At 37.8% G+C, this 144,179-nt stretch overlaps 3 protein-coding genes and 1 pseudogene across 3 annotated transcripts; 2 read left to right on the top strand and 2 right to left on the bottom strand.

Moving 5' to 3' along the window:
• Positions 1 to 39,653: 39,653 nt before the first annotated feature.
• LOC116131368 lies at positions 39,654 to 100,872 on the top strand (annotated as a pseudogene).
• A 3,993-nt stretch (positions 100,873 to 104,865) lies between these two features.
• LOC116131367 (callose synthase 3-like) lies at positions 104,866 to 112,773 on the bottom strand. Its single transcript, XM_031417025.1, is given in 20 exon segments — positions 104,866 to 105,043; positions 105,140 to 105,367; positions 105,465 to 105,578; positions 107,015 to 107,098; positions 107,181 to 107,299; positions 107,381 to 107,436; positions 107,439 to 107,499; positions 108,220 to 108,373; positions 108,550 to 108,736; positions 109,640 to 109,708; positions 109,837 to 109,970; positions 110,103 to 110,237; positions 110,737 to 110,796; positions 110,861 to 110,961; positions 111,049 to 111,172; positions 111,275 to 111,438; positions 111,515 to 111,599; positions 111,719 to 111,904; positions 112,014 to 112,102; positions 112,420 to 112,773. Coding segments are annotated over 20 exon segments (2,682 nt in total).
• A 1,853-nt stretch (positions 112,774 to 114,626) lies between these two features.
• On the top strand, positions 114,627 to 117,260 carry LOC116131366 (dirigent protein 22-like). Its single transcript, XM_031417024.1, has 2 exons — positions 114,627 to 114,796; positions 116,750 to 117,260. Exons 1-2 carry the CDS (start codon positions 114,627 to 114,629, stop codon positions 117,258 to 117,260), a joined length of 681 nt encoding a protein of 226 aa, XP_031272884.1.
• Positions 117,261 to 132,911: 15,651 nt separating this feature from the next.
• On the bottom strand, positions 132,912 to 140,184 carry LOC116131411 (T-complex protein 1 subunit eta). Its single transcript, XM_031417055.1, has 13 exons — positions 140,031 to 140,184; positions 139,549 to 139,935; positions 139,244 to 139,447; positions 138,140 to 138,309; positions 137,898 to 138,033; positions 137,357 to 137,473; positions 137,109 to 137,228; positions 136,924 to 137,022; positions 136,745 to 136,834; positions 135,232 to 135,319; positions 134,899 to 134,987; positions 134,711 to 134,785; positions 132,912 to 133,456 (listed from the first exon to the last, which is right to left on the bottom strand). Exons 1-13 carry the CDS (start codon positions 140,043 to 140,045, stop codon positions 133,355 to 133,357), a joined length of 1,692 nt encoding a protein of 563 aa, XP_031272915.1. The 5' UTR covers positions 140,046 to 140,184; the 3' UTR covers positions 132,912 to 133,354.
• Positions 140,185 to 144,179: the final 3,995 nt, after the last annotated feature.

Genomic DNA, 144,179 nt, shown 5'->3' with positions numbered 1-144,179 from the left:
GTTAAGCAGATACATGACTGACAACTTCATTTTGATTAACTCAACTGCAATGCTGCTCAATCACAACTCTGAGAACTTCACAATAATTCCACTATAGAAACTACAACTTCACAATAATTCCACTGCAAAAACTACAACTTCACAGTTTTGACTCCACACTTCAACTTCAACTTCACAGTTTCTCTACACAATAACTCCACTACAGAATCTACAACTTTACACTCAATAACTATCAACACAGTAACTACACAACTTTCACAAAAAAAAAAAAAAAAAAAAAAAAAAAAAAAAAAAAAAAAAACTACAACTTCAACTTCACACTTTCTCTACTCAATAACTATCAACACAATAACTCCACTGCAGAAACTACAACTTCACAATAAATTCTACTGCAAAATTCACAACCAGTTTCTCTGTAACCTACAACTACACAGCTTTCACAATAAAACTACATTCTACAAAAACTACAACTTCACAGTTTTGACTCCACACTTCAACTTCAACTTCAAGTTCACGGTTTCTCTACTCAATAACTACCAACACAATAACTCCACTGTAGAAACTAGAACTTCACAATAAATTCTACTGCAAAAGCAAAATTCAAAACCAGATTCTCTGTAACCGACAACTACACAGCTTTCACTACAGAATTACAATTTAGTACCAGATGTTGAGCCAATTGAGCTACAAGAAGGTGGAGCTTGTATTGTCAGTTTTTGTCTTAGATTTTCAAACCTGGAGGCAAGCAGAGCCTTTGTAAAGATATCTGCTTTTTGATATTTAGTAGGCACATATTGGACTTTGAGATTGTGAGAAGTAACCTGTTCTCTAACATAGTGTGCATCAAGTTCAATGTGTTTAGTTCTACCATGAAATACTGGGTTAGAAGCAAGAGACCCAACACTTTGGTTATCACACCAAAGTGTTGGGTCTCTTGCTTCTAACCCAGTATTTCATGGTAGAACAATAATTGGAATTTCTGACAAAGAAAGACCAAGTTTAAAAAATAAGCTACAAAACCAGGCCAATTCAGTAGACCCTTGAGCAAGTGTTCTATACTCAGCTTCAGTGGAAGATAAGGCCACAACTTTCTGCTTCCTAGAAGTCCATTGCAGTAGGTTAGTGCCAAGAAAGACATAGCAACCATTTGTGGACCTCCTATCCTCAATGCTACTGGCCCAATCAGCATCGGTATAGCATTCTAGGTTGATTCTAGGGCTTGTAGTAAAGAGAATTCCATAGTTGGAAGTGCCTTTAAAATACCTAAGTAATCTCTTACAAGCTTGCCAATGATTCTGTGCAGGAGCCTTAAGGAATTGGCTTAATTTGTTAACACAGTAAGCAATATCAGGCCTGGATAATGTCAAGTACTGAATGGCTCCTATTGTACTTTTATATAGAGCTGCATTTTCATAAGGATCATTATCTTCTAAAGTTAACTTGGTACCAATAGCCATTGGAGTGGTACATGGTTTGCAATCCTGCATATTAGTCTTTGTTAAGAGATCCTTGACATATTTTTCTTGATTCATGTGAAGATAGGAAGTTGTTCTAGTAACCTCAAAACCAAGAAAATACTTGAGAGAGCCTAGAACCTTTAAAGCAAACTGAGTATTCAGTTTATGTATGGTTTCATGCAGCAAATTGGTGTCATTTCCAGTCAGTAGAATGTCATCTACATACACTAGCACATACATAGTCTTTTCCAATTTTTTATACACAAAAAGACTTGGATTAGCAACTGAATGAACAAAATCCCAACTTAAAAAGGCCTTTTTTAGCTTCTCAAACCAGGCTCTAGGAGCCTGTTTTAGACCATAAGGAGCCTTAACTAATCTACACTCATGATGAGGATGTTGAGAACTAACAAAGCCTTCAGGTTGGGTCATATATACCTTTTTAGTAAGTTCACCATTTAGGAAGGCATTGTTGATGTCTACCTGCTAAATTTCCCAGCCATTATTCACTGCTAAGCTCAAAATAACTCTGATTGTGGGTGACTTAACTACGGGACTGAATGTTTCTAGATAATCAATTCCTGGATTTTGTTGAAAACCTTTTGCCACAAGCCTGGCCTTGAACCTTTGAATGGAACCATCAGGATCATACTTTATCCGAAAAACCCATTTACAGCCTATAGGATGCATTTCAGAGATAGTAGGAACTAATTCCCAAGTTTGGTTAGTTAGCAAGGCATCAAATTTAGATTGCACGGCAGCTTTCCAAGGATGTGATAGAGCTTCTATAACAGTAGTTGGTTCTTTATTGTCAAGAAAAGGTGGGGAAACAAGGATGGTATTATGTGCTCTGGTTTTGGACCTAGTAACCATGGGATGAGTGTTCAAGACAAAAGGTGGAGGCTTGGTTAAAGACAGTTCAACAGTAAGAGGGATAGTTGCATAAGACTCATCTGATCCTACAGTTATGGGGGATAAAATAGGTGATATGGATGAAGTAGAGTTAAGAGAAGTAGAGAGCAAACTAAGGTCAGTGGTTGGACTGAACTGTGAATATGTTGATGGCTAAGGTAGATGAGATTGAGAAGAATAGGGAGATGATAAAGGAAGTGAACTAGAAGAGGCAACAACCTGTGAGATTGACTGTTTTGGTGTGGAAGGACAAGCAGACAAAGGTGAAGCTAAAACAGGATTAGTAGATAAACTGGAGACAAAATCAGGTATAGACCAAACTGAAGGAACAAATAAACTGAAAACATACTCAATGTTTATGGAATGGGGTGCAGAATTTGAACCAGAAAAATTAGATGTTTTAAAAGGAAAATCAGATTCATCAAACTGAACACTTTGACAAATATAAATCCGACCAGAAATATCCAAACACTTGTATCCCTTATGATGCAAACTATAGCCAATAAAAGTACATTTGGTGGTGTGAAAGTTAAACTTGTGACTGCTATATGGACAAAGGAAAGGATAGACAGCACATCCAAAGACTTTAATGAGGGAATAATTTGGAGAAGTTTTGAATAGAACTTGGAAAGGAGATATATTGGATAGCACGTGTGTGGGTAGTCTATTGGTAAGGTAAGCTGCAGTTTGAAAAGCAAACCACCAAAACTTAAGTGGCATACTAGCTTGAGCTAACAAAGTCAGGCCTTGTTCCATAATTTGTCTATGTTTCCTCTCAACTCTACCATTTTGTTGGTGAGTGTGAGGGCATGTATGTCTAAAAATGATACCATGTTCTTGTAGGTAAAGGACTAGCTTCCTATGCTCACCACCCTAATCGGTTTGAACACATTTTAAAGATGTGTTAAATTGCTTTTCAACTAGGACATGAAACTGTTTAAAAACACTAAAAGTTTCAGATTTGGCTTTTAAAGGAAAAAGCCAGGTGAATCTACTTTGGTCATCAAGAAATTGAATGTAATACCTATAGCTTTCGGGAGATGTAACAAGGGAAGGCCCCCAAAGGTCTGAGTAAACTAACTCAAGTGGTTTAGACGCATGATATATGGATCTAGGATATGTAGATTGGTGTAGTTTACCAAATTGGCAGGTTGACCAGAATGTTATATTATTCTTAGTAGGATAAGGTAGTTTCAAAACATCAAGCACTTTTGCAAGAATGGTATGTCCTAATCAGTTGTGCCACAACATGACATTAGTAGATTGAACAGGGAATGATTGAAGAGAATTTATTTTATTGATTATAGATGCATCATCAATACAGATAACAGTGTTGGATACAAGTGGTCTACTGTATTGCATACAATTTTGATTAACAAAATCAACACAGGCAGATTTGCAACTACTAAAAACATGTTCTGGCATCAATTGTGTAGACAACATTTGTGTAGGAAAAGAAGTGCTACAAGGCTTATTACATGACTTATTTATTGAAAAAATTGGACTGCTTTTGTGCTGAAACTGAACAGACTGATCCAAAACTTCTACAGAGATAGGTAATGAATAAACTGGATCTTGAAGTTGGTATAATCCATCTTTAAGCATTCCTTTGAGAAGGGTCACTTTGGAGTGCTTGTCCTTAACCACACAAGAATCAATAAAAAACTCAACAATGACAGGATTATCTTTAGTCAATTTAGAGACACTAAGAAGATTTTTTGTAATGTGAGGGACACACAAGACATTCCTAAGGTACAGAGTCTTTTACAAAATACAAGAAAGGAGAACATGAGTATGCATAATTATTTCCTTAGGATGAAAGGTTTTGTAAAGAATTTATCATCTAGTGGAGTAGTGATAATAGATGAAGAGTTACTTAATTACATTCTGGATGGACTAGAGTCTGAATATGATGCAGCTGTTGTGAATATCACAACTAGGTTAGAATCCAAACTTGATCCCATATATGTCCAAGAAGCACATATAATTTTACAAAAACTTGAGCTTAGGCTTGAAAAGGCAAATGCAACAATGAACTCTGTAGTTCATAATGAGTTTCATGGAGGATTAGCTAATGTTGCTGCTCTGTCAGTTGACAATGAGAACAAGAAAACACAACCTGTGTCAATACCTATACAACAAATCTCCACTCATAGCCTTAGCCCTAGTACCTTTAATGTTCCTAATTTTAGTCCTTCCTTCTTTGGATCTAACCAAACTCAGTCCAATTATCCCATACCTCAAAACCAATTTTACAATTAGCAATTTCATGGAGGTGGTTTTAGTAATAGAGGAAGAGGCAGAGGGGGTGGCAGCGGCAAATTTGTCTGCCAAGTCTATGGGAAAACAGGGCATTTAGCCTTGAATTGTTACCACCGGTTTGATGTAAACTTTACAGGAAATAACACCTCAGTTAGAAGCAACTTTCACTCTCCTAGCTTCAATAGACAACCCTCATTTAACTCTGGAATTGAGAATTCTAGAATTGGTAATTCTGGAACTGGAAACTCTTACTATCCAACTAATAGTCATAGTTCTCATCACTATGTGAATAATCCCCACTCCGGATCCTCAGTGACGTCTCAAACACCTTCCTCATTCCCCCAAACACCGGGATCCACAGTTGTACATGTTGATAACCAGCAAAACTCAGCTGCTGTTCATGTTGCTGCTCAACTGCACAATCAGGCTTTGATGGCTCAAACTCAACTACACAACTCTCATCCTGTAGCCATAAATTACATTGCCACACCCTCTACAGTACATGATGCGCATGGTACATGGATTCTGGAGCTACAGACCATGTTACCTTTAACTTCTCTCAACTCACAGGAAGCACCAGCTATGCAGGCAGTGAACAACTCCAAGTTGGCAATGGTAAGCTTCTGTCTATCTCTCATATTGGTTCTGTTGATTTAAACTGTCCATTTAGAACTTTGATACCAAATGAATTGAGACAGTAGCTAAGAAAATGAAGCAACAAAGTGAGAGAAAGAGTAAAGAAAATTTGGGAGAAAAACGTAACCGTATCTTTTTTGCGTTTTACTTCATTACTTTACAAGTGTACTGTTCCCACTTTTATATACAAATTTGTTACAACTAAAAGCCCAATTGAATGTACAACTAAAAGCCCAACTGAATGTAACTATACCCAACTAATTGTAACAGAATACAGTAAACAATATTGGTCAACTTTAGTCAACATTGCTTTGTTTCTTATATTCACAACAACAAAACAGACCCCGACCCAAAATGCTTTGTATGCGATTTTTTACGATTTTCCAGAGTTTTAATCTTCAAAAAATAATAAAAAAAAAAATGCGCTCGCGCGAATCGCTTCCTTTCTCTTGCGTTGGGTTCCTTGAATTTTTCTCCACTGCCATGCACAAAACCAAGACTTTCTGATTTCCTTCGAAAAGTTCTTACCTCGACAAAAACCGCCCTCGGTGTGCACCAAAACAAGGTTTGTTGGTGCACGCCAAGGGCCTGCACACCAACTGTATACTCCACAATTCAAATGGGGATTTTAGGAGCACAACAAAATAGACCCTGACCCAAAATGCTTTGTAGGCGATTTTTTACGATTTTCGAGAATTTTAATTTTCAAAAAATCATTAAAAAAAATCCGCTTGTGCGAATCGCTTCCTTTCTCTTGAGTTGGGTTGCATGAATTTTTCTCCACCGCCATACACAAAACCAGGACTTTCTGATTTCCTTCGAAAAGTTCGTACCTCGAAAAAAACCCCCTCGGTGTATCGAAACAAGGTTTTTTGGTGCACGCCAAGGACCTGCACACCAACTGTATACTCCAAATTTCAATGGGGATTTTAGGAGCACAACAAAAAAGAACCTCGACCCAAAATGCTTTTGTATGTGATTTTTTACGATTTTCCAGAGTTTTAATCTTCAAAAAATAATAAAAAAAAAATTTGCTAGTGCGAATCACTTCCTTTCTCTTGCGCTAGGTCCCTTGAATTTCTCTACACCGCCATCCAAAAAACCACGGCTTTCTGATTTCCTTCGCAAAGTTTGTACATCGACAAAAACCCCTTTGGTGTGCACCGAAACAAGGTTTTTGCGTGCACACCAAGGGCCTGCACACCAACTGTATACTCCACAATTCAAATGGAGATTTTAGGAGCACAACAAAACAGACCCCGACCCTAAATGCTTTGTATGCGATTTTTTACGATTTTCCAGAGTTTTAATCTTCAAAAAATCGTAAAAAAAAAATCCGCTCATGCGAATCGCTTCCTTTCTCTTCCGTTGGGTCCCTTGAATTTTTCTCCACCGCCATGCACAAAACCAGGACTTTCTGATTTCCTTCGAAAGTTCGTACCTCGACAAAAACCCCCCTTGGTGTGCACCGAAACAAGGTTTTTGGGTGCACGCCAAGGGCCTGCACACCAACTGTATACTCCACAATTCAAATGGAGATTTTAGGAGTGCAACAAAACAGACCCCGACCCTAAATGCTTTGTATGCGATTTTTTACGATTTTCCAGAGTTTTAATCTTCAAAAAATCATAAAAAAAAAACCGCTCATGCGAATTGCTTCCTTTCTCTTCCGTTGGGTCCCTTGAATTTTTCTCCACCGCCATGCACAAAATCAGGACTTTCTGATTTCCTTCGAAAAGTTCGTATCTCGACAAAAACCCCCCTCGGTGTGCACCGAAACAAGGTTTTTTTGGTGCACGCCAAGGGCCTGCACACCAACTGTATACTCCACAATTCAAATGGAGATTTTAGGAGCACAACAAAATAGACCCCGACCCTAAATGCTTTGTATGCGATTTTTTACGATTTTCGATTCTGCAGGGTGGTGGGGAAAAATGCAAGGAGTAGAATGCAATAAGAACGAAGCGATTCGGAGGAGCATGTTTTTTTTAATGATTTTTTGAATATTAAAACTTTGGAAAATGGTAAAAAAATAAAATACTATGCATTTTGGGTTGGGGTCTGTTGCGTTGGGCTTCTAAAATCCCCATTTAAATTGTGGTGTACAGAGTTGGGGTGCACGCTTTTGGCGTGCAGTGGCAACCTTGCTTTCGCGCACGGTAGGGTTGTTTGGGACGTCGTGGGATGATCTTTTCGTGGGTCATTGTTTTGATCTGATTTTTTGCATGGTGCTAGGGACAAATGCAAGGAGCGAAACACAATAAGAATGGAGTGATTCGGGCGAGCGGATTTTTTTTAATGATTTTTCGAAGGTTAAAACTTTGAAAAATCGTAAAAAAATGAAATACTATGCATTTTGGGTCGAGGTCTATTGTGTTATGCTTCTAAAATCTCCATTTGAATTGTGGAGTGCTGAGTTGGGTGCGTGCTTTTTGCGTGCAGCGACAACCTTGCTTTGACGCATGGCAGGGGGTATTCGAGACGATCTTTTCGTGGGTTGTCGTTTTGATCTGATTTTTTGTAAGGTGGTGGGGAAAAGTGCAAGGAGTAGAACACAAGAAGAACGGAGTGATTCAGAAGTGTGGATTTTTTTTAATGATTTTTCAAAAATTAAAACTTTGGAAAATCGTAAAAAATGAAATACTATGCATTTTGGGTCGGGGCCTGTTGCGTTGTGCTTCTAAAATCCTCATTTGAATTGTTGTGTGCAGAGTTGGGGTGCACGATTTTGGCGTGCAGCGGCAACCTTGCTTTCGCGCACACTAGGGGTGTTCAGGACATCGAGGAACGATCTTTTCGTGGGTCATCGTTTTGATTTGATTTTTTGCATGGTGGTGGGGAAAAATGCAAGGAGCGGAATGCAATAAGAATGAAGCGATTCGGGCGAGTGGATTTTTTTAGTGATTTTTCGAAGATTAAAACTTTGGAAATGGTAAAAAGTAAAATACTATGCATTTTGGGTCGGGGTGTTGCGCAGTACTTCTAAAATCCCCATTTGAATTGTGGTGTGCAGAGTTGGGGTTGACGCTTTTGGTGTGCAGCGTCAACCTTGCTTTCGCGCACGGTCGGGGCGTTCGGGACGTCGAGGGACGATCTTTTCGTGGGTCATCGTTTTGAACTGATTTTTTGTATGGTGGTGGGGAAAAATGCAAGGAGCAGAACGCAACAAGAACGGAGAGATTCGGGAGAGCGGATTTTTTTAATGATTTTTCGAATATTAAAATTTTGGAAAATCGTAAAAAATAAAATACTATGCATTTTGGGTCGGAGTCTGTTGCGTTATGCTTCTAAAGTCCCCATTTGAATTTTGGTGTGCAGAGTTGGGGTGCACGCTTTTGGCATCCAGCAGCAACCTTGCTTTCGCGCACGGCAGGGCGTTCAGGACGTCAAGGGACGATCTTTTCATGGGTCGTCGTTTTGATCTCATTTTTTGCATAGTGGTGGGGAAAAATACAAGGAGCGAACGCAACAAAAACGGAGTGATTCGGGCTAGCGGATTTTTTTTAATGATTTTTTGAAGATTAAAACTTTGGAATATCGTAAAAATAAAATACTATGCATTTTGGGACGTCCCGAACGCCCCTGCCGTGCTCGAAAATAAGGTTGTCGCTACACACCAAAAGTGTGCACCCCAACTTTGCACACCACAATTCAAATGAGAATTTTAGAAGCACAACGCAACTGACCCCGACCCAAAATGCATAATATTTTATTTTTTTACCATTTTCCTAAGTTTTAATCATTAATAAAAATCTGCTCGCCTGAATCACTCCGTTCTTATTGTGTTTCGCTCCTTGCATTTTTCCCCACCACCATGCAAAAAATCAGATCAAAATGACGACCCACAAAAAGATCGTCCCTCGACGTCCCGGATGCCCCTGTCGTGCGCAAAAGCAAGGTTCCCAATGCACGCCAAAAGCGTGCACCCCAAATATTTACACCACAATTAAAATGGGAATTTTAGAAGCATAACGCAACAGACCCCGACCCAAAATGCATAGTATTTTATTTTTTACCATTTTCCGAAGTTTTAATCTTCGAAAAAAAAATTAAAAAAAATCCGCTAGCCAGAATCGCTCCATTCTTGTTGCTTTCTACTCCTTACATTTTTCCCCACCACCATACAAAAAATCAGTTCAAAACGACTACCCACGAAAAGATCGTCCCTCAACGTCCCGAACACCCCTACCGTGCGCCAAAGCAAGGTTGCCGCTGCACGCCAAAAGTGTGCACCCCAACCCTGCACACCACAATTCAAACCGGGATTTTAGAAGCACAACGCAACAGACCCCGACCCAAAATGCATAGTATTTTATTTTTTTTACCATTTTCCAAATTTTAATCTTCGAAAAATCATTAAAAAAAATCTTCTCGCCCGAATCGCTCCGTTCTTGTTGCGTTCCGCTCTTTTCATTTTTTCCCACCACCATACAAAAAATCAGATCAAAACGATGACCCATGAAAAGATCGTCCCTCAACGTCCCGAATGCCCCTACCATGCGCGAATGCAAGGTTGTCGATGCATGCGAAAAGCGTGCACCCCAACTCTATACACCACAATTCAAATAGAGATTTCAGAAGCACAACGCAATAGACCCTGACCCAAAATGCATAGTATTTTATTTTTTACCATTTTCCGAAGTTTTAACCTTCAAAAAATCATTAAAAAAAATCTGCTCCCCTGAATCGCTTTGTTCTTGTTGTGTTCCACTCCTTGCATTTTTACCCACCAACATGCAAAAAATCAGATCAAAACGAAGACCCACGAAAAGATCATCCCTCGATGTCCTGAACGCCCCTGCCGTACGTGAAAGCAACGTTGCCACTGGACGCAAAAAGCCTGCACCACAAATCTGCACACCAAAATTCAAATGGGGATTTTAGAAGCACAACGCAACAGACCCCGACCCAAAATGCATAGTATTTTATTTTTTACCATTTTCCAAAATTTTAATCTTCAAAAAATCATTAAAAAAAATCCGCTCGCTCAAATCACCCGTTCTTGTTGCATTCCATTCCTTGCATTTTTTCCCACCACCACGAAAAAAATCAGATCAAAACAACGACCCACCAAAAGTTCGTCACTCGATATCCCGAACGCCCCTGCCATGCGCGAAAGTAAGGTTGCCGCTGCACGCCAAACGTGTGCACCTCAGCTCTACACACCAAAATTCAAATGGAGATTTTAGAAGCACAACACAACTGACCCCGACCCAAAATGCATAGTATTTTATTTTTTTACCATTTTCCAAAGTTTTAATCTTCGAAAAATCATTAAAAAAAATACGCTCGCCCGAATAGCTCCATTCTTATTGCGTTCTCCTCCTTGAATTTTTCCCCACTACCATACAAAAAATCAGAGCAAAAAGAAGACCCACGAAAAGATCGTCCCTCGATGTCCCGAACGCCCCTACCGTGCGCGAAAGCAAGGTTGCCGCTGCACACCAAAAGCGTGCACCCCAACTCTGCACACCACAATTCAAATGGGGATTTTAGAAGCACAACGTAACAGACCGCGACCCAAAATGCATAGTATTTTATTTTTTACCATTTTCCAAAATTTTAATCTTCGAAAAATCATTAAAAAAAATCCGCTTGCCCGAATCATTCCGTTGTTATTGCGTTCCACTCCTTGCATTTTTCCCCACCACCATGAAAAAAATTAGATCAAAATGACGACCCACAAAAAGATTGTCCCGAACGCCCCTGCCGTGCTCGAAAGCAAGGTTGCCGCTGCACGCCAAAAGCGTGCACCCTAACTCTGCACACCACAATTCAAATGGGGATTTTAGAAGCACAATGCAATGGACCCCGACCCAAAATGCATAGTATTTTATTTTTTTACCATTTTCCAAAATTTTAATTTTCGAAAAATCATTAAAAAAAATCTGCTTGCCCGAATCTCTCCGTTCCTTATGCGTTCTGCTCCTTGCATTTTTTTCCAACACCATGCAAAAAATCAGATCAAAACGATGACCCACGAAAAGATCGTCCCTTGATGTCCCGAACGCCCTTGCCGTGCGCGAAAGCAATGTTGCCGCTGCACACCAAAAGCGTGCACCCCAACTCTGCACACCACAATTCAAATGAGGATTTCAGAAGCACAACGCAACAAGCCTCGACCCAAAATGCATAGTATTTTATTTTTTTTATCATTTTTCAAAGTTTTAATCTTCGAAAAATCATCAAAAAAAATCTACTCGCCCGAATGTGGTAGGAGCGCCCTAGGTTGGTGGGTGGTTGTGCGTGGTGATGGGCAGTGTAGGCAGTGTTGGTGGTGGTAATGGGAGTGTGGGCAGTGTTTGGTGGTGGGCAGTTGTTAGGCGCCATTGTTTGCAAATATCAACCAATGAAAAAGTTACATGCATGATAAAAATTTGCGCAGCCGCAACTTGATCCTTTGACCTCAGAGTCAAAATCTAAGTAAACCTCTTAACCACTTGGACAACTCTATAGTTTTGAGATTACTCCTACCTTATTACACGTATCAGTTATTTGTATTTCAAATAACTCCTATTATCCTAAAATTACATCCAATACCATATTTGGATACGAGAGATATGGTTTTGCTTGTGGAATCGAAATTTTAATCTATTTCCTTAATGAAAAAATAAGCTTCGAAAATTTGGTTTTAAGAAAAAGCTTATTTTTTACCTGAAAAACCCATTTTTTGAGCTCGTCACAAGCCCTTTGCCCATCGTATTTTACGTCCAAATCCGTGTGGTTTAAAAAAAAAATTACCCCGATCGGATGCCGGATCGTAAAGTTATCGCCTTCCGAACATTCTCCGACAATCCAAACGCCCTAGGGGTTTAATAGAAAAAAGACATTACCTAGGGGGGTCATTAGAGTTTTTTTACTATATAAGTCAACTATCTCTCCAGCCCTAATCCCTTCTTCACTCTCCCTCCCGCCTCGCACGTATTTCCTTTCTAATTATTTATAACTTTTTCTATTTAGATTGCTTCTTCATTTGGCTTCTCCAATTAAGGGGGTGTTTGTCTAAGCTTAAAAGCTAGTCAAACTAGCTTATAAGCTCTAAAATTAAGCTGACCTGTTTGTTTATAACTTTTTTGAGCTTATAAGTTGAGCTTATAAGCAAAAAAAAATAAGTTGGGGGGGAGGTACTTTTTTTTTTTTCCTTATAAGCACTCTGTTTATAAGTTAGTTTGACCAAGTATATTACCACATTATCCTTGTTTAATTTTAAAATTTCATAGTATACCCTTATTTAATGTAGTACATTTTTTAGTCATTTTATAATAAAATGTACTTATAAGCCACATTTTACCAAACACGTCAACTACTTATCAATCACTTATGAGTACTTTAACCAAACACGTAATTGCTTAAAATTTCAAATGCTTATAAGCTAATTTTAGCTTATAAGCAATTGTTGCTTATAAGCTAATTTTCATAAGCTCAGACAAACACCCCCTAAGAGTTGTTTAGCGAGAGGAGAAATGGATGCTGTGCTTTGTTTATCACTTTCCATCAGGTGAAATCCTTTTCCTTTTATCTATTAGGTTGCATACCTTTGAAACAATATTTTGTAATTATTTGGTGGTGCGACCATTTGGTGCTTTTCTTCTGTTGACAGTGAATGAAATATACGGTTTTCTTGTGTTGACAGTGAATGGAATCCTATTTTACATGAATGTAACAAAATAAGGAGAGAGTGGATTGACAGTTCTTTCATAACTATTAAGATTTCTGATGAATGCATAGGCATTTCTTGATACTTGTGGTGGATTGCTATGATCCAATAGTTAATGAAACCATTAGATCTTTTCTTAGTGGACATGAAGTTCTAAAGTGTTACATATTGCTGTTTGGTGAAATAAATTTTCAGAGGACACAATTTGGATGGTGGAATGATTGAGCTACCTTTGGGTCCCCATGTAAATAAAACCGGAGACATCTGGCACATGCACATATTGCTGATGGGTTTCTTATATCTCTATCTATGTTTATGGGTTATGTTAATCTTGCTTTTTAATGTTCAATGATTAGGTTTCAGTTATATAAATTTGTAACATTTATCATGAATTGAGTTTCCAATATTCTAACATTTGTAATAAAGTTCGAAAAAGGTAACTCAATCAAGAAAATTCTAAGGGCCAACTTTAGTTTAATTGGCAGGAACCATTTTTGTTTAAATTACAAACACCTATTTTACTGGATTATTGTTAATGCTATTGACATACTTCTGTTAATGTACCACAGGTACTCTGAACAATTACATAGGTATTCAGTCGTGTGAAGATTCTTTTTCTTTTTGACAAATGTTTCTATGAGATTAAAATTTGAAAATGCAAACCTGTCTCCCTCTCTCTGTGTTTCTCATATATGTGTTTTGATGGTGAGCTGATAATGGTACACATTTCAAATTATTTGCAGAAAGATCTTGATGTATATGAAATGAATGTTCGCGCGTTTACAGCTGATGAATCTAGTGGGTTGGATCCAGACATACGTGGCAGCTACCTAGGTTTCATAGAAAAGGTAATACTTTTGTGTATAGAACCAATAAGTTAAGGCACTTCACCCATTATGTAACTAAAGAATGTTGTTTTAGAATATTATGGCAACTCTGTATCTCCTATTTTGATTCTTCCAACAAATCCCAATAAGTTAAGCAACATCCAATAGATATATAATCAGCAGGTCTAACTTTGAAATTCTAATGGGTATATAAGGATGTCACAAGCATAGGTGCGGGTGTTAATTGTGGACACAGTATTTAGTTCAGTCACTAAATACAAACAATTAACTGAAATGGGTTATGAGAATGGAAGTAGATCCGAACTTGATCCTGCAATGATGTGAGTTCTGGACTGGAAGGTTACGAGTACCCAAGACTTTCAAACTTCTATCAGGATGACATCTGGTTTTAAACTCTCACTGAATAAAAGGAATCAAATTTTGCAAAGCAGAAAGATCTTTGCTCAACTAATTTTTTCTTTGACAATTTGGTTCATCGGAGTTGTGGAGTCTTATATGATAAATTTCTTTATTAATTACTCTAAAACACGAATTTTCCTATCAAAAAGCTGAACTCTTATGTGATTCATTTTCAAACTTCTATTTTTTAATTGAAATATTAATATCCTCCTTTAAGTTACTGAATTGCCTCATGCAATGTTTTTTTTTTTTTTTTTAAAGTTAATACGATATTTTGTTCATCTGTGAACATAGTTGATAATCCCGTGGATAGTAGGCTCACTTTGGATTTCTATATAATGTGAGAAATTTGACCATTGAATCTAAAAATAAACAACATAAGTTCTAAAATTTTCTAACTTTGTTATTCTTTTTTTCTGTGTGCCAACTTAACCCTAGTCAATCCGCAAGGGAAAATCTCTAGTGGAAATTTTTGCAATCCTGTGGCCTAATAGATTGATCGGTAGGAAGATGAAGAATTAGCTAAATAGATATGTCAAGATTTGTTGTGGGGACCGTAGCACTATTTCATGAACAAAACTTTGCATTTATGTTGTTTTCTTTTTAATTATGAATAAGAAAGCCTAAGTTGGGCTGCTTCGAATTCACACTTCTGTCTTCACGGTTTCGGGAAGAATTCATAGTAATAAGAGTATAAACTTGAATAGGTCAAGTTGTTACATAATTCACTCGTTCATTCATTATTTTCTTTTCCATTATTGTTTTCCATGATCCAAAACTATATAAAATATAATGTTAATAACAAAAAGCATCCTCTCATATGCATAAAATATGGTAGGATTCTATTTATCTGTTTCCTGGATTCTGTGTAAACATATGACTCAGTCCAAAGTTCTCTGTACCAAGACTTTTACTGAAGATTCTGTATGGTAACTTGATAATATTGCTATTATAAGATTCTGTACTAAGTTATGCTGTACAAATTTGTCAACCCATTTAATTATGTTAATTTATGTATGCTGTGTTATTTCAACCCACCTATTTGCATTTTTCTTTTTATTATAAGATTCTTGTACAGTAATGCTTTTTAAGATTCTTTCCATGTGTATAGATAGCTGTACCAAATGAATGAATACAATTTTGAATCCACTTCACCATAATTCCGCAATTTTAATCCCGGTACTATGTATTGCTGGAGTACAAGAATTTCTTTTTAAAGCTTATATCAACATCTAATTGCTTCGTTGACATTTATCCTATGCTTTGTCTAGATTTTCGTCATTTTGCTTGAGAATTAAAAATTCGATAACATAATTGTATCTTCATGTCTTCACACGATAACTACATCCACTGCTCACTCTTAGTACTTGAAATAAGATATCATCAGTAGTTTACAGCATACTCAAATTTGTCCAGCTTTAAACAAATATATTGAATGTTTCAGCTGAATTTGTTTTCCAATTTTTGTTTGTTTTAGGAATGGGTGTTGGGATTGAAACATGTTCTACAATATCGTATGTTTACTGGTATATTATCATTAATATTGTGTGTTTACAGGTCATTAGTATCATTAAGTGCTACCCAAACATGTCGAATGCATGTATTGAAGATGCAAAAGAAATCCGAAAGTGATGTCGAATGCATCGGTCCTGTTCCCGGTATCGACCCAGGTTTTCGTCAACCATTTCTATAGAACATACTGCAATCTAAAGCAAGGACAATGAGATATGCGAAAAGACCGGAGTAACATACTGCAACTTATGATGGGATCATTGATATCTCTCAGAGAATTAGAAACATCACCTCAACTGCTGCTCTAAACTTATAAAATGTCCACTTTTTTTTGTCATCAAAACTTATGTTCTCTATAATTGTAAAATGTTCACTATTTTTTATATTCTATATTTATAAATTAAGCCGCTTTTTGGTAATCTTCTCTTATTTCATTTCTCATTTCTCAAGGACAATATTTAATTGGTCCTCAATTTTTTGTATATATTGTTGAGGAGTTTTCATCTTCAGGCAAGTAATATTGCATTGGCTGTATACCACCCGATCCCACTTTCCTGTACATAATATTGCATACCAGGCATATCAATAGGAGTCTCACATGTTATTACAATGAAATTAATTCAGATATTATTGCATACCAAGCATATCAATAGGAGTCTCACATGATATTACAATGAAATTAATTCAGATATCTTGAATACGATCATGGGCATAAATATTTTTTACATATGAAGAAGTGTCGTCTCATCATTGCCCTCTTCTTTTGAAGACCTACAGTTTTTGGCACTCTTTGCATCACGGCATAGACTGAAAAATTCTAATACTACTATTGTAGCCTATAATTTTACACCTATAGCATAATTATACAACCCTAGTCCCCACAATCTCTAAATAATTCTATAAAAGGCCCCAAAATCAAACAAACTACAACTTCTATGGCAATTCGGTTCTTGGTTCACATAAAATACTTTTATTCTAGGTAAAAGAATAAGTGACAATATTATGCTTGCACAAGATATCTTCCGCAATTATCATAAAGATAAAGGGGTTGCCCGATGCACATTTAAGGTTGACATACAGAAAGCTTATGATAGTGTAACTGGAGTTTCCCGATCCATATTCTTGGTAAGTTTGGTTTCCCTCCTCGAATGATTCAGTGGATCTGTGAATGTGTGACTATTGCGTCCATCTCTATCTCTGTTAATGGTGAGCTCCATGGATTCTTCCCTAGGAAGAGAGGATACTCTCTCTCCTTATTTGTTTACGATAGTTATGCAAGTTCTCACTGCATTGGTTTGTAGTAAAATTGAGGGGAATGATGGCTTCAAGTACCATTTAGGTACGAGAAGCTAAATCTTAGTCACCTTTGTTTTATAGATGATCTGTTTCTTTTCTGCCACAGAGATACTTATTCGGTTTCGATCATTAACGATGCTCTTTCAGACTTTTCTCAGGTCTCCGGGTTAAAGCCCAATCCCTTGAAAAGTGCTATGTTTATTTGCAATGTCAAGGAGGAGATTCGTACTCAGATTAGAGACATTATGGGTTTTTCTGAAAATCATCTCCCTGTTAGATATCTTGGGGTTTCGTTGATTACCGCAAAGCTTAAGCACAATGATTGCATTCCTCTCATTGAGAAGATGAAAAAAAGGTTGAAGTTGTGGAAGAGTAAGTTCCTTTCCTATGCTGGGAGGCTTCAGCGTGTTATCACTGTCCTCTCCTCTATATAAGTTTATTGGGCATCCCTTTTCATTCTCCCGAGTTTTGTGACAAAGCTTTGGAAAAACTGATGAGAAGCTTCCTTTGGTTAGGGAATGAGCTTGTTAATGGTAAGGCTAAAGTTGCTTGGAAGGATTTATGTGTGCCAAAGGCAAATAGGGATTTAGGTATTCGTCCTCTGAAAGGATGGAATTATTCTCTTATGATCTCCCATCTTTGGAGTGTTGTGGTTAATAAAGATTCGTTATGGGTGAAATGGATTAACACATTTCGGTTAAAAGGTAGGAGTTTTTGGATGTGAAGGTGCCGTGGGATGCTAGTTGGAGTTGGCAGAAGATTCTCAATTTAAGGGATGAGGTTCGAACCACATTGGGTCCAAGTTGGGTAGTGGGGCTTCTATTTTTTTGTGGCATGATAATTGGCATCTTCTTGGTCCTTTGGATGGGATTATCCCTAAGAGATTGATCTATGAGGCTAGAATGAGCCTTACGTTAGTGAGATTATTCTTAACAGGCAATGGAATTGGCTAGAGGTAATTTGTGATAGATTCTCCCAGGTTGTTAATCAGTCTCCTTCAATCCCTACTACTATTAATAGAGATGAGATCTTTGGAGGACAAAGGTAAACTGGTGTGCTTTTCTGTGAGACAAGCTTGGTGGGACTTGTCCCCAGGTGGCTTCAAAGTCTCTTGGCATCATCTTCTGTGGTTTGGTCAGAACATTCCTCTCCACTCTTTCATTCTGTGGTTAGCTATTAAAGGTAAATTACTTACACAAGACCAGATGAGGAGGTGGGTGACTACGACTTGCATGGAGTGCGCTCTTTGTAACGGTTTTATGGACTCCCATGAACACCTTTTCTTTGCATGTCCTTTTGACGTAAGGTCCAAGATAAGATAAGGGTAAGTTTAGAGTTCCTGTGGGAGATTGGCAAAGTTCCATTGACTGGTGTGTATGTAATCTTAAGGGCAACAAAAGCTACATTGATTATTTGTCGCCTCCTTATAGCTGCTATGATTTACCGGATCTGGAAAGAGAGAAAATTGCGGCTTTTTAATAGTGACAAACACAACCCCTAATGGGTTGAGCTTCAAATCATGTCAGCGGTTAGGCTCAGGATGGTTTTAAGCTCAAGAACATTGTGCATGTCTGCAATTTATTGGAGGAATGGGATATGTCTAAATGCTGCTTTGGTGAGAAATGCAGGGATCATTCTTGTATCCTGTAGTTGTGGATTTTTTGTTGGTTATTGGTGTGTTATGATGTCCGCCTTTTAGGAGACTTGGGGTTATGACGAGGATGGTATAATTGTTTGGAGGTGTGGAGCTATTTTGCTTCTCAAAAGCCTTATGGAGATTTGTTTGGGTTTCTAGGTAGGTTGTTTGTCTCTTGAAGGCTCCTCCTTTTTTTGCTTGCTGCCAGCCTTTTGCTTGCTGGTTAGTGTCAGCTAGGTGGGTCTTTGGGTGGTGATGATTGATTTGTCTGGGCAGTTTGAGTTTCTATTTTGCTTGTATGTGAAGCTGTTGACTTCTTCGCCTAATGTTGACTCATTTCTCTGCTCTCTTGTTGTTTTTGTTGGTTGTCTTATGGTTCTGAGGGCCTCGGTGTGGACTGTGGATTGTTTTGTATAGGCGTTCCTCTCTCCTGCCTTTTCTTTGGATTCAGGAATTTGTTTTGGTTTGTAAATCCCGTCTTATTTTGCTATTTTCTTTTGAGCCTCCTCGCCTCTTGCTAATTGCTAAGGATGAAGTGTTGGGGTTTTGCTCTCTTACTTGTAATTCATTATTATTTTTATGAACCTCTTACCAAAAAAAAAAAATTACTCACCACCATGCAAAATTTTTATTAGCTAATCAAACAGCAACGAATCACGAAATTTTATATTTTTCCACCATACAACCTAAATATACACATCTCATTAAAATTGCAAAATTTCACCTTAATAATAAACTAAACTGGAGTAAGAAAACAACATAATAAATTTTTTGACACCATACTTGCAATCCTCATCCACATTGATAATCATGAAACACTATTCATTTTATGTACACATCTCAATTAGTTTCGAGTGGTTCCCAACTACGAATCATCTAGAAATTTACAAGTAAAGACTAATCTGGTTCCAAACATCACTTGAAGCTCCACCAATTCCATTATATGATTGCTTGGAATGAAGGCAGAATGTCAAATACATACAGAGGCTTCTAGTCTTTAACAAGAATAGACACATCTTCAAAATATCTTCCAAAGTTTGTAGTATTTTGGTACTTCCCCACACAAACCACAAAAATATACAACTAATGATCATATATCGAAACTGACGCAACGAGTTAGCGTGATAAACAAGGCTAGCAGATGACTACACCTTTAGAACTAATAACTCAAGTCTCAATCTAGAAACTTAAACTGCAAAATCTGAAGTAAAAATTGAATAATTTATTGAATGACATCCAAAATGAAAAATAAGTTTATATAGGGTGACAGCCAACCCTAATAAGACTCATAATAACAGAGGAAACAAAAACTAAATTAATTAAAACATGAAAACTTGAAAAAAAATAGGAAAAAACGTGCGAACAACTAAAACAGCCACGAAACATGCCAAAATAGTGGATTTTGACGTAAAAACCGACCTCCAACCAAGTAACATTGATGGGCTCGAAATAAGCTTTCTCACGGTATCTTGCGGGCCCTGTAACGCTTCTCGGATCAAAAGTATAGCCGTTTGAATGGGGCATGCTCATTTAGCATCTTTGGGCTTTACGCATGGCCTTTTGACGTTAAGACTGCTCTATGAATTCATCAGCCAGATATTCTACGTCAGTCCCCTTCACTTAAGAAAAACTCAACCTCAAGTTGAGTTGGGCATCGGGATACATGGGTTCATTAGAAGAGTGAAATGGGTAAATATTCGCCATGTTAAACGTTTTAAAGAAATTCCCATTGCGTCTGGTAATTCCCATGGGTAAATATCTGGCCTGTAATCTTTTCCATCATGCAAAAGCTCCTCCCTTCAATCTACATGCGACCAGTTTCACCCTTCTCCCCTCTGGGATCTCCATATATTAAAAAAAAACCTATCTACTTCTGCCATCCAATCCAAAAATTCCTCAATATCTAAATTTCCTCTAAAGCAAAGGATATCTACCTTTAATCTAAATTCGTTGGAGAGTCTATGTCACCGTGCTAATTTCCACCATACCCCATGTTCCTTTCAGGTTCTTCATAATAACCATCTTCTTCGTATGACTCTTCCATGTAAACTGGTTGTCTAGGTCTATTTGCAAAAACAGGTCTGCCAATAGGCCATCCATGAGAGGCATCATCCTCGGTACATTGCCTTTTGTCAAAACGTCGTTCCAAACGCTGGAATCTGAGATCGATTCGTTGCTCCAAAGCCCTCAACACCACCCCTTGCAAGGTCTCAGCTCCCTAATCTTCGTCATGAAAACCATCGCCTCCTACAATTTCATCACATACCATTAGATCAAACGAATTTTGCCTGCTTTGATACCAACTAATGCAATGAGTTAGCATGATAAATAAGATAGCACATGACTACACCTTTAGAACTGATAACACAAGTCTCAATCTAGAAACTTAAACCACAAAATTTGAAGAAAAAATTGAATAATTTATTGAATGACATCCAAAATGAAAAATAAGTTTATACAGGGTGACAACCAACCCTAATAAGACTACTAATAACAAAGGAAACAAAAACTAAATTAATTAAAACAAGAAAACCCGAAATAAAATAGGAAAAAAGGTCCAAACAACTAAAACAGCACTGAAACATGTCAAAATGGTGAATTTTGACCTCAAAAATGACCTCTAACCAAGTAACATCGACGAGCTCGAAATAAGCTTTCTAATGATATCTTACGAGCCCCATAACTCTTCCCGGATCAAAATTTATGGCTATTTGAATGGGACATGCTCATTTAGCATATTTGGGCTTTATGCATGGACTTCTGACGTTTAGTCCGCTCCATGAATTCATCCGCCAGATGTTCTATGTCAGAAATTGATGATTGGTATCAACAAATTGTGATTAACTGATAAGAGTCGGTACAAGGTTCATCACTTTATCCCTTTTTTTAGTATTTAAATTGCACAGATTGAAGGAAATCTCAAGCAAATTATTGATAAGTATTGTATACCAATTCATCAAAAAATTAAAAGAAAAACTATAACATTCTCACTAACATTGCAAAATTTAAATAGTTAACACCGAAATTAAAACAAATTCAGCAATGTTAAATCACCATAATAAGTCTTAAAACGACAATGAAATCTCATCAAAAACACCCCAATCAATGCCTGGACGGTGTGCCTAATATACACATCGATCTCATTGAGATTGCAACATTTCACCAAATAATAAACTCAACTAAACAAACATACCTGCTTTGTTCTCCCCTACTAAATCAACTGTGAAAAAAAATATTATTTTAATTAATCCTCTTTGCAAACGGGACAAAACCCATCTCGAATCAGAACAATCATGTGTTTCCCATCAATTCCACATCCTCTTTTCTAGTTATACACAAGCCGCCCAATTTTACGGTTTTGGGCAAATCTTGCTCTGAATCTTCCATTCCCAGTGATTCAACTTTTATGAAACGTTTGATTTATTTATTATTAAATTAATAATTTAATAACGCCCTTTTGTTCCAACTATTGCCAATACCTCCAACAGGTTTCAAAAATATGACCGTATAAAAATGTTGAAACATGTCAACAATTTTCATATTCCAACGATAATACATATTATGACTATTATGCCATACTTACAAAAGGAGATTATAAGTAGCTATTGTATGAAATATGATCTTCGGCTATTTAAGTGGTAGTCATTCATGCAAGGCAACTTACAAAACATTATCAGCCAGCAGTAAGTATTTGAATCAAACCATTATTCCGCACTGAAGTTCCAATTTAATGGCTGAATTAAGCAATACAACTACAACTATACAAGTATAGGTGTATACCAACAACATGCAAGTAGAAATATAAACGACGTACTTACATGGAAGATGAAATTAAGAAATGCAGCAATAAAATGCATGTACTATACATGTGAATTAACACTTGAGAGTTTTTCTTCCGTCTATTTTACATGTTGAAACGATAAAATATTATGCAGTATATCAAGAGCAACCGGAACATAATAATTACCATGCAAAAAAAAAATAGTCAATTTGAACAAATTATATAATAACTTAATCAACGCATTCCGTACAGAAAGGCAAACATTGGCTTGCTTCACCACTAAAGAATAAAATCTAGCCTTACTATGTGTTGGATGGTAATACATGCAAAATGAGGACCAGACACGTGTCCACCAGGTGGACCCACTTTCAGAGGACAAAGCTTGCAAAAGAGGGAATAAAGCCGCCTTTGCTAGGAGCATGTGCTTTCCCTGCATGAGGATAGCTTCACCAATAAGAATGCGGCTTGGACATCTTTCCACATGTCTGCTTGCATGAGGGTTGCTTCATCCACCTAGATAAAAATGAGGTGCCATGTGTCTGGATGCATGTGAATTGCTTCACATCCAAGATTATCTCTAGAACAAGGTTTTCATTGGAATGTGATATTTATGAGAAATCTCCTAAAAAAATAGAGGACTACTCTTATTTTGTAATCTCAGCAATAAAATAACAGTAGATGTAAGAATTGCTTTACATTCAAGATTATCTCCAGAACCACTTTAATTTTTTTTTCTCTTGTTTATCTTTCATTTGTTCTTTCATAGTATTCATTTAGCTTATTAATCTCTTTCTACACACAAATCGATCAATTACTCAATCTCAAAAAATCCGAGTATCGATTATATTGTTTACGTATATTATAAAATCTGTATAATATCAAATTAACAGCAAAACCATACAAGGATTTAGATTCACTTACGTACGTTTGGAGGCTCCTTCAAAAGTCTCTGACCTGATTTCGCTTCCGATTCAATGTAGAACCGCATGAATGTTGATCCACACGAAGACAATCCGAAGAACCAAAAAGAGATTTGCTAGATCCACTTGATGGCTTCAAGAATCCAGAAGAAGATTCTTTCTTCTCCGCTCAATGAAGAAGAACATGAGAGGGAGAGTGGGGTAGGTGGCTAGGGTTTTTCTTTATTGAATAGTGTTATATTTGTTTTAATTTTAAGTTGCACTTATATAGTGCAACAATTAAAACCCTATTCCAGTTAGAAATAGTCATGGGCTCTAACTCTAATCCACCCTTGCAACCAAACACTCCATTAATGGTATTTTAAATTAAATTAATTATTATTATAATTAAAATCAATTAATATATGAAAATATATTAACATTTAATTAATAATAATAATCCATTTAAATATATGCGCACATATATTTAAATATAATCTCACTAATTTTAATTTTAATATTAAAATTAAATACAGGCAACAACCTCAGCAAATTTGATTGCACTGTGAGATTACCAAAATACCCTTTTGTCCTAAGAGACAGAAATACCCCTTTCACAAATTGATTCTTAAATTATCTTCTAAGTGTGTGACTGGTAGGCTTCTTATCATATCAACAGTGAGTAGTATCACGATTAACACCAATTAATCGTCTCACTACACATAAACCAAGATTGGCCCCTAGCAAGGCATCATAGCCACCTGATAGATTCAGATTCAACGAAATAGCTACCTATCAAAGATATGGTTACCGTGCAATCAAATCCTTTCATCAAACATTATCTCATCGAGGCTAAGGTATATAAATAGTGTCAACCTCAATTATTCTCGATATCTTTGTATTCAGTTACTAGACCAATGGCCGGATTAATAAATTGGATTGAACAACAACTCAATCCCACTATGGCCATAGATTTGATGTCATTTTCATTTACTGAATTGTGCAATAAGATAACTTCTCCCGTACCCGGGAGTGATGAATCTTTTGTGGTAGTCTTGATACACTCTTCGATGTAGCCAATCACTATTGTATTGATAGCTCTGAATAGAACTACGTTGGGCTAGTGTCAAACTACACCAATCGGTGTACAAGGCCCTCTGGTGATCCCAAGTCTAAGGATCACATGCACCACCATTCGTTAGAGGATTTATTCCATAAACACTTGGGTTACCATCCATATGAAATCCTTTGGTGAGTCTGTCCAGTGAACTTGCCTATAGCAAGCACCCATGTGTTGCACCAGGTTGTCGGCAAACAACCTTGACAAGTGAGATCAGTCACTAACTTTTGACAAGGTTATTCAACACTATGATGCCTTTACTATATTATTTGTGTCCTTGGTCAGAATAATACTAGGGCTACAAACATTTCTAGAGTGGCCACCAAATGTGATCATAGGGTTCTCACTATCAAGATTTGAAACTCTCATCACGGTTCCACCATCCTAAGGACATATATCAATACACACAATTATGATTTACATGATATAGAAGTATATGCCTTTTATTGATATATAAACATGATTACAAAGAGTCAATTCTACAATAATTGATTGGCTCTAGGGCATTTACTCTAACAAATATCATATCAATTGGATGTGTATGACTCGATATATGTCTTCTTGAATATATCGAGTTATATGACTACCTCAAAAGTTCTTCCAATTTCTTAATTTATTTTTTAGCCTAATAATTTATGATTGATTCCAAGTACAGAAATAATGCTTAAAGGGTTTTGAAGGATGTTTGAATGAGTGATCTTTGTGATTATTTAATGATTGTATGAATATATATATTTGATGTAATGAATGACCATGGAGGTTATGTGTAATATGTTATGTATTACCTAATTATGGGCTTGTTTATGTATAAACAAGCCTCCATATGTTATGTTTCTATGAATTTTTTATGCATCCATGAAATGGTCATGATCAAATGATATGTTCATATATGGAAAGTGTATGTTTCTAAAGATTAGAGCATGTCAATTATATTAATGATGAAAAAAGGGGGACTTGATCCCAAGTTTGAGCAAAGTGCTTTCAAGGTACATAGACATGCATTTTTGTGAACAAAATGATTCTTAAGTTTTATGGAAGCTGTTGTCATGTATAGGAAACTTGAGCTCACTCAAGCACATGTCTAGACCAAAAGAAATGAATAGTTCATAGCGTGCATGACCATGAGGACTATGTTACAAGTTAAGGTTAGCTCATTGGCCAAAGGTTCTGTAATCCATGCCTCAGCTTAGTCCGATCGGCAGAAAGGAAAAAGTTTTCAAAGAAAAATGTATTTATACATGCATGACATTGAAATGCATCAATCATGAACATTAAAGGAAAGCATTACATGAATTATATTATGCGTTATGATATAAACTGAATATGCTATGTTATATTATAAGTTATTTTATGTTATTAATGTTTAGTTCATGAACAAGTAAATAAGATGTTTCCAAGTTTAAGAATGTTGCATAGTGTTAAATGATCAATACACTTAATGAGTGATTAGCACTCATTTCCCTAGTTTCCATGTTTTGTAGGTAATGGTTAAAGCGGTAATGGCGAGCGACAGTCAAGGAAGCAATGCCGCTCACCATTACCGCTTTAACTACACAAGGCTCATCTTAAATATACATAAGGCTCATCTTAGTTTTGCATAAAACCAAATTCCTTTACAAATTCGTCAAAAACGAATATTCCAGCTCCTTGATGCTTGGTTGAGTCCATAATGTAAGTAGATCGATGAACGATGACAGTAGAAAAACAAAATTTTTTGCTCATCGATTACTCTGAATTTGCCAAGATCAGGGTCTAATATATATTACATGCTTAAATTGAAACAATAAAAATCCATACAAGGATTCGTTTATACCTACGTTTGGAAGCTCTTTCAATGTATTTGAATACGATCTTGCTATCAATTCAAAAATAGAATTGAACTCAAGTGGTCCACACGAAGACAGTACAAAAATGACCAAGAATTAATTTTGCTAGAATTAATTCTTGGCTTTAAGGAATGCAATCATTTGGAAGAAGGAGAATTGAGAAAAAGAGAAAAAATTTCTCTTCAATTACACTGCACAGCCAGAAATGAATTAGGATGTGTTAAACCTAATTTTACTTTATTTAAATAATAAAGCAAATATCCATTCCACCCATCAAGTTTAGCATCAACCCAAACTTTAGGTAGAATTGCATATTAACCCAATTTAATTATTTAGTTTAAATATTAATACTAACTATAATAATTAAATTTATTATTTTGCTAAATTACTCCAATAATGAAATTGGACATAGGCTCCAACCTTAGTAAATTTAATTACACAACAAAATTACCAATATGCCCATTCATCTAAAAGACGAATATACCCTTCCAAAATGTCATCATCCTTAAATTGTCTTCTAAGTGTGTGACCTGTGTTAGAGTAGGTGCACTAGAGCCAACGGTTTAGCTCTTGTAAACTCATTTCAAATTAATGAATAAAAGGCATCACTTATTTATGAGCATATACTGTAGCATCTATTTACTGTGCGTAAAGTAAATAGTCTATGTCCTTAGAAAGTTTGGAACCATTGATGAGGAAATTAAGTGTTATAAATCTTAATTGTCAAAACCCAACGAGCACAAATGGTGGCCCTTCTTAAATCGTCCATAGTCATAGAATAAATCTAACCAAGGACACAGATTATATGGAGAGACTATCATCACATTGAACGACCCTATCGAAAGGTAGTGACAAATCTCACATGTCAAGGTTGTGGGCATCAACCTGGTGCAACGCATGGGTGCTTGCTTGTGCAAGTACACTGGACTGACCCATCAGATGATTCCACACAAGATGGTAAACCCAATGTCTGTGGAATATTCTCTCTTACGGATGGTGGTGTCTGTGGTCTTTCAACTTGAGATCACCAGAGCGTCGTGTGTAAATATCTATGTGATTTGACACTAGCCTAACATCGTCTCTTTTAGGGATTACCAGAATGGTGGTGATTGGTTACATCAAGAAGTACACTATGGCTATGGTGGATCAACAAAGGATTCATCACTTCTGGTTATAGGAGATTTTATCTTGGCGAGATATTTGGTTAAAGAACTACGACCTTGAATCCATGGCCACGGTGGAATCGAGTTGGTGCTCGAATCCAATTTTACAGTAGTCAAATTCAAGAAACAAATATAAAACATGTCAAGGTAGCTTTTGAGGTAGACACTATTTATGTACCTCAAACCTTGATGAGATAAAATATGATGAAATGGATCGAATTGCACAATAACCATACTGAAGACAAGGTAAGCCTAAATCGTTGATTCTTTACTTACCAGGGAATCATGATGTCTTGCTAGAAGCCAATCTTGATTGGTGTACGAAAACACTAATTGCTTGGTGCTTAATCAGTTGTCGGGACACTATTGGCAAAGTGAAGAGCCCTCAGATCACACACATAGAAAGTAGTTAAGTGAGAAACGAAAATGGAAAGACAATCTTGTCCTTAGGCCAAAAAGGGTATTTTGGTAATTTGAGAGTCCAGGGGCATTTTCGTCATTATGGGTGAGAAGGGCACTTTGGTAATTTTGCTAAGGGGTTGAATTTTTTAGCAAAATTTAGAATCATATTAGTTTTAATTAATATGGAGAATATATATTTAATTTAATTAAATATATATTAAACTCATATATTAAATATGATAAATATATATGGATTAAATAAATAGTAATATTTATTTAATTAGAATATGTATTTATATAGGAATTAAATAAATAAGAATATTTATTTAATTAGGATTCATATTTAAGGAGAATATCTTTAAGAGATATTCTAATCCCTTATATCATGGATTGCAATCCAATTCAAATATGAATTAAAAGGATTGTAATCCAATCCAAATAGGAATTAAGAATTTACAATCCTTATTGGATTCTTATTTGGGATTGCCATAAAGTTAATTTTTCAAATTGAATAGCAAAATTAACTCTCCCGTTCACGCCAAACCCTAGTTACCTTATGAGTTGTCTCACACTAATTTATGCCACTTTCACTTAAGCCCTCCGATTGATCTAGCAGTCAATCATAGGGTGATCTCGAGCCTACCTTCGATGGACACTGATGGACTTGATCCTATATTGGATCGATAGCGAAGCACTTGTGAATAGTACCAAGAACAATACCTATGAATAGTATCTGTGAACAATACCGGTGAACAGTACTGAAAGTTCTAATCCAGAGAAGGAGCAACTAGGGGTGTTATCGAGTCGAGCCGAGCCGAGTTTTCGGCTTAACAAGCTCGGCTCGTGAGAGAGGAATAATAAACGAGCCGAGCCAGAAATTATATGACTCGGCTCGGCTCGGTAATAGATTTGGTATATTTCGAGCTGGGTCGCGAGCCATCTCCAAATAACTCTGTTTTTTTTTTTTTTTCAATTTTTTTTTACAAAAATTCGTTGGGCACCAGTCTGATTGTCTAGGCAGCAGCCATCTCCAAATAATTTTGAAGCTGAATCATGTTCAATATTGAAAACGATAAAATTAGTTTAAAATATTTAAATATGGCAGGTGAATTCAGAAGGGCTTAAAATTGAAAAATCATAATTTAACTTTTCATTAATTTGCTGGGCAGAGCAAGTTGGACCCCAGTCCAATTCAAATAAATTTGATTAATATTTGCAAACAACATTAACAGTTTATTTTAACTCGCCAATTTAGATAAATAAACATAAATATCCTCCGTTTTTCACCTCAGATATCCTCAGGAAGTGACCCCTGTTGTTGCTCCCTAAATCAAAGAAGAATCTCTTCTGATCGGCTGTGATTACTTTTGAAACCCCCATGTTACCTATTTCATCTTGTGCCGGCAAGTCAACCGACCTGTCAACATTCAGTTCAGAAGCAGAGGCAGGTTGGCTACTATGGCCAGAAATGAAGCCAGCCCCAACATCATCTGAAAGCCTAACAAGACGTTTTGAAGGTTCAGAACTTTGCTATTTTCACACACACATACAATAGAACCAAAAAAGACATCTGATAAATGCAACAATTGTATGTGTAAAAACAGAAAAGGGGTTTATGCATGCTCTGCAAGTACGCCTGATTGGGCAATATGAAAAGCCGTGATGCTCCATTAATTTCTGCCAGAATGTTTCTGAATGCTGTCCACCCTTCGTCCCGAGAACTTCCAGCAGGAACAATAATAGTACTGCAATTTCTACTAACAGATGCTTCCGATACCTGTAGAAATAAATTTAATAAGGCAATAAGTTTTAGGAATAACAATACTAACCATTAGATTAGCCTTATCATCTTCACACTTATAAAGACGCATAAGAAGACAAAACTGGAATACCAAAGTACTAAAAGCCTTATCATCTACAGTGTGTAAAGGTGAAAATCTGTTCCCATTCCTTCAATTTTTCAAACTAAATTTCAGGCACATTTGTACACCAAAGATTGATCTCGAAGAAAAGAATTGGAAATCTCTAAATTTTGCATAAGACTTCCAAAAGGCAACTAAAAATGATTCAAAATCCAACAAGAAAAACAATTAATATAGAAAAATATATAACAGATAAAATATTGTGCTTAATGGCTTAGAAAGGAACATGACACAAGGCTCTTTCACAAAAATATCAATGGAGGTTAGTTGAACTACGCAAATATTCCAGAGATATTATCATCCCATTGGTACAGGAATAATCCCAAAACAAGGAGCACAAGATCCGATGAAGAAACCCCCTACTCACCGTTTAAAGTCTGACGAAAATCCGACGAAGATGATGACGAACCGACGAAGAAACTTCAGATCTGACGAAGACGATTCAAATCCGACGAAGACGATTCAAATCCGACGAAGACGATTCAAATCCGACGAAGAACATTCAGATCTGACGAAGACGATTCAGATCCGACGAAGAACATTCAGATTTGACGAAGCTCGTACGAAGAAGACGAAGTTCCGACGAAGATCCAATGATGATGACGAAGATCCAACAGCTGTCGAAGGTCCGACGACGATGAACAATATCCCACGAAGCTGACAAAGATGAACAAGATCTGGCCGAAAATCGTTACTTTGGGAAGAGTTTGATTCAAATTTTACAGCAAGGTTCCACTGTGACGGATTTTTTGCGATTTGGGGATTTTAATAACAAGGGCCATTTTGTTATTTTTTAAAACTTGTTTGCATTATTTTCAATTAAATCCCAATAGTTCAAAAATTCTCAAAAAACCCCCCGCTTTTTGGAGCCAGGCGCGGCTCGCGAGCCTGACGAGCCCAGCCTTCTATGGCTCGAACTCGGGTCGTTTTGTCTCACGAGCCGAGTTGAGCTGGCTCGTTATCAGACGAACCGAGCCGTTAACGAGCCGGACTCGAGCCGAGCCGAGCCAGCTCGCGAGCGGCTCAGTTCGTTAACCAGCCCTAGGAGCAACCAACGGGAGTTATATCACATAATTTTATGTGGTTGTTTTAATTTATGTTGATTAATTTAGTTGAAATCATGATCTTGGGTAATGGAATCATGCCATGGTAGGAATTTTTTTTTTTTTTTGGTTATTTTGCACTTGCCATGACTTGGTTCTTACAAGTGATATCAGAGCTTCGATTCGGCTATTAATTGCATGTATGTGATTGGGTGCTAGACTGGCATGTGTAGGTTTTAATTTTAAACTTGTTGTTTTTGATTTGATTTTGTTGATGAAGTTTCTTTGAAGATTGGTTGGATTAGGGTTAAGAAAACCCTAAGGGTCTGCTTGGGAGTTTCAGGGTAGCGGTTATGAGAGTAAACCATCGTAGCAGTTTTGAGGGTAAACCAACGTAGTGGTTTTGAAGGGTTTTTAGTAGCGGTTTTTAAAACACCCAACTTGTGCTTGGGAGTTTATTTTCCAACGGTTCTGACAGTTTTTTAAAATGATAAATTTACATATATACCCATAAAGTTAAAACACTCTCTTTTGCTGAATTAACTTTGATAAATACAAATAATGCCTACATTATTTGTTTTTATTTTCTTTCTCTCCCATCAAACAAGAGGCTCTCTCTCATTACGTGTTTGTTGAAGTTTAAAATGTATTTTGATGAAATATATAAGAATCTGTATCTGCAGAATTGATGGTTTGCCCCAGAACAGTATGAACTTGATAACGTTTTGGCTCAACTTTAAAACATTTGCTTAATTCAATTTTCACACAACAGCTTTTATTAACTTTATAATTAATTAAATTCCTACATCAAAAGTAAAACATGTGAGCCATAAGTAATTACACTTCATCCCAATATGGCCCCGGGTTTGCGATCAGCCAGAGGTGCAGCTTCAAACCCAAAATCACTGTAAAACATATATTTTATTTCCTACACTTCACAGTCCCACAGACTCTTCCACTTTAACTATTTAACTATTCAACAGGTTTTGGGATTTCTGGAGGATGAGTGCTGCGAATCAATGCCCAATTAACACTTTCAAAGAAAGGATGTTGTTTAATCTATGTGGCACCTCTTTTGAATCCTAATCTCTTTTGTGGGTCCTTAACAAGTAGACCTCGGATGAAATCCTTAGTAGCAAAACTAACAGAAGATCCATCCGAAAATTTTAGGGGCTAACCTACAACATTGAATAATGTTTCCCGGTTGTCACTACCTTTAATTGGAGTCCTAACAAATAGTAATTCATACAAGAAAATACCAAACGTCCACCAATCAATAACACTACCCATGACCATCTCCTCTTATTATCAAAGAAAAGCTAGTGAAATAAAGAATCAACTCATAAACAAGCATCAAAATCCAATCATGACAATCACATTCAACAGAAGCAAAAGTGACGAATGATCAATCATGCAAATACATTGACAAATCCATAAAAGAAGCAAGAACCCAGATGAGAAATCACCTTATCTCATGTAATTATTCTCTTGGTTGATGCCTAATTTGCTGAAAGTGAGGAGAATCTAATACAAATGCAAACGAGTTGTGTACGGCAAAGGGATTTGTGTGTAGCAAATTAAAACCATTCGTGTGCAGCAGCAAGAGAATTGTGTGTTAGAGAGAAGTGAACAACAGCGACAGATTTGTAAGGGAGTGGAAAGGGGTTTTTTGGGGATAAAAATTTTAAACCAGTGAAAACACCCCGATTTGGGGTGTTTTATAAACCCCTCAAAAATACACTACACTGGTTTTGGGGGGTTTTTAAACTAGTCAAAACCAGCCTATTAAAAATCTGGTAAGTGGGGGTTTTTAAACACCTCAAAACCAGTCTAATTAAAAATCCCCCAAAACCAGTGAAAAAAAATACTCCCAAGCAGACCCTAAAGACGGTGGCTGATTTTCGAGGCTGCGCGCGGTAGTCCATGGTTGCGCATTAGTGTACGTAGCCCCCTTCTTCATGGCTATGCGCTCATGCTTATTATTCCTTCTAAATTCACATGTTTAAATGCAATAATGCAATATGGAATGTGAACATGTCATTCTCTACCATCTGCAAGCTCATCTCAAGATAACCAATAATCATACTCATGCATGCACTACTCTTTGACATTTCATCAAACAATTTATATGCACACACAAACTCTAAATTGGCTACACTTCTACTTCTCTTCTAAGCCACCAAAATTTGGAACAAAACTCACCACAATCAACGTCAAACCTGTCCAGGATTTACACTTCATAAATTCTACTCCAGTTCTTCCATAATTCATCCAAACTCTCATCAAACATCAAGTACACAAACACTACTTCTCATGGATAAATTCTAACCATCATTCAACATCCATTCCATCAATAATTCTTCATATATAATTACATACATGCATAAAAGAAATTCTCTACACAATATTGCTCCAATCATGACTAGGGTTGGATTTACTTACCTTAGATGTGAGCAATCCAACACTTTAGTAGTCTTCCTTGATCCAACTCTTTCTCTTAAATCCTATGAACACAAGTTATAAGAATTCAACACTTTAAAAATTGGATTTCACATCTTAGTGTAAGGATCTTACCTAAGGATGCTTGGGATTGAAATTCCACTAAAAATGAACCAAGATCTATGAATTTCCTTGAAAAATGATTGAAGAAATTTGAGAGAACTTAGGTGAAAAGTGGCATGAATGAAAGGGGAAGAATGGTTAGGGTTTCATTCTTGAACTCTTAATATAATAAAATATTACTTACAGTTTCCCATTTTACCCTTACACTTTCTATGAAATTTCATCTATGTCCCTTAGTCAATTACCATAATGCCCTCATTTTTATTGCATTCTCCATGAAATTCTATCTCTTTTCACTCCCCACACTTTCAACTAATTATGAGTGAAAAGACCATTTTACCCCTAATGAAATTTTAAGGAATTTTCTTCACACTTGTTCAAGATAACTTTAACAAAATTCAACTAAGGGTATTAGGGCATAAATAAAGCTACGTACCTCGATGTGGGCATTACATGAGAATGTTGACTCGGATGCAAATGTCGAAATTAGCACAGATAAAATGTCATGTGCCATTTGGGCTGCAATGGGGAATCGACTTGCATTTTAGTTCCACCATTGAAGTAGATCCATCTCACGTTTCTTCTTCTTGGTCATGTAGGACATGTCCATTTGTAGGTACCACTGCAGCTCATTTGGTTCACGTATGTACGAGTTGGAGCCGCTACCTCCACCACCATCGCTACTAAGTTCCATATACGTCCACATGCTCGATCCTTGTTGATAAATGTCTTCATCAAGGTCTCATTGGTCACTTCTGTTGGGCGTTTCACTATAACTAGTCTAATATAAAGAAAAAAGCTTTCTAATTTTCTGTTAAAGTCTATCAAATAAGAAGTATAGTCATGACCTAAATGATGGCCTATCTTAGTAACCATACCATTAAATACGTTTAATTTAAATCTAGGATCTACAATAAGACCTAATACATATAAGAATGGAATATCTAACCAATATTTTTGGTATTTTGTTTCCATGTCTGAAACGATATGCATTAAGTCTGGATAATATCTATGCTTAGCAAAAGTTTTAGAAATTTGAAGTAAAATATCTAACACTAAATTAGTGGTAGGATAATAAATACCACTTAATGTATTAGTGGAACCGCAAAAAAATTTAAGAAATGAATGAAAAATTTTGCGAACCATCCAAACATCATCATTAACGACTTCGTCTGGATAGTTCTCCCGGTTGACGAACTTTGTAATTTGTATTGCGGTTAGAATAGTTTTTTGCAACATCAAATACGTGGAGTGCCAATGGATAGGCATGTTTGTTGGTGCATGTTTTCACATACATGCATATGTAGCAAGTGCACTAGTCACAAATAGTAATAAAATGATGAATCGAGTATCGTTCCCACGAAGATTGAGTGCTAAGTACTAATTTTCCTAGTTTTGTAACTAATTGAAGAACACAAAGATTGTTTGGATTTGCGGGAGAAAGTAAAGCAAAAATACAAAATACAAAATTAAACGACTGAAATTAAAATTAAACTAATTAACACAATATCAATTCAAGGCAAAAGAGGTTAGGGTTTCGACTTCACTAGGATACTCTAATTTAATGTACAATTTAAGTTGCTTTCAAATTCACATGCAAGGATTATAAATCGAACTCCCTAATATGTAGAATATACCTTCTCAGGCTATATTCTCCTACTCATCCCCATTAACCTTTTGCACCCAACAAAATGAAGATTAAAAGTTCAAAGTCCATTAAGCTAAGTGGAATCCTAAAGAGATTTCATAGATTGCTGAACCTATCTCTAGTGTTCACTTAATCTACGGTGTTTACTCTAAGAGGCTAACACGTGAATCACTTCTCAGTCTCATCATGCTCAACATTCAATTGAATCTAAAACCCAACATCCAATTGCATTAAGAACAAGAATAAACTCATAATCCAAGCAATAGAACTCAAAAACAATATCAATTTATAAACTAAACCATTGTAATCCGAGTTACATCAAAACCCTAACCCAAAAGTGGGTTAGTTCATACTCAAAATAAAGAAAAATATAACATAAACTATAAATAAAGAGTTCAACATGCTGAAAATGAACGAGGAACGAAATCTTCCCTAAATTGAAGACCCAAATTCTTCAAATCTCAAATCTCCCTTTTTCCTTTCTAAAAATGTCGACTCCCTTGCAAAATGAGCTAAGTCTCTCTTAAATAGTCAGCCAAAACCCTAGGACTCAAGACTAAAACTGGAAAACTCACTGTTTTTACAAAACAAATAATTCAAGAATTCATCGTGGCGAACTTGATTTTCATCGTGGCATCGCGACGAAACGCAAAAAGCCACATTGAACCTGTGAGTTTCATGCTACGGTGAAAATGGTTTTCGCTGGGGCGAAATTCTATCTTCATCATGCTCCAACACTTGAATCTTCGATTTTCTTTTTCCTTCTCGTTCATCTGAGTTTCAAGGGTGCTTCTAATCAACCTCCGAACATCTCTGACTCTGAAAACTCTTGAGTTTGAATCGATTGACCTCGTTTTTGCTTCATTTCGATCCAAAAATGCGTTTTAGACATGAAAGATGAAAGGAACGAATTAAGTGGCAATTCAGGCCTAAATTCAAAGGGAAGTATCCGAAAATCCTACCAAATAAATAAGAACAACAGTATAATCCACGAATTATCATTCGTACATAACTTCTTTGGTCGAACCAGCGGCTCCTCTTGGTGACAATATTTTATGTACTCATTCCATCTTGTATTGTTACCAGCAATGAATCTAATAGCCATGCGTACCTTTCAATCCTCACATGTATAACTTTTAAACCTGCTTTAACAATCAAATTGATGATGTGGCAAACACATCTCTGGTGAAAAAATTTGCCTTCACCAAGCGGATCCAATCTCTTTTCAAATAAAAGAAATTGCTGCAGTGTTAGCAGCTACATTATCAAACGTTAGCACCACAACTCTCTAAGTTAATAAATAATCTTGCAATACTTCAATAATTGTAAAATAAATAGTGTCAGCACTATGTTTCGCATACAATGGTTTAAAACCTATCAGTTTTTGTTATAAACGCCAACTATGATCTCGGTAATGTATTGTGACAATCAAAAAATCTGTTTTTGATCTAGTAGCCCATATGTCTAAAGTAAGTGCAATAGATATATTCATAAAATTTTCAAATTCTTTTTTAAGTTGATCTTTTATTTTAGTATAAATTTTTAGTATGTCCCTTCTACTTGCATCTTTATTAATAGGATTATATTGTGGACAAAAAGCAGTTTTAATCATATCAACAAAAAAAGGATTTTCAGATAAAGAAATGGGAGAGTCTATAGCAACAATGTATCTTGCTATTTCCTCTCGTGCATGGAGTGCATTGTATTACCAGGTTGAGAGAGTTGAGGATTGTAGATTAAAATTAAGTTGAGTTTGAATTTGCTTAGCGGGCTAGTTGAAGTTGAGCTGGATTGCATATATTGGGGTGCTTCTTCTCTAGGTGTTGTCTCATCGTCAAAGTCCCATGCTCAGCACCAATAATGGTTGGACAAAAATTGTATACCCCGCACTTCTCTTCCCTTGCGTATTTGGCTTTTGGCTGTTTTGATTTGATGAAGAATTGTCATGCCCCGGACACGACACTCTTCGACGGTCTTCCCATGGTGTCATAGCTCGCTTGTGTTTGGCTAGACACTTTCCCACCCACCGTTACGTTCCATTAAGGAAAACCGTTCTGAATAAGGGCCAAATGGTCAATTTACATGAAAGCTGCAAAAGTCAAAATTTAAAAATTGAAACATGGTTAATGTAACTTTTCCCTTTTTCGTTTCTTTTCCTTCTATTTTTTTCTTTTTCTTTTTTTCTTATCATTTTTTCACCATCATCTCTTCCTTCTACGCTGGAGGCTGTGACGCCGGCCTAACCTGCAACCACCAGCTGGATTGGCAGCGTAGCAACCTTCAACCACAAGTTGGTCCAGTTGCGACGTCACCAACCCAACTTGCAACTGGACGTAGCTTCATAGCCAACCAAATCGCATTGGAGGTAGCATCACAGAGACCCAGCTCGGCGGTGACACTGGCCTCGACATCGCAACCCTCTTTCTTTTCCCGAAAATATTTTTTATTTTGGATCTTACGGTCTATGGGTTTGTGATTCTTGAAAGGGTGTTTTCCGTTTGTTGGATGTTGGATTTTGTGTTGTGTGGGTTTGTTAAAAGAGTTTGTATATGAATTTTAGTTGTTAAATTTTAGTAGACGCAAGGTCGTATCTTGGCCTTAGTCGCGGGGCTTTGCCAACACAAGGCTAGGTCGAATCTTGTCCTGAGCCACATGACTTCTCTCTTCCACAATGCCTCTTCTTCATGCCATAGTCCATCCCTGAGACTCCAATGACTGATCTTTGAACTGTGACAAGTCTTTATAGTTTGTATGAAATTTGAAGGACTCATAATAAAGCAATGCATTAAATCCATAGCTTGGCCAGCATTATCTTTCTCCTCTACACGTCATATGGGTTGTCACTAAGACAAGAACAGTTTCATTTTTCTTTTTCATAGGTTTCAGTAATGGGTTTCATGGGTTTGATTTTTTTCTTTCTTTTTCTGCTCTTGTGCTTATTATGACTGTGATTTATAACATTAGAATGAATTTATGCCATTCAAAATATATTTAACTTCAGATCATGAATATGAGATTAAACAATGATATACAATTGAAATTAAGGGGCTAATTAGCTTAATTTACATATAGTTTACCGACAGGTTTAATGCTTTGTACATCAAGCATTTTTGTGAAATACTATTGATTTTGAGCTCTTGTTTAATTTCTTACTGCAATTTAAGTTCATTTATTTAATTTTCATGTTTAAAATTATTATAAATGTTAGTTTATTTTATATTGAGCATATAATTTATTTGTTGCATTTTTTTTTTTTTATCAAGAAATAATATATCGATGTTCTTGAAATTGTGGCAAAAGATGGGACAAACTCTAAGCAAAGATTTCTGGCAAGAAATATATTGAAATTGATGCAATCATTTAATTTTGTGTTTAGTTTATTTATGATGAAAGATTTACTTAGCTTTACAAATAAACTTTATCAAGCACTACACAGAAAAGATCAAGATATTGTAAATGCTATGAATTTGGTTGAAGCGTGTAAGCAATCTTTACAATTGATGAGGGATAGTGGATGAGAGAATTTACTTAGCAAAGTTTATTCTTTTTGTGCCAAACATGACATTGATATTCCAAATATGGATGAGAAATTTTTTATTCAAGGGCGATTACAACGGAAGACTAAAGGTACCACAAACGTGTATCATTACCATATTGAAGTATTATATAGTGTCCTAGATATGTAGCTTCAAAGTCGAATAATCGTTTCAATGAGGTAAACACTAGATTACTTATTTGCTTGACATGCTTATGTCTAAATAAAAATTTTGTTACTTTTGATAAGCAAAAAAGTGATGCGCCTTGTTGAACTTTATCCAGAAGATTTTTCTGACTTAGAACTCATGGCACTTGATTCTTAATTTGATATTTACATTTTGGATGTACGCTCTAATGTCAAATTTATGGAATTGAATAGGATTGGAGATCTTGCAAGAGTGATAGTTGAAACTAAGAAGGATAGAGTATTTCCATTAGTTTATCTATTGATAAAATTAACTTTGATTTTATCTGTGAAGAATCATTTGCGAAATAGAATGAGTGATCAATGGTTGAATGTTAGTTTAGTTGTATATATAGAGAATGATGTATTTGATAGTACTGATAATGAAGTCATTATACAATATTTTCAAAAGATGAAATCTCGTCGAGGATAATTATAAATGTATTAGTTAATAAAAATTTTATGAATACAAATATTTGTGTTTATTGTTATTTATATTTATGTTAATTGTTACTTATCTTTGACCCCCCTAAGTTTCATTCTTGGGTCCACCCCTGCATAGCTCCATCTTCTTCTTTACTCTCTCCTCCATTGCTTTCTTTTTAAGTAGCTTCATCTCTCAACACTCCTTAGCGCTTCCTGTAACAGACTCTCTCTTTCTCTTCTCAGATTTCTCCAGCCTTTATTTTTTTATTTCTCACTTTCTGTTTCTTTTTTTGTTTTTGCTGCTTGCAGATGTCGGATTTAGTAACCTGAAAAGCTATTCCTCTTCATCAACTGTACTTACTTACATTCTTTTTTTTTCTTTTTTTTTTCTTTTTTTTAAGTTTTAAGTTGTATTTTTTTTTTTAATATTTGTAATTTTGATTTTTGTTTAACCATGTTTGTTTGAAATTTGCTAGGAAAGTGAGTGTGTTTGGACACTGAGGTTTTGGTAGAAGGAGAGAAGTGATGGCGTTAAGAGCGCTGAGGCGAATCATGCGGATGCAGACGGGAGGGAATCTTGGAGAGACAATGTTTGATAGTGAGGTGGTGTCATCTTCGCTGGTTGATATTTCGGCAATCCTCCATATGCCTAATGAAGTTGAATCTAGTAACCCAAGGGTTGCTTATCTATGTAAGTTCTTGTTGTTAGCTTTAGGGATTAATCAAATCGCATAGTTTGTTACTAGAAGTAATATTAAGCTTTATTTTTTGTTTATGCAAATTAAAAATATCTTGAGCATGTTTATGTATTAATAGTGTTGTTTAAGCTCAAAAAAGTTTAAGCTATTAGGTTTGTTAAAATGTAACAAAGATTGAACTCAACCTAAATATGGACAGATGAGAATGCTGATACAAGTAAATATGGTAACATTGTTAACAGTGAAGGATCCAGGAATTCCACTCGATGGGGGCAAAAAAGAAAAAAAAAAAAAATTAAAACCAATCATAACCATACTTTTTTTTTTTTTTAATTATGATGAGCTTCAAGAAAAAGTTGCAAAATACAAATAAATATCTTCAAAAAACACAATTTTTGTAAAAATAAAACAATTTTTCTACAATTGTCCTTGACGAGTTTTCATATTCTAAAAACATTGAATAATCATCTCATTGTCAATTGTATCAAATACATCTTTCTCAATCTAGGTGACCAAGCAATCATTCATCAATTGATCTCCAATTCGGTTGCATAACCGACTTTTTAGAAGATTTATTACAGAAAAAACCCTCGAACTAAATTCTTAGCCAAATCACCAATTCCTTGTAACTCAGTAAATTCATCTCAAGAACGCATGTCAATAACAAAAGTCTTAGCCTGGTTCTCAAGGATCATCAACTCACGTGCAGAAAAATCAGATGGATAAAATAGGCCAAACCCATTATTACCTTTCTTCTCTTTTTCCTTTTCCTTTGCTTCTTCTTCCTTTCTTCTTTATGGGTTTTTCTCTTTTCTTCTTCATTTTGGGCGAACAACCCAATTTATATATAAAACAGATTCTTTGAATTATGAAACTACCGCAAAGTTCTCTTATTCTCACCATGACCCTGCCACATCAGCTTTCTGTTGTAAAAATGCCCAGATTTCTCCGCTCAGTTACATACAAACCTAACAACTCTTATTCCTTTCATTTTCACTCCTAATAAAACTTTTAAAAACTAATAGATCCCTTTGCATAAAAATAAAAATCACAAAAATATGTAATATATATTAGGATTAAAAAGGGGATTTTATAAAAGCAAAATCCAAACTTACCGTGGGGGTCATTCTGTTCCCAAAATCTTAAAGTTCTATAGAGGCAAAATTTAAATAAATATAGTGGGGGCTGTGGTCCCCACTCATCATTCATTGGATTTGCCATTGATTGTTAACGAAGCAAACGTGAGAGGCTTTAGCAAGTAGGTACAAGTATTTAAGATGTGTTGATATGTTTGCTTGTGCATGTGGTAGGGGGCTGGTAGTGCAAGTGAGTGGATATTTGTGTTTCTTGACTGTCGTTATGGTTGTTCTTTCCGTGAGCACACTACATTGTTGGAGCGGGAGATTAATCAATTCCTGTTGGTTCTGATGAAGAGATAATCAGAGTGAAATGAGAGAATTTGGAAGGGAATGAGATGGCAACAACTGAGTGTTTTTCACTCTATTTCATTCATTGAGCAGAAACTTTTATACAAGTGATACACTGTTTTACCTACTGCATTACAATAAAAAATAACACATTTGAAATTCAACCAATGCAAATACCAAATCAAGTCTTAATCTCAACAAACATGTCAAATAAGATTAACTTGATTGCCTTAAAACCTGCTGCACCAACTACTGCAGCCTAACAAAACAAAACTGTAAATTTGGCTCCAAAAAATACAACTTGAACTTTCTGCCGAATCTTTGTCCCCTGTCCAGCAGGTTATCACCTACATCATCACTCCTCCTTGATAAGCTTACTGGAAACACCAAGTCTAAGTCTCAAACTCTCAAACTTGGTTTTAGGTAGACCCTTGGTCATAATATCTGTAAGTTGATCTTCACCCCTGCAATGGTCTAATCTCACTTCAGCATTACTCTCAACTTCTCTCACAGCATGGAACTTGATTTTGATGTGCTTTGTTCTACCGCGTAAGATTGGACTCTTTGCCATTGCAACTGCTGACTGATTGTCACAATAAATCACAGTAGGTTCTTCCTGAATGTCCCTCAAATCTTGCATAATCTTTCTCAGTCATATAGCCTGGTTAACTGCGGCAGCAGCAGAAATGTATTCTACTTCTGCCGTGGACTGAGCTGTGGTGTCTTGCTTCTTGGAATGCCAGCATATGGCCCCTAAATTCAAGAAGAAAACATAACCTAATGTACTCCTCATATCATCAATGCATCTAGCCCAATCACTATCTGAGTAACCAACAAGCTGCAGGTTTTTAGCCTTCTTGAACCATATTCCAAGCTCAGCACTTCCCTTAACATACCTCAGCACCCTCTTAGCTGCCTTGAGATGGATTTCACTCGGGTTGGTCATGAACCTAGAGAGAACACTGGTTGGAAACATTAAATCTGGTCTAGTGGCAGTCAAGTATAGAAGACAACCAATGATGCTTCTATACATCTTTTTATCAACCTTGTCAGCCCCATCATACTTGCTCAGTTTCAAATTCACAACCAGTGGAGTGTCCACTGATTTGCATCTATCCATATTGAATTTATGCAGAATTTCATTGGCATACCTCCTTTAATTAACAAATATGCCATGGTGACTTTGGTGGATTTCCATCCCAAGAAAGTAGGACATTTCCCCAAGGTCAATCATCTCAAATTCATTGTGCATGACTGTTTTAAAATCATCAAGTTGAGTTGAGCTTCTCCCCATGATGAGCAAATCATCAACATACAATGAAACTATGGTGAATTCATTTTCCAGCCTCATTTCATATAAAGTGTGCTCGTTAGCACTCCTTGCATATCCCAAGCTAATCAAATACTCATTAATTCTGCTGTACCAAGCTCTAGGAGCCTGTTTCAGGCCATATAGGGCCTTTCTCAGTAAGTACACCTTATCCTCCTACCCTTCCACTTCATATCTCTCCGGTTGCTCCACATAAATTTCCTCATTGAGCCAACCATTTAGGAATGCAAATTTGACATCTAATTGGTAGATTCTCCACTCAAATTGGGCTGCTAAGGCAAGGAGAAGTCTTATAGTGTCATGCCTAGCCACGGGTGCAAAGGTATCCGAAAAATCCACACCAAATTGTTGAGCAAAACCCTTAACCACTAACCTTGCCTTATGCTTGTACATTGATCCATCAGGCCTCGGTTTCTTTTTATAGATCCATTTTACTTGAATCACTCTTCTGGTTGTTGGTCTATCAACTAACTCCCATGTGTCATTCTTTTCAATCATTTTTATCTCCTCCTCTATTGCATTCCTCCAGACCTCTGACTTAGTAGCCTTCTTGAAGTTTGCAGGCTCAAACATGGCTGCATTACATCTCTCATAAACCTCTGCCAGAGATCTTGTACCCGTGACTAGAAAACCATCATCCAAATCTACCTCTGCTGGATCATCAAATCTGCCTAATGTTGTGTCTGCAATCTGTTCTCTTTTATCTTCTTCAGCTTCATTTTTCATCCAATTTCATGTCCCTTTTTTATCCACCTTCACATCCCTTGTGATGTGTATTATCCTGGTTGCTGGATCATAAATTCTATAGGCCTTGGACTGCTCACTGTACCCTATAAAAATTCCTGTCATTGCCTTCTCATCCAGCTTACTTCTTTTGGTTGCTGGAATGAGAGCATAACACACACTCCCAAAGATTTTCAGGTTTCTAACAGAAGACTTGATTCCATACCAGGCTTCATAGGGTGTTTGATTGGTTAAGTCTTTAGTAGGGAGTCTATTAAGCAAATAGACCCCTGTATTCACAGCTTCTGCCGAAAAGGATTTGGGCAGTTTATTCTCTACAACCAAGCACCTGGCCATCTCCATGACAGTCCTATTTTTCCTCTCACTGACTCCATTTTGCTGTGGAGTATAGGGGCAACTGAACTGATGAACAATTCCAGCTTCCCTACAGATTTTCTCAAATTCAGTGGAGGTATACTCACTCCCATTATCACTTCTGACAGCCTTAATACTTAGACCTGATTGTTTTTCAACCTACAATTTTAACCTCTCAAACACCACTACAGCCTCACTCTTCAGTTTCAAGAAATAAACCCAACACATCCGGGAATAATCATCAATTAAAAGGATAAAATATTTGCTTCCATTTAGGGATAGTGTTTGCATAGGTCCGCACACATCCGTGTGGATAGCTGCAGCCTCTCACCAACTCTCTAGGCTTTGTTTACAGGGAAAGGTAATATACTTATCTTCCCTAGTTGACAGGTAGGACAGATGGTTTTGGTTTCTGCAATTTCGGACAAATCACAGACCAATTCTTTGGTCTGAGTTTCCCTAAGGCTATGGTAATTGAAATGGCCTAATCTCTTATGCCACAACTCAGACTCATCCACATTAACAACATATGCTTCTGGCTCTGGTTTTTTCAGCCTAATAGGGAAGCTTTTTCCCATCATCTTAACTCTTATCAACTCATTGCCTTCACTATCCAAGATTGTGCAAAACTGATCCTGGAAGTGCAAGGCATACTTCTTCTCAATCATTTGTCCAACACTCAATAGATTATGGCTTATATTAGGCACATACAAAACATTGGGAATGAATTTGATACCTGTTTTTGTTTGCACAGCAATATCTCCTTTCCCGTTCATAACCACAAATTCCCCATTTCCAACCTTGACCTTGGAATGGTAAGACTTGTCCAAATTCACAAAGTCCTTCAAGTTTGCTGTCATGTGATTGGTGCACCCACTGTCTATCAGCCAATCATCATTGTGAGCTTGAACTGCATAGCATGAAGCCATGAACAGTTGCTCTGGATCTCAGTTCGGCTGTTGGTCCTCCACAATCTATGCTTGCTGCGTTTGCGTTGACTGAGTTGGTTTGTTTTTGCACACCTTTTCAATGTGTTCATATTGTTTGCATGCTCTGCGTTGTATATTTGGCCTAAACCAACACCTTTTTTCACCATGCCCCTTTTTCTTGCAATGAGCACATGGTAGGAACTCTCTCCTTCAAGTCGGTTTGCTTCACTGGTTTGCCATCCTCTCTTTTCCTTTCTTTTCTCCTGCAGGCCTCTTGCTTCCACCCTAGCCTAGTTTGCCTTTGAATACAACCACCATTGCACCCTCACTAGAGTCCTCTTGCCTCAACAATCTCCTTTGTTCTTGAGCTTGCAGGGAATACACTAAATCAATAAGAGTGATTTGTGTCAAATCCTTAGAATCCTCAAGTGAGGATATCTTAGATTAAAACCTTTCGGGTAGGCTAACAAGAACCTTTTCCACTATCCTTTTATCTGTCATCTCCTCTCCCATTAATCTGATTTTGTTTACTACATTCATCAACCTATCCACATATTCCTTTACCTTTTCGGACTTCTGCATTTTCAGCATTTCAAACTCCCTCCTCAAGTTCAACACCTGCATACTCTTTGTTGTATCACTGCCATCGAACTCCTCTTTGAGTTTATCCCATGCTTCCTTGGCTGTCTCATAAGCCATGATTCTAGTGAACACTTGTTCCGTCACTGCTGCATGGATATGAGACAAGGCTCTAGGTGATTTGGTCGCTTCTTCATCATGCAATCTGATTTGGTTCAGGGTGGGGTTTAGCCCCAGCACAGGTGGTTGTTTATCCTTTTCAACATACTGCCATAATCCTTGTCCTCTCAAGAATGTTTTCATTTTGACAACCCAAATGTGATATTGATCCCCATTGAAGGTTGGACGAGTTAAGGAGGTTGTGTGTTATGCCATTGAGTCAGGTTGTGTGGAACTTAAAACTGGTTTCTGCATAACAGGAGTTGAGAACGTGAATGAGAAGAGATGAATTTTTTAGGCCCTTAAGATCAGTAGAGCTCTGATACCATTTGTTGGTTCAGAAAAAGAGATAATCAAAGTGAAATGAGAGAATTTGGAAGGGAATGAGATGGCAACAACTGAGTGTTTTGCACTCTATATTTCATTCATTGAGCAGAAACTTTTATAAAAGTGATACACTGTTTTACCTACTACATTACAATAAAAAATAATACATTTGAAATTCAACCAATGCAAATACCAAATCAAGTCTTAATCTCAACAAACATGTCAAATAAGATTAACTTGATTGCCTTAAAACCTGCTGCACCAACTACTGCAGCCTAACAAAACAAAACAGCAAATTTGGCTCCAAAAAAAAAAACTTGAACTTTCTGCCGAATCTTTGTCCCATTTCTAGCAGGTTATCACCTACATCATCAATTCCTAGTGTTAACTATCGAGATTCTTGAAAGAGGGAAATGCATTTTGGATTTGTTCTTCAAAGTTCTCCTCTGTTATTGTATTAAACTTAAGTTGGAGTTAATTTACTATTCTTTTAGGAAAAAAACTTTTGTGCATCTGTTGCAGTGCATCCAGCATGAATAATTTGGCTGGTTTTTTTGCATATAAAACACTATAGATTCAATATTTCATGTACAAAACTAATTTGGCAGCGCTTTGATGTAACTTAATAAGTCAGAAATCTCACAAGTTGCCTTGAAATATTGTTTGGATGTCATTAGAAAATGATGAACTCTCAGCTGTCCTAACACGGGAAAGCTAAACCGTTCAAAAACACTATAGATTCATTGTTTCTTGTACAAAAATCATTTGGCAGTCCTGTGATGTAATTTAATAAGTTAGAAGTCTTGTAAGTTGCCTTGAAACATTATTTGGATGACCTTACAACAGGATGAATTCTCGAGCTGTACTAATGCAAGAAAGCTAAATCGTTTTGAAATGTGGTTTATTTTAGATAATCTTTTATAAAAATCGTTGTAATTGCTGCCTATAAATGCATATTTATTAGCACAAATTTAATAGGTAATGACATCTAAAACTAATAAACATTGGCTTCCTAAACATAAGGCCACAGAAAACTAGAGCTTCATAATAACTATGTTGTAACCTGAGTCTAAACTAATCAATCCACAAATCAATCAAACACAAATAAGAATCAAGAATCACACACACACGTACAAGACAAGATTTACCGTGGTTCACCTATCCAATAATGGATAGATTACATCCACGTTGAGCTCCGAAATATGGAGACTCATTGCACTAGGATTATCCAACAATTACACAACGATTACACACTTAATCGATTGAACTAGAGCAATATCTCAACCCAGACCTAATCACTCTAATTCGTACCTATAACTTGCAAGATTTCAGAGAACTAATAAAGCCTCAAAAGGAAACACAACCGTTTAACAATCCTGCTCAGATTACAACGAAAAATAACCCCAGCAACTAAGCCCTAATCAATTGCTCATTTCATTCAAGATAGAACCCTAATAGAAACAGACTAACCCGATAAAAACTTCTACTGTTTTGCCCCCTTTTATATTATTGACTATCAACGATTGTGAACCGCACGATCTGTCTTGAATCAATGTCTAGGATTCACTCACTTAACTAAATGAGAACGACATTGTTTGGCTTCATAACACTTTCAGTCTCCACCTTGAAGCCAACATTCTGGCTTTCCCTCTTTTGCTGGACCTCCTTTAGTGCAGTAAGTTTCTCCCATATTTCTTCTCAGCTTCGGAAATTGGCTAATTGATGTGAAGTAAGTTCAAGCAGTGCTTGAACTTGGCTGTGGTCACCACTTTGGTTCCTATGTCTGCTAGATTTTCTTCAGTTGGTACCTTCAGGAGATTAATTTTTCCCTTTGCAGTCAGGTCTTTGACGAAGTGATGCCTGACATCCACGTGTTTTGTTCTTTCATGGTACACTGGGTTCTTACTCAGGTGGATGGCACTTTGATTGTCTGAATAGACTGTTGCTATGCCATTCAACAAATCTGCTTCTTTTAGAATTCCCTATAACCATGTTGCTTCCTTGAAAGCATCTGAGACTACTACGTACTCAGCTTCTGTGGTTAACAATGCAGCCAGTGGTTGCAACTATGCTTTCCAGCTAACACAGTTACCTCCCAATGTGAAGTAATATGCAATAGTGGACTTCCTGGAATCTCGGTCACCTGCAAAATCAGCATCTACATACCCAACCAGATCAAGTGATGCATTTCTTTTACAAAAAACCAAACCAATCTGAACAGTGCAATTTATATATCTAAGCAACCACTTTAGAGCATTCCAATGTTCATTTCCAGGATTTGACATAAATCTACTCAATAGTGATATTGCATAAGCTAAATCCGGTCTGGTGCTTATCTGACATACATCATAGAACCTATGGCATTCGAATAAGGGACATTTTCCATTTTCAGCATATCAGATTCTGTTTTTGGGGATTGTGACTTAATGAGTATGAAATGGTTTGCAGGGGCATTGTTACAACTTTGGAGTCAGCCATGCCAAATTTAGAAACCAGTTTCTGTAGGTATGGGAGTTGATGAAGTTTAAGGGTATTTGCACTTCTATCTTTATCAATCATCATTCCTAGGATTTTCTTTGCTCTACCTAAGTCCTTCATATCAAATTTAGTACTTAATTTGGCTTTTAGTTCATTAATCTGAGACATGGACTTACTAATCAGTAGCATGTCATCTACATATAACAGTAGGTATATTGGCATGTTATTGATGAAAGCAAAATAGAAACAGTTATCATACATGCTTCTAGTGAATCCACTTCCTACTATAAATGCATCAAACCTTTTATACCACTGCCTAGGGAACTGTTTAAGTCCATACAGTGATTTATTCAGTAAGCATACATAATCAGGCAATTTTTTATCCTTAAATCCTACATCCAACTCACCATGCAGAAAAGCAGTTTTAACATCCCATTATTGTATCTCTAAATCATATTGTGCAACAATTGATAACATGAGTCTAATTGTTTTAAATTTAACTACTGATGAGAAGATTTTAGTGAAATCAATACATGCCCTCTGTGTGTAGCCCTTGGCCACTAACCTAGCTTTTAATCTTGGTGGATCAGATTAATTTATTCCTTCTTTCAGTTTGTAGAGCCATCTGCATTCCACCAGCTTCTGATCTTTGGGCTTTGGGACAAGTGTCCAGGTGTTGTTCAGGTGCAGTGACTCCATTTCCTCTTTCATTGCAGCCACCCACTCTTTGTTGTCCCTTGATCTCATTGCCTCAACATAAGTATCAGGTTCAGATCTGTGTATTTTTGAACTAGCCAGGAATGCTGTATAGATCAAGTCAGCATAGTTGTACCTTGTGGAAGGTCTAATTTCCCTCCTGACTCTGTCTCTGGATAATTGATATTGGGCCAAATCACCATGTTGATCCCTTTTAGTATTCACATGAGGGTCTTTTTCATCCTCTTGCTCTTGGGTTGGCTATAGCTGGTCTTCAATTATGCCAGTCTCATCTGTTTAGATATGTTGATCAGAGTAAGTTGTAGGCTCCACCTCAAACTAAGTTACCCCAGTTTGCCCAGAATTTTCAGAATCTTCTTGTGAGCTACCTGCATTGTTAGTACCAGATTTGCAAGGGAAAACAACTTCATTGAAAATCACATCTCGACTAACAATCACTCTGACCCCTAGGGTAGCCCTCTCCCAAAGCCTATAACATTTGGTTCCTTCTTGATACCCAAGAAAAACACACTTAAGGGATCTAGGCTCTAGCTTCCCATCCCGAGTGTGTGCAAATGCAGCACACCCAAACACTCTCAGGTGATCAAGAGATGGTCTCCTTCCAGACCACCTCTCCTCAGGGTATTTAAAATCTATGGAGCTTGAGGGAGTTCTATTAATCAGGTAGGTTGTTGTACCTAGTGCTTCCCCCCAAAAAGTTTTTGGTAGACTAGCAGTGAATAACATACATCTAACCCTCTCTAGTAGGGTTCTATTCATTCTCTCAGCAACCTCATTTTGCTAAGGGGTCCCTCTAACAGTTCTATGCCTTAAAATTCCCTGTCCTACACAATAAGAGTCAAACTCTAGATTGCAGAATTCTAATCTATTATCAATCCTAAGGGCTTTTACCTTCCTATTAACTTGGTTTTCAATCTGGTTTTTCCAGCCTTTAAACTTGGTTAAGGCTTCATCCTTGGACTTAAAGAGGTACACCCATACCTTCCTGCTATAGTCATCCATAATGGAAAGGAAATAGCAATTCCCTCCATGTGTCCTAACCCTTTCAGGACCCCAAAGATCCGCATGCAAATAATCCAAACATTTTTCAGCTACATGAGTTCCATTTTGGAAACTCCTTCTGTGATGTTTGCCCAATACACAAGTTTCACATAAACTCAAATCAGATATGGATTCCTTACTAAAATAGCCTTGCTGGCTTAAAACAGCCATACCTTTCTGGCCTATATGGCCAAGTCTCAAGTGTCATTTCTCTGTAGCAGAAAGATTAGTAGATAATAAAGCAGAATTAACAGCAGGTGCAAAGTGTTGGCCACACATAATGTACAGTCCATTTTGTTTGACCCCTTAAAACATTATATCATTATTCTTATAAACTACCATGGACCCATTTTGTGCCATGTAACTACATCCAGCTTCATCCAACATTTCTAATGAAATCGGGTTCCGTTTAAGATCAGGTATGTACCTTACTCTGGTTAGCATTATGATCTTACCATTATTCAACCTAATGGTTATGTTTCCTATGCCTTGAACCTTACAGGAGTGATTGTTTCCCATGAACACAGTTTCGAATTCTCATTTCCTAAGGTTTTGGAACCATTATATGTTTGGGCTCATATGAAAGGTGCATCCTGAATCTAGGACCCAATCCTTACTACTAGCTTGGTTTGAGACTGTGAGAGCTTCTAAGATCTCAATATTAGTACTAGTACTGGCTAAATTACTCTCTATACTATGTTGTTGTTTTTTTCTTTATCCAGTCATAGCAATTTTTCTTAAGATGGCGAGGCTTATTACAGTGAAAACACTTTCTGGTTTCTCCCTTAGTCTTATTATTACTCTTCCCCTTCTTCTTAGTTCTAAAACTCATGTTTTGTTGGAAGTTCTTACTGTTGTCTTTTCCTAATTGAACTGACTCTGTTCTACCTTTGACAAACAAATTATTCCAGTTTCTTTTCTAGATTGTCAAGTCTAATTCTCTAGACTTTAGGCCAGCTATTATCAGGTCAACACTGGGAACTGTCCCAGTGTATTGTAAAGCATTTTTCACCACTAAATACTCATCAGGCAAAGAATTCAACAGTATCATTGCTAAGCTAGAGTCTCCTAACTCCTAATCAATACCTTTCAACACTAAGGTCATTTTTAGATATTCATCAAGATTTTCTTCTACAGACTTAGTTATATCCATCTTATAAGAGAACAAAGCACCTTTAAGAAAAGCTAAATTCGGTGTAGACTGTAAAGAATATACGTATTCGAGTTTACCCTAAAGTGTGATCGATGTTTTCATGTCGTCTACCTTTCGCAGAATAGCATCGGACAGGTTCATTATGATCAGATTATGGGCCTCCTCATCAACTTCAGACTTCTTTTTCAGTTTCTCCTTACTCTACTTGGTGGTGTCCTTCTCCAGAGCAATCCATACCTTATTTGGGAAAGGAGGGTCTTCATCTTCTTCTTCTTTCATGTGTTGAAATCGATCTTCCCATCGTATTGGGAGATCTCCATACGAGTAGCACTCATAACTCTATAACTATAACAGTAACCCTAGACAAATTTCAAGATTTACTCTCTTGCTTGTGTTTCTTACCCAGACTCATGAATTCACCCAAAACTCAGCAAGATTCGAAGTCCTAGTGATTAAGAAACCTTTAAATCGAAAAACCCCCAAATTCTGACAAACCCTAAATTTCCAATTTGTCATGAATTGACCCAAGACTCAACAAGATTCGAAGCCCTAGTGATCTAGAAAACTTTAAATCGAAAAACCCCCAAATTCTGACAAACCCTAATTTTCTAATTTGTCGCGAATTAATCGATCTTAAGCCTAGATAGACCTTAGAACTTTGGCTCTGATACTACTGTTGTAACCTGAGTCTAAGCTAATCAATCCACAAATCAATCAAACACAAATAAGAATCAAGAATCACACACACACACAAGACAAGATTTACCGTGGTTCACCTATCCAATAATGGATAGATTACATCCACGTTGAGCTCCGAAATATGGAGACTCACTACACCAGGATTATCCAACAATTACACAACGATTAACACTCAATCGATTGAACCAAACCAATATCTCAACCCAGACCTAATCACTCTAATTCGTACCTGTAACTTGCAAGATTTCAGAGAACTAATCTAGCCTCAAAAGGAAATGCAACCCTTTAACAATCCTGCTCAGATTACAATGAAGAATAACCCCAGCAACTAAGCCCTAATCAATTGCTCATTTCATTCAAGATAGAACCCTAACAGGAACAGACTAACCTGATAAAAACTTCTACTGTTTTGCCCCCTTTTATATTATTGACTATCAGCGATTGTGAGCCGCACAATCTGTCTTGAATCAATGTCCAAGATTCACTCACTTAACTAAATGAGAACGACGTCGTTTGGCTTCATAACACTTTGAAACTACATTTTTATTTTTTAATTATTTGTGGTTTTAGAACTTAAATGACATTTTTAACTATTACCTTTTCCAATTTCTGGTTCCTTATTTGTGTTAGAGCCTATTTTGACTCCTATATTTTGTGGTTAATTCTTGAAAACCTTCACTTGTGTTAATCAAGCTTCAAAACTTGGCAAAAAGAATGCCAATATTCGTATTCACTTGGTAAACCCATGGACTAGTAATTGCCTTGCACATGAAGGAGTGTGTTACATCTTAGAATTGCTGATCTTTACATATTAATTTAAACTTTTAGGATTAGTGATATTACTCTTGACTAGGGTATTACCTTACCTAAACGGAATTTTATTCAAAAGAGTCATATGTGTCTCATTGTAAAGTTTTTTCCTGGACTCTTATGAATTTTGAAGTGTTTATGGGTAACCATTTGCTCCCTTAATTTGTTTGTCTATATGGTAAGAACAAATGTATATGTTTTTTACTCTGTAGTCATGACTATCCATCTTTATAGTTGCAGCATGTATTCTCATGTTATCTTTTGTTTGTTTTTAAATCTCATTTTCAATCTACTTCTATTTCTTATTTAAATTTTATTGTAGCAGAATTCTTTTCTTATTTGCATTTCTAATATTGTGATTCATATGTTTTGGTTTTGAATGTAGGCCGCCTTTATGCCTTAGAGGAAGCTCATGGATTGGATCCCACTTCTAGTGGATGAGGTGTTCGACAATTTAAAACAACCCTCATTCAGCGTCTTGAAAGAGTGAGTATTATAATTTCTATTTTTCCTGTTTGAAGAACTTAGAGCATCTCCAACAGTGCTCTTTATTTTAAAGAATATCTTTCACATAAATAAAGAGCATCTTCATTAATTTCTAAATATAAAGAACATAATTTTTATTCAAATCCAATAAACTTTTTAAATTTAATGAAGATGTTCTTTATTTTCAAGAAAGATACTTAATAGGAGAGAAAATTAATAAATAAAATGCATAGAAACTTGTAATTTATTAATTAAAAATAGTATAAAGAGTGAAATTTGACTATCTAGATGTGGAGAGTCAAACTCACTCTTTAATTTATATTTAAAGAATACTCTTGTTTTTATGGATAAACTCTTTATAATAAAGAGTTTGGGTCATTTAAAGAGTCCTTTACAAATGCTTTTAGAGTGTATTTGTTTTTGGATAATGATAGGCTTACAAAGACCCTTACAAAGAATCCCTTACAAAGTGACATGGCATGTGACATGGCACGTTCCACTTCAACAGCCACATCATCTATATGCCACATCACTGTCCCCCTAAAAATAAAAATAAAAAATTCAAAACTCTCAAATTCAAAATTTTGCATTACCCTAATTAATTCTGATTTTCAAAAATTAAAACCCTGACCATTTAATTTTTTTTTTTTCCCTCTGAAAATATTTTTCACCTCCATGACAGCCACAACCACCACCTCTACCACCATTGGTGACATTAACACTATCTACCACCTCTCTTCATCTCTGTCTTCTAACCCTAAACAACCCCAAAAAGCCCCTCTTTCTCTGTTCTCTAAAACCCTTCAAAAACCTTCTCTTTTCTATCTTAAACAACACCCTGATAAGTTGCATAATTTGAGTGTTTTTTAGGGTTGTTTTGATGTTAGTTTAGTTAATTTCTCATTTGTTTTCTTTGTTTTGATGTTAGTTTTTCTTAAGTTGAGATATGAATGGTTAGCTATTGATTGGATGGCTTTTGTGTTTTTCAGGCTTTGATTGAGTAGATTAGTGTTGGTAAAGTGCAGAAAGTGTGTAGACTCCAGCAAATTGCAGTCTCGGTTGAGACCAAGTGTTAACTAAGTTGTTAGTACTTAAAGTTAGTTTGTTACTAGAGTTAAGATGTATGGTTAGTCAGTTACAACTCTGGTTAAACCAAGCACTATAAAAGTGCTTCTACAGTGTATTCTCAATAATAAAAAATAAGGAAAAAACGCAGTTCCCAGAATTAGCTTCTTCTTTGTCTCTTTCTCTGTTTTTCGTTTCTTTCTCTGCTTTCTATTTGAAACTTCACATGGTATCAGAGCCATCGACTAGCGTCTAGTATGGTTGATCTGACACAATTCTCTTCATCACAAAACAACTCAAACACCAAAGTGATTACCGAGTCAATCAATTTCGTAAATCCACATTCAATGTCATCTTCATCCCTCCTTGCTATTTCCCCCAAATTAACTAGGGATAACTATAGGTTTTGGAAATCTCAAATCCTCTTTGCAGTTGGATCTCACGATTTAGAGGAACAACTCACCGGATTGATTGCATGTCCAGCTCAATTTGTCAAAGTTCAAGCTAAAGGAGCTGATGGTTCAACGGAAAAGAAACCTAATCCGGAATACAATCAGTGGAAGAAGACCGACAAGCTTTTGGTAAGCTGGCTTTTGAGCTCAATTTTAAAGTCTATGTTCAGTGTAATCTCAAAATGTCAATTTTCTGCGGATATTTGGTTGACTCTGGAAAAAGAGTTTATCACAGAATCAAGAACAAGGATGTTGCATGTTAAAACCTTACTACAAAACACTAAAAAAGACAACATCAGTATCCATGAATATTTTGTCAAAATAAAAAGCTTTGCTGAGAATTTGACAACAAATGGGATAACAATTACTGATGAAGAGTTGATAAACTACATTCTGGATGGTCTCAATTCAGAATATGATGCCGCGGTTGTCAATATTACCACACGCCTAGAGTCTAAGCTTGATCCACTTACAGTACAAGAAACTTAAATAATCTTACAGAAGTTTGAGCTCAGGTTAGAGAAGGCAAATCTCATGATGAACTCAGTCATCAACAATGAGTTTCATGGAAGTTCAGTTCATCTTGCAAACGTATCACCTGATCTGAACAACAAAAGTCATCAGCATGACATAACTCAACTCAAATCTGGACAGACTCCCAGTGGACACTCTTCATTTGCTGTTCAATCCCCTACATTTTCAGCATCAATGTATCCTTCTCCACAGTCTGTTCATAAACAACCTCAAATTGCTCCACAAAATCATTTTTATACAACTCAATTTACTGGTGGCAGAGGAAGAGGCAAAGGAGCAGGTAGAGCAAAGTTTATTTGTCAAGTCTGTGGTAAGACTGGACATTTGGCACTGAACTGCTATCACAGATTCGATGTTAACTTTACTGGAGGAAGTGCTTCTTTTGGCAGAACCAACTTTGTGCAGAATTATCCTAGACCTCCAGCATTGTTTCATCCTCAAGCATCGTTTCAAGGAACAAATTTCCCGTTTCAGTATTTCCCACAGACTGCTGCTGGACATATGAATGCTCCAAACAATGCACCTGGTTTCCCAACTTCATCCTATTCTAATACTGGACCGCAGCATTCTTCTCAGAACATTTTCTCCACAGCATCTGCTTCCACTTCGGGACTGCCTCAATCAAATCCAGGAACTCAAGGTGGTACACATGGTACTAATAATCAGGTGTTTCTATCTCAAACACAACCTCAAAATTATCAAGATCATGGAGCCAACTATATTGCCACACCATCCACAGTTCAGGACTCCTCTTGGTACATGGATTCTGGTGCCACAGACCATGTAACACCAAACCTGTCTCAACTAACTTTGAACTCCAGTTATACCAGCAATGAGCAGCTCCAAGTTGGAAATGGTGAGCTTCTCCCTATATCTCATACTGGTCTTGCTTTATTACCTTGCCATCCTAAATATTCCAGATCACTTTATCTCAAAAATGTGTTGTGTGTGCCACATATTACTAAGAATTTGTTAAGCATATCTAAATTTACTAGGGATAACAATGTTATAGTTGAATTTTTTGCTGACTGTTGTATGGTAAAGGACAAACAATCCAAAACTGTTCTTCTCCAAGGAAAGCTTAAAGCTGGCCTATACCAACTTCAAATTCCAAATGTCTCCTTCTCTTCAACATCAAATCTGCCTATTGCTTCTTCAAAGTCTTCAGGCTCAGCTTTGCACTCTTCTAGTACTGTCTTTAAACAACCATTATCATCCTCTCATTCAATGTATTATTTCAATTCTGACAATAATGTAGATGGTTGTCTTAAAACTTTTGATAATCACAATGTTGCTCATATTGTTCCTACTTTTGTATCCACATGTAATGAAGCTACTATTGATAATAAAAGTGCCTTGTTTCAAGCTTTACCAGTTGAAAAAACCAGTGGACTATTGTGGCACAGAAGATTAGGTCACCCCAATGCCACAATTCTTGCAAAAATTTTACTTTCTCTGCAAATAAATCCCAAAGTTAAGACAAATCTTGATTTTTGCACAGCATGCCAATTCGGCAAACTACACCAGTCCACCTTTCCCAGATCTAGCTCTAGAGCTGCCAAACCTTTGGAATTAGTCCATTCAGACCTTTTGGGTCCCTCCCCTGTTCCATCCCCTGAAGGATTCAAGTATTACATCCAGTTTTTAGATGATTATAGTAGGTTCACTTGGGTGTTTCCTTTGAAAGTTAAATCTGAAACCCAAAGTATCTTTAAATAGTTCCATAAGTTGGCTCAAAGACAGTTCAGTACTCCTCTAAAGTGTGTCCAAACTGATTGGGGTGGTGAGTACCGCAGCCTAGTCCCTTACTTCCTTGCTCATGGCATTCTTTTTCGTCATCCATGTCCCTACACTCACCAACAAAATGGACGAGTGGAAAGGAAACATCGTCAAATAGTTGAACAAGGTCTCACATTGTTAGCCCAAGCTAGTATGCCATTAAAACACTAGTGGTTGGCTTTTCAAACAGCATCCTTTCTTACTAACAGATTACCTACACCAATTCTGTCCAATCAGTCACCATTCCAAGTATTGTTTAACAAAATTCCAGATTATTCAATCATTAGAGTCTTTGGTTGTGCAGCCTTTCCCTTTACTAGACCCTATAATGCTCACAAGTTTGATTTTCATACTACTAAGTGCACTTTTGTTGGATATAGTCTTCATCACAAAGGATACAAATGTTTGGATTCCAATGGCAAGATTTATATTTGTTCTAGTGTCAAATTTGATGAAAATTGTTTTCCTTTTGCTCAAAATCCTTGTCCTTCTTACAATGATAATTCCTTTTCTCAAGTTCCTAATGACATGTCTACTTTGGTTGCTGATCAGTTTCCATTTCCTTTATCATCCTCACATCTGCCTACTTTTTCTTCCTTACCTCACTCAACCACTCAGCCACAAAGTAAGTCGCATGGTCAATCTCATGTTCACTGTGATGGTCAGTCTCATGGTTCTGTGTTACCTTTACCAACAGGTCAGCAACATAATTCAACTATAGCTACATTACCCCAGTCCACTTTACCAACAAGTTCAACTTCATTTGATTTGCCCATGAACTTCGTATGTCTTTTGCACCCCAACCTGATTCAAATCCCAATCAAAATCACTAGCTTACAAACTCCACAAATACTGCAGATCCAAATCCTTCAACCTCTACAAACATCACAACCTACTCACCTACTCCCATAGATCAATCCTCCACAAACACCACAACCTACTCACCTACTCCCACAGATCAGTCCTCTGGTCCTATTCATCTTACTATCGACGATAACCAGCCTGCTACATGCTCAAACTCCTCCTCTAAAGGTATCAATCTCTATGTTGATCTTCCACTTAAACCTCCATCTCACCCTCCTAATATTCATCCTATGCTTACAAGATCTAAAACCAAGTATCCCTATTCTATGCTAGTAACCTCTACCTCAACAGTTTCCCACCTTGACACCACAGAACCCATCAGTACCACTGAAGCTCTCTCTCATCCTTCTTGGAGGGCTGCCATGGAAGATGAGTTCACTGCTCTCTTATCCAACAACACCTGGGAACTTGTATCAGCTGAGCCTCACATGAATATTATTGGCTGCAAGTAGGTGTTCAGGATTAAACATAACTCAAATGGGTCTATTCAGAGATATAAAGCTAGGTTAGTTGCTAAGGGCTTCCAACAAACTCATGGTATTGACTATATTGAAACCTTCAGTCCGGTTATTAAATCATCAACCATCAGAGTTGTTTTAAGCTTGGCTGTCTCTTATGAATGGGATATACAACAAGTGGACGTCAATAATGCGTTCTTGAATGGAGAACTTAGTGAAACAGTCTATATGTCTCAACCTCAAGGTTTTGTTGATCCTAAAGCTCCTCTTCATGTATGCAAACTGGTCAAAGCTCTTTATGGCCTCAAACAGGCTCCCCAGGCCTGGTTTGATAAGCTTAAACATGCCTTTCTAAAATGGGGTTTTGTGACTTCTGTGGCAGATTCGATCACATGGTATCAGAGCCATCGACTAGCGTCTAGTATGGTTGATCGACACAATTTCTTCATCACAAAAAAACTCAAACACCAAAGTGATTACCGAGTCAATCAATTTCGTAAATCCACATCAATGTCATCTATCCCTCCTTGCTATTTCCCCAAATTAACTAGGGATAACTAAGGTTTTGGAAATCTCAAATCCTCTTTGCAGTTGGATCTCACGATTTAGAGGAACAACTCACCGGATGATGCATGTCCAGCTCAATTTGTCAAAGTTCAAGCTAAAGGAGCTGATGGTTCACGGAAAAGAAACCTAATCCGGAATACATCAGTGGAAGAAGACCGACAAGCTTTTGGTAAGCTGGCTTTTGAGCTCAATTTAAAGTCTATGTTCAGTGTAATCTCAAAATGTCAATTTTCTGCGGAATTTGGTTGACTCGGAAAAAGAGTTTATCACAGAACAAGAACAAGGATGTTGCATGTTAAAACCTTACTACAAAACACTAAAAAAGACAAAATCAGTATCCATGAATATTTTGTCAAAATAAAAAGCTTTGCTGAGAATTTGACAGCAAATGGGATAACAATTACTGATGAAGAGTTGATAAACTACATTCTGGATGGTCTCAATTCAGAATATGATGCCGCGGTTGTCAATATTACCACACACTAGAGTCTAAGCTTGATCCACTTACAGTACAAGAAACTCAAAAATCTTACAGAAGTTTGAGCTCAGGTTAGAGAAGGCAAATCTCATGATGAACTCAGTCATCAACAATGAGTTTCATGGAGTTCAGTTCATCTTGCAAACTATCACCTGATTGCAACAAAAGTCATCAGCATGACATAACTCAACTCAAATCTGGACAGACTCCAGTGGACACTCTTCATTTGCTGTTCAATCCCCTACATTTTCAGCATCAATGTATCCTTCTCCACAGTCTGTTCCTAAACCACCTCAATTTGCTCCAATAATCATTTATTCAAACATTTACTGGTGGCAGAGGTAGAGGCAAAGGAGCAGGTAGAGCAAAGTTTATTTGTCAAGTCTTTGGTAAGACTGGACATTTGGCACTGAACTGCTATCACAGATCGATGTTAACTTACATGGAGGAAGTGCTCTTTTGGCCGAACCAACTTGTGCGAATTATCCTAGACCTCCAGCATTGTTTCATCCTCAAGCATCGTTTCAAGGAACAAATTTCGTTTCAGTATTTCCCACAGACTGCTGCTGGACATATGAATGCTCCAAACAATGCACCTGGTTTCCCAACTTCATCCATTCTAATACTGGACCGCAGCATTCTTCTCAGAACATTTTCTCCACAGCATCTGTTCCACTTCGGGACTGCCTCAATCAAATCCAGGAACTCAAGGTGGTACACTTGGTACTAATATTCAGGTGTTTCTATCTCAAACACAACCTCAAAATTATCAAGATCATGGAGCAACTATATTGCCACACCATCCACAGTTCAGGACTCCTCTTGGTACATGGATTCTGGTGCCACAGACCATGTAACACCAAACCGTCTCAACTAACTCTGAACTCCAGTTATACCGGCAATGAGCAGCTCCAAGTTGGAAATGGTGAGCTTCTCCCTATATCTCATACTGGTCTTGCTTTATTACCTTGCATCCTAAATATTCCAGATACTTTATCTCAAAAAAGTGTTTGTGTGCCAATATTACTAAGAATTTGTTAAGCATATCTAAATTACTAGCTCGATTGAACTAGAGCAATATCTCAACCCAGACCTAATCACTCTAATTCGTACCTATAACTTGCAAGATTTCAGAGAACTAATAAAGCCTCAAAAGGAAACACAACCGTTTAACAATCCTGCTCAGATTACAACGAAAAATAACCCCAGCAACTAAGCCCTAATCAATTGCTCATTTCATTCAAGATAGAACCCTAACAGGAACAGACTAACCTGATAAAAACTTCTACTGTTTTGCCCCCTTTTATATTATTGACTATCAGCGATTGTGAGCCGCACAATCTGTCTTGAATCAATGTCCAAGATTCACTCACTTAACTAAATGAGAACGACGTCGTTTGGCTTCATAACACTTTGAAACTACATTTTTATTTTTTAATTATTTGTGGTTTTAGAACTTAAATGACATTTTTAACTATTACCTTTTCCAATTTCTGGTTCCTTATTTGTGTTAGAGCCTATTTTGACTCCTATATTTTGTGGTTAATTCTTGAAAACCTTCACTTGTGTTAATCAAGCTTCAAAACTTGGCAAAAAGAATGCCAATATTCGTATTCACTTGGTAAACCCATGGACTAGTAATTGCCTTGCACATGAAGGAGTGTGTTACATCTTAGAATTGCTGATCTTTACATATTAATTTAAACTTTTAGGATTAGTGATATTACTCTTGACTAGGGTATTACCTTACCTAAACGGAATTTTATTCAAAAGAGTCATATGTGTCTCATTGTAAAGTTTTTTCCTGGACTCTTATGAATTTTGAAGTGTTTATGGGTAACCATTTGCTCCCTTAATTTGTTTGTCTATATGGTAAGAACAAATGTATATGTTTTTTACTCTGTAGTCATGACTATCCATCTTTATAGTTGCAGCATGTATTCTCATGTTATCTTTTGTTTGTTTTTAAATCTCATTTTCAATCTACTTCTATTTCTTATTTAAATTTTATTGTAGCAGAATTCTTTTCTTATTTGCATTTCTAATATTGTGATTCATATGTTTTGGTTTTGAATGTAGGCCGCCTTTATGCCTTAGAGGAAGCTCATGGATTGGATCCCACTTCTAGTGGATGAGGTGTTCGACAATTTAAAACAACCCTCATTCAGCGTCTTGAAAGAGTGAGTATTATAATTTCTATTTTTCCTGTTTGAAGAACTTAGAGCATCTCCAACAGTGCTCTTTATTTTAAAGAATATCTTTCACATAAATAAAGAGCATCTTCATTAATTTCTAAATATAAAGAACATAATTTTTATTCAAATCCAATAAACTTTTTAAATTTAATGAAGATGTTCTTTATTTTCAAGAAAGATACTTAATAGGAGAGAAAATTAATAAATAAAATGCATAGAAACTTGTAATTTATTAATTAAAAATAGTATAAAGAGTGAAATTTGACTATCTAGATGTGGAGAGTCAAACTCACTCTTTAATTTATATTTAAAGAATACTCTTGTTTTTATGGATAAACTCTTTATAATAAAGAGTTTGGGTCATTTAAAGAGTCCTTTACAAATGCTTTTAGAGTGTATTTGTTTTTGGATAATGATAGGCTTACAAAGACCCTTACAAAGAATCCCTTACAAAGTGACATGGCATGTGACATGGCACGTTCCACTTCAACAGCCACATCATCTATATGCCACATCACTGTCCCCCTAAAAATAAAAATAAAAAATTCAAAACTCTCAAATTCAAAATTTTGCATTACCCTAATTAATTCTGATTTTCAAAAATTAAAACCCTGACCATTTAATTTTTTTTTTTTCCCTCTGAAAATATTTTTCACCTCCATGACAGCCACAACCACCACCTCTACCACCATTGGTGACATTAACACTATCTACCACCTCTCTTCATCTCTGTCTTCTAACCCTAAACAACCCCAAAAAGCCCCTCTTTCTCTGTTCTCTAAAACCCTTCAAAAACCTTCTCTTTTCTATCTTAAACAACACCCTGATAAGTTGCATAATTTGAGTGTTTTTTAGGGTTGTTTTGATGTTAGTTTAGTTAATTTCTCATTTGTTTTCTTTGTTTTGATGTTAGTTTTTCTTAAGTTGAGATATGAATGGTTAGCTATTGATTGGATGGCTTTTGTGTTTTTCAGGCTTTGATTGAGTAGATTAGTGTTGGTAAAGTGCAGAAAGTGTGTAGACTCCAGCAAATTGCAGTCTCGGTTGAGACCAAGTGTTAACTAAGTTGTTAGTACTTAAAGTTAGTTTGTTACTAGAGTTAAGATGTATGGTTAGTCAGTTACAACTCTGGTTAAACCAAGCATTATAAAAGTGCTTCTACAGTGTATTCTCAATAATAAAAAATAAGGAAAAAACGCAGTTCCCAGAATTAGCTTCTTCTTCGTCTCTTTCTCTGTTTTTCGTTTCTTTCTTTGCTTTCTATTTGAAACTTCACAATTAGAGCATTGGAATGAAATTGGGACTTAAAGCTCAAAGAACTTGAGACTACCTAAAATTCTTTAAGGCCACAACCATGCCTCGGTAGTTCACCATGGCCATGGTGATGGAACAAAGATAAAACAAAGAGACTAGAAAGCACCACGGCCTAGGCTGTGGTGACTTAAATTTGGCCACGGCCAGGGCGGTGGCAGAAACTATTAGGGCATTTTTATCAGTTTTCCTTTTTCACTTAAGACTCTTTTGGGTATTTAAGTGTAATTTATATTAGTTGTTAGGGGACGAATTTTGCATACCTTGGAGGGGAGAAGACGCATTCTTGGGGCCTAAAGATTGAAGATTAGATTTAAGAGCTTGATTTTTATTTCTTTTCGATCTAAACATGTTTTCTTTCTTCTCTGATTATTTTTTTGTTCTTATGATGGAGTAAATTTCTTTTGTTAAGGGAGGATGAAACCCTAATTATGTTTTGAACAATTTTTATTCTTAATACTAGATTTATGTTTATGAATTTGTGCCAGAGTTTAGGTTTAATGCTTTATGAATGTTGGATTGATTCAATTACCTTGATGATGTTTCGAATAGAGAAGTTAGGGTTTATTGCTTAATCCATATTCATAATTGTTTTATTGGAATAACATTACACAGCGTATTAAAACTAGTAGTAATCGAATAGAGATTCTAGTATTAATTTGTGGTCCATCTAATTCATAACCGAATAGGGCGAATTAGTCGTAAGGAATTGATGATTTTATGCTTCTTAATTTCAGAGTAACCGAATAAGGATTTCTATTAAGTTGAATATTATGCCTGAATAAGGATAATTGACCTTAAAAGAATCCTACCAATTCATAGCACAGAATGGTATTAAAAGTAGTTGTCAAGCATAATTAGGGGAAAATTTGTACCCTAACTTCATTAATATTGCATAGTTCTTCACATTGTTTATTTGTTTAATTTAGTTAGTTTTTACACTCTAAAATTTTGTTTTCTCAAATAACGCGTAGGTAGTTTTAGATAATCATGAATATTTGCTTTGATCTCTGTGAGACAGTACTCGAACTCATCACTTTATTACTTGAACACTAATGCACTGGCTAAGTTTGATTTAGTCGCATCACACCCCACAAAACTGACTTTGTTGTTTTCTCCAAAAACCCCGTATCCCAGTTCTTTACCGGTGTCGAGAGGCACCCAAATGACCGTTTTGTTTGCTTTGATGATGATGATGACGGTCAGCCTTGTGAAGAGTGCGGTGTTATGAGCATCTATAGTGACCCTAAAGCATCTCATTTGTGCTATTTTAGCGTTACACGCTCTGCAGCATCGTGGACAAGAAGGTTGCGGTATGGTTGCTGTGAAAAATATGGTGTGAATTGGGTGTCAACGACCCTTGTTTTCATTTTTTATTTTTCAATATTTGCCTTCTTTCTCATGAAAGTTAGCACATGTACTCTTAATTTCAGAATTTTTATATGTCTTAACTATTCGTGTGGTTATATTTGAGAACTGGAGTAGGCTAACGCGTTCCATTAAAAGGAAATATCTGACGAAGGAAAAGTCCTTTTTTTGTCTTTATCTGTGAAGGGACTTTGGATATTTGAGAATTGGAGTAGGCTGAGATGTTCCATTAAAAGAAAATATCTGATAAAGGAAAAATCCTTTTTTTTTTTTTTTTTTTATCTGTGAGAGGCATTTGTATATGCTTAATTTATGTTCATTTTCTCAAGTTGTATATCATTAAAAAAAAAAAAAAAAAAAAAAAATTGTTTTAAACTTACTAGAAGCATGGTCCATGAGAATGTAATTTACTATATTATGCAATTCTTATTGGGTGCTGAGTATCAACGTATATCGGATGTAAACAAGTCGGTTATGGTTCTGACCGTGATTTGTCTACAAGAATGTGCTGTGATCAAAATGAAACAGCTGTGTAAAATATGACATAGAGTGAAATTTAAACTGGAAGCGTTCATTTGTATTTTACTTGAATGTTGTCTTTGAATATGTATAAAAAACTGAGTTTGATGCCGCATGTGTTGAACGGTAATAAAATGTTTGATGAAAAAAATGAGTAACAACGTCTTTGTTACATAAAACTATCAAACCTTGTTTGTGCTTCTTGTTGAAGAAACTGATGGTCAGATATTCAGAGTGTTTTGACTAGTTAACCTCAAGGGTTGGACTTGGTGGCAAAAGCCCTCAGTTTAAACCATGATGTCAAGGGTTCAAATCCCCTTCGACCTACTTGGGATATTATATCTAATGATTTTTTATGGCTGCCAAAGCTATAGTGTTTTGAAGTGGCTCCCAATTATAAAGTCTGTGACATATAGGAAGGGTCGAGGGATTTTTGTGTTGAAATAAAATTGCGGATTTCTGTTTATCAGTCTCAGATTTCTGGGAGGATTTAGTGGCTCTATCCTAATTGATTAGTTTCCTCTTTTATAGGTGATTACTTTCTCGTTTTTCTTGTGTCCCCAAACTAAAGAGATTTAATTTTTATCCCTAAAATTAAGGGATTTGAGTGGCTGATCCATGTCAGATTTGTTCCCTCCTTTTTCCTGTTTAAGTATTGGTTCTGTATTGTTTCAAGTAAGAGAAAAAAAGTATTCTTTCATATAATTTCTTCAAAAGTATATGTTGAAGCTGGTTGTAGAATGATGTCTGGTTGACATATTTCAACAAGCCATTGTCTGCAACTTTTGTCAAACACATTGCTCAGTTCAAACATTCCAGGTGCTTAGAGAACAGTTCCGGAATTTGTTATGTAAGCAAGATTTGATATGGGTGAATCCACTTAAGACAATTTCTATGCCATGTTAAATCCTATGTGCTCAAACGAACCCTTATGCAATATCCACAAGTACCTCGACTAGCATTTATCACTATCTTTTGCTGTCTAAATCTTGTTCTTCTTGTAGTTGTAGTAAGTAGTGTTGGTTTCTTGATGGCATTTCTTTTTTTTTTTTGGCAGGAGAATGATACGACATTAATGGGAAGAGGGAAAAATAGTGATGCGCGTGAAATGAAGAGTTTTTATAAATATTATCACAAAAAATATATCCAAGCAATGCAAAATGGTGCTGATAAAGCTGACCAGTGAGTTCTATGGCTGATAAATCGTTCTTTGCATGATATTTGATTAATTCTTCTAGGTGATATGATCTGGAAGTGGTATTTATTGTATTGATAACCTTTTTTTCATTTAAATTCAGTGCACAGCTTACTAAGGCATACCAAACTGCCAATGTTGTTTTTGAGGTTTTAAAGGCTATTAATTTGACAGAGGCTTTGGAAATCGAACGTGAGGTGATGTGACATATACTAACTTTGAGTGCTTCTGAGTATGAACTTATATTCCTCTTAAATGACTGGTGGAACTGTGGTTTATCATTTGTACAGATTTTACAAGCGCAAGACAAAGTTGCAGAAAAGACACAGATATGTGTCCCGTACAATATCCTTCCTCTGGATCCTGATAGTGCAAATCAAGCTATCATGATATATCCTGAAGTTTGTGATGGACCTATGCTATCTCAACAATACAAAAGAGAAAAGGGCAGAAAAGGGAATTACTAAAAGTAACAGATGGCAGAGTTAGTTACAAGGAATTCGAGTATGTCAGTAATAAAAATAAGAGATGTGAGGTGTAGAAAACATTGGGTATTTTTGGGTGAATAGTGTCTAGAGGTATTGGCCCTCGAAGCCAGCTGTTATTTTTTGCTTTCTGGTCTGTAGTGAATTGTTCCTTTTGTTTGATGAACTACTGTTCTAATGAGTATTATAATCTATCATTTTCTTCTAGTTAGTTCCATTTTTATTGTGGTTGTTGTTTGATTGTTAAATTAATGAGTCATTTTGAATGTTGAGCTGCTGAGTGTAAGAGAGGAAGTGGGTTTGGATTAATTTACAAAAACTAGTATTCATCAACTGGTATCAGAACAAGGTTATTAGGCGGGTTATGGTTGGCAATAGGATGGAGAATAGAGTAGAGAGTGGAGAAAGATATGGCAGTGGTTTAGAGAAACGTGGCTAGGGTGACTAAAACGGTGAATTCCATGAGAGAGATGTTGATGGACATGCAAAATTGGATGCACAAGAAAGATGAAGAAGAGCGCAAAAGGAATGTTACTGGAGACTCATGTCGCGACCAGGGGGGTAGAAGAGGTGGAAATCTTCACAAGGATTAGGGAAACCCAGATGGAGAGGGCTGGACAACGGAGATTGGGGAAATCACCGTGACTGGGGTGGTTGGAAGCTGGAGTTGCCCATCTTCTCCGACGAAGATTCTTGTGGGTGGGTTTTCTGTGTGGAAAGGTATTTCACCATCAACCAGATCCTAGATGAACACAAGTTGTCGGTGACAGCGCTGTGCATGGAGGGGGAGGCTCTCCACTGGTACTAGTGGACGGAATCTCAAGCAGAAGCAAGAACTTAGCCAACATTCAAGGTGGCCCTCCTGTAACGTTTCAGCTGGATGCAAGAAGTCAGCCTATTAGAACTGCTGATGGCGACGCGACAAAGTTGAATAGTGGATTCAAGTGGAGATTCGAGGAGGTGGCGGCACTGACCATCAGAGAAAGGAAAGATGTTTTGATGACAGCCTTTCTCAATGGTTTAAAGCCTGAGGTACGGACTGAAATTAAGTTGCAGGCCCTAAAACTTTTGGCCCAACCCAATTCTTTGACTAGTGTTACCTTGTTGGCCCAAAGAGTTGAAAAGAGAAATCAAGTGCTTGAAAAGGCTCGTGCCAGTTTGGGCCGACAAAATAAATAGGGAAACACTTATGGTGGCCTAAGAAGCTACATTGCCTAACCTAGAGTGGAAAAAACCCACAAAGCCCAGCTAATTTGGTCAGCTCTCCCAACATGAATTCCACTCCCCCACGAAGAAACCCAGGTGACATGATTTCACACTCTAACTCAAACTCTAATTCTAATTCCCTTCCTTTAGTGAACTCCCATCAAGTGTCAGTAGGTGTGATTTACCATTTAAGAGGCTGACGGAGGCAGAGATCCAGAGGAAGAAGGAAAAAAGGGCTCTGCTACCATGTAATGCCAAGTACTCCCTTGGCCATAGGTGTGGTGAGAAGCAATTTCAGATATTATTGGTGGGAGAAGAAGAACTAGAGGAGAGTGAGAATATGGTGCCTGAGATTGAGTCGCACGAAAAAGGGGAAGAGGTGCTCAGTGGTGTGGAGCTGTCAGTCAGTTCGGTGATAGGGATTACAAGCCCAAGGACGTTGAATTTAAGAGGGGAAATTGGGGGAAAGGCGGTGACAGTACTGGTGGATAGTGGCGCCTCCCATAATTTCATCAATCGGGAGGTTGTAGAGGAGCTAAATATCCTTGTGATGCCCACTAAGACTTTTGGGGTAAAAATGGGTGATGGTTATAATATGAAATGTAGTGGGGAGTGTCGTGATGTACGATTGAAGTTGCAGGGTTTGGAGATTGTTTAATCCTTCTTTCCATTTAGTATGAGCAATGCAGATGTGATATTGAGGGTGGCTTAGCTAGAAACCTTGGGTGAGACCACCGCCGATTGGAAGAAGCTAGTGATGAAATTTAGAATGGCAGGTCAAAGTATAATACTTTAAGGGGATCCATCCTTAAGCAAAACCAGAGTATCTTTAAAGGGGATGATAAAAATGCTCCAAGAAGACAGCTAGAGATATTTGATTGGGTTTGCCAACCTTCAAGCTCAGCAAGAAGAGGGGTTCAATGGCGATTCCAAAATCAATACGTTGTTGGATGATTGTGGAGTGTTATTTGAGCCTTACTTGGGACTTCCACCGACCAGAGATCAAGACCATGCCATCCGAATCTTACCAAGAAACCCACCTCCCAACATAAGACCCTACTAATACCCTTACTACCCAAAAATGAGATTGAGAAAATTGTCCAAGAAATGTTGGCTTCAGGCATTATAAAACCAAGTGTGAGCCTCTTTTCGAGCCCGATACTATTGGTTAAAAAGAAGGATAGAGGCTGGCAGTTTTGTGTAGGCATGGCAATGGGGCGGGGCGGGGCAGGGATCTCATTCACCGTACCCATCCCCACCCTCAAAATCATTCCCCACCCCCACCACATCCCCATTACGGGGATGAAAGGAATTCCCCTTCCCCGACCCAAAGGGGAATGTTGGAGGCCCGTCCCCGCCCCGTTAATTTTATATAAACATAAATTAATTTGAGCATTAACAAACAAAATAGTTAATTCTAATCCACATGACAAACACTTAAATTAATCGTTTAAACATAATTAATTATACATAAATATGGGTCAGGGTTTGTTCTTGTTCAATTGTTTAGAGTGAGGGAAATTAGGAAAATATGGGTTTATATAGGTAGGATAATTGTGTAATTAGGTGAAATATAGGAATATTAGTGAAAAGTAAATATATATATATACATTTTTTTAATTTTATATATTATAAATTAATTTGAGCATTACCAAACACAATAGTTAATTCTCATCCACATGACAAACACTTAAATTAATCGTTTAAACATAGTTAATTATACATAAATATGGGTCAGGGTTTGTTCTTGTTCAATTGTTTAGGGTGAGGGAAATTAGGAAAATATGGGTTTATATAGGTAGGATAATTGTGTAATTAGGTGAAATATAGGAATATTAGTGAAAAGTAAATATATATATATATATATATAGGGCTTCCCCGCCCCATATGGGGTGGGGCGGGACGGGTCCCCAAAATCCCGGGGAACATTGCCATGCCTAGTTTTGTGTCAATTATAGGGCGCTCAACAAGATTATATTCCGGACAAGTTCCATATCCCCACCATTGACGAGCTATTTGAAGAATTGGGTGGTGCCACAGTTTTCTCCAAGCTGAATCTTAAATCCAATTATCATCAAATTAGAGTCAAGGAAGATGACACACCCAAGACAGCCTTCTACACTCATAAGGGACATTATGAGTTCCTCGTGATGTCATTTGGATTAATGAATGCCCCGACAACATTTCAATCCTTGATGAATAGTATTTTCAGGCCATTCCTATGGAAATTTGTACTAGTGTTCTTCGACGACATCTTAATGTACATCCTTGACATGAGGCTTACTTGCACCATCTTCGGATTGCATTCCAGGTACAATTAGAAAATCGGTTGGTAGTTAACAAAAGGAAGTGTTTATTTCCGCAGGAACAACTAAAGTATTTGGGCCATATAATTTCAGCTCACGGTGTGGCAGTAGATCCCTCAAAGATTGACTGTATTCTCAAATGGCCAATGCCCAAGGATGTTAGCGCACTCGGGGGATTTATGGGTTAACGGGATACTATCAGAAGTTCGTGAAGGGATATGGGGTATGTGCTAGACCACTGATCTAACTCTTATAGAAGGATGCTTTCACTTGGATAGAGGCAACACAAACAGCATTTGAAGCCTTAAAAAGGGCCCTAACTTCAACCTTATTTTGGCCATGCCTGATTTTTCTAAAACCTTCGTCGTTGAGACTGATGCTTCAGGACAGGGGCTCGGCGTAGTGTCAATGCAAGATGGCAGGCTCTTAGCATTCATTAGCCAAGGATTTTCTTCTTGGTCTTGGTTAAAATCAATTTATGAGAGAAAGCTGATGGCGATAGTTTTTGCTGTCCAAAAATGGAAACATTATCTCCTTGGTCGGCACTTTATCAATCGCACCGATTAACGCAGCTTACACTAATTGAAGGTCCAAAGATTGTAGGGTGAAGAACAACAAAAATGGGTGGTCAAGTTATTGGGGTTAGATCTCGAAATTCAGTATAGGCTAGGAATGGAAAATAAAGTTGCGGATGCACTCTCTAGGAAGAATGATTTAGTATAATTCAATGCCATCTCCAAGTGTTATTTCGAAAGCAAGGAAGAGTGGGAAGATGCCATAAAAAGGAATGCTAAATTGAAGAAGATCAGTCAAGAATTAATGCGTAATCCTGATAGCCACCAGCCCTATCGCCTTGTCGGTCACCAACTTTTCCACAGAGATTGGTTGGTTATTCCTAGGTCAAGTCCGCAAGTTAAGTTACTTCTTCAAGAGTTCCATTCCTCTCCTACAGCGCGCGTGCAGGGGGGGGGGAGCCGGGAGCATTCAGTGTTCTTTTGGACATACAAGGGGCTATCCCAGTGGTGTATTGGGAAGGAATAAAGAGTGATATTCAAAAATTTGTGAAAGAATGCCCCACTTGTCAACAAAACAAATACGACAGTTTGCAACCTATCGGCTTGCTTCAACCCTTACCAGTGCCAACACAAGTATGGGAAAACATCTCCATGGATTTTATTGAGGGGCTCTTGAAGGTGCAACATACAGATACTATCTTAGCAGTGGTTGACAGATTGACGAAGTACAACCACTTCATCACCCTACAACACCCTTTTTCAACTAGAGAGGTAGCCACCTTATTCATTAAGGAGATCGTAAGTTTACATGGATTTCCCCGCACTATTGCATCAGATCGTGATAAGATTTCATGAGTGTTTTTTGGGGAGAGTTGTTCAAACAATTCAGGACTAAGTTGCACATGAGTACTGCCTATCACCCACAATCGGATAGGAAACAGAAGTTGTGAATAGGTGTTTGGAAACTTATTTGAGATGCTTTGTTGGACAACAGCCACGGCAGTGGCCTAACTGGTTGAGTTGGGCAGAATTTTGGTTTAATACGACCTACAATCAGTCTTCGGGGATGACACCGTTTTGAGCCCTTTATGGTCGAGACCCACCAGTACTTCTTAGCTATGCTGAGCATAGTTCTGTGGTGAAGGCAGTAGATGAACAACTAACGGATCGTAACTTGATTTTAGATGAGTTGAAAGCCAACTTAGCTAAAGCTCAAAATGATATGAAGCAGTCCGTTGATAGGAAGAGGAGGGAAATTCACTTTGAGGCAGGGGACTCCGTGTATCTTAAACTATAGCCCTATCACCTTAGGTCCTTAGCTCGCCGAATCAACGAAAAACTCAATCTTAGATTTTATGGACCCTTCCCAATTACTAAGAAGGTCAGCCCTGTCGCTCACCAATTGGAATTGCCACCACAACCAGGATCCACAATGTATTTTACGTGTCCCAGCTCAAGAAAGTATCTACTCACCCATTAGTCTCTCAACCTCTTTCTAAAGGCCTTGACAGTAGCCTGGTACTCAATGTAGAGCCTGAACAAGCTATCCATACACACTGACTTTTGGACAGAAGTTACGTAGTCTTGATTAAGTGGAAGAACTTACCTCCTTGGGATAATACTTGGGAGAGCTACGACTCTATCTGTTATCAATTTCCTCATTCCACCTTGAGGACAAGGTGGCATTTCTTGGGGAGGGTATTGATGGACCTGCAGCGTCTCAATAATACAAAAGAGGAAAGGGCAGAAAAGGGAATTACTAAAAACAACAGGTGGCAGAGTTAGTTACAAGGAATCCGAGCGTGTTAGTAACAAAAATGAGAGACGTGAGGTGTAGAGGACATTGGGTATTTTTGGGTGACTAGTGTCTGGAGATACTAGCCCTCAAATCCAGCTGTTATTTTTTGCTTTCTGGTCTTTAGTGAATTGTTCTTTTTGTTTGATGAACTACTGTTCTATTGAGTATCAATATAATCTATTATTTTCTTTTGGTTTGTTCCATTTTTACTACTGTTGCTATTTGATTGTTAAATTAATGAGTCATTTTGCGTGTTGAGCTGTTGGGTGTGAGAGAGGAAGTGGGTTTGGATTAATTTACAGAAACCAGTATTCATCAATATGTTTCAAACTTTTACCTTGTCTGGTCCTCCACTTTTAGCTTTCTATTGTTTTTGCTACACTATTATTTTTAAATCATCATTTGCAGATTCAAGCAGTAGTTGTTGCCCTCCGTAACACTAGGTGTCTTCCATGGCCCAAGGACCACAATAAAAAGAAAGATAAAGACATTCTAGATTGGCTTTAGGAAATGTTTGGATTTCAGGTGAAATAAATATGGTTTTCTTCGTCTTTATTTTTTTCCATAATTTTTTGTGAAAAAAAAAAAAGGAAAAGAAAGAAATGGTGGAATGAATGAGACAGAATTACCTTTGTCAATAAATTATGGTCTTACAATGTTGTATTGGGAGTCTTATAATTAAATATCTGAAGGAATCAGTTCTGTTATGCCTGAAAAAGTAGGGCTGACACAAGAACAAGTCAACATAAAAAGTAAGAGCTTAGATAGGTCCGCAGCCAGTCAGAGGCGGCCACGTCACACAATGGCATGGACGGCACGCTCCTATCAGGGCAGTGGGTGCACGTCAAACCAGCCAGAAGCTAGAGTGATTCCACGTGTCTAATCCCTGCACCAAATTGCGTAAATCGCTCTAGAAAGTGGGCAATGGGACATAAAGAAGGATTTGCATGGATAATCCCACCAACTCACAGATTTAGTAATCATAACCTTAATCAATCCCACTATAAATTGAGAGCTCCTCTCTCATTTGGGGGATTAGCTAATCTCTCTAAAGAAAAATAGCATTCTCTCTCTTGTGTAATCATTTGTAAGTCAGCCCGCTGAACGCGACCTGACCACTATTATTCATACAAAATCAGTGGACGTAGGATTTGCTTCCTTGCGCATCCGAACCACTTTAAACACTGTTCTCCATTGTTTTTACTCTCACTCTCTCATCCACGTGTGTCTTCTGGGCCAGCTCAGCATTTCACACGTGCGTTTGGCTGGTGTCAAAATCACGCATTAATAGTTTGGCGCTAGAAGGAGGGCCTGATTTAGTATTCGTCCTTCATCAGGAGAATCTCTGACTAACTGGTCCTACAATAGCAAATGGCTCGCCGACTTGAACCTGAGCGAACCAATTAGGGTGCTGAGGAGATCCCCCAAGTACAAGAGGACACCTCTCCCAAGGTACCTTCGGTTCTGCAAAATGTCGCAGGGGATATCTCGTCAAGTTCACAACTTGACCCTACCATCATGAGCTACCAGGAGAGGTTCAACAACACTCTCCAAATGATCAAACAAAGGTTGGACCGTTTGGACTAGGGCGTGCCACCCAGATCAGCTGGAGAGGTGCAACCACCAAAAACGCCTGCAGGTCGCATGGAAGCGCGGCAAAGGGCAATAGCCCGTGCCGCAAGCACTGCAGCACGCCGAAGGAAGGGTAAGCAAGTGGCAAAAAATGGGCCTAAGGGCTCTAAAGGGCAGGCGAACACCAACCACATTCCGGGTAGAATACCCGTGGCGTTAAGACTCGGTGAAAGGTCACAGCCTGAGCCGTCCCATGCCACGTCGCATGCGCACCCCCATAAAAGTGCTGGGCGGGACGATTCTTATCACCGCCAGAAAAACGATCATGATCGTCATTGTGAAGGAAGTTCCCACACTTCGCGGGGTGGTTCGTACCACCGCGGAAATCATGAAAATTCCCTCACCATTCATCGCCATCACGCGACTCTAGCCAGCGTGTGTTGAGAGCGGCCGGAACTGTCGGCCAAGGCGAAGAGGAATTTGACCTCCGGACTTTCCTCAATCGTAATCGCGAGGGTCGAACTCGCATGGGCGAAAGCAATCCCCAAATAGCTCCGCTACCTCAGATTGAAACAGCAGTGTCTCCCTTCTCTTCGGAAGTATTAGCCGCCCCACTCCCATCAAGATTTAGAATGCCTGATATACGGGTGTTCGATGGAAATTCTGATCCGCAGGATCACTTGTATGAATTCAACGACCTAATGGAACTTCACTAGGTTTCAGATTTGGCAAAGTGTTGTTGTTTGGCAGTAACTCTAACCTCTCATGCCAAACAGTGGTTCAGGTCGCTCCTAGCGGGATTGATCAATTCGTGGCCTCAGATGAGCACGACTTTCCTAAGGCACTTCCAAGCAAACCGAAAGTTCTTAATGCCTTTAAGCTACCTCAGTAATATAAGGCAAGAAATGGATGAATCCACAGAGAACTTAATAAAGTAGCTCACACTCCCAAAGAATCTATTCGGACTCTCATCATAGCGGGAGTTTGCCCACAGACCGGCCTGTGGAAAGAGTTACAGGCTGAGGATGATGTTTCCCTCACTTGCTTTTATAACCTTACAGAGAAGTACCTCCGTATTGAAAATTTCGTGGCGGTGCTCCACCGCCGCGACCCCGGTGCTTCAAGTAGTGCGCCTGGTCGAGGGGAAAGTAGGAGAGTTGATCGCAGATGGGCCACTGACGATCAACGAAAAGGAAAGAAACCGCGCTATGAGCCCAAAAATTCTTATCCTTCAGTTCCTCGTCACGATCGCAACAGAAATCAGTGTACGCCTTTGAATGCGTCTGTATCAGCTATTCTTGACAAGTCAGAAGAGGCCAGCCTGCTCGGAGAGCCTGAGCCCATGAAAAATCCCCCATCAGCCAGAAATAGTAAAAAATACTATCGTTTTCATTGGGATAATGGGTATCACACCAATGAGTGCCGAGCTCTCAAACAGGCAATCAAAGACCTCATCAAACAAGGGCATTTCAAGGAATATATTGATGACTCCACTTCCGCATAAGAGAAAAATCAAGGGGAACCAGGAAATAAGCGTCGTGATCGCAAAGGTGTATGCAACGTCAATTTGATCTTTGGGGGACCGCACCTCGCGGGGAACTCGTAAGGTGCCCAAGAAAGATATGCTCATGCAGCCCATCACGATCTCATCAGTGATGAGCACGACACGACAACCACAAAAGGTTCGTATGGAGGAGGAAATCACCTTCTTCGAAAAGGATGCAGTTCGATTGCATTATCCCCACGTTGACACTCTTGTGATCACGCCCCTGATAGGGCGCCATAACGTCCACAGAATGTTGGTGGACAACGGAAGTGCTATGAACATCTTGTTCCAGATAGCTTTCGAAAGAATGAACTTGGACGAGGCCGACCTGAAGCTCGCCTCGATCCCCCTATATGGTTTTACAGGGGACCACCTGATCCCCAAAGGAACGATCTCGCTTCCAATCATGCTGGGTGACTTTGACGAAGTGACTAAGGTAATTGAATTCTTGGTAGTGGATTGCCCATCCGTTTTTAATGGTATCTTAGGGCAACCTCTGCTGAGAAAATTCAAGGCAGTCACTTCGATATACCATCTGAAGATGAAGTTCCCCACCCCGACGGGGATAGGGGAAGTTAGCGGATCTCAGCGCGCATCTCACAACTGTTATGTAAAAGCAGTGCAGATGGTGTGCAAAGGGAAAGGTATCTTACGCGGCATTCCCCGACAGGCGATGGCGATCAGCTGGATTGAGCCACAGCCTGGCCCAACGAGGATAATATGGATCCTAGTATTCAGGAATGCCCCTCCAGTAGGCCAGTTGAGGATCTGTCTGAAGTATCGGTCAACCAGAGCGAGCCGAGCAGAGTGTTAAGGATTGGGAGCAATCTCAACCCCCAACTCGCCACCAAACTGACCAGCTTCCTCAGAGAGAATATTGATGTGTTTGCATGGTCGCATGTAGATATGGTCGGGATTAGCCCGGATATTATTTTCCATGCATTGAACATCGATAGTGAAGCTAAGCCGGTTCACCAAAAGAGAAGAGCGATAGATCCAGAACGATATGCCGCCTTGAAACTTGAGGTAGATAATCTTCTTTGAAATGGATCCATCCGAGAAGCACTCTATCCGACCTAGGTTGCCAAACCGGTTCTAGTAAAAAATCCCAACGGCAAATGGCAGACCTGCGTCGACTTCACCGACCTCAACAAGGCATGCCCAAAAGATAGCTTTCCCCTGCCCAGAATCGACCAGCTCGTGGATGCCAACTCTGGGCACGAGCTGCTGAATTTTATGGACCTGTACGCGGGATACAATCAAATTCCTCCATAAAATTCCGATGTATGCGTCGGACGAATAGCATACATCCTTTGTTACAAATCGGGGGATGTACTGCTACAAAGTTATGCCCTTTGGCCTCAAGAACGCCGATGCAACTTACCAGCGGCTGGTTAACCGAATGTTCTCCGAACAGATTGGAAAATCAATAGAGGTCTATGTAGATGACATGCTGGTCAAGTCGCATGTCGCTTCAAATCACATAGCACATCTGGCTGAGATGTTCGACATCCTCCGGCAATACAGAATAAAGCTAAAGCCCCTCAAGTGCTCATTCAGAGTATCCTCAGGAAAATTGCTAGGATACATGGTTAACCAACGGGGAATAGAGATCAGCCCCGAGAAAATCCAAGCTCTCCTCGATATGAAAAGCCCGACCAACAAAAAGCAGGTTATGAGCCTCAATAGGCGAATAACGGCACTCAGTCGCTTCATATCGAGGGCAACAAATCGCTGCTTGCCATTCTTCAATGTTCTAAGCGCCAATAAAAAGTTTGAGTGGACTTCCAAGTGCGAACAGGCATTCCAAAGTATTCAAGAGCACCTCGGGAAGCCACCTCTTCTGTCCAAGCCTCTCCCCCTATATCTGTCCGTCTCTTAGTTCACAGTTAGTGCAGCCTTAGTTCGGGAAGAGGACAGGGTCTAATGGCCAGTGTATTATGCGAGCAAGGGTCTGTTGGATACCGAGATACGATATCCAGAAATGGAAAGGTTAGTCTATGCCCTGCTGATCGCTTCCAGAAAGTTGCGACCTTACTTCCACGCCCATACGATCCATGTAATGACTAATTACCCGCTCAGGCAGGTCCTCCAGAAGCCGGAGGCGTCGGGTAAGTTGGTTAAATAGGCCATGGAATTAAGTCAGTTCGATCTAAAGTACAGACCGAAATCAACTCTCAAAGAGCAGGCTGTTGCCGACTTCATATCAAAATTCTCATATCATTTGATGAATGAGTCAGAGTAATAGCCCAGCGAAGTCATTCAGGAAACTGCTCAAAATCTATCGACCTGGAGCCTCTACGTCGATGGATCATCAAACAGAAAGAGGGTCGAGGCAGGTCTTCTCCTTTTGAGTCCTAAAGGGGCTCGCATTTATGGCATTCTCCGGTTTGGTTTTGAGGCAACCAATAATAAGGCCGAGTATGAAGCTCTGCTCGCTGGACTGTGGCTGGCTAGAGAAATGGATGCAACCACGATCAGTATCCACAGCGACTCCATGCTAGTCGTTAACCAGATTTTGGGAGAGTACCAAGCTAAGGAAGAAAATATGATCAGCTATCTGAAGAAAGCTAAGGCCGCACTCGAACTGTTCAAGCACTTCACGATCACACAAATTCCTAGAGATAGCAACTCTGTGGTAGATGCCTTGGCAAGGATAGCCTCGTCATTGGACTTAGATGCACCGGAGAGCATTCCTGTTCGATTCATCGAGACCCCCAGTATCAGCCCGATCGCACAAGTCGTGAATGTATCTGAATTAGATTCCTGGATGACTCCTATCATTTAGTATCTCAGGGACGGGACCTTGCCTAATGATAAGGTCGAGGCAAGGACTCTGCAAACAAGATATGCTCGTTACACCCTTATTGGAGACCAGCTGTACAAGCGAGGGTTTAGTGCTCCTCTCCTCCGATGTGTAACCAGCGAAGAGGCAGATTACATCATGAGGGAGATACATGAAGGGATCTGCGGTAATCACACCGTCGCACAATCTCTTGCCAACAAAGTTATTCGTCAAGGGTACTATTGGCCCCTAATCCAAGAAGACACCTACTATTTTGTTAAAATGTGTGACAAGTGCCAGTGGTTCGTGAACATACCGCGAGCTCTTTCCCACCAGCTGATAACCATGACCAACCCCTGGCCATTCTCCATGTAGGAATCGATCTCATCGGTCCCATGCCAGTTGGCAAAGGGGGAGTAAAGTATGTCATGGTCGCAGTGGATTACTTCACCAAATAGGTCGAAGCAACACCATTAGCCGCGATCATGACCAGAAAACTCAAGGACTTCGTCTTCAAGAACATTGTGTGCCGTTATGGGATTCCTCATACTCTTTTCTCAAACAATGGTAAACAATTCGACAACGAGGAGTTCAAGCAGTTTTGCGACGAGCTGGGTATTCATAAAAAATTTGCCTCAATCGCAAGGCCACAAGCAAATGGTCAAGTTGAAGCTATCAACAAAACCATCAAGCACACTCTGAAGGCAAAGCTTGGCGCAGCCAAGGGGAATTGGGCCGACGACCTCCCCGAAGTCCTATGGGCATATAGAACAACTCCGAGAACCTCTACCTCAAAAACCCCTTTTTCGCTAGCATATGGCTGCGAAGCGATGATCCCTGTGGAGGTAAGAACTGGTTCACTTCGAAGGGACCTGTACAACAAAGTCGACAATGAAGCGTTTATGCGCACAAGTCTGGACCTAGTTGAAGAACATCGTAGCAAGGCTCAACTAAGAATAGCAGCCCATCAGCAGCGCGTGAAGAGGTTCTTCGACTCTAAGGTCAAGAGAAGAGACTTCCAGGTCAACGACCTTGTTTTGAAGGAAGTTCTTCTCGGTACTAGAGAACCAAGTGCTGGAGTTTTAGGACCGAACTGGGAAGGTCCATACCACATTGCCAAAGTGATAAGACTGGGGACTTATCATCTCAAAAGACTGAATGGTTCCGAAGTACCCTGAGCTTGAAATGTTAAGCACCTCCGACCATATTATCAGTAATTTCAAACTCAATCTTTCCTTGTAAAGATTTTATTTCTCGCAATCTTTGTAAATAACAAGTGTATTATTCTATTGTAATATCTTTCCACATGTAATTTTGCTCGCATAGACATGTTGTAATCATGTTCGCATAGACTTGTTCTACTGTTATAAACAGTTAGAATACGATCTCATATATAACATGGGGTACAGAAATCATAAGTGCTCGAGAGATTAAGAAAGATGCATTTCATTAATAAGTACAGCGAACAAGATCCCCAAAATAAATTATAATTATCGGCCTTGATCCCTAACTCCTGGAGGCCCGACCTCGTCATTTCAAGGCTGGTCGCCATTCGTATGGTCGGCTGTGGGCTTCTCCGGGGCATATCCCGAAGCCTCTTCCTGATCAAATCCTCGGGCGACCTCCGCTGCTTCCTCATCATCGAGCCACGCCATGGATATGAGAGTTTCCTGCCAATCCTCCGGGAGGTCGGACATATCAATCTTCGGATTCTTCAGCCGCAAGGCATAGATGAACTCAATCGCCCATTCAGCAGCCTTTGCCTCGATCTCCGCTACTTGGCTCTGCATCTCTTTGGTCAGTGAAGTAACTCTTCCCTAACTTGCTTGGAGTTTGGCCTCGAGAGCCTGCCTTTGCTTCTCGAAGGCCTTTCTCTCTTGCTCTGCTCGTAAGGCCCGTTGAGAGGTCATTTTGAGCTCTTGGTCTTTCTCGCCGACCTCCCTAGAGAGCCTGGCTATAGTCCTCTGGAGTTCCTTTATCTCCTCCCCATGCTTCTCGAGCTCGGTCTTTTGAAAATCCACCGTGCGAAGAGCCGCATTCCTTTCGTTCAGGTACTGGTTCCCCGATTTAGTAGGTAGCTTCTTTTCTACTTCGACAGCTTCCAGGTCCCGCTTGAGCCGCACATTCTCTTCCTTCAACGCGACCTCTCCCGCAGCAGCTCCCAGCTGGACCTTTTGCAGGGATAGTTGCATGGAAAGCAGAGCCTGTGAATAAGAAGAATAATGTCAGTTTCCTACCAAGAACGAAAAGGCAAAGTCCTCGCTGAAGACAGTTCGTTTTACCTTGCTTATGTGCTGGATTGATGTGGACATCAAGTCCACATGATTGGAACCCATGAACTCTTCAAATACTTCTACGAGTCCGCACTCCAACAGGGTGAAGACCACCGGCTGCAAATGATCCGACAATTGTCCCAACAAGTCCAGCACTAGAGTGTCCTTGCCGGTGCCCTCGACAGGGGTGTCACCCACCGGTTCCTTACCCGACCTCTTTCTAGTGCCTACGACCTCGCTTTGCCCTGCTCGAGATGCTCTTGAAGCAGTGGGAATACCTGGCTGCGACCTCTTGGGCTGAATGCCCAAATCCTTCGGTTTGGACTCTAAGTCTTCGACCTGAATCTTTCACCTCTTCCTAGGTTGCTGGGCTGTTGTCTTTTGCTTCGGGCGAGTAGTCGAAGGCTGGGAGGCGCCCGTAGGTCAAACTGGGGGGCCCACCAAAGGTTGGGAAGTCTCAACAGGACGCGTCAAAGCCCCCGATGTTGCCCCTTCGGTCGGGGGACCACTAGGAGCAGCTTTGGTTGTCCTAGTGGTCCTCGCTCAAGGGAAAGTAAACTGCCTTCGTCGTGGAGACCTTGGCACCTTCGAAGGCATGGTTGCTGCATGCGAACGTCGTTAGTAAAAATAGTTCATTGCGCAATCGAAAAAGACCCAGTTAACGCAACTTACTCGATGGGGGCTCTAAGGTCGCGTCTACGTTGAAGAAACCGTATCTCCGCAGATTCGTGGTTGTCACGAGCAGCTTTGCATCGCGACTCGTTTTAGGCAGGAAATCGAAAGCTGTGATTCTGTCCGGGTCCACGAGCAGGTCTAAATTGGTCATTTTGTTAACTACCAGAAAAATAAACAGATCGTAAGCAAAAGAAACAGTCAATAAATTCGTTAAGGGAAAAACTTCGTCTCGTAGGCCCCTGCGTTGCTAGGGTAACTGTGTATCCCCGCTGCTATAGTAGGTCGCTTGGACAGGTAGAAGGAATCCTTGTCCTTGCTCTTTTTTAGGATATACGAGCAACCAAGCTCTACCGCAGTTAGCTCGCCCAACCCGTTCTCACAACACGCGATGTACATGGCAATCGCAATCATGTACACGTTCGGCGTGAGTTGCATCGACGCGATCCTGAAATGATCCAGGACTGACCTGAAAAAAGGGTGGAAAGGGATCAACCCCCCACCCTTGAAGATTTCCTCGGAGATGTTGCCAACCCACGTGGCAGATACCGAGCTATGCATGTCCTATCACAAAAGACCTCCCCACGGATAGCGTATTGGTCTATCACCCTTTCGAGCTCATCCTCAGTAAGTACCGAGAAGATCTCTTGAATGGGACTCGTAGGAGCATCCTGTGTAGACGAACTAGTCCCTTCCTCGGATCTAGTCGTTGAGGGGTCCATCCTACTACAGTCTGCAAAAGCAACAACAGGGAATCATTTAGCCCTCGTACACTATTTCGTACGATGACGTGGAGGAAAGCAAACACTTCCCTTCCTAAATCCCAGAAAAACCCTAACAGAATGTTTCGAGCAGCCATTCGTGGCTCGAACCCAGCAAGAACATTTCATCTCCGATCAACTACGGGCAGACTGATATCATTTATCAACTACTGGGAGTAAGAAATAAAAACAGAAAGCGATCCTTACCTCTTGAAATATGAAGATGAATCCTTCTGCTTTAAATATCAGATACGCGCTAGTTTGGAAGGGAAAGAATCCAAGTTTGCAAAAGTCTCTTGCTCTCTCTGAAAAGATGAGTATGGTGACATTGCCTGAAATGAACTTGGGTTTTATAGCAAAAAGAACTGGCGCTTGATTTTCCTGAAATCAAACGACGTTTAGGCAGAAAAATGTATCTTACCGTTGATCGCGACCACATGTCGCAAATCCGCGAGGAAGGGTGACCGTCACGCTCCAAGAAAACCAAATCGCCGTCCTTCTCCATTGAAAAACTCAAGCGACGACACATTCTCCTTCCGCATTAAATGCGCCCCAATCTGCATTTAATGCTCTGATAGGGGATATCATTTCAACATGTCACGCATTTAATGCGCATGGTTGGCATTTATTGCGCACAGGACATGTCAGTCAAAGCAGAAGGCATTTCATTAAATGTATCCATTACGAAAATGCGACAGGTAACGTCTAAAGAGATCATTATGTAGAACACTCTTCGTTTGGTCAGTCACGAAGCGACGTGACTCCTCGATTCTACCCCATCGATCGCAAAGCGATGTGACTCTCGATGAGTATTCAGTTTCGAAACAGCCCAATCCCTTGTCCAGAGGAGAATTCCAAGTATAATCAGGTCGTGAACTTCGGAAAATCGAAATCAAAGCACTGGTATGGTCTAAGATCAGGTCGTTCATCCATAAGCAGACTGTATCAGGTCGCGTGCATAAAAGCGCAGTCTCGACCTCTTTTTAATCAGGTCGGAATCACCAGAATTTCCTCGAAGGCGTCTTGTCACGGCATGAATTATAGTTTCCAAGGTTCGATCCTCAAACCTTAAAAACTAAGGGACTTCTGCTATGCCTGAAAAAGTAAGGCTGACGCAAGAACCAGTTAGCATAAAAAGTCAGAGCTTAGATAGGTCCGCAGTCAGAGGCGGCCACGTCACACAATGGCATGGATGGCACGCTCCTGTCAAGGCAGTGGGTGCACGTCAAACTAGCCAGAAGCTAGAGTGATTCCACGTGTCTAATCCCTGCACCAAATCGCGTAAATCACTCTAGAAGTTGGGCAATGGGACATAAAGAAGGATTTGCACAGATAATCCCACCAACTCACAGATTTAGTAATCATAACCTTAATCCATCCCACAATAAATTGAGAGCTCCTCTCTCATTTGGAAGATTAGCTAATCTCTGTAAAGAAAAATAGCATTCTCTCTCTCTCATGTAATCATTTGTAAGTCAGCCCACTGAACGCGACTTGACCACTATTATTAATACAAAATCAGTGGACATAGGATTTGCTTCCTTGAGCATCCGAACCACTTTAAACACTGTTCTCCATTGCTTTTACTCTCACTCTCTCATCCACGTGTGTCTTCTAGGCCAACTCAGCATTTCACACGTGCGTTTGGTTGGTGTCAAAATCACGCATCAACAAGTTCCTTTTGTTTTCTTGAACTATTCTTGTCTCATAATTGTGCAGAAGGATAATGTGGCTAATCAAAGGGAGCACCTAATCTTATTACTTGCAAATGTCCACATACAGCAGTTTCCAGAGTCTGATGAACAACCCAAGGTTTTTCCTTTACCATAATACAGTTTCTTAGGGAATGTACTTTGTTCTTTTTTAAAGCCACTATTATGCAGTTGATGGTGGCCACAACATTATTGCTCTCATATTGACTACAATATGATTTCGAGTTTTTGGTTCTAGTTAAAATCCTTTCTAAATTATGTAGACATGCAAGTACTCACAGCTTTCAGGGTGCCTTCTTACAAAATTATTTATTCCTCTTTTATCTTCATCTGATATGCTGTATTTTATTACTTAGTTGGATGATCAAGCGCTGACAGATGTGACGAAGAAACTCTTCAAGAACTACAAAAAATGGTGCAAATACTTGGATCAGAAAAGTAGTCTTTGGTAAGGCCACTGAAGCAGTTACTAGATACTTTTATGTTTGCTTCATAGTGGCTTTATTTTTCATCTTCTAGTTATTATTTTGAGATAAATATAAATCACAGGTAACTTAATTTTTCATATGAATAGGAGGTGTTGGGCATAGTGATAATAAATTGAATCGGATACGGTTTTGAAAATGCAACAGGACTTCTTATCGGGGGGAAAAAAATGAACGAGAAAGAGAGAGAGAGAGAGAGGGTGTGTGATTAAAGCCTCGTCCAGGTTTAGCAAGGAAATAAGTTTTCATGTATATGTGTTTTACTGTTTTAATTAGTTGGTTCAAGTGCTGCAGGTTACCAACCATACAGCAGGAGGTGCAACAGCGTAAATTACTCTATATGGGACTCTATCTTCTAATTTGGGGGGAGGCTGCAAATTTGAGATTCATGCCAGAATGTCTTTGTTATATTTATCACCATGTATGTTTTCAAATATTCTCATCTTCCTGTATTGCACCAGTTTTTTATCTAGAAAAGTGGTAATATTCAACAACTGCTACAACAAGCTTATATGCGTGTTGAAATGATACTATCTGTTTTTCATTTTCTTTTTGTATTAATGTTGTTTCATTCTTTGCCAATGGATTTCTCATCCTCTTCAGATAAAATGCTTTCACGGAAATTTTCTGCTCCATTTGAATGCTAATAGCTTTTGTGCTTTGCTTATTGTAGATGGCGTTTGAATTGTATGATATGCTTGCTGTAAATGTCTGTCCCATGACAGGAGAGCATTTGAAGCCAGCCTATGGAGATGATGAAGAAGCTTTCTTGAGGAAAGTTGTTACGCCTATATATGAAGTGATTGCAAGGGTATGCATGCTATATGATATCTCTGAAAGGCCAATAAGTTTTTGAGTGTTGTATTTCCTGTTCGGTTCATTCCGCCCCTTTGTATTTCCTTTTGCATAGATATTGAAAAAAGATCATTATGATTGTGTTTCTTGACAGGAAGCCGAACGAAGCCAGAAAGGAAAGTCAAAACATTCTCAATGGAGGAATTATGACGATTTAAATGAATACTTCTGGTATTAGACTTCCATTTATTCTCTTTATTAGACATTCTTTTGTAGATAAAATTCACTGTGCTTTTAATTACAGGTCTGTTGATTGTTTCCGGCTGCAGATGCTGATTTCTTTTGTCTACCGATCGAACAACTCCATGATAAAAATGGGGTAAGCTATGCTTGCTACTCACTGTTTTCCTTTTTCTTTTTCCTGGAGTCATCCTCATCCATGAAGCCTTAGCGTATGATTGATTGTCTTTTTATTTAGGAGAACAAGCTAGCTTAGAGGGATCGATGGATGGGGAAAGTTAATTTTGTGGAGATTCTGGCATATTTTCAGAAGCTTTGATGGAATGTGGAGTTTCTTTATTCTGTGCTTACAGGTACCCCTATTTCCTGTCTTGTATTCAATTTCCTTGTATATTCCTTTCATGTGATTAATCTTGCAACTTTGCTGATGGTGGCCGTGTTTTCTTGAAAGGTTATGGTTATTGTTGCTTGGAATGGTTCGGGCCAACTAAATGGAGTATTCGATGGCGAAGTATTCAAGAAAGTATTAAGCGCCTTTATAACTGCTGCTATACTCAATCTTGGGCAAGGTAGATGTATGCATTCAATTCTTAGTTCAACATTTATTTTTATTAAATCTAAAACGTTTACAAGCACTACTTTTTTCATCATAAAACATTATTTGCGAATAATTCAAATACAACAGCGTTTCTACAATTTGAAACGTATGATATCAGTTTTTCACTATCTTTTACAATCCAAAAGATAAAGTATTCCGAAAATAATACACATTCTTGCAGCGGAAAACCAAACATGACATGCAAAACATTTGAAAAAAAGGGGTGAGCTAAAAGTATTCAATGAGTGGATGCTTTGTAAAACACCTTTATGAAAAACCTTAAAAGTATACTAAAATGCTCATGCTTTATTGAAAACAACATTTCTATAAACATGTTGTAATTATCTAAAACATTTCACTATGCAATAAAGACACTCATAAAATCTCATTTCTATAAACATATTATATAAATCTAAATCATCTTTCATAACCAATACTAAATCTCTCACCACAACTAATAACCAATAGGGGTATTCAAAACCAATTAACCAATTTTGTGAACCAAACTGGTTTTTCGGTTAAGGAATTTTACTGAATCAAAACCGAACCAGTTAAGGGGAAGTAAGTAAAAACGGTTAACCGGTTTTAATTTAATATTTAATATTTTTTTTTAATTTAATATTTTTATAATAAACCATAATTTTTTTTTATTTTAATGTAATATTTTTATAATAAACCAGTTAGTAAAACCGGTTTCCATATTCTCCCAAATTGTAACCGAACCGAAAATTCGATTTTTTATTTTCTTTGAACCGAAACCAAATCGGTTTTTCGGATAACCGAAAATCCGGTTCGGTTCAGTTTGGTTTCTACATTCTTTTTTTTTTTTTAACACCCCTAATACCCAGGGGTAAATCTATCCAACCCGACAAGGTCTATTATCGCACATGTAGAACCACTAAAATCCATCTTGCCAAGTGGAATTCACATCGCTCTAGCACTAAAAACTATCAAACCCAACGGAATTTGCATCGATCGGGCCAAATATCATAAATTGTCATACCCGACAGAATTCGCATCGTTTGAGCAAAGCACTCTAACCAATCATACACATGTGCAGAGCCAATTTGAATATGAGGGGAGGGGTACATATCCAAACATCATTCATCACAAAACTCATGCCTTTTCTCGTGGTGGAAACATATATAGTAACAATAAAATATGACATGCAACATAGGGGTAAAAATATTAGTTTCCAAACATGTTTTTCAAAATGGCAATTTAACCCATTTTCGCATCATCATCAAACCATTGCCCAAAAACATCAAAATTCATCTATCACATGTAAACTAACATTTATTCAACAATAATATGCAATAAACCTCATTCTTATAGAGAAATCAAATAATTTGGGCAATTTAAAACAATAGGCATGCTTAAATAAAACTTTAGAGATAATTTTCATTAAAAATAAAAGTTACGGTTTTTTATTTTCCACTCACAACTTGGAAGCTCAACCCCAAGGTGCTATTCCTCTAAGAATCAGTCTTCTTCTATAGAGAAGGATTAAGCTTAAAACCTTAAGTTAATGAATAAAGAGGCTAGGGTGAGGAAAATACCCAAATTTCTAAGCTTACCACGAAATTTGAAGTTGGATTTCACTTTTCATTCATCTTTTCCAGCCGATCTACACTTTCTTCCTCGTCCTCCTTTCTTTTTTTCTTTTCCTTCCTCTTTTCCTCTTCCCTTTCTCTTTTCTTTTCTTTCCTTCCTTTCTTTTTTCTTTTTATTTCTCCCCGACGGCATTATCTGGATAAAAGGTGAGCGCCTGACAAATATCATGTTGCCCCCTAAATGTTTGCACTATCTCTCCCTAACAGCTCGGCAATTCCGTACAAGCCCTATATTTGTCATTCTTTACCAAAAAGTCTACCATACTTTATATCTTCACCTAGGACCCCGGTTTAATACTTCAATAACTGATAATTTCACCCCTTTTTGGGCCAAACCTGGAATGCCCGTTCGAAGACAAGGAACGCTCGTTCCATTCTCCAGGCAAGCCGTTCCAAGCATGAACGACGCCGTTCCACAGGCCGTTCATGGTTCTGTCCAAAATGACACTCTTCCATGCATGCCGTTCCATACGGAATGCCCATTCCCTATGCCTGTTCCACATCACAAATTTTCTGGGTAACAAGAACGCCCATTCTTCTCCAAGTAACGGTTGTTTCTTTAAGGCACATTAACAGTGCCTTCATCAAGTTTAAATTACGGGGGTAACATTGTATGTAATTATTTTCAAGTTCTGTTTTGCTTCATAGTTGCCTTTTTTTCTCATTATCTGTGTGAGGTGACAATTCCTTAAATATTGAGTTGGTGATTATAGCTATATGATAAGTTATAATATTTCCTATTAATATTTATGCCTGTGATGAAGTTCAATTTTCAATAATTATATTATGGTATGATCTTTTGTCCTCAAAATTTTTGCCAAAACTTGTTAGCCACATTTAAGTTTCTGGTGTTAAAATCTGATCTACTTTCTGCTGTGACTGTTAGTTTGCAATTTTGTTTCTTATTTTTCTAATTCTTTGCTCTATTGTGATCCATATTAATTAACTATTCTCCTTCTCTCTGTCTCTATACTCTCCATCCATATGTGTATAATAACATTTAGATCTCATGGTATAGTTAACTTCATAATCAAACTGGAAGACATTTGTATTGAGTGGAAAGTTGCTGTTCTTTTATTATACTGGATCTCTACTTACTGAAAGCTATCATGTGATGATTTCTATTGTTTGTTATGTAGCTGTCCTTATGTAATTCTTAGTTGGAAAGCGCAACGGAGCATGTCATTCCATATTAACTTGAGATACATTTTAAAACTTGTTTCAGCTGTTGCCTGGGTGATTGTGCTACCAGTCACTTATGTCGATGCTTGGGAGAATCCTTCAGGGTTTGCCCAAACCATCAAAAGTTGGTTTGGTAGTAGTGCAAATTCACCCTCCTTGTTTATTTTGGCTGTTGTTGACACAACCCGTCCCAAATTTCCTCATCCTGTAGGATCCGGGTGCTCCCACAAGACTCGGATACCCGAGACGTGCCATGTAGAAAAATTGCGAAACCTGTTTAAAGACATACTTTTCTTGAATAACATCATAGTATTTCCATTTCCAACATCTCAAAAAAAGACATGCATCATCTTTCGTTTTACAAAAGAAAAGAGTTAGGGAAACTTGTGGTATCAAGTTTTCCACTTATACTACACATTCCAAAATATGAAACAAAAGGAAATACATGATGGAAAACATGAGTTCTTGAAACGAAAGTCCAAATTTTACAATGCGACATAAATATAAAACCCACATAGAAGATGTCAACGCGTGGCACAACCCTGAGCGGAGGCTCACTGCTCGGCACGATCTCCGGAAGGTCCTGGTAGGGGGGGAAAAACATTTAAAAAGGGGTGAGCTGAAATACTCAGTGAGTGGGGAAAAGGGGGAGGTTTATAAAAGTTCTTTTAAAAAAAAAAAAAGAATAATGCTAACATACAACAATTTTCAAGCAAATCATGGCAACAATATAATTTTATGAATATGCAATAGAACAACCACCCCTTTCTCGCATACAATATATAATTTATTTCTAATCATCCTGCACTCAGTAAACTGTACTCTGACTTACTTCCTTTAACTGTATCAGATTCTGTATAAAACCTCAACAGTTATTATTAAAAACTCTCACCACAACTAGTACCCTCGGGAAAATCTGTCATACCTGGTGGGCATCCCACACGCAGGCAGAGCGAGGGACGTACCTGTCATACCCGGGAAGGTCTATCATCGCGCGGGTAGAGCCTTAAAAACTGTCATAGCTAGCGGACCACTCAACGCCTAGGCAGAGCCAATAAAATCTGCCATACACATGCGCAGAGCCAAAATCTGAAACTGTCATACCCGGCGGAATCCTGCATCGCTCGGGCAGAGCCAAAAAATCTGTATCTCTGGGGGATGGGTACTTTGTAGGGTGGTTTTAGCACCACAACATACTCATGCATAATCTCAAGTAACATGGAAGTCAATAGTATATTACGTATGTGCCTACAGATCATACTATATGACATAATATTCAAAAATCACATATAGGGCTGAAAATGCAAACTGTAAAACATGTTTCAAAACTGACAGTTTAACCCCTTTTTATTTAACCTTCAAAAAAAAACGAAATTCCAACAACCTTAACCCGTCACTTTCCATGAAATTAACATCTTTAATTATTCAATTCACACATAATTTCCAAGTGATTGAAAGGCAATAACTTAAAAGTAACATGCAAGCTTAAAAACTCAATCTTTAGTAAAGGATTTGGTGCAATTCCCACTCAGTCTTTGATTAGCAAACTATCTCCAATTTAAGCCAGCAGCCCTTTTTTTAAGAACAGAACACCAAATGCACCTTTATAAACCTATATGTGTATATAACTAAAGAAAAGAGTTAATTATATGATAAAGTCTCATTCTAAATAAATATATATTCCATTCAACAATTTAATAAGCCAACACCAACATTTCCCGTTACCAAACTCTGCATAATATAATTTTCTCCACCCTTCAACATAAGCCGAACCCAACTCTCTCTATAGTGCCACCACACCCCAAATCAAGCAGCCATCAACATCAAATTTCATGAGACAGACATATACATATATTTAAATAACATGCAGCATGCAAACTTATTACTTTGGAACAAGATCTAATTCATTATCACCCAAAATTTGCTCAGCCGAAACATGCAAGATAAGTTTTAGCAAATAAAATACTTAACTCAAGATTTTGCACCCAAAACATTATAATAGAAATAAATAACTTGACATGCAAACAGGAATTAAGTTTTTAAAACACTTTTTGGTTAATCCACTCACTCTTCTAATCCTATAATTGGCTGCCTATTACAGTGCTTGGATTTCAATCTCCACCGTTCAGAATGTAGAGTTGTGTTTCATGAACAACATCTCCAAAAATCAGAACGATCGGACGGCAGACGAGCTCCAGATCACGATTTGATGATGTACTGTTCACAGACTCAAAAACTAATATATCCTCTCCCTTTCTCTTTGTTGTTCTTTTTTTTTTTCTTCTCTTCCTCTCTCACTCTATCTCTCGGCCGAACCCACTGTTTCTTCTCTCCTTCTTTCTTTCTTCTGCTCTCGTTTTCTTCTTCTTCATTTGGGCGAACTGCCCAGTTTTCTTCTTTTAAACAAAAACAGCTTTCTGAAATTATTTCTGCCCCCCAAATTCTCTAAATTTCAGTTAACCCCGCCACATAAGCTTTCCCTAGCACAAATGTCCAAATTTTTCCCTCTTGATACATGCAAATCCATCAGGATTTATTTCTTCGATTTCACCCCTTAACGCAGCTTTAAAAACTGACAGAAATACCCCTATCTTACCACAATACCAAAAATCAAATTAAAAAAAAAAAGAATTAATTAACTAAATACAATTCATGATCTAACTAAAATCAGGAATGGGGTTTTACAGTTGTTATCTATTTGTCTCCATATATGTTGGCTGCTGTTTTGTTTCTTTTCCCTTTCATTCGTCGATTCCTGGAGAGATCTAATTTTGGGATTATCATGCTCATGATGCGGTGCTCACAGGTTTGTAGATTTTATTTTATGTGGTTAGACTTCATTGGGGTTTGCATCTTATGGTTGATTTACGAGTATGACTGTATCCCTTTCACCTTGCAGCCTCGGCTCTATGTAGGGAGGGGAATGCATGAAAGCACATTGTCTCCCTTCAAGTAAGGGTTCAGTGTTCAAATTTTGTTTATGCTTGGATAAGTTTGTTTACAGTATATGATGTCCTTTTTTCTTTGTTTAATGTTAGGTATACATTGTTCTGGGTTCTTCTTATAGTTACGAAGTTGGCGTTTAGTTACTATATTGAGGTTTGTCTTTCATTTATCATTAGTACTCCCTTTACTTTATTCTGCTTGTAACTGTTATATAAATATCAGTACTACAAATACTGACAAAGACTATAATAAAAATCAAAGAGGACAATGACTGAATCTGTTAATCGAAGCTGCCTCAAAATAATTTGTTCTTGCATTGTGTTCATTTGATTTTCATAAAACTTCGTGTATTATTATTACATTTTTTCTGACTAAAAAAAAACTATGAATAATGTATTAATATAGGATAATTATAAAGTGAACAAGAAACCACTCAAAAGGGCTAGCATGAGAAAGCAAATTAAAAAAAAAAAAAAATTTATACAAAATGTAGTCTTAATTCTAAAAAGTTCAGCCAAACAAAAAGCTGCCTGGAACGCCCAGTCTCAAATTGTTCGAGTTGGCAAGAAAGAGAGGGATCATCAATCATGATGGTGAAATTTTGCTAGAGAAAAGATCCAACTCCCCCCCTCTTGTCCTCTATTGTCAGCGATAGCTAAGAGTTCTTGAAGGTTACGAAGTTCCCATAAGCAGGAGGAAACACTTCCAAACAAAGGATTATCCTGAAACCAATTGTCTTCCCGAAAATTGATCACTTCCAATTTAGTATGAAAAAGAAGAATCAGGATAGTCCTTGGAAACAGATATCCAACGGCTTCTAGAATATCCTTCTAAACTCAACCATTATATGAAGGCTAGATTTAACCACATGCCATGAGGAGTTTCTTTTGGGAGGAAGTCTCAAAAGTCAATAAATAATGAAGCTTGATTCTTTTTTTCCAACTCCCAATTCGCTAGATGAATTTCCCTGTAACTAGTCCACTTACTGTACTAAATTTTAGTATTGTGCTTTTATAGGCTGAGACTCAATAGTTTCTGCGCTTATTTTAACAAACCCATTTTGGTTGCAGATAAAACCTTTAGTGGGTCCAACAAAGGACATCATGAGTGTTCAGATAACTAATTTCCAGTGGCATGAATTCTTTCCTTGTGGTAATGTAAACGAAGATATATCATGTATTTGTTATGTCATTCATATAAAAGAATAAAAAGAAGTGAATATTTATCATTGACTTGTTTTCTTGGCAGCTAAGAACAATATTGGCGTTGTGATTGCTCTCTGGGCTCCTATTATTCTTGTATGAGTCATGCCCTTCTGCTTCTTTGCTAATCCTTATGTCTGTTTCATTATGCTGATATAATGCTAACTCTACCAATATTTTTTCTGCATCTGATATATCTGTTTCATTGTGCTGATATAGGGCTAATTTTACCAATATTTTTCCTAGGTCTATTTTATGGATGCCCAGACCTGGTATGCCGTATTCTGTACTTTATTCGGAGGCATTTGTTGTGCATGTCGTCGCCGTGGAGAGGTGAAACTTATTTCACTTTCTAAATTCTAAATTAAGTTCTGCATTCATTTTTCTGTGCATCTTCATTTTTATGTTTTTTCCTGCATTAATGAACAAATCTTACTTTACTTTGTCACGCACAAGCACTGTTATGATGGTTAGAAATCAATTATGTCTCGGTTTGTTCAAGGAGGTTAAATTTAATGCTCTTTCCCTTACACACTAGATAAATGTGAAATTAATTTTTGCATTTTAGCATTGGTAACATCTTTGAAAAACTTGCTTCATTGTCTCAATCTAGAATTCTACCTCTATATTAAAATATAAGATTATTTATAATAAATTACAAGATTATTTTATCTTCTTATTGTCTTAGTTACTCTAACTTATTGGATACATTTCAGATTCAAACATTAGGAATGCTAAGATCCCATTTTGAATCATTTCCTGGTGCTTTTAATGCCTGTTTGATCCCAGAGGAGAGGAGTGAACCAAAGAAGAAAGGATTGAGGGACACTTTCTCCCACAACTTTGCTCAAGTTATAATTGCCTGATGAACAACCAAGAGGGTTGGTATACCGTAGGAAGGGCAAAGGTAAAAAGTAGAGGAATAAGTGCTGACATTTGTGTGTAGAAGGTTAGAGTTTGTTAGAAAGGACAAATTACAGATGGCTTGACAGGAGTGGATATAGGAAGAATTCGGTTAGGAGCACAAAAGGTGCCAGGAGTGAATAAAAACAGAGAGGGGAGAGAAAGAATTATCAAGAAGGAAAAGGTAAATTGGAAAGGAGGCAGTTGACCCTTAAAGTCAGTATTTTGGGAGGTGACTGACCCTCGAAGTCAGCCTTTGGTTTACCATTTTTCTTAGTGTATTTGTTGTATTTTCCCAATTTATTTGCTTATTGAGTACTGATAGGACAAGGCTACTGGAAGTATCTGTTCTGGTTGTAATGTTCTGTGTGGGTATTAATATAACTGGGTATTTTCTTATTGATTGTGAGTGTTGGTTGTGTGTTGTGGAATAGCTTGTTGGTATTGCTGGTTGCTTTTGTAGGACAGGTTCTATCAATTAGTATCAGAGCACTGTCATCTGGGTAATGGTCTTGACAAGGATGGATTCAAGAATGGATAATGTTGAGAGAGAGATTATGAAGTTGGGAGTAGAAATGGGTACAATCAGAGAATGTTTAGTTGAGTTGCAGTCTTGGGTGCGACGAAAGATGAGGAAGAAGCTGGGAGAGCTGAGAGGCGATCATCGGAGAATGTACAATCTCACCAAGAAGAAAACCCAAACGGAGCCAGTGGGTCTGGGAACAGTGGTCCAAGCCGCAGTGAAATAGGGGGACGAAAGTTGGAAATGCCCATATTTTTCGGTAAAGATCTGTACGGATGGATCTTTAGAGTTGAGCATTACTTCAATCTCAATGGGATATCGAAAGAAGGAAAATTAACAGCGGCAGCCATTTGTATGGAAGGTGAAGCTATAAATTGGTTCCAGTGGACGGAATCCAGAACTCCGGTAAGCTCGTGGGCCATGTTTAAGTTGGCACTACTGCAACGTTTTAGTGGGTCACAAGAACTCAGCCCATACGGATCCTTAATGGCAGTCAAACAAAATGGTTCAGTCATGGAGTTCTGTCGCCAGTTCGAAGTAGTTGCAACTCTGTTGGTGGGGGAGAAAGAAGAAATATTGCAGGTAGCTTTTGTGAATGGGCTGAAGGTGGAGATCAAGGCTGAAGTTAGATTGGCCCAACCAAATTTCTTAATCCAAATTATGGAATTAGCCCAACGAATAGAAGACAGAAATCGGGCTTTAGAAGAAGCCCAAGTGGGATCACATAAGGTTTCACGCACATCTGGGCCTGGGCTGTCTTATGGGCCCAAAAATCAAGGATCTAAGAGTACGACCTGGTTTGAGCATAACCCGACTAGCCTAACCCGATTTGAACCTAACCCAACTAATCCTAAATTTCCTAATTCAGCTGAATCCCTAAAAACAAATTTCACGTCCCATTTCAATCGTCGATCACCAGAATCCTCCATGCAAGGTTCTTCGACCAATTTTTCCACTCACGACCAATCGACGACATCCTTCTGGCCATTCGAACGTCAAAACTTCCAACGGCGAGACTTTCCCTTCCATCAAATGACAGATGCGGAGATCTAGAGGAAACGAGAGAAAGGGATTTGTTTTAGGTGCGATGGGAAGTATTTGATTGGGCACAAATGTGGGGAGAAACAATTTCAGATCATTTTGATTAATGATGAGGAAGATGACCCAGATCCGATGGGGGGTAGAGATACTGTCGAAACAGGAACGGAGCAACAGCAGGAAAATGTGGAACTTTCTCTTAGTTCAGTGGTGGGGATTCAAGGTCCAAAGACAATGAAGCTCGAGGGAAGAATCCAAGGTAAGGAAGTGATTGTGTTGGTTGATAGTAGGGCTTCCCACAATTTTATTAGTTCAACGGTGGTTGAACAATTGGGAGTGGTGGGGACTCAGTCTTTCGGGGTCAGAGTAGGTGACGGGTATAGTGTGAGGTGTGAAGGAGAATGTCGGGATGTATGTTTGGAGTTACCAAGGGTGACGATTGTTCAAAATTTTTTCCCATTTGATATGAGCAGTGCTAAAGTAGTCCTGGGTATTGCACGACTTGAGACTTTAGACGAGACTGTTACGGATTAGAAAAGCAAACTATGAGGTTCACGTTGGGAAACCAGACAGTTTGTCTGTATGGGGACCCATCTCTTAGCAAAACAATGGTATCCCTCAAGGCGATGATTAAGGCACTACAGAATGAAGGTTAGGGCTGTTTGATAGAATTTGGGCAGATACAGACTCAATGTGAACAGATGGGGAGTATCAATGACAGACTGCTAGAGGTCTTGGACAAGTTTAGCCGAGTCTTCGATCCACTTCCGGGGTTACCACCTGTCCGATCAAAAGATCATGCCATTCAGTTAGTTCTGGGAGCACAACCACCCAACCTCAGGCCATACCGATACCCTTATTACCAGAAAAATGAAATAAAGCGTATTGTCAAGGAAATGTTAACTTTAGGAATTATAAAACCTAGCATCAGTCCGTTCTCCAGCCCTGTTTTATTGGTGAAAAAGAAAGATGGAGGGTGGCGATTCTGTGTAGACTATCGGGCAGTTAACAAGGTGACAATTCCGGATAAATTTTTGATCCCCACTATCGACAAATTGTTTGATGAGTTAGAAGGAGCAACGGTGTTTTCTAAACTCGATTTGAAATCCGGATATCATCAAATCCGAGTGAAACCCGAAGACACCCACAAGACTTCTTTTCGAACACACGAAAGGCACTATGAATTTCTCATAATGCCTTTTGGCCTTACCAATGCACCGGCAACTTTTCAGGCAGTCATGAATGACATATTCAGACCATACTTAAGAAAATTTTTATTGGTATTCTTCGACGATATACTAATTTACAATCGGGAGATGGACGAACATGCGAAGCATTTAAGCATTATTTTGTAGGTATTGTTGGAAAATCAACTGGTGGTAAATCAGAAGAAATGTCAGTTTGGGCAACTCCAATTAGAATATTTGGGACATATAGTATCAGCTAAGGGTGTGGTCGTGGATCCCTAAAAAATTGACAGCATAACTAAATGGCCAGAACCAAAGGACATCAGAGCACTCAGAGGATTTCTTGGGCTAACAGGATACTATCGTCGCTTTGTGCGCGATTATGGTAAAATAGCTCTTCCTCTCACTGGCCTATTAAAGAAAGATTCTTTTGTATGGAATACAGCAGCTCAACGGGCTTTTGAAGAGTTAAAAAGAATCATGACCAGTGTCCCTATCCTACGGATGCCAAATTTCACTCAGGAATTTATTATAGAGACTGATGCCTCGGGCAGCTGGTTAGGGGCTGTGTTGATGCAAAAAGGGCAGTCGATCGCATTTCTCAGCAAAGGGTTGTCTCTCAAGTCTAAACTGAAATCAGTCTATGAGCGGGAATTAATGGCTGTTGTGTTGGCTGTGCAAAAGTGGCGTCATTACCTCCTGGGAAGACATTTTGTTATCCGAACAGATCAGAGGAGTCTCCATATCTTAACTGACCAAAAACTATTAAGTGAAAGTCAGCAAAAATGGATTATCAAACTGTTGGGACTAGATTTCAGTATCCAAATATAAGCCTGGACTGCAAAATAAAGCAGCAGACGCTCTTTCCAGAATGCCTGATACGGTTACGCAGCATGCTCTGTCTGTGGGTTGTTTTTTCGGCCTAGACAGTTTAGAAGATGCAGTCCAGCAAGATGCCCGATTACGTGGAATAATACAACAACTCCTGATTGACCCGAACAACCACTCTCATTTCAGATTAGTTGGACGCCATCTGCTGTACCATAACAGGTTGGTGTTGCCTAAATTGGGGCCTCACATCCAAAAGATACTACATGAATTTCATACTTCACCTATTGGGGGCCATTCGGGATTTTTTCGGACATATAAGCGGCTCTCGAATGTGGTGTTTTGGGAGGGAATGAAGAAAATATCAAGGAATTTGTAGTTGCTTGTTGCGTCTGTCAACAAAATAAATACGATGCATTAAGTCCAGCAGGTCTGCTTCAGCCATTTCCTATTTCTAACCAGGTGTGGGATGATATCTCCATGGATTTCATTATGGGGCTGCCCAAAGCAAATGGGGTTGATACTATTCTGGTTGTGGTCGATCATTTGACCAAATACAACCATTTTGTACTTAAAAATGTATTATGTGTTCTGGCATTTCATTTCAATCTTATTTTTATGTCTAAACTCTGTCAAGATAATGACTATTGTTTACATTTTCTACCTACCAAATGTGAATTTCAAGACCCTTTGACTGGGAAACTAATGGGCTTGGGTAAGGTCAATAGCGGTCTTTACTATTGGACTCTTGATGTCTCTTCTATTGTCTTTTCCAATTTATTAGAATGTATTACACCCAATAAAATTTCTTGTAATACAAATAGTAATAAAAGTCCTTTTCTTTTACATCAAAGACTGGGTCACAATGCTTCCATTTTATAGCTAAAATGTCAAATTTGCCCTCTACCCAAACAATCCCGAAATATATTCCCAATTAGCACCACTACAGCCAAACGTCCTTTTGCACTAATCCACTTAGACATTTGGGATCCATATCACAGACTAAATCATGATGGTGCTAGGTACTTCCTTACTATTGTCGATGATTTTTTCTGTAGCACGTGGGTCTTTCTCATGCAAAACAAAGCCCAAACCACCACTCACATTAGGGACTTTCTAGCCATGGTCAAAACTCAATTTTGTACATATGTTCAAAGGATTCGTTCTGATAATGTTAAAGAATTTTTCAATCATAATTGTTCCCCTCTCTTTTTATCCCTTGGCATTTTACATGAGAGCCCCTGTACTTATACTCCTCAACAAAACATAGTAGTTGAACGCAAACATCTACACTTATTAGAAGTAGTATGTACCCTTAAAAACCAAGCCGACATAACTTTTTCCTTTTGGGGCGAATGTGTGGTCATCGTTACTTACCTAATCAATGTATGCCATCCAAGGTGCTTCATGGTAGGATACCTTTTGAGATTCTCTTTGGAAACACCTGATCTTAGCCATCTTTGTGTGTTTGGTTGCCTATGTTACTCAAAAGTTGTTGGGAGACTATTGACAAATTTGGGCTTAGAGCTACTCCTTGCGTCTTCATGGGATATTCTATGCTCCAAAAAGAATATCGTCTCTATGATCTTGCCACTCAGACATTCCTAGTATCTTAGGATGTTATTTTTCATGAAAATACTTTTCCATATAGAGATGCATTTCCCAACTCTTCACAGACACAATTACACAGATTCCTTGAAGAAGAACTTCCTCTCATAGATCCAAACTTTGTCATCATTCTTACACCTACTACAATACTAACATGCATCTAGACAATGGAATGAAAAAAATTATATGGATCTTCCTCTCATAGATGGATGTCCATAACGCCTTTATTCATGGTGACCTTAATGAAGAAATTTATATTGATCTTCCTCTAGGACTTCAATGATAGGAGGAGAATATTGTATGTTCATTTACGGAAGTCCCTATATGGATTAAAATAGGCATCTAGACAGTGGAATAAAAAATTCACAAAAGCACTTACAAGTATCAGTTTCCTCCAATCAAAACATGATTATGCATTCTTCTCAAGGCGCAGAGGTAATTCCTTCATTGCCTTCATTATTTATGTTGATGACATTATGATCACAGGAAATGATGAAGCTGCTATTAAAAACCTCAAAGAACATCTCAATAAATATTTCATCATAAAAAATTTCCGCATATTCCCCAGGGATTGAAATTGCAAGATCTCCAGCAGGAATATTTCTCAGCTAAAGGAAATATGTTCTTGAACTTGTATTAGATTCTAGATTGTTAGGATGCAAGGTAAGTGCCATCCGTGTCGAGCAAAATTCAAAACTCACCACTCAATAGTATGATAAAGTGGCATTAGCGACATAAATAGACCTACCATTAGAAGATGCATCTCATTATCAGAGATTTGCAGGACGTCTCATTTATCTCACTTTGACACGACCAAATATCAGCTACACAATACATATCCTCAACTAATTCATGCATGGACCAAAATAGTCACATGGATGCAGCAATAAATGTAATAAAGTATTTAAAAGGTTGTCTTAGCCTTGGACTTCTTTTACCACGAAATGCTGATTTAGATATCACAGCCTATTGTGATTCTGATTGGGGCACATATCCAATGACAAGAAAGTCCCTTATTGGTTTTTGCATAAAACTTAGAAGAGCTCTCATCTCAAAGAGACAGTCTACAATATCCCTTTCATCAACAGAAGTTGAATACATATCTATGGCTAAAACTACATGTGAGATCACATGGATCCTTGGATTATTGGGAGATTTGGAGGTACAAGTCAAAAGACTTGTTCAATTGTATTGTGATAATAAGGCAGCAAATGATATTGCAACAAATTCAGTTTTTCATGAGAGAACAAAACATATGTTTGTGTGGACGATCTTGGATAGTTGGATCTGAATGGTAACATGTGTTATTTGGTTGTGTCTGCAGGCTTCAATTCTACCCTTCGAGAAGGCAATGTTACCCATCATGAATACATACAAGTCGGGAAGGGAAGGGATGTCTGCCTGAATCAGATTTCTACTTTTGAAGCTAAGGTAGCTAATGGTAGTGGGGAACAGACACTGAGTCGAAATATAAGCAGGCTTGGGTGCCGGTTCGACTTTTTCGAATGTTGTCATACTATTTCACTACCATTGGATTCTATTTCAGTACTCTGGTATATTGCACATTTAATCTTTTTTTTTTTTTTTTGACCTTTTTTCGGGCTTGTTTGTGTTTGTAGTTTTCTGAAGGTCCATACTAACATCTTTTTTTCTCTTTTTGGGTAACTGTGCTCACTATATATGTGTTCTTGTATGGTTGTTTCTATCTTGTACTTAGTGGTCTTTAAGAAGGGTTGACTACTCAACCAACAATTCGAGACAATAAGCCTCTTCAAGTAGCCCTTGCTTCTCAATCTTTTGTTTAAATTGGATTTTTGATATCCTTGCCTATGTTGATGGAAATTGGCTTGAAGAGGGGTTTATGGACTATACTAAGTGAACTTTTTTTTATTCTATTGCAATTGGCACCAGCCTTTTTCACTTTCTCTCTAGGAACGAAGGCTCACTATTACGAAAGGACATTACTTCATGGAGGTGCAAAATATAGGCCCACTGGTCGTGGGTTTGTGGTCTTACATGCCAAATCATGGTTTTGTCGTCTTCCATGCCAAATTTGCAGACAATTACAGCTTTATTCACGTAGTCACTTTATCAAGGGTATTGAGATGATAAAGTGTAATTCATGCATGCATTTCATCCTAAACACTAACTTCTTCCATTTTCTCTTCTTGTTCTTTAAGTATTTCTAATTTTAGGTTTATTTGGGGACAATAGGTGAAGAGAAGCAAGGGTCCGAGTATCTAAGCTAAGAGAAATGCAGTGGTGAATAGAATATTATAATTCTTGCATTAAATCATGTTTGGAAAGCCCATCTTATGTGTGTTGAATGTTGGTGTAATGTGTGTGTGTATTTGGTGTTGTTGAGTGGAAATCCAGCCAAATTTTGGGAAGGGCTGGTTTGTTTGTGGGTTTCGGAAGAGTGAAAGGTTGGTTGAGAGATATGGGTTTTGAGTTTAAGATTTGAGATCATGTAGATCTCACCTTGTGTTGTTTTCTGTGAATGGAGTGTTAGGGTGAAGCATTGCATGCATGTGAGTGTTATTGGAGTGAAATGGTGCAAGGAAATGGTTGGGAAGTGAGGAAGTTATGGAGAAATGTGGTTGAGATGGAAAGAAACCCAGAAAATGAGTTGACAGGAGTTGTGTCGCGGCATGGAAAGGCTATGCCACGGCGTGGTTGTGTTGGAGCCTGTTGGGAAAGGCTCCACCGCGACATGAAAATTCCACGCCTCCCAAAAGAATAGTAAATTAACTACAACTTAAGTTTAATACCATAACAGAGGAGAAATTTGAAGAACAATTAAAAAATGCGCATGCACAAGCAAACATATCATCGGCGCTTAAATACTTAATTTGTACATATTTGCTTAAGCCTTTCATGCATGGTTAGTTAAAAATGTTACTGATACGATAGTATTTCTGTTTACATAAGGAAAAAAACCTTCAAGAAGAATGAGAATTGAGAGTTTAAGGGAAGAAAATTTTATTGATTATTGCCTACCAAACCTTAATAGTTTTAGGCTTTATATAGCCTTACAAATTATTCTAATTCTAAAAAGACTCCAATTGCCCAATTCAAAAGATAATAACCTAATTCTAAAGATATTCTAATTAGATAATATTGTATCATTATTATAAAAGGATCTAACCTAATAATCCTAATTCTATCCTAATTGAAAAAGAATCCTAACAGTTACCATATTAACTTGTCTCAGCATTCTCATTTGTACATATCAAACTTTTTTAAGTTATTGATGTCAAGGCGTCGACGAGGGAAAAAAATATGTATGAAACTTTTGTTGAATGATACACTGCTATTGTTGAATTTCGTTTACTTAATTAGTATGGTTCAAAGATTATTGAATGTTTAAATTTATTTATGAATTTTGATAATTGTTGTTGGTTGAGAAATATTATGAAAAATTTCATTGCATTATTCTATTATTTAATTGGTAATAAATTACAAAAAAGAAATTCCTTGACAGTTTTAAGACTATCAAGGATGAAAAATTATTATTAATAAAATTTGATTATTATTATTAATAAAATTTGATTATTATTATTAAATTAATTTTTTTGGTTAAAATCTCTTGATAGTTCGAAAACTATTGGTAAAATTCAACCAAATCCTCGATGAGTTATAATTTTCAAGAGATCTGTCAAGAATTTCTTGACAGTTCAAAAATGGTCACCACCATTTCTTGACAGTGGCTTCAATAACAGGTGAAAAATTGTCAAGAAACCCCCTTCTTGACAATTATTACCCATAAGAAAGAGGGTTTTTCTAGTAATGTGTCCACATTGAGGTTGAGTTCAATCATTGTTACATTTTAACAAACCTAATAGCTTAAATTTTTTTTGAGCTCAAACAATACTATTAATACATAAACACGCACAAGATATTTTTGAATAAACAAAAAATAAAGGTTAAATTGATAGATATGGTCAGATTCAACAAAAAATACTTCTAGCAACAAACTATACGATCTGATTAATCCCTAAATCTAATAACAAGAACTTACATAGACAAGCAGCCCTCAGGTTACTAGATTCAACTTCATTAGCCAGACAGAGAATCGGAACAATATTAACAAGTGAAGATGGTACCACCTCACTATCAAACATCATCTCTTCGAGATTCCCGACCGTCTGCATCGTCGTGATTCGCCTTAGCGGCAAAGGCTGATTGGAATATATATCATGCATCTGATAGATACTTTTCGGTTGCTAGAACAGGGATGGTATGTGAGAAATTTGTGTGAAGAACGGGTATATGGTTGGTTGCCCCGGAGTCAATAACCCAGGTATTTGAAAAATCTGAACTAAAGGCACTTAAAGCATATAAGGAATGAAGTTTACCTGAATTTGCTAGGGAATAGGTACGTGTAGACTTTTGCAATGAATCAAGGAGTGACCTCAACCCTCCAATGTCTTCTTTGTTAAATTCATGCTTCTCTTCACCACTGGAATCATGTGACCTATCCTCTTTGGATTGAGTCATATTCGTCTGGCTTCGCTGTGTTCCTCCTCTAGGACCCTTATTCCACTGAGAACTTTTTGGTTTTCCATGAAGTTTCCAACATTGCTCTTTGGTATGGCAAGACTTTTTGCAGTAGTTACACCAGAGATTATCCTTGTTTGAGGACCAAGACTCTATTCTACCAATTTATGAATTTGCAATATTGAAGGCAAATGTCTTTTCACTAATAAACTTCAGGTTCTGATCATTGGATTTCCAAACATTGTTGATCCTTCAACTGGTTGAGAGTAAAGCATAATCCCCCTTCGACTTTCTTTAGCATTGATGATAGAGATGGTCTCATTCAATGAAGGTAAATCTTCTTTTCCTAATACTTGAACTCTCACCTAATCAAACTCAACATGTAAACCAACGGGGAAATCATAAATTCGATCCTTTTCAATCAAATTCTTTAACGCAGTTGCACCTCATATCAATGCATCGATAATGATCCATCTCTTGCCATAGATTCATCAAGAGATTGGCATACTCTGTGACTGAGCAATCTCTTTGTTTGATGCTAGAAATTTTAGTTTTAATCTCATAGATTTGAGCACAATCTCTTACCTTAGAATAAGTTTCTTTTGCTACTTCCCATATTTCTTTAGACGTTGGCAAAAACATAAACGTATCATTGATTTCTAGTAGCATGGAATTCCCTAGCCAAGACATGACCATGGAGTCCTCTTCATCCCAAGTGTCGAATTTAGGATCTCCCCTCTTAGGTCCAGTACCAAGGAGATGACTCAATTTCCCCTTCCCTTTTAGAAAGGTCCGCACCACTTTAGACCACTTTTTATGATTTTTTTCCATTCAATCTATAAGCAGATTGAATAGTCGGTAGTTCTCCTGTTGTTTGATTAAGAGTCACTGCTTCAGACTGGAAGTAGTAGTTTTCTCGATTGTGGGAGACATATTTTAGCAATGAAGGCTAAACAGAAAAAGAATTGAGAAAAATACAGGATATAACCAGGGCACAAAGGATCTTGGCAATGAGGGCCTGTAGGATGAGATTTCTAATCCCAGAAAAGAGCCTAAAGCTTTGATAGTATGACGAGAATTCTGGAATTCTTAATTCTTAGTAAACATGATCGAACACAAAAAAATTTATACAGTAATGAATTGTTATTCTAGGTAGTTAATCCCCAGAAATCATGAAACAATTAACTACTAATTTACGGCTCATTGATTATAATCCCTATGATTATGTTAGAATCCCATATTGAAAAGGAAAATGGTGGATATGTGGGTTATAAAGACTTGGGCACCCTCCCTTGGCAAGCCAGTTTTCCAAGGAGAGTTCTACCCAAGCCCATAAAAGACCCATGGCCCAGCCCAAAATTGTTGAGTTATTAGAGTGGGTTCCTATCAATTAGTATCAGAGCATGATCTTGCGCCTATGTGGCAACGCATGCGTGGCAGGCTGACCCGTGGCAAGCTGACCTTGGGCCCGGGCTACTACCCCGAGAAAGGACATGGAGGCCCGAAAGAAAGGGGATCCGCGTAGTCACCCAAGGGGTAAAGAGGTTGATGAGGGTAAAGAGGCCGACATGGACGTCAGTTGCAGAAGCGTCATGGAATGTTAAGATCCTACATTGAAAGGGAAAAGGGTGGACATGTGGGTTATAAAGGCTTGGACACCTTCCCTTGGCAAGCCGATTTTTCAAGAAGAGTTTTATCCAAGCCCATGAAAGACCCATGACCCAGCCTAAATTATTGAGTTATTAGAGTGGTCCTATCAGATCACTGCTATCTCTATAATTGCTCCCTATGATTACTACTATCCCTATAATTATTGCTAAATACAAGAATCCTGGGATTTCAATTAAGTCTGAATTTCCAACACTAAGTACAAGATAGAGACGACCATACAGGAACACATACACAGTGAGCACAGTTATCTGTCAAAAAAGAAAAAAAAGATGTTAATTGGACCTTGGAAAACTACAAACAGAAACAAGCCTGAGAAAAGTGAAAATAAACAAAGAATAAATGTGCAATATACCAAAGTAGAATCCAATGGTAGTGAAATAGCATGACAACATTCGGAAAAAATCAAACCGGTGTCCAAGCCAATATATATCCCGACTCAGTGACTGCTCCCCATTGCCATTAGCTATCTTAGATTCAAACATAGAAATCTGACTCAGGCCGACATCCCTTCCCTTCCCGACTTGTATGTATTCATGTTGGGTAACATTGCCTTCTCGAAGTGTAGAATTGAAAGCAGTAGACACAACCAAATCACACCACATTAAGATCCAACTATTCAACATCGTCCACACAAACAAGCAAACAAAGAAAAGTTCCACAGACCAGAATACCAGCAAATCTGTCTTCAGTCAAATTGATAACCTTGGATGCTTTACTGACACCTCCTCTGGTAAGGTGAAAGAGCCTATCAAACACATCAGGATGACCATAATGGAATCTAACCCTCTGTTATGCCTGGGAAAGTAAAGGGCTGACGTGGGAAAGTCACGTGAAGGGTGACCTGCTCCCGTCAGAGCAACACCCACACGTCAGACCTGCCAAATGGTATGGAGCCCACACGCGTCCATTTCCCTGCAATAAGTCGTGCGAAGTCAGCTTGGGAAAGGGAAAATGGGACATAAAGCCAGATTATATCCTGACAATCACACCAAACCATGGATTTAATGATGATTACACGCTTCAGTTTGATATAAAATGAGGAAGGCCCCTTCATTAAGGGGATTCGGCCATTTTTCATACAAAGAAATCTCTCTCTCTCCTGTAAACATTTTTTACTTTTTCAACTTATGTAAGTCAGCCCGCAACCGCGACCTGACCCACACTAACATCAATACAAATCAGTGGACGTAGGACTTGCTACCTTAGCATCCGAACCACTTAAAAAACTCCCTTTGCATTTATTTCGCTTTATATATTCCATTTTCATGTGTATTAAACAGCCAATCAACGATACACACGTGAGAATTCGTTGGTGCTTAAACTGAGCATCAACACCCTCCATAACCAGAAACAAGGACATAGCCAGTCTGGGCGGACATAGCCAATCAGCCTAGACAAGCATAGGGAAAGAAAACGAAAGAAAGAAATATTTATTAAGAAAGCGATGACCACAAAGATGCCCAGAATCATCTGATTGCAATATTATTAAATGTTTCAGCCATCAAGATTGATCATAACATCAGTGACCCATTCAATTCATTCAAAATATCGAAGACTCAATGCTGAAGTAAAAGCTTCCATTTGCTAATCTTTTTCCTCTTCAAAACTGAAAATGAAATTTACTTTAACGATACCCATTCTGAAAATTTTCAGTTTTTAAACACATTGTTTTATACTAGGGTTTGTGGTAATCACTTCCAAGCATTCGGCTATATTAAGTTTTACCCAATTGTGCTATAAACATACTTGGAAAAACGTTTCAGCTACACCAAGACGGTAAGACCATGTTTGTTTGTTGATCTTTCGATATCCTGATATGTATATGAATATGAATATATATAAACATCTTACTTACATAATATTTTCAATTGTTATAACAGTTCAACACTGCTTTTGATTCGACCTGGTGCGGAGCGGGGACACAAATTCGACTTAACACACACATAAATATCATCATAAGTTATATTCATAAAAACATCCCCATGAAGAAAGTCGTAAGTCTGAGGAGCTAGTAGTTCAATTTTGTAAAACCCACAATATTGCTAAGCTGCCCGTAAAAGTGAAATATGTATGTTTATGGATCTTAACTTAACTGCAAACTTTTCATGTAAATAAGTTCTCCCAATTTTGATTTTCACATATATATACTCCGCGAAAACATGCAAATACCATAAAAAAAGAGAAGATTTGAAGCAAGGAATTCAAAACATGATAACTTACTTCAGAGGGTTGGCTAACAGTCTTTGACCAATTGTCATAAAACTGGTCTCCTGATTTGACATGAACCAAGCAAGTGAAGAAACACTGCATCAAATAATAAAAGCATTATTAAATAATTTATATAAGACTACAAAATAAAATCCAGGGTCATTAAAGTGCTTTTAACCTTCCAGTAAATATATGCTCTCTAAGTCCAAGAATGGTCGGATACCTCACACCATCATGCTTTTTAAGGAATTCTTGCAGCAAATTCCTCATTTTTAAGGCTTCTTCCATGTAATTATCCTGTAGAAATGAACACCTTAGCAAACTGAACATGGCTGTGGCATGATGTAATTATGACATTCCTTTATACTATCACCAAACCTGGTTCATATCTATTATTTGCAAGCCTTCTCCACGGGTGAATATAATAGCATGTTTTGATTTTCTGGCTTTCCCTCACCCAAAATAGCAGGTCCAGGATGTTTTATACGATAAATTTCCTGTAAGCGGAAACAAGAAGAACGAATTGAAAATGTTATGACAATGAAATTTAAACCAAAAATAAGTAATTGACAAAAAGTATAAACAATAAAGAAAAAGGAAATTATAACTTAGTGAGATTCTTGGAAAAATACTAAAAAGTTCCTAACAAAATACATATTCCGAACAGATTGATAAATATGTCAACCTTAAAGTATTTTGAACCACTGGGCACATTAAAGTGATGTCTTCAGGAAAAAATCTTTCAGATCCTACCCTTCAAAATTCAATGCCAGCAAAAAAAATAACATACAACAGCATTTGGCTATGAATGTAAATAGTCCAGATAATTTTTACAACTTGAGAAAATATAAACTGGAAAACGAAGGGCCAGCTTAATATAGAATTTAAATATAATTTATTTGCTTTTAAAAGCAAGGTGATACAATAAATTTTAAGAAAAATGAGTTCAATTGGAATATTTTCAAAAACAGTTCTCCAACAAAATCCTTAAAGCTAGTGTAAAACCAGAAAGCGAAAAAGAAATACACCAATATAGGATCAATTTTATGGAATACACATAATAAACAGTTAAAAGAAAAATTCCCAACCATGCACATGGAAGTAAATGCTTCAACATGGATATGGATAATCTGACCTACTTGTAGAAAATGATTACACAATTGATAAAAGCCATAGCAAATTTGCCACATGGCTACCCAAATAAAATTGAGCTTTACCTCGTCCAAACTTTGAATTGGATCTGGAGAATCAATTGACTTTGGTGCAGCCTTCACCAAAACAGAGTAATAGATCTTCTGGTTGATCTTTTTTTATCTGTCTTCACTAGATTTTTCAACCTCATCAATGTATGCTACACGAAGTGAGGGATACCTGCCAAGTAAAATAAATCAACCAATTAAAATTAACTCAAATTATTGATTTCAAATAATTTAATCTCAGACATATGCATTATGATGAGCCCACCAGTCTGCTAATCCAAACTGTACAGACCAGTACAAATTAACTACAATTAGTGATTCAGCAAGAAATTAATTGCACACACGTACGTTATCATCAGCCTCAGAATGTCCTGTGCACGATGATCACCAGATCTCTTGTGAATACCGTATTGTTGGCATGAAACGACATACGTGAATTTCATATCAGGAACAGCTTGACACTGCGTCATCAATGATCTTTCCCCCTTGTTATCATCCACATTTAATTCGATTGCCTTATAGCCTTCCATCAAATCTTCAAGGTACGATATCCAAACCAAATAATGCAAGCATAAATTACATGATAATATACGATTATTGTATTGAGAAAAAGCATCTATATGTAAACAACTATGCACATAATCAAGCATTACTTTATTCTTTTTTTTTTATAGGAAACACTAGTATATTATAAAAAAAAGAGATACAAAGGTGGACCAGGTGTCCACTGTTATCAAATTTTGAGCTTTACAAAAAACTAAGAAATCTTGTGTATATGAACACCAAAAAAGAGAAAAAACTACAGTATCCCAAAACCACATCAACTCAAAATCCCTATCCAGTTATGGAAAATGAAGAAAAAAGAGGTGTCTTGGAAATCTTTTGTAATAGATGAACCAATCTAGAGAGTAATACGAAATTAAACAAGTACACACACACAAATATCAAACAAGTAACAAGAAAGAAAACACGCGTGATTTATCCGGATTTATCTAATTAACATGTTACGTCCAGCAAAGTCAATATTACTAGGATTCTATTTCCTAAGCTCAAACCCAATTAAGAAAACTAGAATAATGTTTCACCTCTTTCGTTACAATGAATGTATTTGTCAATAGTTTGCTATCACACTCATACAAGAGAAAAATAAGTTTATATACTAGATTTAAAAAGAAAAACTCAATATTACTAGGATCATTTTTCCTAAGCCCAAACCCAATTAAGAATTTAATTACTTAGAGAAATCCTACAGCGACTCTTCATAGAATAGGCCCAAACCGCCTACAGAACCGGGGGCGCTGCCCCCTCAACCCTCAAATGTGCTTGCCTCGCTCCTTATTGTTGAAGTGGTTGACAACAACAATAGACACACAATCAAGCATTACTTATGAGCAGCAAATAATCAATTGCACTGATTTTTCTAACACACAATATTTACCTTCATGTTGGGCCATACCAAGAAAAGCCTGCAGTTCCAAAGCTTTCAGATAGTACATCATACCTCTCATTGTAATTCACAAAAAAGTATCAGTCAATTGCAAGGCAAGGGACAAAAATGCAGAGAATTACAATCTAGTGTGATACAGATCCACACTCTAACAGACCCACAACCACACAGAGAGACTGATAAAATACCAGTTCTAGTCAAAGTTTGGCCTCTACATGATGCCCAGAGGTGGAGCTCTTCTTCTAGTTCATCAGATCCTTTAAGTTCTTTTTCACTAAGGCATTTTACTCGCTCAAGAAAGTTATTCCATTCATCAATAACCAACAACAGATTAGTACAACGGGAGAAACTTTTCAAGGAAACATTATAGCTCCACCAGATGCAAATAATTATGAACCCCACCAGATGCAAACACATTTATACCTCTCACTGTAAAAGTTTTTGTTCATCGAGACAAATAATAGGAGCAAAGGAGAAACCTGGAAATATCTTTTGCAAATAAAAGAGGATTGAAACACCATCTTCATTTGGTGATTCCAGCTCTTTCAAAGAGAAAAGAACCTCCTCCGTGTAGTATGGAGTTAAAACACTACAAGAAAAGTGACACTTGAGAAAGCATGAAGTAATAAATAAAACTGCAGTGCATAACTAACTAGGGAGGAACTGAGGACATTTTCACCATACGATCAAGCCATTGTATGAGTTTTTCTCAATAAAGTTCTGGTATTAATGTGGGAAGTTTGAACTGTCTAATGTATGGTTCACAAGATATGTTCTAAACTTCAAGTAGCTACATTCTTATACTATAAGATGGTAATACAGCACTAAATAATAATAATATGACAATGAAAATTGTCAACATGTGGCAACAAGAGAAATTATCACAAAAAGTTGTTAAGTTTCCCATTCACTTCAATTGAATATTGGAAAGAAAAAAAATTAATGATCCCATGGATTTCAATTGTCATGGGCTAAAAGTTGTGGCAATTTATAATATTTTACAAATAATACTTTGATGAAAAAAAAAAAAAAATTTCCTATGCACACAACACATGACATAACATCACACAACGTTGAGGATTAGATACCTTTGATCTATTATTTTTTGACAAGAAAAATAACTCTTGACACCACCTGTAAAAAAGGAGTTACAGTGGACATGCACTTGGAGGAGGTTATCAAATCAGGAGGTTATCAAATCAAGATGTCAACCTGGGTATTTGATCCTCCATCAGTATATATCTTGACACCACCTCCAGCATGTCCTGGAAAGTAATTTCAACTTGATCTTTATCCTCTTGTTTATTATCTAACTGAATGATCGATTTAGGAACGACCATCACACAAAGTTGAACTTGAATTAAAAAAAATAACAATGCTACAATATATTTTCAATTTACCAAATATTTGATTAGCTTCACAAAGTGTTCATAGAGGCTAGGAAGGCCACTCTTTTTGCATTCCCTAATTAATGTACCCTCTTCTATAAGTTTTTCAACTTCACCAAACATGTACTATATAACCCTGAATACCATCAAGAGAAAAACAATTACATTAGAAAATACTAGAGTTGACCTGACATCTATATTGACATATAGAATTCAGCAAAGTACATTGCATCAGAACTTACTTTTTCTCACGATCCCCTCAACCAAGGACATAATGATGTTCCTAAATGAAGCATAGCATTGCTCAACAGCACAAGACATGTAAGGGTCAGTCCCAATTCTCTTCTTCAGCTCCTGATCCTCACCATTACTATCCTTGGCCATATCTAATGCAATTTTTGTCTACAAAGAAAATGCAATTGTTAATTTCTGGGCTGGCAGGTTCTAAATGTTATAAGGAAAGCAAAGTGAATCAAACCTTGCTTGCAAGCAGAAAAGGAGGCCACTGAATAAGGTCCAAATCATGGTCAGCCCAATATGGGACAAGCAGCAAGTCCATTTCCCTGAAATTGGTTAAAGTACCAAGCTCAGTACAACAAGGAACAAACAGAACATATAAACAATTAGAGGAATTGACATTTTCTAATATAGCCAGTATATTCTACAAAGCCATGCCGCATACCTATTCCTTATAAGATCTTCCTCTCTGAAACTACTGATTATTTTGTTCCACAACTGAGCAAATCTAGCAGCTTCTTTCTCTTCGTTTGAAGAGAGCTGCAACAACAAACAAACGACATTTGCAGCGTAGAAAATGAACATATTTTCAGGATTCTTACACAATAAAATTGTAAAGAAGACATGAATCCTTCAAAAGATATTAGGCAATGATAGAACCTGTCCTGCAAAAGCAACCAGCAATACCAACAAGCTATTCCACAACACACAACCAACACTCACAATCAATAAGAAAATACCCAGTTATATTAATACCCACACAGAACATTACAACCAGAACAGATACTTCCAGTAGCCTTGTCCTATCAGTACTCAATAAGCAAATAAACTGGGAAAATACAGCAAATACACTAAGAAAAATGGTAAACCAAAGGCTGACTTCGAGGGTCAGTCACCTCCCAAAATACTGACTTCGAGGTTCAGCTGCCTCCCTTCCAATTTACTTTTTCCTTCTTGATAATTCTTTCTCTCCCCTCTCTGTTTTTATTCACTCCTGGCACCTTTTGTGCTCCTAACCGAATTCTTCCTATATCCACTCCTGTCAAGCCATCTGTCATCTGTCCTTTCTAACAAACTCTAACCTTCTACACACAAATGTCAGCACTTATTTCTCTACTTTTTACCCTTGCCCTTCCTACGGTATACCAGCCCTCTTGGTTGTTCATCATTACCCTCTCCAAGGAGAACCACCTTGTCCTCAAGGTGGAAAGAAGGAAATTGGTGGTGAATAATGTCAAAATCCTCCCATGTATTTTCATAGGACGGTAATCCTTTCCAGTGAATCAGCACCTCCCACTGTCCATTCAGAAGTTTCCTTTTTTTAAGGACTGCTTCAGGTTCAAGTTGTAGAATTAAATCCTTGTTGAGGGCTGCCGGTAAAGGTTGGCTATTGGGAATTGGGAACGTTGCTTTTTTCAATTGTGAAACATGAAAAACGTCGTGAATACGAGCTAAAGAAGGTAGTGCCAACCTGTATGCTACGGCCCCAATTCTGTCCATGATTACAAACGGACCGTAAAACCGTGGGCTCAACTTTTCATTATAGCAACGAGCTAAAGAGCATAATCTGTATGGTTGTAACTTCAAATAGACAAATTCCCCTACCTCAAATGTAACCTTTCGGCGATGGCGATGGCGATCAGCATACACTTTCATGCGGTTTTGAGCCTTGAGAAGATTAGCCTTTAACTCCTCAATAATGTGGTTTCTTTGCTGAAGTTGCTAGTCAACTTCTTCAACTGGTGAAGTCTGGTCCGCATAGCGTAACACTGTTGGAGGTTCACGGCCATAAAGAGCCTTAAATGGACACATGCCCATGGAGCTATGATAAGTGGTGTTGAACCAAAATTTTGCCCATGGGACCCATTTTGGCCACTGTTGCGGGTGGCTATTGACAAAGCACCTGAGGTATGTCTCTAAGCAACGGTTTACCACTTCTGTTTGACCATCCGTCTGCAGATGGTAGGCTGAACTCATGTGTAATTAGGTTTCGGACTGTTTGAATAATTCAATCCAAAAGTTGCTCATGAAAATTCTATCTCTATCTGAAACAATGCTTCGGGGAAACCCATGTAACCGGACCACTTCTTTGATAAACAAAATCGCTACCACTTTGGTTGTGTAAAAGTAAGGTCAGTTAAATAAACAATGCCTATGTGGTTGGCAGGGGCAATATTGCCATTTGGCATACAAACAGAAGTGCTAGTGGTATTTATGGTATGGGTATGGAAAAATTTTGGATTGCAAATTATGTGGTTAGTAACTCCTAAATCAATTATCCAAACATTATTTGTAATAAGATTAAGACAATAAGATGTACTGCGTAGGAGGACATTGATGTCTTTGGGTGTTGTTCAACATTTGTAGGAGCTCAGTGTATTGCTTTTGGCTGATCAAGAGCACTGAGATAGGATCTCCTGAAGAATTGCTAGATACTTGATGCACTGAGGGGTTTCCATTTTTGTCCTTGGTGGGGTGCCCATGAAGCTTTCAACAGTGATCCTGATTGTGATTTTGGCGTTTGCAATAGTCACAATAAAATTTGCGCTTACCTTGTTTGGAAGATCCAGGCCCATGGTAACCATTTGACCCATTTGATGAAGACCCAGGCCTATGATATCCATTTGACCCATTTGATGAGTTTGGGCTGGCATAAGAACTAAAGGAGGAAATAAGACCAAGCCCATTAGCATTATTTGACCCGGTTGACTCTTGGATTGATTGTGAGCTGTTGGATGAGTTGAATGAATCTCAGCCACCCATTTTCCCATATAAAAAATTATTTTCAACCATTTGCAACCCTAGCCGTTGGAGAGCTACTTTAGTTGAGAGAGAATGGTCAGGCTATGATGCTTGAGTGTGAGCGCCAGTGAGTGCCAAGGTGTCTCCTCCTGAGAACCATCGACAACTTGCCGTTGGCTTTCCTCTTGGACTGCTAATTGGAAAGTGCGACGAAGAGAGGGTGGTGGATTGGATGCGAGCATCTAAGTGTGAAAAGACAAGTAGCTGTCGTTGAGGCCAAGCAAGAACTTGCTCAAGCGCTCTTGGTCTCAGATCCGATGATATTGTCGGAGAGTTTCCAGCGACCCAAGAAGGGTCTCTTCAACAGCATCCAAGGCGTTCCAAATGGAACTGAGTTTGTTGAAATATGTCATCATTGGCATGTTGTTTTGTGTGGTTTCCGAGAGACTTTACTGGAGAGTGAAAGTCTGGGCAAGATCTAACTTGTCATACATCTATTTGATGTATGCTCATGTTTTGCTTGCTAGATCAGTGGGTGGCAAGCCAGCAGCAACCTCCGATGAGATGCAATTGTCGATCCAAGCACAAATAAGCATATTACATCTGTTTCAATGGCGATGGAGGTAGTCGTCGATGGGTGGTTAGGTGTTGGTGCCGTCGATAAAGCTCTCTTTATCCTTTATGATGAAAGCACAACAAAAATCCCTTGCCCAAGTGGCATAATTCTTAGATCTCGTCAAGATTTGCTTGATGAGAACGATGTCAGGGCCATCGAAAGCCGGTGCGTATAGTATGTTGCCTTGTTTAGGGTGGCAGTTGGCAACTGGAAACATGTGGAAGTTGAAGGGGATTTGGGTCAGGTAGGGATTTGAACCCGACTGGGAATCCTGACCCGATGTGGGACTTAGATAACCAAATAGGTATGGGAAGAAGTTGGGTCATGGGTTTGAGCTTATTAAGGTTGGGCCTGTTTGATTTTGTATTAGGGTTAGGCCGGTTGGGAGTGGGCCTGTTTAGTTTGGGTTTGGGCCTATTTGATTTGGTGGGATGGAGCTTGTTTGACCCACGGTGGGGTTTGTTGGGGTTGGGCCTGTTTGGTTTGGTGGAGGTTGTGTTTGAGGAGGCTGTTTTGTGGGGTTTGGAAGTGTGAAATTTGTGATTTGATTGTCTGCCATCTGTTTGCAAAAAAATTGAAAAATTAACCAAGGTTTCTATTTGATTTTTTTTTTTTTTTAAGGGAAAAAAAAAGAGAGGTTTTGATGGAGTGGAAGCTTAAAAAGAGTGCTTTGATACTATGTCAAAAGCTAAAGAAGAAGAATTACTGGAAGAAGAAAGAAGCAAAAGAAGCAGAGTATCTGCCAAAGACTATCTAAGAGAGAAGAGAAAAAAAAAAAAATAATCAATTCTATATTTTGTATTATGTATTATGTTCTGTATAAAAAGACTATTTATACAAGTGTAGGAATCTATAAAAGGCAATCACATATTATGCCTTAATGCCACAATCCCACATAATCAGGGATGTAATTAGCATAAAATCTGCTATGTAATAATAACCTAATATTTGACATAACGTCAAAAATTAGTTTTCCTAAATAACAATATTAATACAGTAAAACCTATCTATAGTCGTAATGGTAGAACTAACCAATTTTATTATTATGAGGAGGTTATAACTTAATAAAGGTGTAATTACAAAAATTATTGGTTTGATTTTTGATTTTATAATTCATGTTTTAGTAGTATAGTATTAGGATTTCAATTCATATTTTAGTGGTTTTAAGATTTCGATTCAGCGCTTTAATTGCCTACTTTTGAAACGGATAGAAGATCGTATCTTGGAACTAGCAAAGATAAGTGTCATTGATGAAATTGTAAATGTAGTTGATGCATGGTCAATTGATGTGAAGCCACATACAATTGCCGATAGTTTTAAGCATTACAAAATTAGGACCCCCAATGTCGATGAATTGCAAGTTACAAATGAAATGGATGGGGAGAATAAAAGAGTCATTGTAGAATTGAGGGATCAGATTCGACAACTTCACTACACTAATCGAATGGATATTAATGTCTTCTTCGATCATCCAAATGACCAACAAATCGTGTCTAATTTAACCAAAGAATAAATCATTGCTGCAATTAGATAAGAAGAGAAAGAAAATAATCATGAGGATGATAGTACGGAAATACAAAAGGTTTCGTGCCATGAAGTTCTAAACATGCTTAAGAAGCTAAAAATATTTTGGCTTCAACAGGAATATGTCCATGTTAGCGAGTTATTACGTACTCGCAAGGTAAAAGATGTGGTAACAACTCTAAAACATAAATCATTGTCCAAACAACTTTAGATAAATATTTTATTTCATCTTAAACCTTTAATGTAACATAACATATATTTTTTTGTAATATACATATAATTATTATTATGTAGAGGCAACTAAACTTAAAGCGAGAATTAGAAAAATTATAACTTATTACAATATGGAGTTTATTCTTATTTATAATTATCCCAAATTGGGACTAGAATTTTTTATAACTGTTTAGAGTTTATTCATATATAGAGTATCACTATAGAGAGGTTTTACTATATCTTCATAGTTTTCTCTCTATAAATATTCTTAATCAGCTTGTGTAAAAAAATGTCACAACTTAGAGTCGCCATTGCAAAAATTCTTCCAATTTCATCTTCCTAAATCGCCATTTTCTTCCTCATTTTATTTTTCACAATAAACTTCGTCTCAGGAGAGAATTATGGCTATGCAAAAACCCTAGACCAAAAGCTCTTTGGCCTAAAAAATGGAAAACTTAGCCATTTTTGCATGCATTGGCATGACATCGATAGTGGCAGCAACCCAACCGCTGTGAGAGTGGTGTCACTGCCTTCAAATTCATTGACAATATTTGGTACAATCAGCATGATTGATGATCCCTTGACAGAAGGGCTAGAATTGAGCTCAAAATTGGTGGGGAAGACTCAAGGGATGTATGCATGGGCTACACAAGAAGAATTTGGCTTGTCAATGGTTATGAATTTTGCTTTTGTGGAAGGAAAATATAATGGTAGCACCATCACAATTATAGGGAGGAACAAGGTGTTTCCAAACGTTCGAGAGGTGCCGATGGTAAGAAGTAGTGGGCTTTTGCGATTTGCTAGAGGTTATGTTCAGGCTAGCACTCACAAACATGATCTTGCCACAGGAGATGCTGAACTTGAGTACAATATTTATATGTTACATTATTGATTAATTAATTAATTGATGCTAGCTTAATCTTGACAATTTAATTTTGGATTATGTTTTAGCTTCCTTTTGATTGATTTTAATAAGCTAAGTAGTCTTTGGTTTGAGCAGTTAATTTTGTAATAAATTGGATTTATTAATTAATATTAAATGTTTATTCCAATAGAGTAGAATTGGGCATTTGGGACCGGGTTCAAAAACCCGGTCCTAGTAGGCCTGGTTCCAAAACCCGGTCCTAGTAGGCCTGGTTCCAAAACCCAGTCCTAGTAGGCCTGGTTCCAAAACCTGACCAAGCCTAACGAGGAGGGCCCGGTCCCTCCATTGGGCCCTCCTCCGCCCAAACCCTTTTAGTTTTTTTATTTTTAGCCTTTAGATAATTACTAAAATCCCCTATAAATTTTGAAATAAACATAAATTGTAAGGGTTAAAATAAAATTTTACAAAATTTAAAAAATTTCTTTAATAACGTTGGCAGTAGCCAACAGTCATTTTGTTTCAATCCCCCACCCCCCCCCCCCCCCCCCTCCCCCCCCAACCCCCCCCCACCCCCACCCTCCCCCCCCCCCCAAACAACTACACTATAATATCCCCCAAATCTCTCATTTTTTCCGCACCACCCAATCTCTCTACTCTCTACTCTAAATCTCCAATCAAATGGCTGAATCGCTACCTACAAATGGACATGTCTTACATGACGATGAAAGAGAAACGTGAGATGGATTTGCTTCAATGGTGGAACCAACATGAAAGTCGATTCCCCATTGTAGCCCAAATGGCACGTGACATTTTATATGTGTCGGTTTCAGCAATTGCATCCGAGTCAACATTTTCAACTAGTGGCCGGATTATTGAAGACATAAGATGCTCTTTAACCAATGAGATGATTGAAGTAATAACATGTTTACAGGATTAGACTCATGTAGAAAGAAAACTATAATAGCACCCTGAAGATCTCGAACTACTCAAACTCTTTAGGAACACAGATTTTAATGATTTAAATATTATTGACGATGAAGATGAATAATTTAATAAAAAAATTTATTTAATTGTTTATTTGTGAAGCGTGAATGTGTGATTGTGTGAATATTACATTTAAGTTAAAATTAACTATTATTTTATTATTTTTTTTAAATAATTAAACTTTTAAAAACTTACTAATCTACCCCTAAAAATTACTAAAGCCCCCTACATAATTTCATTTCGCCCCTAAAATATAAAAAAAGATAAAGGGGAAAAAGAAATTTTGCAGGCCCATAGGACTGGTCCAGGTCCTAAACTTGGTTATGGGCCTGGGACCGATCCTAGGCCATGAGCAACTAGTCCCAAATGTGACCAGTCCCAAACGGGCCCAGGCCCGGGTCTGCTTGGGACCGGTCCTTGACCAAGTCTACAATAGAGTGATGTTATTCAAGCCTCACTCAAATTCTTTGTAAGCTCCAACATTGATTTAAAAAAATTAAATTTTAATAGATTTTAATTTATTCCAAAGTTATCGGCTTCGTTTGGTTGGATTTTGGGAATACTACTTTTAGTATTCCCAAAAAAGTTAAACAGTAAAATACCCAAAAACTCACAATATTATTCAATATTATTCAACTTTTTTTAAACCCCTTAAATTTGTTAATTTAATTAAATACTCCTAAATATTTTTTAAAAAATTGCAAAAACACCCCAACAATCCACATTTACCAGATTCCGGCCACCACTGCCGGAAAATGACCGGAATCTGGTAGGATGGCGCACTACCGGCTGAATCTGGCCAGTAGTGTGCCGATCTAGCCTTTTTCAGCCAAATCCACGGTGGATCTGGCCGGAAAAGGCCAAATCTAAGGCCAAAGATCTGACCGTTGACGGCCAGATCTAAGGCCAAAGATCTGGCCGTTGACGGCCAGATCTTTGGCCATAACAGTCGGTAACGACAGCCAACAAATGGTCGTCGTTGACCATCAACGACGACCATTTGTTGGCCATCGTTGAATAGCAAATACGGCCAGATCTGGCCGTCAATGGCTAGATCTAGCCGTAGATCTGGCCTTTGTCGGCCAGATCCACCGGAAAAGGCCATATCGACGCACGACCGGCAAGATCCAATCAGTCATGAGCCGATACAGCGACTCCGACCACCCTTCGACGGTGGTGGCCGGCTGTCCGTATTTGAGGGTGGGTTGGGGGTGTTTTTGTTAACTTTTAATGTTTTATTATAAGGGGTATTTTGTAAAAAAACAAACATAGGGGGTATTTATAATTTATAAATCCTACATCGTAATACCCGCCCAATTCAACTTTTTTCAAAAAACTTTTCCCAAAAACACAAAATTGTGAACCAAATGGAGCCTTACTATTTAACTTTTTTGGGAATAATAAAAGTAGTATTCCCAAAATGCAATCAAACGAAGCCCTCATTTTCCTAATCCTTTCAACTTTTTTCTCTTCTCTCTTAGTCTCTTATTTATTGGTTTATTGAGAAGTAAATGAAACTTTTACTCAAAAATGAATTTGTGGTAAGAAGTAGCTATGAAACTTTACAAATTTGAGAGGGGGATTCCTCTATTTATAGTTGATGAATTCAAGGTAATGATTACAAGTCTGCAAGTGAGTAGGTGTCGTGCAAGTCCTTCCTTGCTTCCCATTAGCTGATAACTTAGGAAATATCCTCAAATTATCTGAGGTTTGGACAGGTGTGCGGTCCCCATTCACTCATAGACAAAACCTAAATTCGTTGAATTGGTGACAGTCGTATTCTCTCTGTCTTAGGACAACGTGGCAGCTCCTAAATGGCACAAAGCCTTCCTAAATTTTGATTGGTGTCCATTGATGTAAGCTTGCGCCAGTCTTAATTTTTAAGGCATAATAGAAGCGTCCCAATTCTTAAGATTCAAGAATTGGAACTTGAGAACTTCATGATTATGTCGCAACCTGACTTGTCTTTAAAAATGCTTGCTTGAGCAAACAGCTGAGAATAGTCACATCGTTGCAGACAACCTGAAGCTGGATGCTTGATCTAACTAACGAACTGAGTGTAGGTCATGATTTGGATGTTGAGAGTTACATAAGCGACCTGACTTGATTTTATATTAAGGTCCGAAGACCTGAGCTTGATCTTGTTCAGTGCTATCAAAATGTGCTTTAAACTCTAGCTAAAATATTCAGGGTTTGAGTCACCCCTACATGCAACACCTTTACAAACTCAAAGGGCAATGGATATCCTTGAGGTGAAAACAAATGGAGAAGAAAGCTAGAAACCACTGGGCACCTCAGTAGGTCCTAAAAAAAGTGATATGATATACCATCACAACAGAAGAGATTAAGAAGGCAATAGACAAGTACATGATCTAAGTGGAAATGCACTGATACAGGTCTCATATGGAACAAGATCCTCCAAAGGAAATGGTAACGATCTCGGAAGCCATTTTCAAACGTGGAGTGAGGATATCCCTCCACCCTTATATCAGGTTGATTCTCGACCACTTCCAAGTCGCGCTATTCCAGCTGACGCCAAATGCATATATGATAGCGGTCGCTATGTATATTGCATTTGGCGAGTACAACCTTGGGGAGCCAAAGATGTAGGTGCTCGCTTGCACCTATTACTTAAAGAAAAGCAAAGATAAAGACTTATACTACCTCTCCAAGCGATCAACGATCGAGAGAGAGATATTTGATTACCCCAACAACATGGGGCTTATGAAACCAAATATTGTTTCTTCAAGTACGATGGATTCTGTAAATTTAAGGAATTGAGTAGGTTTTCCTTTCAATTTTCAGATCGTTCGTACCCATAACTTTTTCATTTAGGTATTAAGCTAACAGACTCTCTGTTTCTTTGCAGAAAACAAAATGACTAGGTTATCGGTGCTAACTGATTGCAGCCACATGAAGCATTTGGTCGACTGCCTAATCAAAGTCACGATGCAAAGCTGCTCGTGACAACTATAAATCTTCAGAGATAAGGATTTTTCACTCATGATGCATATTTAGACGATTCAGCTTATAAGTTTTTCTGAAACAGAAATAACCCAAATCTTTTTACAAAAGGTGACTGTTTTTGCTGATGTGTTCGTATGCCATGCAGCAGCCATGCCACCAAAGAAAACAAAGATGTCAAAGAAGTCTACGGGATTTGCATTCCCCAGGCTAAATCCAACCGAAACAGCTAAAGTGACCTCCAACGATGTCCCTCCAACGAGGACAAAACCTAGTGCCAAAAGGAAACCACCTGCCGAGCGACATGAGAAAGCTCCCCAACCCACTACTGCTCACTCGGCGAAGAAGAAAACCACAGCCTCGAAGACGAAAAAGAAGAAAACAATACCAACCAAAGAAGAAACTGAATCGAAATCAGAAGGCTTCGAGATACTGTCAGGCGGACTATAACCCTATCAACCTCTTTCTTTGAAGGTCGCCCCATAAGGTGCCCGAAAAACTTCACAAGTGGACAAAGGCACCTCGCAAGCAGGTGAAGGCGTGGCCAAAGGTCCTTGCCACAAAGAGGTACAACCAATCTATGTTGAACCTCTTAGGGCAAATGCCAGATCATTTAAGGTCACCAGTTTTCACCCTTTTGGAATGCCAACTGGCATCCACCTTTGAGAAGTACATGGCCTCCCGACCTGGTGGCCACCGCACTTCAAATGCAAAGTCAGGTAAGACAACTCTTTCTCTTCAAGAACTCTTTCTTGTAAGTCAATTCTTTAGTTTTCTTTAAGAAAAACTAATTCGTTATTCCTTTGTTTATAGTTTTTGCTAGCCCTAAATGTGGCTCACAACAAAATGAAGATCAACTCCTCTGGTAAGCATCATGAAATGAAGGAGGAGAATTCCAAGTCAAAGCAAGCCCTTGCAACTTCAAACCAAACTACAAATGCTACCCAGGTTCAAGAGAACATATACCTAACAAAAAGGAATTCTACTCTACGAACAGTAGATTTCCAGAAGACCAAGCTTTTAAAAAAGGATGACAACAACAAAGAGCTCTAACTGACGATAGCGAAGCATACTAAAGAGTTGGGCCAAAGAGAAAATGAGCCGCAAGAAAACTTAGAACGCAAGAAAGGAATAGAAAAGACTCAATCTGAGTCATGGGAGAACTCAGAAAAGGACAAAAGATCAAGAGAGATAGATCTCGAGATAGCTCATGAGCAAATCACTTCGCCAATCGAGCAGATAAAGCAATTAAACTTTGAAGTGGAAAGGAAAGTTACTCATTGGGCATGCAAGCTATTCATAGTCTGCGACTGAACAACCCTAACTTAGACATTTCCAACCTCCCTGAGGAATACCAAGTTACTCTTACTTCACTGATGTCAATCGAAGAGCAAGAAGAACAAGAATCTCCCCCAGTGGAAGATTAGCAAAAGGCAGAAGTCCTTGAAGATCAAGCAAATGACCTAGAGGTTGCAATAACCAAAGTTAGGGATTCAATGCTCAAGATCAGTGATCGACCTCAATTATACTCATAAAGAGTATTTCGTACTTCCTTTCCGCTTTCATTGTAGCTCTTGGTCGTCCTTTGTACATATTTTGCAATATATAAAAAGACTTTTGACTAATTCTGATAGCAATTTTATAATTTAATACTCACAGAACAAATATAGCCTTTTTTATCATAAAACTTGTAAAACATTGTAAACGATAAGATTATTTAAAACTTGAGATTATGACACAAGTAATTCTTTGAGAAGAAATGGAATAATCTTATTCACAGCATTTATAATAGGGGAAATTTACAACTAAAACCTGATCGAGTAAGCTATACATGAGTTCGGAATTACTGATAATAAGGGCGCAGATGCTCAGCATTCCAAGCTCGCGATACTTTAGAATCATTAAGTCTTTTGAGATGATACGTTCCAGGTCATACCACCTTAGCAACACGATATGGGCCTTTCTAGTTAGGTCCCAATACCCGCGTACTTGGTTCTCTTGTACCAAGAAGAACTTCTTTTAGAATCAGGTCACAAACCTAGAAGTCTCTTCTCCTAACTTTAGAGTCGAAGAATCTTTTTGTCCGCTATTGGTAGGAAGTTATCCTTAACCGAGCCTTGTCGCAATGTTCTTCAACTAAGTTCAGACTTACACGTAGAAGTGCTTCATTGCCTGTTGTTAGAGTAGATGCCCTAGAGCCAATCAATTATTGTAGAATTGACTCTTTGTAATAATGTTCATTAATCAATAAAAGGCATTTTATTCTATATCGCGTAAATCATTATTATTGCAATATGTTTTGATATATGTCCTTAGAATGGTAGAACCGTGACGAGGGTATCAAGTGTTTCAAATCTTGATAGTGAGAACCCTATGAGCACATATGGTGGCCATTCTAGAAACGTCTGTAGCCCCAGTATTATTCTGAAGTAAGGGCACAGATAATACGGTAAGGCTATCATAGTGTTGAACGACCCTGTCGAAAGGCAGTGACTGATCTCACTTGTCAAGGTTGTTTGGTGACAACCTGGTGCAACACATAGGGCTTGCTGTAGGCGATTACATGCAGCAAGTTCACTGGACTGACCCACAGAGGATTCCATATGGATGGTAATCCCAGTGTCTGTGGAAAAAATCCTCTAACGATGGTGGTGCATGTTATCCTTAGACTTGAGATCACTGGAGCGCCTGTGGCACCGATTGGTGTAGTTTGACAATAGCCTAACGCAGTTCTTTTCAGAGCTGTCAATATGTGGTGATTGGCTGCATCAAGGAGTGTATCAAGACTATGGTGGATTGACAGAGGATTCATCACTCCCGGGTATGGAGAAAGTTATCTCACGGCGCAATTCAGTATATGGCAATGACACTAAAACTGTGGCCACAGTGGGATTGAGTTGTTGCTCTATCGGATTATAATACAGGTCATTGGTCCAGAAACGAATACATAATATCGAGAGTAACCGAAGGTTGACACTATTTCTATGCCTTCGTCTCATCGAGATAACGAATGATGAAAGGATCGAATTAAACGGTAACCATATCGTTGACAGGTAGCTACTTTGCTGAATCCGAATCTATCGGGTGGCCATGATGCCTTGCTAGGGGCCAATTTTGGTCTGTGTATTAGTAAGACGATTAATTGGTGTTAATCGCGTACTATACACTGCCGGTATGATGAGGAGTCTATGGGTCACACACTAGAAGATAATTTAAGAGCCAAGAAGAAAGAATGGTGTTTTCGTCTTTTTAGGTGAAAGGGTATTTTGGTAATTTCACAGTGCAATTAAATTTGCTGGGGTCGTAGCCTTTATAATTTGTAAGAAAAAATAAATAAGTGAATTACGGTTAAAGTGTGTTCGCACATATTTAATTGAATCTTCATTATTGTTAAATGTTAATTAATATTAATTGATTTTAATTGAGATAATGATGAATTAAATTAAAATATCTAATTGGGAGTGTTTGGCAACATGGGGTGTTTGGGTTGAAGCCCAAGCCCATTCCATGTGGGAATAGGGCAACTTGGTTTGCCTATAAAAGGAATAATGTTTGTGTGATTTGTTAATTAATTCATATTTGCCTTTTGAAAGAAAAGAAAAACACATAACACAAAGAACACACTCTCCCACGCCACTTTTCACTATTTGATTGAAAAATCAAATATTTCCTTTTCTTCTTGATTTCTTAAAGCCAAGGAGGATCTAGCAAATCCCTCCTTGGTTCTTGATGGTTATCTTCGTGTGGACTTCTTGGTTCGATCCTACGCTCGGATCGGTAGCAAACACGTTCAAAGACAATATTGGTGAAGCCTCCAACATGGGTATGAATTTAAGCTTTAGATTTATTTTTCTGTAGATTCTTGATATTATACATAAACTGTAAAATTTGTGCCTTGATTTTGGGCTTTAAGGAACGATCTATGGTTGTATAAATTTTTGTTTTCCGCTGCGCAACCGGGTCATTTCCTAACACCTGTTTCATTGTAGAATTCTCTATAAAGTGAACCAGCTCCTACTTCCATCAAAACCACTACCTCACAGCCATATGCTAATGAGAAGGGTGTTTCTGAAGTAGAGGTCCTCAGAGTCGTTCTATATGCCCATAAAAATTTTGGGAGATCATCGGCCCAATTTCCCTTCGTTGCACCAAGCTTGGCCTTAAATGTGCGCTTGGTAGTCTTGTTGACAGCTTCAACTTGACCATTAGCCTACGGTCTTTCTACTGAGGCAAATTTCTTATGAATCCCTAGCTTTTTGCAAAATTGCTTAAAATCCTCATTGTCGAACTATTTCTCATTATCAAAGATGAGTGTATGAGGAATTCCGTAACGAAGCACTATATTATTGAAGATGAAGTCTTTAAGCTTCTTGGTAGTGATCGCGGTCAAGGGTTCTGCTTCGACCCATTTAGTGAAATAATGCACTACAACCATAGAATATTTGACGCCACTCTTATTGGTTGGCATAGGACCGATGAGATCAATCCTCCACATAGCGAATGGCCAAGGACTGGTCATCATTGTCAATTGGTGGGAAGGAGCTCGTGGGATATTCACAAATCTTTGGCACTTATCACACTTCTTCACAAAGTTGAAGGCATCTTCATGATGTAGGGCCAATAATATCCCTGGCGGATAATTTTATTGGCGAGAGATCGTGTAGCAGTGTGATTACCACATATCCCTTCATGTATCTCTCTCATATCCATGTGTTAGAGTTGGTGCCCTAGAGCCAATCAATTATTGTAAAACTAACTCTTTGTAATAATGTTTATTAATCAATAAAGGGCAATTTTCTTTTATATCATGTAAATCATAATTGCGTGTATTGATATATGTCTTTAGGATGGTAGAACCGTGACTAGAGTATCAAGTGTTTCAAATCTTGATAGTAAGAACCCTATAATCACATGATGGCCATTCTAGAAATGTCCGTAGCCCCAATATTATTCTGACCAAGGACATAGATTAGGGCTGTCAGTCGAGCCGAGTTGCTCGCGAGTCGGCTCGGCTCGACTCGTTAAATACTCAAACTCGGCTCGATTATAATTGAGCCGAGCCGGCTCGAATTCAACTCGAGTAAGTTACCGAGCCGAGTTCGAGTCTACCCTGACTCGGCTCGATTCGACTCGCGAGCCAATAGCGGCTCGTTTAGGGTTTTTCTGTGCATAATACAAGTTTTTGGGTTTTTTAGTAATTTGACATGTAAAAAACTAAAAGGTTTAAAAAATCACAAATTAACCCTTAACCAAATAATCCCAATTAACCTAAAATCAAATTGCGTAAATTCATTCTCCCCCAAATCAAGAACCCTAAAACAAGAAACCCCAAAAACAATTTCCTGATTATCACACCAAGCCACCCACAAACACAGGAACCATTGGAGATTCAACTTCCAGAAGTTTGAGTTCTATGTCGTTTTGATGATAATTGTGACGTATTTGATGGACATTTGTTTTTTTTTTTTTTTTTTTTTTTAGTCTTGGATTGTATAATTTGTTGTGTAATACGTTGTTTATGTTGATTTGGATGTGATTTATGTTGATTTAGATGCAAATTTATCAAAAATTGGATCTGATTTGTGTAAAACAAGATCTATAGGTTATATTAAAAAAGGGTCAAACGAGCCGTAATCGAGCCAATTCGAGCTTGCGTTAAACGAGCCGAGTCATGAGCCAGCTCGTTTATAAACGAGTCGAGTCACGAGTCGGCTCGTTTATAAACGAGCCGAGTCGCGAGCTGAATTTTCCCGACTCGAACTCATCTAATGTTTAACCGAGTCAGGCTCGTTTAGGGTGATACTCAGCTCGACTCGGCTCGTTTACACCCCTAACATAGATAATACGGTAAGGCTATCATAGCCTTGAATGACCCTGTCGAAAGGCAGTGACTAATCTCACTTTTCAAGATTGTTTGCCGACAACCTGATGCAATGCATGGGTTCTTGCTAGAGGCAAGTTCACTGGACAGACCCACCAAAGGATTCCATATGGATAGTAACCCCAGTGTCTATGAAATAATTCTCTAACGGATGGTGGTGTATGTGATCCTTAGACTTGAGATCACCGGAGTGTCTTGTGCATCGATTAGTGTAGTTTGACACGAGCCTAACGTAGTTCTATTCAGAGCTATCAATACGGTATGATTGGTTACATGGAGAAGTGTATCAAGACTATGGTGGATCAACAATGGATTCATCACTCCCGGGTATGGGAGAAGTTATCTCACGGCACAATTCAGTGAATGGCAATGACATTAAAGCTGTGGCCACAGTGGGATTGAGTTGTTGCTCAATCCAATATAATATTCCTGTCATTAGTCCAATAACTGAATACAAACATATTGAGGATATCTGAGATTGACACTATTTCTGTACCTCAACCTCGATGAGATAACGGATGATGAAAAGATTTGATTGCATGAAAACCATACTGTTGCCAGGCTACGATTTCACTGAATCCAAATCTGTCGGGTGGCCATGATGCCTTGCTAGGGGCCAATCTTGGTATGTGTGTAGTGAGACGATTGATTGGAGTTAATCGCGATACTACTCACTGCCGATATAATGAGGAGCCTACGGGTCATACACTTAAAAGACAATTTAATAATCGGTCTATGAGAGTGGTATTTTTGTCTTTTAGGATGAAAGGGTATTTCGGTAATCTCACAATGCAATTAAATTTGTTGGAGTTGTTGCCTATGTTTAATTTTAATATCAATATTAAAATTAGCGAGATTATATTTAAATATATGTGCATATATGTGCGCATATATTTAAATGGATTATTATTTTTAATTAAATGTTTATATATATATATATATATATATATATAAACATTTAATTGATTTTAATTATAATAATAATTATTTAAATTTAAAATACCAATTATAGGGTGATTGGTTGCAAGGGTGAGTTTGTGTTGGTGCACATGGCTATTCCTTAATGGAATAGGGTTTTAATTAGTTGCACTATATAAATGCAACTTAAATTAAAACATTAATAAAAATATTACATTCATTCCATTAAAAATAAAAGAAAAACCCTAGCCACCCAAAGCTCTCTCTCACGTTTTCACTCTTTAGTGCAAGAGAAAAAATTCTTTTTCTCTTGATCTTTCTTGATTCTTAAAGCCCTTGGTTATTCTAGCAAAATAATCAAGGGTTCTGCAGATTATCTTCGTGTGGGCAGCGTGAGTGTGTTTCTACGTTGAATCAAGTAGCAAAATCATATCCGAAAATATTTGGAGGAGCCTTCAAACGTGTGTAAGTATACTAAATCCTTGTATGGATTTATTATATTGTTGTAATGCATAATTTATAAACATGTAAACACTATAATCAATACCCAAATTTGGGATTAAGCATTTGATCGGTTTTTATTTGTTTTTGAATCGCTGTTTTTCCATTGTGTATACCTAATCACTTGCTAACACCATGAAGTTTAACAGCTCATGCCCGAAAGTGGCATCAACAAGCTGATCGATTCTGGACAAAGGGAAACTGTCCTTCAGACAAGCTTTGTTGAGATCCGTGAAATCAACACAAGTTCGCCACTTACCATACGGTTTATTCACCAAAACAGGATTGGCGACCCAACAAGGGTAATGAGTCTCTCAAATGAACTTGATTGAGAAGAGCTTGTCCATCTCAACCTTAAAAGCAGCATAACACTCTGGGTCAGTAGCTCTTCTCTTTTGGCGAACAGGTCTGAATTCACTGTCGATATTGAGTGCATGACATATAACATCTGGGCTGATCCCGACCATGTCAGCATGAGTCCATGCAAAAACATCTATATTCTATCTGAGGAAGCTCGTTAAATCAGTAGCGAGCTGAGGGCTAAGATTGCTTTCGATTCTCAACACACGAGTCGGCTCATCCTAGTCAACTGAAACCTCAAATAAAGTCTCAATAGGCCCACTGTGGGAATACTCCTTCTTAACACGAGGATCGATACTTTCTTCCCCTGGACTGGGCTGTGGTTCGACCCTATTGATCGCTATTGCCTGCTTGGGAATGCCTACAAACTTCCCTTTCCTTTTGCATGTCATATGCACTGCTCTAACATAACAGTCGCGAGATTCACATTGAGACCCTTTAACTTCCCCACAACCTGTGGGAGTGGAAAATTTCATCTTCAGATGATAGATGAAGGTGACAACTTTGAAGTTCCGTAGTAGAAGTAGTCCCAAAATGCCATTGAAAGTTGACGGATAGTCTATTACCAAAAATTATGTCATCTTAGTCACTTCCTGTCACTTTGGGTCACGTTAAGACGCAAAGTGACAGGAAGTGCAATCGTTCCCCTTGGAATGAGATGATCTCTGGTAAAGCCATAAAAGGGAATGGAGACAGACTTCAGATATGTCTTCTCTAACTGCATTTCCTCAAATGCTCGCTAAAAAAAGATGTTCACGGCGCTCCCATCATCCACTAACATTTTGTGGACTTCGCACCTTCCTATCTCAGCCGTGATGACTAGTGCATCTTTATAAGGGTGATGCAATCGTACCGCGTCTTTCTCAAAAAAGGTAATCTCTTCTTCTCTACGTGCCTTAGTAGGTCGCGGTGTCATGTTTAACACACTCACAAGTTCATGCCAAGCCTCTCAAGCTTACTTCTCCTGAGCACCTAGAGATCTCCTCATGATGTGCGATCCCCCAAAAATAGTCCCCACGAAATGGAGACCCTTGAAACACAGCGCTTCTTCCCATCATCCTCTTGATCCTTCTCCTGAGTAGGAGTTGGACCATCAACATACTCCTTGAAATGCCCCTTTTTAATGAGGTCTTCAATAGCCTACTTAAGAGCTTGGCATTTATCGGTATGACGCTTATTATCCCGATGATAACGGCAATACTTCTTCTTGTTCCTTTTTTAAGGGGAAATTTTCTTGGGATTTGGCTCTCCGAGCATATTAGCTTCTTCTAATTTATCTAGAATAGCTGAAACTGATACCTTAAGAGGAGTAAATAAATTTCGGTCACGATCACGACGAGGGACTTAAGCGTAGGATTTCTTAGGCTTAAACAGCTATTTCTTTCCCTTTCTCTAATCGTCATTAGCCTATTTGTAATCAAATCTTCTACTACTCTCTTCCCGGTTTTCCTCCCTCCAACTAGGAGCGCTGGTCGAAAGACCGGGGTCATGGCAATTCAAAGCAACCACTAAATTCTCTATTCTGAGATATTTCTCAGTGATGTTGTAAAAGCAAGCGAGAGAAATATCGTCCTCAGACTACAGTTTCTTCCACAAGTTGGTTTGCGAGCAAACTCCAACGATAATGAGAGTTTGAACTGAATCTTTAGGTGTATTAGCCACCTTATTCAGTTCCTAATGGAACCTATCAATGTAGAACTGGAGAGATTCATTTCTCTCCTGTCGTATGTTGCTGAGATAGCTCAACGACATTGAGAACTTCCAATTGGCTTGGAAGTGTCTCAAAAATAATGAACACATATGTTGCCACGAGTTGATAGATCTTGGTGAAAGCAATAGGAACCAACGCTTAGCATGGGCAATCAAAGTCATTGGTAACAGCGACATTTTGCCAAGTTAGAAGCTTAGTGAAGCTTCATCAGGTCGTTAAACTCATAGATATGATCCTACGAATCAAAATTCCCATCGAATGCACCCATATCGGGATCTTGACGGGAGAGGAATAGTTAAAACTGTCGGAGAAAAGGGGGACGCCTCAACGACCTGCCCCTACTCATTCTACTAAGCTCTAAGCTGATCCAATGCTCGCTGTAACTCTTCTATTCGAGGAAGTGAAGCCACCTAGGGATCACTTTCTGCAATCTAGGTACGCTCCTTACGATTGTGATCAAGGAAAGACTGCAAATCGGACTCTTTCTCGCCTTGACTGGAGCCTTTGGCATACCTTGACGCACGCTAGCTAGAGTCATGTGAAGTCACTAAATGGCTTGGGGAGTTCTCCCAACCTCTACAGTGGTTGGAACCGACCCGCAGACCCACTATTTCTCTTGCAGTGTTGGTCGAAACCATCATTCCAACAATAATGGGAATCTCCTTGCCGAGCACTCTTGTAGGGGTGCCCTTGCGACATGGCGTGAGATGGCTCACAATGTGACATACCGCCAAGTCACAAAGATACAGATATTCTTCCTGTTTCACAGCTGGTATTCACTAGCCCTTGAGAGCCTTTTGACCTATTGTCAGCCATTTGTTTTCCCTTATTTTTACGCACTATAGTGCGCGTGGTATGAGTTTTTTCCTGTTTCCAGGCTTTAGAGCGACCTACAGGCCTTTTTTAAGGCAGCACCGCCTTATCAGAATTGGACAGCACAACCTCATCCAAACGATCTAACATCTGGTTAACCATTTGGAGGGTGTTGTTGAACTTTCCAGGTAATCTGTTATCGCTTGGTTTCATGACCTCGAGCCATAAGTTCGTAGATAGAACTAATTGATTAGAATACTAGAGGAAGAGCTGATGTGAAATCTCAGTCCTTCTTCCAGCGCCAAACTGTTGATGCGTGATTTTGATACCAATGACCTCGCAGGTAATAAAGTGCTAAGCTGGCCTTAGAAATTACACGTGATTAATTGATTTTAGATTTAGGACAAGGTTAATAACACAAATGAATGAAAAGACTGCATGATAAGTAAGACAGATGGATTTTTATAGTGGTTCGGATACTTAAAGCGATTCCTACATCCACTGTTGCTTTTATATAAATGTGTGTTACAAGAGGTCACGTATAGCGAATAGCAAGCAGAGGTACAATAACTGAGTATTCAAAGAGAATATCAGGTTAGTCTCTTTCTCATAGGTTATCTTTGCTATTGATTGTTATGAAAGTAAAAGATCCCGAATTTGAGAGGGGGAGTCCTCTATTTATAGCTGATGAATTCAAGATAATGATTACAAGTCTGCAAGTAGGGAGGTACTGTGCAAGTCCTTCCTTGCCTCCCACTAGCTGATAACTTAAGAAATATCCTCAAATTATTTAGGGTTTAGACATGTGTACAGTCCTCATTCACTCATAGACAAAACCTGAATTCGTTAAGTTGGTGACAATCGCATTCTCTCTGTCTTGGGGCGACGTGGCAACTCTTAAATGACGCAAAGTCTTCTTGAACTCTGATTGGTGCCCACTGATGTAAGCTTACGTCAGCCTGACTTTTTAGGCATAACATATATATATATATATATATATATATATATATATCTATCTTTGGTTTTTAAATTGAATATGGAAAAATAAAAAAGGGTAGATTGAAGAATTTAATTGAGCTTTTAAGAGTTTCTCCTCCCGAAAATGCTCCTGTGGCTATACTCAGGCATGGTCGGAGAGTAAATCTAAGCTTATAAATTATACTCTTGAGGTAGTGTGCACAGGTCATTTCATATAATAAACCCAAGATTTTATAAAATGGAAGGAATAAAGAAGAACTGTGTTTCGTGCTTTACCAAAGGGATGCATGTTCAATTGTTCATGGAAGACAATGTGATTAGAGATCATTTTGGTCACAATTACAACACAAACTAAATTATAAAAGCCATAAAAACTTGTAATTAAATCATGAGTTGTATCTTATTAAAACTACCAAAAATTAAGTGAAATGCAACTGTAAGTCCAACACAATAAATAATGGTCAACTAACACGTATTTTGAAATAACAATAATAGAACGTATATACTCCAGAGTCCGCAACCCATTCAACTTTCATCTTAACAATGGATGGATATGCATTGAAGACCCTTCAGAAATAGACTTTTTTTCACATTTAAATTTCATGGTTTTTCATGCCTTTTTTCGGGAATAATTGTATAGGGCTAGTACAATCTGTTGTCAAAAATGATGGTGGATATTGGGATGGGCATAGTTATTATCTCTAGATTTGCGGTTCCCCGTATGGTATTGAAAAATAAAAAGCCCAAAATCCATAGCTATCTTTCCACAAAACCAAAATTAGTCTCAATTCCCGTCGCGTAAATGTAGAATACATAAATGCTGCTGCAGTAGAACACAACAAAAGCAAGCAAGCAGCAGGAGGCTCATCGCTCAAACACGCCACCAGTCAATTTAATTTTCAATTACGCTTCAAAACCCCACATACTGAAACTTTTCATAGGAAAAGGTACAAAAGACGAAAATTCTAATAAAGTCAACCCAAAAAATTAGGTCAAAAGTCCCCTGTCAGCTCATCGCCTGCGCATACCACGGCCACGGCCACGGAATGCAGCTCCACCACGACCTCTGCCACCCATGGCACTTGCAGCTGCTTCTCCCTGAGCACTCTCAGACTGCATAATTAAAAAGCAAGAGAAAACCATTAAAAAGCTAAACATCAACAATGCGAACTTCCCAGGTATGTCCAAACTACAGTGCTCAATATTGAGCCCCCACTGATCCTGGCATATTGCTGATTCTTGATATCGGTTGCAATTGATGGATATTACAATTACAAAAGAAGTTTAAGGAACAAGCAATAGCTAAAGCACACGAGTTCAGATTGCTGGCTGCACATAATACAGTGAAATACAACAATAGAAATAAATATAATTAGCAGTGCCTTTTTTTTAGTGCATATATGTGGAGTAAGACTATGGCATTTAGCTAGAGTAAACTATTCAACCAAACATACAAGCGCTAAGTTTCAAGGCTGTATCAGTATATGCAATTGCATCAGTACACTAGAATATGGAGTATTGGTGTAATAGTACTTGAGTGTCAGTGATACGGATTTTGCATATACCGGTTGCAAACTGTTCACCTTCCAGCAAATTTTAGCATACAAATCACAACCCAAAGAAAGCCTACTCTCATATCCAAACATAAATACATCATATTTCACCTTAAAAAGGCTATTCTAATAGAATTAATCAAGCAAAAACAATAGATTTCAAAAATCTAAAAGTGTTCTAATATTGAACAGGTTTGTTTGGTAGTGATAATGATGTGTTCTTGATAGACTGGATGAGTGATCTTAGTCCTAATAACCAGAACTGTTTTGATCAAACCCCAGTTTTGTGTTTTGAATGAGGAAATTAAAAAAGTGTGTTAGTGATTGTTAGATTTAAGAGGGCGTATTTTGACCCTTAAACATGAAGAGCGATCAATGAAGAATTGGGTCTCTTCATGTTTAATGACCAAAATACACTCTCTTAAATCTAATAAACACTAACACACTTTTTCAATGATGAATTGGATTATAAAAAGTGGATAAATCTTATTGACCCTCAAATGTATGGTCAAATAAGTTAATTTCCCAAGATATTATCAAAACACAGAAGTCCAATATTGCAGACAGCACTGACACGTGAAACCTTGACCAAAAAAGAAAAACACAGAAGAACAAAGGCCACAACCACCTATAGATTTATATCAAATAACACAGATTGACAGACAAGATAGTTTCTGAACAGAACAATAAGTTCAAGCCTTTAGCTTAACATAAGCAAGGCGATCATTGCAATGATATGGATGAAGCACCATGGAGTTATGTAAGTACCGCATTTGGCATGCATAGCATTTTATATCAAAATCAGTTACACTACCTTAGGGTTCTTTACTGTTTCATCAACACTCAAGATAAGGCAAGCAGCTTCAGTAGCAGCATTTATAGCATTAATCTGCAACAAAGGATAAGCAATCACCATAGGGATCAAAGGTACGGATAACATGAGCAAGGAAATATCACAGTTCTTGTTAGATAAGTAATCAAGAAAGTTTAGTAGACAAATACCTTAACAACGGCTGGCTCCCAGACAAAGTTAGCAAATGAATCTGCAATTCCACCAGTGTTGATATCCACGCCATAAGGAGCCCCCTCACCTGATAAAAACCAAGCAGTCTTGAGTTGGAAAAGAGTTTTACTAAACATTTTGAGCCAGATATAAATCAACCATAACAATCAGGTATCATTAACATTCAAACATGAGTCCTGGTGAGGGGAAGAAGGCACCATATCCACAGTATGGATGGATAAGCACACAGATACCAATTCATTGTAGAGATTGTGGTGACTTCACAAATACAGAAGTGGAAATCTTTAAATGAATTACTACAAAAGACTAACCAGATGGAAGTGCATGCTTCTGTCTTAATTTATTCAGCACATCAGTTGCATCAAATCCAGCATTGTCACACAGTTGCCGTGGGATCACCTGCAACATGAAGAAGAATATCTCATAGAAAATATCTTATCAAATGCCTATACCCTTTGAGAAAAGCAGCAGCAGATCATTATATTCAAAAAGCATTAAAAAGTTTACATTCTGAGTTTTCTATGAATGTATCGCCTTCAGAGTTTCAAAGGCAACGATAATTATAACACTGCCCCATGTTAAGAGGATTAGAAATTGATAGATGCATGTAAGCCATAATCCTTCACCTTCTAATAAAACAAGATCCTCATAAAAATAAAATAGGTATAGACTATTGTATGTTCAAGCCAAGACATGCAAAACAACTATTGTGTTATTGGCAAGATTGTCCAATCAAAAGAGAGAGACTTTATTGTATATTAAACCCCTCACTTTTGTGAGCACCACCTCCCATTACCACTTTTGCTACAAAAAACCACTGAGCATGTTAAGAACAGAAATATTAAAAGCAAAGAATCCATTTTGCTTACTTTTGAGCTTTTAAAAGGAGGTGCTTGAGACCTTAATTAATTACTTTATTTATTTTTTGATACCTAAAAATCCTCTGCCCTCACTTACATGTGCACCAGATAAAAAATGAGAAGCTAAATTAAACAAAACATTTAAATCTGTATTCTTACTTAACTATGTCCACAGATGCTTTCATAAAGAGCTATATGAATCTCTTTTAAAAATGGCATCACAACAAAACATAATTTAAGGATATTAGTCATGATTCAAATACCCAAATCCATCATAATGCCTTTAATTCTTTTTTCTTGATTCATTTTTTTCGGGGACAGTTTGATATAAAACACCTCCAAGAAGAATGAAGGTCTACTATGAAGAACAAAAGAAAGTCTAGCATTGCTTCTGTCTCACTTACAGACACAAAAATTCCCTTAGCATAAAAAAGTTTAAAATAATCCCCGACAGAACTGATAGAAACAGTGAACAAACAATTTAAAACAATAATCCTCATCAAAAGTCTCAAATTCTTTTGGATGCTGTAAGGCAGAGAGTTCCGTGAAACTTTTAACAAATCTGAAATTTGAATATCACGGACCACAATTTTATCAATCAAAGCTGCTAGATGCTTAATAGTAATACCACAGATAAGAGAAACCACTATAACTTATGACCTCATGCAGAATATTACTAAGCTAGTTTATATTCCCAAAAAAAAAAAAAAAAAAAAGTGCGTGATAAATAGTTTTGATTAATGTTTTACCAAAATTCAATCACCATAATATATAAGCCCTTATATTTCCATCTTCCATTCCAGTAATTAAAGAAAGCAATGCAGATAGATGACCACTTAAATACACACCAATAACAGTGTTACTCAAGCTATCAGTTTGACCCCAAAAGAAGTAAATAGTTTCAACAACCGCCTGGTAAACCATTTTCATGAAATCTAAAACATGAAACCCCATTGTCACCCACCTCAAGAGCTTTTGCATAAGAGTTGATAAAGAGCTGCGACTTTCCAGCTATTGTTCGTGCATGCTGCCTCAAATACCGGCTTATCTCCATCTGCCGCCAAAAACAACTCAAATAAGCAACACTGAATTACCATTAGAAATCAGACTGTACCATGCTACATTAGGTATTATCAATCATACATCTATAGCACCACCGCCAGCAACTACGGTAGAGTTCTTCAAAGCCCTTCTAACAATCATGATTGCATCATGTAAACTCCGCTCAGCTTCCTCAATGAACTGGAGACAGTAGAGCAAAAAAACCCAAGGTCAACATGATCATTAATTATAAATATTCATCCTTTGCTATTTCAAAAGTGACAGACCTGATCAGCTCCACCACGAAGAACTATAGTGGCTGTCCTCCCCGAAGGGCATCCACTGAATATATTAAACCTCTCATTTCCAACTTGCTTTTCCTCAAAAACTTCACAAGTCCCAAGAACCTAGCAGCCAAAAAGGTCTCCAAATTTCAATTCAGAAAAGAAATATTCTTTGCTAACATATGGGAATGTGCAGCGAGCATTATCTAAGGAAATGTCTAAATCTTTTAAGTGAATCAATGGTGTCTTACCTCATCAATAACATTGTTCACAGATGTTTGAACAGTTCCACCAGTTGCGGCAGCAACCCGTTGCAGATCTTCTTCAGCAACACGGCCAGCACAGAAAATATCTCGGTCTGCGAAATACTGAAAAAAAAGATAATGTTTTGATAAAATTGCCAATATAATTTATCAATCAAGAGTTATCGCGCTTCTAGAAATTTCATTCTTTATATTCTACACTTGAAAATGATAAACAGTAGCATACTGTAGCAGGAAAAATAAACAAAAAACATAAAATAGCAAACCATTAGAAACATATGTATATTATATTCTTAGGTGAGCTAACACAAGCTAATTTTATGGACTCTTGTATGAAGCCACAATGCCAAAACTTGTAGCTGTACAAAATAATTGATTGGCTTCACTGAGTAATAATATACCATGTTTACACCTTTGTATATGAATGAATGCAAATGATTTTCTCATATTGCATGACTTGTCAGAAAAATAACCCTTTTACAAAGTAATCCAGTTCCAACTGAAGTAGCAATTCAGGAAACATAATCACCTGTGTGGCTAGATCACCAATGGCAAGCCGTGAAAGGACAACTTTGGCTCCAGACTGCACACACTTATCCAACTTGTCATAAATGATATTCCATTCTGCGTCAACAATTGACTGATACTGTGATGGATCCGAAAGTCTGAAGCATAGTGATCAAGAAAAGAATAAGAGATCATAAAATAAACAAGGAAGGTAAAGGCTGCCCAGAAGTTGCATATATGAGAGATTATAGAAAAGAAACTGACCTGATTTCCGCATTTTCTTTCTCAGATTTCAGTTCCAACTCAATATTCAGCAAGAGTATTTTTGGATTTAAGAACTTCTTCGGTTGCTGTTCAAACCCTGCATATGAAAACGTCTTTTTAAAGGCAACTCCATTTACCAGGAAGGAGTCCCTCATGGTACCACCTGGAACCTGTACGAGTAAACCAATTCCCGTCACACTAATTTCCAATCAATATTTCCAGAGAACATCAAAGTTACACCAAAATGAAATGAAGAGGAAAACACTAACAGAAAATGACAACTAAAATGTATTATAATAATAAAATCACAAGAAGGAAGAATAAACAACTTTAAAAGATTGCTACAAATCAAAATTAGATCAGATGATAAAAACTCAGTTGTTAGAATATCCTGTCAAAGCAAAAGTTTACTCTCAGTTAAAGTAGAGTAACTTTTGCCTTCCTTAAGTGAAGGTGGAAAACAATTCCTCCAAAATAAATAGGGTGACCGATAGTGAGTTTCTGGTTAATGGTGTCAAGAAGGTATTAACCACCGGCAACTGTAAATTTATGAAAGCGCCATTCGGAAATAGTTATTTTTATGAGATAAGGACAAGTTCCTACAGAAACTACCAGGTGGGGCCCAAGTTTAGATCCACATCCGTTATAGATTGGGCAATAAGGGGGAACATCTCTTTTTTTTTTTTTCCTGGAGTAAGGACCAATTGCCCTTATTGATTAAAAAAAATTCATCAATTTTTTCTCAAGAGAAAGCAACACACGTAAGTCAATTTAAGGGCAAGTGAAAAAAAATCAAGGCAACTAACTTAGGAATCCAATATGCAAACAAAGTAAGCCTCAATGCAATTGAGCACTCATGCTCTTACCTATGTCAGCAAAACTGTAATCTGTATGACATCACTGTGAAACTTAATCACATTTCTTACCCCTAAAGTGCATAAAGTTATGTTTATCCCAACATTGGAAGAAATGAACCTTTATGACGATAAAATTAAACAACACAACAAATAGTTAGGCCTAACTAAGAAACTGAGGTCTGGAAACATAGTGGATATCCACAAGGTGAGATTCTTAACCAAAACAATGTGAAGAAGACATCCATACCTTCTTAATTCCAATCAAATTCAACCTATCATCGTTCCCAATAGCAATTACAGAATCAACAACCATTGAGGCAAAGAACTCTTTCTCCCCACCAATGAGTTTGGAAGAGAGTGTGGTAGCAGCACATTTCGCCAGCAAAGTCTTCTTCTCCTCTAGACTTTTTCCCTCTATGCTAATAGCTAATTCCTTGATCTTCTCAATAGCCTACCACCAAATCAAATAAAAGCTTTAGAAAGTTGAAAACATAATAAAATCCCTAAAAATGATTTCAAATCTCAACATCATACACACATACATAAACATACCAAATGGCTTGCAGTGCGAAAACTCCTAATCAAATTCTGAGGGTGAACTCCATCTTCAATAAACGGCTTAGCCTCCCTCAAGAACTCAGCAGCAAGTAGAACAACAGTAGTGGTACCATCTCCAACCTCGGAGTCCTGAGACTTGGCGATGTCGACGAGAATCTTCGCGGCGGGATGGACGATGTCAAGAAGCTTCATTATAGTTGCTCCATCATTTGAAATCGTCACACTTCCCTTATCATCGTGGATCAGCTTGTCCATCCCTCGCGGTCCCAGCGTCGTCCGCACCACATCGGCCACCGCCGTGCACGCGTTTATGTTGCTCACCAACTGCGCCTTCCCTTGCGACGTGTCCGTCCCTTCCTTCAGCAGTATGATCTGCGGCTGCTGCTCGTTTCACATATAAAATACCCAGTGTTATCTCTATACGAGTAAAATAAGTACCAAAAATTCGGACTTGAGAGTGTGATTGTGTTACTTACCAGCATGGCTGCCATTGCGGTTGCGTTGTTGGCGGAAACAGAGGTTCAAAGTTGAGTCTTCAAGTGGAGTGTAGTGGAAGAGCAGAGATTTTAGGGTTTTTTGTTTTTTTGATTTTAAATGAAGGAGATGTCTCTGGTTGGTTCTAGTTTTAGTCCAAATGATTTGGGGAATTCTCATAAATAACCTTATTTCATCGGTGCTTTCCCGAAATTCACTTATCATTTTCATTTTCTTAAAACAAACAATATGTAATAAAGAGGGTCTTATGCATAATTAAAAAAATTCAAAACATTAAAAATTTAAAAGATTTAATATATACTATAAAAAATTGTTTTATCTTTTCATTTTCTATTTTTTATATGATTTCATAATTATCTTAAGAAAACATTAACAAAAATATTTTGTAGTGATTTTGCAGTGATTTTAGTTATGGAGAATAAATTAGGTCGTTTTAAAGAAGTTAAAGAAATATGAATGAGGGTAATTTTGTCCTTTAAAATTGTTAGGCTATTTTATGAGATATTTGTGCGTTTGTTTTATTATTTTGAATAGTATTTTTGAAATATTATCGTTAAGTTGAGTTAGATTATTATTATGAAATAGGAATTGAAAATTAACAAAAAAAACTCTTAAATTTGTTAATTTAGCTAAACACCCCAATAATAAAAAGTTTATAAATTGATAAAAACACATCATCCACCCACAGACCACAGTTACTAGATTCCATTTTGTGACTAGTTTTCATTTCACACCCTAAAATAAGTCTAAATAATTTAATTTCCCTTATATTTATGTTTTACATTTTGTAGTGCTTTAAATTAAAAAAATATAATACAAAATAATTACTCATAAAGCAATCAAATTTATATATAATTATAATGAATTAAATTTTTTAAAGCTAAAAAAAAAAGTAATCTTCTTATATATATATATATATATATTATATATATAATATATATATATATATATATATATATAATACATCGTATTGTCACCACTTTACATCTAACATCTTTTGATATATGCTGTATATTTCAAATACCTAACTACACATTTCTCAAATTTTTCAAGTCCCGTCGGGTTGGGTAAAAATGTCTCCACCCCTACTTACCTATCAACCCAACTCAATCTGATTTCTCCGAATCGGGTCGAGTGGTCGAGTGGGGTAAAAATGTGCCCACCCCTATTACAAGATTGAAATTTGAAAACATTATGAAGAGCCCGAATCATCTAAAACAAAGATTAGGCAATAAATACTCTAAGAGACTAAATAAAAATATGTTAGGGATTTGAAATTATAGTTCTTCTCCTTGAATTTTAGTAGAAATCTGGAAGATGGCCCAATGAAATTAGCAGTTTTTTTGTTGCTAGAGTGTTTAGTGCTTAGTACAGATTGAAGAAGGCTTATTCATTATGTGTATATGGTGAAAGATTTAGATTTTTCTAATTTATGTGCATAGGTAAAGCGTCATGGCATATAGAGATTTTGTAGAAGATAATGTAATACCCTGAATAATCCATTAAATACGTGAAATTATATAGATCAGATTAAACATACCATAGGGTAGAATCCAATATACATGAACCATTCAATATGTGGTTTACAGTCATGTTTATCTAGTGAGCATATTTAGTAAACAACAGTAATAAAAGAGTATTACACTTATAAAGACTTTATACAAAGTATCCATACAAAGTGATATGATACTACTCATGCACTGTAATATTATTCACTATCATTTAACGTGCATTTATTAAATTGATTTTTTATTTAATTCTTCTAATTATAATATGACACGTCACTTTATAGGAAGGTCGTTCACTATAATATAACACGTCACTTTGTATAAAGTCTTTGTAAGTATATATATAGAATTATTTGTAAATAACATTTTAATCTATGATTTGTTTTCAAACATGTTTGCTATTTAACACTAGGGTGTCCATTGTCTAACAACAGAGATAGACCTAATACAACATAGCCTTTATGATTTGTTTTGAACATCCACTCTAAAGTCTAGACTACCTACCTACTCGAGCAAGTATATTGAAACTTTGGGTGTAATAAAAACAATGTTACGCGTACAATTAAGTTATACAATCAGAAAAAAAATAAAAAACAAATTAGTCATTTTACATGAATCTTCTGTAATTTTTGTCTGGTAGTATTACTCTTTGTAAGCAAAACATTATTGGGTGTAATAAATTGTTATTGCTAACCAAGAGAGGTTATGAAAGCCCATCAACAAATTACACTGTCAATTAACAAAATAAAATCTTATTTATAATGACGGGTTTAAACCAATTATCTCCTTGTGGTTTCCGAATTGACAGTTAGATCCCTTGGTTATGCAGATTATCCAATTACTTCATTTGCCATTAGTTTTTGTCGTTAAATCTAACTGTTAACCAATTTTGACTACTAAATGATAACGGCTCCGTTTGGTTGGTTTTTGGGAATACTATTATTAGTATTCTCAAAAAAGTTAAATAGTAAAATGCCAAAAAACTCACAATATTATCCAATATTATTCAACTTTTTTTAAACCCCCTAAATTTTTTAATTTAATTAAATACCCCTAAATATTTTTTTTTCAAAATTGTAAAAACAACCCTAACCCACATTATACCAGATTCCGGCCACCATTGTCAGAAGTTGGCTGGAATCTGATTTAATGGCACACTCCCGGCCAGATTCAGCCGGCAGTGCGCCGATCTAGCCTTTTCTGGCTAGATCCACGGTGGATCTGGCCGGAAAATGTCAGATCTAAGGCCAAAGATCTGGCCGTTGACGGCCAGATCTTTGGCCGTAATCAGACGTCAACGACGGCCAACATATGGTCGTCATTGACCATCAATGATGACAGTATCTTTGGCCGTCGTTGACGAGCAAATGAGGCCAGATCTGACCGTCAATGGCCAGATCTAACCGTAGATCTAGCCTTTGTCGGCCAGGTCCATGGTGGATCTGGCCGGCAAAGGCCATATCGACGAACAACCGGCAAAATCCAGTCGGTCATGCGCAGATACGGCGACTCCGGCCACCCTTCGGCGGTGGTGGCCGGCTGTGATTATTCAATGGGTGGGTTAGGGGTGTTTTTGTTAACTTTCAAAGTTTTATTATAGGGCTGTTTAATAAATAAACAAACATAGGGGGTATTTTTATTAATTTCTAAATCCTACATCGTAATACCCGCCCAATTCAACTTTTTTTAAAAAACTTTTCTAAAAAATGCAAAAAAATGAACCAAACGGAGCCAATATTATTTTTTAAAAATTTAAAAGAAAAGCCTAAAAGTTTTGAAAAAATTTATTAAAAACACCAAAAAATCTTAAAAAGACGTTAAAATAATAAAAAATTATATATTTCTTTGCAAAATTTCTAAATTTTTTTTGGGTTCTTTTAATTGTTTTTAAAATTTGTATGTTTTAGGTAATTTTATTGAATTTTTTATGTTGGATTAAAATTTTATTTATAAAAAATTGATATTTTTCTTAATTTTGTAGAAACTAGGGTGCACTTGGTTCATTATTATGATTAATATTTTGAAAAAAAAAAAAAAAAAGGTCAAATTTGGTGGTTATTACCATGTAGAATTTGAAAATTAACAAAAGTACCCCTTAGGTCTGTTTATTTATTAAACACCCCTATAATAAAATATTAAAAATTAACAAAAACACCCCCACCCACCCATTAAATACCGACAATCGGCCACCACCACTGGAAGGTGGCCGGAGTCACCGTATCGGCGTACAACCAACTGGATTTGATCAGTCATGCACCGATATGACCTTTTTCGACTAGATCCACGGTGGATATGGCCGGAAAATGTCAAATCTACGGTTAGATCTGCCGTATTTGGTCGTCAACGATTGGCTATAGCCAAAGATTTGGCCGAAAAAGACTAGATCGGCGCACTACCAACCAGATCCAGTTGGTAGTGCACTATTATACTAGATTCCGACCAGCTGTCATCGGTCGGGGCCGGAATCTAGCAAATGTGTGTTGTTGGGGTGTTTTTGTTAATTTAAAAAAAAAGATTTGGGGGTGTTTAGTTAAATTAACAAATCTAGAGGGTTTAAAACATTGAATAATATGGACTAATATTTTGAGAATAAGGAAATAAATATGTATTTTTGATAGAATA

This window comes from Pistacia vera, unplaced genomic scaffold, assembly GCF_008641045.1.
Source record: "Pistacia vera cultivar Batoury unplaced genomic scaffold, PisVer_v2 Contig233, whole genome shotgun sequence".
In the NCBI taxonomy this organism is placed as follows: Eukaryota; Viridiplantae; Streptophyta; class Magnoliopsida; order Sapindales; family Anacardiaceae; genus Pistacia; species Pistacia vera.
The sequence above is the reverse complement of the archived record's forward strand: the minus strand, read 5'-3'. Positions and strand labels throughout refer to the sequence as shown.

What these genes read in the sequence shown, in the direction of transcription:
- LOC116131366 (XM_031417024.1), top strand. Translation starts at nt 114,627, where the DNA reads ATGGCGATGGAGGTAGTCGTCGATGGGTGGTTAGGTGTTGGTGCCGTC. An exon ending in GTCAGGGCCATCGAAAGCCG is followed by an intron (nt 114,797 to 116,749) that starts GTGCGTATAGTA and finishes TTTCACAATAAA; the next exon opens with CTTCGTCTCAGGAGAGAATT.
- LOC116131411 (XM_031417055.1), bottom strand. An exon ending in ATTTGATTGGAATTAAGAAG is followed by an intron (nt 138,310 to 139,243) that starts GTATGGATGTCT and finishes TTACTCGTACAG; the next exon opens with GTTCCAGGTGGTACCATGAG. An exon ending in TTCGTGGTGGAGCTGATCAG is followed by an intron (nt 137,023 to 137,108) that starts GTCTGTCACTTT and finishes TACTGTCTCCAG; the next exon opens with TTCATTGAGGAAGCTGAGCG.